Here is a 131612-nt window from a genome sequence, read left to right on the forward strand (position 1 = left end):
CTCCAATCCATCAGCAAATTGTGCTGGCTCTCTACCATCACAACAATCCTAAATCTGATGACATGTCATCACCTCCATGGCCCCACCCTAGGAAGTCCAAGCCACGATCATCTCTAGCCTGGACCACTGGGCAGCACAGAACCCCACTAACTCCCCGGTCCCCTCCCAGTCGCTTGTGTGCACTGCAGCCAGAGGGATGGTTTCAAAGACTAGCCAAATCACTCCTTTCCCTGCTTAAAACTCCCGGGTGCTTCCCATGATATGCAGAATAAAAGCAAAAATCTTTACAAGGGCCTACCAAGTCCCACATAATCTGATTCCTGGCTATTTTCCTACTCATTGTTTCCTCTCTCCACTTCCTTCACTCGGTCCTGGCAACCTCACTCCAGACCTTCACTTCTGCTGTATGCCTGGGCTGCATTTGTTCCCCTTAGGTCTTCTTTTCTGACTCTCTTGTTTCACTCAGGTCCCTGCCCAGTTCTTACTTCAGCAGAAGGACTTCTCCAGACCATTCATCTGAAAAAACCATCCTGCCACGTTCTATTCCTTTCCCCTGTCTTATTTTTTATATTACTTGGCACTATCTGGCATTTTTGTTTGTTGTTTGCCTGCTGCCCTGATTGGGATGTGGGCTCCCTGGGGAAGGGGTGTGATCTGCCTTGTTCACTACTGCAGTACCGTGCCTGAAACAGTGTCACACATGCTGTGACAGCAGAAGGACTCATCAACATAGGCCCGGTAACTTACATTATGGAACACATCAGAGAGAGCCAAAATTCTGCCCTGGTTCCATCAGTGACCCACTTAGATGCCAGTTGCTTAATCCTTTGAGCAACATGTTAGTTCTTATATAGTGAGGTCATTGGGATACACACCTTAACATTCTCCACAGCTGAGTCTGTTCTGTGCAGTTTCCTTCATATGCCTAATACAAAAATATTGTGTCCCCTAAACATCTTCTGGATAACTGAGAAAGTGTTTTTCCTACAGTAAATAATCATATCGGAATAGAAACTGAGATCTGTGGTTATTACCTCATGGCCCTGTTTGTTCTTTCATGTTTCATTCTTCTTTCTTGGAGAAAGAAGTCAATGGGCGAGAGAAGATCAGCTTTCTTTCACATTTTATGAAGGGGTGAAAAGAACTCATCATTTCCTCAAGATAGAGTTCAGAATGGGAACCATATCAGGTTAAAATGAAAGAAAAGTGATGATAAAGACATTTATGTAAATATGATAGTAGGATTTATATGTATTTAGAAAAGAATAAATCACATTGGTTGACATTGAACAACAGAGTAGAAATTGGGGAGATCTTATAAAAACACTCACTTGAATAAAGTGAACTGTGAAAGACTCATTAAAATTACAGCAATTGTAGTAGAATAAAAGCATCTGTCCCCTTCATATACCCATACAAATGTCATGTTATATTAGTCAGGCTCATGGAGAGTTCTTTGATTTTATAGCATCGGGTAAAAGAATAGTTCCCTGGGGATGGTTATGACATTTCAACATTCCTGAATTGTTCAGTGCAAACTTAATCTCTAAAGAGGTGTGGAGCTCCATAGATGCCTGGTGAGGTCACCCACAATGGCTCTGGGAAGATGTGAAGCTTAAATAAGGGGCCCAGGGCAATCCAGCCTGAGGCCAACAGTCATCTGGCTACTGAACCTTGAACTCAGGACTGGAGAAAGAACTTACTTGAGGCCAGAAGAGACACAGACCAGAGTCCGAAGGAGCTGGCTAGACCCGATTCCTTCAAGGAGGGGAGAGTTCCAGAGATTGGGGAGACTTCTGAAGAGCACCAAATCTACAGGGACCTCTTATCCCCTAGACACAGATAGTCTTGAGGTTGCCTGGTGAACATCTTCAGGTGGGCGGCACTTTCTCTGGACCACACTTCTGGTTCCTGCCTTTCTCCTTGTGGCTGGCCTTGGAGCTGACCATGGTGCTGACAGGAGTCCGGTGCTTCACACGCCCTTGCTAACAAAGTGTGTACTGTGGACCAGCAGCAGCGGCTCACCTGGGAAGAGCTTGTTAGATATGGAGCATCGTAGGTCTCACCTTGCATCTGCTGAACCAGAATCTGCATTCAACCAGATTCCTAGATGATTCACATGTCCATGAAAGTTTGAGAAGCATTACTTATTGCTTTTTATCACTCTATTGCAGAACCACTGGGGATGTGAAATTGAGGGCCGAAGGCAGAAGGGGATTGTGGAAGGTGGGTAAAGATGCATAGATTTGGTTTATGTTAGGTTTGATCACTTGAGTGGCTGAGAAGGGTCCCATAGTTTTTTGCAAGTGTGGGTTATACATGTTGGAAGCACACTTATGCTAGGAGCTTCCCATCAGGTTGTTGTTTCTGGGACCTATAGAGGCATTATTTGTACTGTACATTTGTATGCTAGAGGGTCCTATGGATCTCTGTGTTAATTTATACCTATATTGCCTAGAAATTTGTCCAGGCTTAAACTTACCATATTTATGAGAAGTTGAGGTGGAAGCCACAGCTTCTATGGAATTGGTGTGTCCTTGACAGATGTGTTGCCTAAGTCATAAGCAATGTTGAGTCGGTGAGGTAGTGAAGCAGCTGTGCTGATTGACATAAGAAGTGTAGCCAAGGATCTGGCTCCTTTTTGACTGTTGTCAGTGTATATAAAAGAGTGGAGCACTTTCTAGAACACAGATGGTGAACTGAGTTCTGTAGTCAGGGAGCCGAATCATTTCTGAAGACAGCCAGGAAAAGGGTTGGAGCTGCAGTTTAGGGACTAAAGCAAACAAAGATTGAGGGAGGCCTAGAGGGTCTTGTAAGTGTGGGGCACAGGAGGGGCAGACTCTTCATGGAATGCCCAGGGTGGGAGGCCTTCCATACTGACCAGAGAGCCACGTCCCTTCCACCAGCTCCAGTGGAGCAAACTCAGCCAGAGAGGGCAGAACTGCTGTACACTGCTATGCACCATCTCCAGGCAATTCACTGCTTCCTAGAGGGATTCTTTGAGCACAAGTGGCTAAGAAATCTCTCCTGTAACCCAAGGGGTCTCAGTAGTTCAGAGCCAGTATGGTGCAGGAAGGGTAAAATTGCTTGTGTTACAAAATTTTGTTTCCTTTTTGTCCTCTGTCTTGATAGCACCAGGCAACGAGCCTTGGAAGTGAAATCCAAGAGGACCCCCCGGGGTGTGACCACTTCTCTGTGTCTTTGCCCAGTTCCTGCCTGTTCTCCTTTGATCCCAGGACAGCACATTCACTACCACCCAGCAGTCTGTGTTTATACCTTGCTCCTGCTGGGTGACAGCATTTCCTCTAATGTCACTTGTTTCTTCAGACCTGTGTGGTTCTCAAACTCTGCTGAACTGGAGAATTGCCATGTCCCTCAGCCCTACCAAGAGATTCTGGTTCGGCAGGTCTAGGGTGGACCAAGGAACTTGATCTCCAGCCTGTGCTCCTGGAAATGCTGGTGCAGGTGGGCACAAGGCACACACTGGAAAACGCTATTGGGGAACATATGGTGGAAGCTCACCATGGACAGAGGAGGCAGGCACTTTTCTCTCATTGCAGGCCTGGCAGCAGCAAGAAAGGCCCCTTCCCACCGCCATCCTCTGCAAAGCGAAACCCCAAACCCATGGATGCAGAACTGGAAGGGACTAAATATATTGGAGGGAGGAAGAATTCTAATTGGGTTGGTACATCCACTGTGGCCGATCCATTCAGGATTCCCCCCATAAAATCCTAACAGGTGATAGGGTCCTGTTTTACTGAGCTGGGCTCTGGGGTGAGGAGTTTGCTGGAGGTCCCATAGGTAGCCAAGTGTCAGAGCCCGTGTTCAAATTCAGAGCCGGTTTCACTGAATATTTTTTAAAATTATTTTTAATTGTGATAAAATACATATAACATACAATTTTCTGTCTTAACCATTTATAAGTGCAGCGTCAGCGGCATCAATGCATTTGCACTGCTCTGTAACCATCATCGTCGTCCATCTAGTTTGTTTAGTTTTGACGTTTTCTCATGGCACAAAAAATAGGGAAGCTGAACTGAGAATCTGAGTCTACATATTTAGCTGGAAGCATGCAGAATGGCTCTTCTCATCTTAGTGGAGGAGAACAGTCTACAAGGATGAGCGAGGACCGTGCCGTTAATTCACCTTTGAAGCCTGCTTTTAGGAGGTAGGTGGCTGAAAATGTCTCTGTGTGACTGAGGTTGCTCACGGAAGCCACCTTCTGGCATTGAAAGATAGTGCAACAATCCAGCATCTGAAAAAAACCTTTTTAAGAAAAACCCAAAACCATTTATATCTACCTTGCCAGATAAATTGGACATTTTGTTGCACCTATAAATCTGTAGATTATGTACCTGCACCTTTGCTCTATACTTCTCTATCTCCCTCTCCCTTGCTCCCATTTCAGGAAGATGCTTACTTGTTACAGCAAGGATCTATTCACACATGATTTTTAGGACTTGCTAAAGATATTTGAATACAACTTGTTCAGGCCAGGTTATACATTATCTGTTGTGGATAAAACAAGTTTGCAATTAAATTGAGATAGAACAAAAAAAACTCATTTAATAAGTTTTTCAAAAAAAACAGACAATGAATGAGAGAAGTCCACATGAGTTTAATTAATTGGCTCAATCTTTCGCTCTCTCTTTTTTTTTTCTTAAGACAGAATCTTACTCTGTCACCTGCGTTGGAGTGCAGTGGCACGATCTTAGCTCACTACAACCTCCACCTCCCAGGTTCAAGCAATTCTCATGTCTAAGCCTCCCAAGTAGCTGAATTACAGGTACGTGCCACCATGCCTGGCTAATTTTTGTATTTTTGGTAGAGATGGGGTTTTGCCATGTTGCAAGGGGTCTTGAACCCCTGACCTCAAGCAACCCACTTGCCTCAGCTTCCCAAAGTGCTGGGATTACAGGCATGAGCCACTGCGCCCGGCTGTCTCAGTATTTCTAACAGTTAAGAAACCAGTTTTGCTGCTCCACTCCTCAGATGAACCTGCTCCCCTGTGCAGTGCTATAGATGTGCTTGCGGACGATGCTGAGTATGGCAGTGTTTTGTCCTAGGACCCATATTTAGAGTAATTCTGGGATTTCTTTGATTCTGTCTCTCCATTTCTGGCTGGATCTCTTCTCAGATGGGTCCTCATTCAAATGTGGAATCTATCATTTCCAGTTTTCCACAGCCCCCACCCTTCCCTGCTGCCTTACACTTAGCCACTCCCTTCATCTGAACCTTGGAATATTTGAGTTTGAGACCTCTGTCTGAAGTCCTTTGTCTCTTTTGTCGAGGGGTTTTCTTCCTGAATTGAACATGCTTTGTGCAGAAGTTATCACTACAATCCTGTCCTTCCTTTCAGACCTTGTTTAACTCTCTCTGCCTTTGCAAAAAAACCCTTCACACTCCTTCTCTTTCATCTCTGTTTTGCATTTATATGTCTTGTGTAATCAGTTCCTAAAATACACTATCCTATTTCTATTTCTCTATGACATATGCTTCATATGTAAATAATATAATAGAAATAATGGCCAACACAAAGGAATATTAGTATAATATAACTTATGTTCGTGGCACATGATTTAAGTAAAATGACTGAAAGTTGCCCACTGGCAATTACTACTTATTTTTTCTAGGAGAGTTCTTACAAAGTATAGTTGAAAGGGGACAGGAAGTAGCTGTAAATTAATAAAGCTAGATTTGCTCACCTCCATGATGCCCTCTTGCCTGTCCCAATGCTGCATTTAAGTTGGTGTGAGGAAAATTCACAAAATCCGAGAAAAAGCAATGTTGGTTAAATTTCCTCTATTTAAGAACTGTTTCCTAATCTTAACTAAGAGCTTTTAATTTGTCAATTAATCTTGTCATCACTTTCTATAATAAGAATTTCCCATTTTATTTGTGGTTTTAAAAATGTGCCACTAATTGCAGAAATGAAATCTCAGTATGATTTCACACTATGGTATTATTGTCAAGCTAAGAGTGGGAATTTGGTATCATTTCTTAATTAGCATTTAAAATACCATGTTGGCTAATTATCCATTCCCCACTTATATTCCATTGCTAAATTGCCACTGTGCGCAGAGGCTTTAGGCGTCTTCTTGCAACCTCAGTGGCTTAAGATTTTTGTTCCTCTGCTTAAAAGTACTTCACAGAAGAAGGCGGGGCTAAGAAGATTCCAGTTATAAAAGCTTTCCTCCTCCTGTGTGAAGAGATCAGCAGAATCCTTGGGTGAGAGAAAATCCTGCTAGATAAAAACTATCACTTACGGTATGTCATCAACTTTTGCTTTTTGCTTCTCCTTAAATGTTGCCATTGCTGTACCTTGTAGAATAATATGCATTTGTGTTTCTGGGAGGGGCAACATTTAGTTTGCTATGAAGATCTGAAGCCAAAGGAAGACAAAAATTTAAATTTCTCAAAGAGATGTGGGCATAAGCAAAGTGCTATTTCACAAATATATCTAATCCTCGCTCAGATTTATTTAGAAATGAAATCTTTGCTAGACTTTTGAATGACTTTAAATATAATTAAAGTTTTCTTTTTCCGATACAGTTAGAAACTCCCTAAATGAGCTTTAGTAAAAAATTCACTGGCATCTGACCTGTACAACCAAGCATCTGAAGCAGTCCTATTGTGAACATAGTAAAACAAGTTTTTCTTGAATCAAGTCTATGGTGAAGGGTAAACTAACATCAAGAAAGAATGCACTCATGTAGTAAATATTCTTTGACAGTGAAAGGAGAGGGTATGTCTGGCTTGTTTTTGCATACTGTGTTTCCTTTGGTTCTTCCAGCCTGTTGAAACACGCTTATCATTTGTATTATCTAGAGGCAGGAGAGAAACACCGAAGGGCCGGATGAATAATTAAAGGTTTTATTTCCATTTAATTTTGAATCCATTATTGCCAATGCTGACTTATTCAGGGTTAGGATTCTTGAGTTGAAAGTAAGGAAATGATCCTTAAATGTATTCTATGTGTGCTAATACAAAGATAATTTTCATGATAGAAGTTTTAGCTTGTCAAAATCTTGATAGTGCAAAGGACTTACTTCCAAGGTTGTGACTTTGGATGTATATTTTTTTATAATTTGGAACAAAGCTGTTTATTATCATTATGTCTATAATTATATTACAAATAATATAATTATTATAGAAATAATATAATTATATTATAAATTATTATAATTTATAATAATAATATTATTATCTTTATCTTGCCTAAAAAATGATATCATTCTTGGCACCTGTGAAGACAGTAGAGGTCCAGGCTCCATAGGGACCCCGGTCTTTCCTCTTATTCTAAGAGGCTCTCAGCAAATAGCATCTGGGAGCATCACCTGCTGCCTGTATCTACCTCCTGTTTCTTACTTCTACCTTTTAGACAGGATAACTTGGGGTCAATGACTTTGGGAGCCTCCACTGGCTTTTGCCATTTTCCTATTTTTCATCCATCTATTCAAACTTAAAAAAATTGGCTGATAGAGGCAATTAGAAAAACGGGATAATGCCTATAACAAAATAAATCTCAGCTCTCTCCTGGTGGTGACTGAGACATGGAGACACAGGTGCCTAGTGACCCTTGCAGGTTATTATAACCCTTGTGTGCATCACTGCCATGCCCCTGCCAAAATGAGAGTGGAGAAGATCTCTCTGGATTGTGCCATTTACATTTGAAGCCTCCGCAAGTGTTATACTCACTATTTCCATGAATAATTGATGGCTCAAAGAGTGGAGATGGCTGGGGTTTGGTGTGGGGCCCTTTGGAACGTTTTTCTTTAGAGCATGAACAAGTTTTTCCTCTCTAATTCAGTGCGCAAAGGAGAACGTCTTGTGCCCCCCTCCATTTTTTTTTTATCATAAAGAGATTGAGAATTAGACAATCCTGCTTGAAAATGACATTGTAGGACTGATTTGACCATGGGATAGGCAGGCTAAAAAGTAACTTACAAAAGATTTCAGATGCCTTTTTTCAAAATTAAGACAATAACATAGCAGACTAATTTTTTTTGCATTGGGTTCAAAAAAATGCATGAATATTCTGTTGTTCATGGGTGACTTCTAGACTATGTATAATTATTCATGACCACTGATAACTAGTGTTGTTAAAATGACAATCTATTTCTTCCCAAAACTGAATTAATGTGACACAAATTAGCTTCATGCTTAAGATTGGGCTCTCAGGCAAGCCTGCTTGATTTTGAATTTTGCATCCTCTACTTATCAACTGTGTGACTTTGGGAAAGTTACTTAACCTCTCTGTGTCTTGGTTTGCTCACCTATCTAAAGAAGAAAATAATAATCCATATAACTGATGGGAAGATGGATCCATGTGAATACTTTTCACATGAATACTCTTTACATGGATCCATCTTCCCATGAATTATGGGTTTATTGTTCTATTATGAATACGTGCCTGGTGCGTCATAGACACGACACAAACATAGCAGTTATTTATTACTGACATTTGGATGCTGTTCCTGGTCTGATGGAGGTGTATGTTTCATGTGCAAGCAGGACAAACTAATGTTCGTACATTCAGGTTGTGACTACGGAAGAACACAAAGCCAAATTGACAGGATACTGCCTCTTGAAGATCCCATCAATTACATGCATGTGTTTGGAAAGATCTGATTACGTGCTCTGGAAACATTTTACTGCAGTTTAAGAATGACAGGATCCTTGGTGTGATGTGTAGCCCAGTGTCCTCTAAATGCGGTCTTGAGGCCACCTCATCGGGACCCGGGAACTGCTAGAGATGTAGAATCTGGGGCTCACCCCGCCACATCATGCTCTTGAGGTGGGGCCCAGCACTCTGGGTTTTAATGAGTCCAGTGAGTCAGCTTGCCGGGTGGCTGGTAGTTTCCTGTGTGGGAAACTGTAGAAACTGCCGATCCTTAGGTTGGAACTGCTTTCTCTCCTGATAGGTATGTAGGTTTATTGTGAAGTTTTGAAAAATGTGAACGGTGTTTCAAGAATCCACTTTGAGTTTAACTTTTACTGAGGTTATCTCTAGGATGGGCATTAAGATTCCATTAAGTTCATCATGCCCATTTGAAATTTTTGAGAGTAAAAACCATACATGGAATTGAGATTGTTGATTAAAAACATGAAAGCAAAGTTTTACATAGTTTAAAAAGTAAATCCTAGAACTTGACAAACCCTTGGATATCTCTCTATGGAGGATCCATCATTTGGACCTACCATGGAGGTAATTCCACTGGATTTTACTTTTTTTTTTTTTTTGATAGAGTCTTGCTCTGTAGCCCAGGCTGGAGTGCAATGGTATGATCTTGGCTTACTGCAACCTCCACCTCCCAGGTCCTGGTTCAAGCAATTCTCCTGCCTCAGCTTCTTGAGTAGCTGGGATTACAGGCATGCACCACCATGCCCGGCTAGTTTTTGTATTTTTAGTAGAGACAGGGTTTCATCATATTGGCCAGGCTGGTCTTGAACTTCTGACCTCATCATCTGCTCACCTCGGCCTCCCAAAGTGCTGAGATTACAGGTGTGAGTCACTATGCTCAGCCTGAATTTTACTTTAATGGCATAGCTTCCACTTGCATTCAGGACATTTTAAGAAATATGTTTAGTGCTGTAAGTATTGCATGGCTGTGCAGGGGTGTTTTCCTATGTGGCCCTGTGTGCTTTTGGCATAGACATTTTTCTTTTAATTTATTATTTTGAGATAATTGTAGCTTCACAGAAAGTCGGAGAGGAAAAAATAGTGTGGAGAGGATCTGTGTATTCTTCACCCAGTTCCCCTCAATGGTGACATCACACATAACTATGATACGAGCTTAATACCAGGGAATTGGCATTGGCACAATGCAAAAGCTTTATTCAGATTTCACCTTTTTTTTCTTTTGAGACAGAGTCTTGCTCTTGTTGGCCAGTCTGGAGTGTAATGGGGCGATCTTGGCTCACTGCAACCTCCACCTCCTGTGCTCAAGCAATTCTCCTGTCTCAGCCTCCCAAGTAGCTGGGATTACAGGCTGTTGCCATCATGTCTGGCTAATTTTTTTGGTATATATATATATTTTTTTTTAGTAGAGAAGGGGTTTCACCATGTTGGCCAGGCTTGTCTTGAACTCTGGACCTCAGGTAATCTGCCTGCCTTGGCCTCCCAAAGTGTTGAGATTACAGGCATGAGCCATAGCACCTGGTCCCAGATTTCACCATGTTGACATGCATTCATTCGTATGTGTACAGTTTAATGCAATTTTACCACATGAGTAGATTTGTATAACTATCACCAAAACCAAAGTTTGCAACTGTTACATCACCAGAAAATCCCCTTCATTCTGACCCTTTACAATCACCCCATCCTCCCCATTCTACCTGCCCCCAAATGCAGGAGTCCTTTTGACCCCGGCCTCCGTATCAGAGAATGTGTTTTGAAGTTACTTTATGAATGCCGTGAAGCTTGTAGCTGACTACGTTCATTCTGTCAACCTAAAATAATCAAATCTCAGGACTCAACTGAAAGAGCGTATTCACCTGCAAAGATGAGGGCAGCCGTCCAGACAGCAGAACGACAGCAAAGGATTGTGATCACTGCTCCTATGATGGGGAAAAGGGAGGATCATTTATACAGGCAAAACCAGTGGTGCTGAATAGAAACACTTTATTTATTTATTTTTTGAGATGCAGTCTCATTCTGTCACCCAGGCTGGAGCACAGTGGCATGATCTTGGCTCACTGCAACCTCCACCTCCCAGGTTCAAGAGATTCTTTTGCCTCAGCCTCTGAGTAGCTGTGATTACAGGTGCCTGCCACCACACCTGGCTATTTTTTTTTTTTTTTTTGGATTTTTAGTAGAGATGGAGTTTCGCCATGTTGGCTAGGCTGGTCTCAAACTCCTGACCTCAAGTGATCCGCCTGCCTTGGCCTCCCAAAGTGGTGGGATTACAGGTGTGAGCCACCATGCCCGGCCAGAAACACATTTTCTATACAAAGGCTGCTGCACAGATGTAAGATTTGACTGACTACTATTGATTATACTCTAAGGGGGCTGCTTAACACCCTATGGTAAAGAGGTTACTGTCAGAGGGTCTCTGTGTCCAACATCAGTAAGTCTAGGCTAGAATGAAGGATAGGAGTCCGGTTAAAGTTTAACATCTCCATCTGGTTTTTCACAACCTTTGAGAATGCCAGTCAGCAAGGGTTGTGCAAAAACAGCCGTGTTATGTGAGTCTGTTTTCAGAGCTTCACTTTCCCCCTTGGCATAATAAACCCGAAAGATCCTAACATTTTACGTTCTTTTTACAAACCTTTTGCTTTGGCCATTAGTAAGTTTAGACCAGGATTTCTAGTGCCCCTTGAGGACCTTGGAACAAGCTTCCCCTGAGGCTGGATAAGCCCCGGACCTAACCAGTCTCTTTCTCTTATTTTATCCTCAGCTCACTTCTTTCTCTTTGGTTTCTTTGTTTTATGTAATATTTAAGTAAATTTCTTCAATTCTTTGTGCATGAGATAAAATATAAAAATTTAAACTGAAAAAAGCCTCTACCATGTCGTCTCTACTTAATATTTAGCTCTGACATTTTCCCTCCAGCCTCCCTGTCTCCCTTTCCTGAACTACCTAAAGTTATGTGAGTGTTTTCCTTCCTTATTTCCCATTCCCGAGCATGTCTTTCTACTGCACTCACAGCTGAACTGGCTCAGGATACAATTTCTAGATCCATTTTCCCTCTTAAAAAATATAAATACAGTTCCATCTTCTTATAGTTTATAGTGTTGAAGACGTTTTATACCAGCCTGGTTTTTCTCCTTTACTAATTGTTTTCTGCTATATTGCTTGTATGGTTTTATGTTTATTCTTTTCTTTTTTTTTTTTGAGTTGGAGTCTCACTCTCTTGAGCCTCCCAAGTAGCTGGGATTACAGGCATGTGCCACCACACCTGGCTAATTTTTGTATTTTTAGTAGAGACAGGGTTTCATCTGTTGGACAGGTTGGTCTCAAACTCCTGACCTGAGGTGATCTACCCACCGCGGCCTCCCGAAGTGTTGGGATTACAGGCATGAGCCACTGCTCCTGGCCTGTTTATTCTTATACTTAAATAATTTCATCTGGATACCTCTGGCCCTGTTAATTTTGCCTGGCAGCAGACCCAGTGAGATTTTTATTGTGAAGACTCAAACCTTTCTTTATCTCAGGGAAGATTTCTTCCGTTGATGTTTTGATGACTACGTCTCCTATGAGTGGGACATTCTCTTCTGAAAGGCCTGTTCCTGACGTGATGAATCTCCAGTGTTCTGCAAGGCTCCTCCAGCAATGGCTTCAGCCAGGTGTGGTGCAGCTGTACCAACGTTTTCCCTCCTTGGTGGGGTGGGTTAAAGTGGAGGGACACAGCCCCATGTGTCTCCTGCTGCCATGCTCTGCCTGCCCAATGCTGCTGGCACCAGGTCACCACACAGGGCTCCATGGGCCGGCATCCACCGAACATCGTGAGCACATTCTCTGCTTTGACAGTGGGTCACATGTTGCTGCCGGTCTTTGCCACACTTGATCATGGTGCCACTTTCATTAGAAATGAGGACTGCTGTCCATTAAGCACTTCCCATCTCAGCTTCCACCATGCCTGGGAAGGCACCTCACTCTCTCTTCTGCCTGGAGAGGCTGCAACCAGAAAATAATAAACAACACCAACAACAAACTGTCCAGAGCTGGGAAAAAACCAAAAACAGCCAAACTTGAGTTCTCGTGTAAAGAGAGCTTGTGACTGATGTAAAAATGTTAGACCATTGTCTGATCAGAACCAGGAAAATACCAGCACTCAAGAATTAGGGGAGAATGCCGAGCAGAAAGAAGAGCAGGGAGGCTGCTGTCAGGATTTTCTTCACCAGATCAAAACTCCGATGAAAACAGAACTCTTCTTACGGTGTTGGGGCGAAAAGTGTTGAATGCAGTAAAAAGACATCCCCACGGAAGAAACGCTTCTCACGGGTTCCTCCTTGGCTTTCCTGAGTTCAGATCATCCCCAGGGACCTTTTCCTCACACTGACAGACAAGTTCAGGGTGGGCGAGTCCGGAGCAGAAGGATTCATGCTAGGCATGGACATCCCAGCCCTTTGCCTACTTTTCTTTTTTTTCCAGGGAATTTTGCATCGCTGCATCTGGCGGTGTGATTTTATTACTTCTCCCTGGCACGTGATGAATCAAGGGATTGGCTTTCTCCCCTGCCTTTCCAGTTCACTCAGGAGCAGCTCCTTTCCTGCAGACCCCTCCTCTCACTCTCCAGGGCCCCAGGTGCTCTCTTCCCACATCACTTCCCTTGGGCCTCAGGACTTATGTTCCTTCTTCCAGTGCTTCTTTTACTTATTTTTTATTTTGAGACAGTCTTGCTCTGTCACCAGGCTGGAGTGTGTGATGTGATCTCGGCTCACTGCAATCTCTGCCTCCTGGGTTCAAGCGATTCTCCTACCTCAGCCTCCAGACTAGCTGGGACTACAGGTGCGTGCCACCAGGCCCAGCTAATTTTTGTATTTTTAGTAGAGACGGGGTTTCACCATGTTGGCCAGGGTGGTCTTGATGTCTTGACCTCATAATCCGCCTGCCTTGGCCTCCCAAAGTGCTGGGTTTACAGGCATGAGCCACCGCGCCCAGTTCCAGTACTTTCCAATACTTCTTTTACTTCCGAGCCTGAAGTCCTGCAAGAATGTGTCTAGAAGATCTACGAACCTGCACTTCTGAGGTAGCTGTTATCTAAGGCTCTATGCCAAGACCCACAGTCAACCAACCTGAATATCAGCTAGTCTCAGAGAACCAGGAAGAGACTACCAGTCGCTAATGAGGCCTTCAGAATGTCAGAGGAATGCTATTTACTGCACCTCTTAAATGGCTCCCAATGTTTTGTTTGATGGAAATGCGATTTGAAGGCAAATATACCCCTTTTCTGTTGCAGTGAAATAAACAGTTTCCATTTCAAGGCAAATGAAGTCACTTCCTAAGCATTGGTGCCCTACTTAGAAGCAATTTGCTGTATGGGAATCATAGTGAATACCTTGCAGGATTGATTTGTGGTTTTGCAATAATGTATGTAAAGTACCAATTAATACTCTCAGCTTCTCTTGGAAATGCCTGGGGAGAGAAGTAAAAGAAGCACTTGTTGTTTTAAACAGTCTAGACTAACCATTCCGAGTGCGTTTTAAACCAGTGCCAGTCTCTGTGGTGTGGGAGGCCTGTGGCTGGTCTGGGATGGGCGATCTGGAGGGAGGAGTCATGACCACTGGGCTGAGGGGCTGAGAGCAGAGTGTGGCTGAGTGGTGGGTCTGCTCTGTGTCTTAGACATTTCTGCGTTCGGGAGTTATAGAAGGTAACGTGGAAGTAGTTTGCAAACCGAAGGAGGATTTGCGAGGGAGTATTGATTCAATCAAATTATTCATCTGATAAATATTTATGCAGGTCTCCTTTATGCATTGTGCCAGGTCTGGAAGTCTAGTGGTGAACAAGATACAGTCCTTGGCCTCAGCAAGTTAACAGGGGTCAACAGATTATTAAACAAATCATGATGCCCACAGCTTGGTGCAGGTTGAAGGGGCTACAGAGGCAGGTGAGCTCTTGCCCAGCCTGGGCATTGTGGGGCACCTCCCTGAAGAAGTGATGAGTGAGCTGAGCCTGGAGGATGAGCAGGACGACAGCTGGAGGGGTATGGGGAAGAGGGCTCCGGACAGAGGGAGGGACCCCAGATGGGAAAGGCGGCCCAGAGAGAGAGGGAAGTGGGTACAGTCAGGCTGGGGAGGTGGAGGCCAGCAGGGCCCCTGGCAAGTGCAGGCAATTTGAGAGCCTTTCGAGGGGTGAGGAGGAAGGACTGCCACTGGGATGTGATGGGACACACAGGGAGGAGCTTGGCGCCAGGAGGAGGGGATTCAGGGAGGCACAGGTGTCCGGGAAGTATGGTGCTTTCTTTGCTGTGTCTTAAGGACAAACTTGGAGGTTGAGTAGGCATTGACGGGTTTTGTCTGGAGCTTGGGATGTGGGTCTGAGTTAGAGTTTGGGAGACAAGGGGAGAGGGGCCTCCTGAAGTATGGGATGGGGGCATCTTAGAGTGAGAAAAACAGAGTGGGGTCTCCAGGAGGCATCTGCATGACATATAAGGTTCTGCCATGCTCAGGCCAGCAGCCTGCTCCAGAGCCCAAGAGAGAAGTTTTGGGCATTAGTCTCAGGATGACCTGGGACATGCTGACCCTCAAGCCCTGCCCACCACCCTTCAGGGCCAGGAGTCTTCTTTTCTGCCCGAGGGCCAAGTCCTCTGGCCAATACAGGCTGCTATCCATAGTCTGCTATGTAAATTTCCTTCATCCCCAATTCATTACTTAGCAAGGAGCTCTCAAAAGCCCCTCAGGTGTAGTGTGTTGTGATGCATGTGGTAGACTGTCCTCTCAGAGCTCTCGTTTGCGTGGGGCCATGCCCTCAGCCACTGCACAGAGGGAGTACCCAGAAGGGGATCCTGACTCAGAAGTGAGGGGCCAGAGAGGGTGTGCTGAGTGAGGGGTGGAAATGCCACCTGGGTCTTGTAGGGTGAAGAGGAATTAGGGGCAGGGACACGATGACCCTATTGGGCCGAATGGAGCATGGGACATTGCACGTGGCACATTGCACATGGCAAAGGGGAGAGGGTGCCGAGAAAGGGGCGTTGGGGTGAAGCTTTGAAGGAAGCCCTTTTACTGTTTGTAACCCAAACGTATCCCCCTCCACCCATCGTCGCAGAAGAGATGTCCTTTGGGGGAACCAGGCTCAGCATGAGGAGCAGAAGGAACGGCACTCTGGACAGCACCCGGACCCTGTACTCCAGCGCGTCTCGGAGCATAGACTTGTCTTACAGTGAAAGTGTAAGTCATGCGCAGCACCTGTTTGAAAGGTTATCATTGTAACATTCATAAGGCATTAAATCATGCATTTGCAAATGGACTTTCAGGAAATTTTAGATGCCATGTCTTTAAAATTTCACTACTTAATGCTCAGTGCTCTCGCTTCCGGCCTGAGTTTTGAATCCCAGTCCCTTTTCCAGCTCTATGGCCTGGGTCTCAGTTTGGGTCCATCTGCACTTGTTCTTGCAATGGCCTCCTCACTTCACTCCTTGGCACTGTCTCTCCTGGTTCCAAGCCAGCTTCCATGCTGCCTTCAGGACACAGACGTGCCCAGTCATGGCTTCTTGGGTGAGCTGGACTCGAGGTTGGGTGCCAGCGGGAGGCATGTCCTTAGCACCTCTTTGCCTCTCCCTGCCTGGCTTTGCTGGCACTAGGCGGAATTTCCTCCTGCAGGTTTTCTGCCTACTCTCAGATCCTGTCCAACACTCTCATTTGTCAAGAAATTAAGACAGCTTTCCAGTCTGAAATCCAGTTTTCCTGGGCTATGGTGTTAAAACTTGGGATAGCGGCTAGCTTTGGAAAGAAAGGAAAGAAGTAGGAACTGGTGGTTGGGGAGGGCGGTTTTGGGGTGTTGCTTAGGATTTTGATCTCACTGGTGGGTTCTGTGGGGGCTGACTTTGTGATCTTTCATTGAGCTGTAAGAAAACACACACACAAATAAACACGCAAAAACCTACTCTTCCCCAGCTGGTTCTGTCTCCCCGGGCCAGGACTAGGCAAGTGAGGCACCCTGATGCAAAAGTGAAGGAGGTGCCAGCCCTCAGGGGCTGCCCCTACACTTGCGTGCCCGGGTGGTGGGGGGACTAAGCACCTCCTTGCAGTTGCTCCCCAGTCTCACCTCAGTTGTGGTCATGGGAGAAGCAAACAGTGGGCCAAGGGTGGTAGTAGCTTTTCTGGCGTTTTCCCTCTTGCTCTCCTCCTTCAACCCCAGTGATGAAGCATCTCTGGGAGGGCCCTTCTGGAGGGATCCCCTGGCCTCAGCACCGGAGCCCTGGGAGATGGACAGAGGCTAATTCTTTCTTGTGCCTGCTCCTGTGACCTCCTGCTGGATGGGTGTTCTCTCCTCAGCCCCTGTGTGTCAGTCTCTCCCAGATGCAGGCATCTCTGTGGGTAGAACTGCTGAGACCATCCAAGAGTGTCTCAGTTCTGAGGGGTTCCTTTTTGCCCCCTGAGCACATGCACACCTTTGCAAAGTACACTTTCAGAGGATTTGTTTTAAAGCCACAAAGCAATTTCTAAGAAATCATCACCCTTCCTCCATGATCATTGGTTACACAGCTTACATAGCTGTTTCCTTCACTCCTGTTAAGTAGATTTGAAATTAGTTAACTGGATAAAAAAATTACAGGAAAAATGGGCATCACAGATTTTCAAAACTGTTGTGTGGAGGTGAGCATTGAAACTGTTTTTGCTTCCAACATGTTCGTGTTGAAATATACATAGAAAAGAATGTATAAATGTGAATTTCCAGCTTAAAAAGAATATTGAAGTGAATGTTTTGTGCCCACCACCCGCTTGAGAAATAGCATATCACCCCCATATGCCTGGTGAGTTGGCTTTCCTCTCTCCTATCAGAGGCTATAACCACTTTCCTGAGTTTTGTGTTACCCATTCCTTGATTTTATTTGTAATTTTATGACTTGAGTCTATGTATCTCTCTAAACAATACACTGTTTAGTTTTGTTCTGTTTTTGAGGTACATGGAATTGTACAATAAGTATTTTTTTGTGAGTTCCTTTTTTTTCTTTTTCTTTTCTTTTTTTGTGTTCAAAACTCTTTTTGAGATTCATCCACGGTGAGACATGTAACCATTGTTGATTTATTTCACGGCTGTGCTGCACCCCACTGTGTGCTTATGTTTATTTATTCAGCCTAAGACAGATGGCATTTGGGCTTCTGGTCTTTATTACTACAAGCAATACCACTTTTAACATTCCTAGATATGTAAGCCATGTCCACCTGGAAAATGTTCATTGAGTTGAGGCTTGCTGTGGGTGAAGGTAAGCATCTCTCTTTCATGGGGTCTGGGTTAAGACACAGGACTTATGGGGAAACTTATGTTCAAAGGTTTGGGAAGATAAGGCACATGGTCACCGTTCTCTGATATCTCAGGACTTGCAGAGGCAGAGGATGAGAAAGGAAGAGGGTACATCGTGAACTTCATGCCAGGAGAGGAGACTTCCCCCTTTGCAGTGTATGGCTGGTGACAGCCTTGCTGGTGGGGAAAGGAAGTCAGGGGTGGCTCTGGTGCCAGTGGCCTGTCTTATGAGGCCAACTGTGTGTGAGGTTGTCTGAGAACTCCAGCTGCCCGTACCTGGTGGCCTGTGGGAAGTGGCATTGGGCTGCCGGGGAAAGGAAGCTCCTAACAGCCCCGCCTCCCCAGGGCAAGGCAGCTGTCTGAGGCTGAAAATTTGTAGCCAGGCAGCTTTGCCAGGCACTCTGAGTGTGCAGGCCATTCATGGGACAATCCTGCCTTTCTCCACAAGGGACTCTTCCTCAGGGAGATAACTTTACTGGCAATCGTGGACAATATTCAGGAATGGTTGCATCAGTTCACTTACCCACCCATGGTGGGCATGAGGCCCACTGCCCTTCCCTTCACTCATGCTGGGTGTTCATTGCCTTTGATATTTTTGCTAACCTGGTGTGTGTAAAACGGGATCTCACTGTGGTTTTCCTTTGCATTTGCTCATTCTGAATGAGGTTGAGCTTCCTTTCATATGTTTATGAGTTATTCTCTTTCAATGAAATGGGTTATTTCTCTTGTCTTTGGCCATTTTTCTCCATAGGGTTCTCTGCCTTATTCTTATTGATGCAGAGCGCTTAAATATTCTACCAATCCGGTCATGTTCCATACATGATGCAAATACCTGCTCCCACTTTGAGGAGTGTAGGTATTTTTAAAGGAGTTTTTCATTTTTTTTCCAAATAGTTTGCTTCTGCTAACTTAAGGGAAGCTTTTGGTTTATAAAGGGTTTGGCTGTTTGTCAGAATTAGGTCCCAGATGTGCCTAACCACCTTGCCCATGGAGGGATAAATATAATTATGAAGGGTTTTTGGAATACGTCTTCTTTTAAACAGCAAGTATAAGAGGAATGGGAATCTGCACTGATATATTATTTATGAAAAACTATCATCCAATGCCTATGTTCTTCCTTGTAGCCTTAGAGGTGGAAAAACATAATTTGTATGTATATAATGCTGTTTATATACAAGATAAGCCCAAATCATTTTTAGAAAAATTTTCCATTTAGTTATAAAAATTTTAATGTATGCATCTTAAAAAGAAACTGTGTGCTCTGAAGGCATGAACAAAGGCTGGATGCTATGAATATGTGGTAAGTTCTTAAAGCATATGAAGTGGGGTTACATCATATTTAGCATTCATTAATATCAGCAAGGAGTGAGAATAAATTAGTAATGTGTTATTCAATGCTCTCTCTCCAAAGGACTTGGTGAATTTTATTCAAGCAAATTTTAAGAAAAGAGAATGTGTCTTCTTTACCAAAGATTCCAAGGCCACGTAAGCTACTACTTTCCCTCCACTTTTGCTTTCCACATTCAAAAGAAAATCAACCACCATTACGACAAACAAAGAAATGCTCACTGGTTTGTTATTAAAGATGCCTTCGTCTTGTGATTCTCAGAAATGTTGTGTGAGCAGGAAAGATCTGGCAGGGAGCTTCTAGGTGTTGCTTACAGCTCTACGATTTCATTTGATATTTTCAGCTGTGGCAATAATTGAAAAAGTCACTGAGAGAGGCTGTCACTCTCTTCAGTATTCCCATGAGAATGGAAATCTGCCTGAGTGACCTTGGTAATGAAAGTTGTTAACAGGGAAGTTGTCTGGCAATACCATGCATGTCTTACTGGCTCCTCTGTCAGGCTTTTCTTCCCTGCTGCTGACTTTGGGTCTTTCCTTCTAACTGGGTGTTAATCTACTCTAAGTCTCATGTGTTGTGGAACATTCAGCCTGGGTTACAAAAGCAAGCTCCACCAGCTCTTCAGCAAATGTTGATGAGCAAGTGAGTGAATGAATGGACTGACTAGTGCTCACCCTTTGTGTAGAAGATGCCTTTGAATCTAATTAAACAATCTTAATCCCACCCCACTCTCCTTATTTCTCTCTGTCCCTTCTTTTTTTGCTGACTGGCAATGCAAAGTCTAGCTATTAACCGAGTGGAAGTTTCTGCTGTCGTTTAAAATGAAAAGAACTTCTGTTGAACAGAGGCAATGAACAGAGGAAGGATGTAGTAACAAAGAAAAAGGCTTTAGAACCAGCTTTGATTTTAACCTTGACTTGGCTGCCTCCTCACTGTATGGCCTTGAGCCAATTATTCTCTTTTCTGAAGCCAATTCCCTTATCCTAAGAATCTAGCAAAAGTATACCTCTTGGGTTGTGGCATTCAATGAGGTAGCACATAAAATACCCACCATAATGCTTTAGAGCATAATTCTTCATGTGAATCAGAAAATGAACAGCAGAAAAGACCTCTGCTCTGTCACTGGTATAAACTTATGCATCATGAGTCGTTCTGACAAAGTATAAGCTCTGGAAGTCAGCTATTTATTATCCCCTGTATGTTTCACGAACAGGACGTACACACTTGATTGCTAATACTACAACCTCCTTGCAAGGAAGCTGTTATTGTCGTTAAGGCAAGTGAGACCCAGAGATGTTCAGTAATTTACCCACGGTCACATGGCCAGTGGAAGATGGATGAGGGATTTGAACCCAGGTTTTCTGATTCCAAGGTTGTGCCTTCTCTATGCCCTCAGTTGCCTCTCTTTCTAAGAATGACTTTGCTTCGGGCAGACCAAATTCATCAACACGTTCTCAGTTACAGATGTCCAGTCTGACTGGCATAAGTGGAAGATGGAGGAGGGATTCTGTGGGGTGTGATAACGGGATGTTGTGCGTGAAAAGTGCAGCCAGATCCAGGGCTTGAACAATGTCATCAAGACTCTGTCTTCTACCTGTTGTTTCTGCCCCTCTCTGATGGGCAGGCTTTTCACAATTGGAGGCAAAATGGTCACTGTTGTTGGTTGTACGTAATCAGCTTTCCATTTGCCAGTTAGAGCAAAGAGAGCCTTGCTCCTAGCAATTCCATCAAAAGTCCTGGGTGATGTTCATGGCTCTTAATGGTCTGGCCTGGGCCATGTGCTCATCTCTAAACTAATCCCTGGGCTGGAGGATGGATTAGTTGAGTTGGAAGGTGGAATATGTTGATTGGCCAGGCTTGGGTGATGTGTCCGGGTGAACTCAGTGCAGAAAAGGATGATTTCTCAAAGAAAAATCAGGGCTCACTTACTAGCAGAAGGGGAAGTAGATGCAGGTTAGGGAAACCTATGGCTGTCCACCTTACAGTGCTTGATTACACCTCAAGTCTGAGCCAAAATGAAGGAAGATGTCATGAGCAGCCACAGTCCTAAGCAACACAAGCAGAGCATAGGAACATCTCAGGGTCTTCCAGTTCCCATCTCAGAAGGGATGCAAAGTTCTATAACCTTTGAATTCCCCATATGTATTATTTCTATCTCTCTGTGGGTAGTGGGAACACTCTATGCAATCTAAGTTACCCATCAGGCAAGGGCGTCAAATGAAGTGATTAATTACATAGATACCCTGGTTTTGCTGCCACTTGCCACACTAGATGACATAAGCTGCCAGTGTCCCTCCCGAGAGTTCCCCGTGTTGCCACCCTTGTGCTAAGCCCAACCCACCCTTGTCTTTCCACTCTAACCTCTTGTGGATGTCACTGCAAGGTGATGGCATGCATTCGCTCCTGCTGCTGTGTGTCCTCTGAGACATGCTGCCAGCTTAGGGTCGCCTTCTGGCACACTATGGGTAGTAAGCTCCTAGGTCTGGGTTATAGTCACTTCTTACTTCCTTGGCCATGCTGGGTTCCAAGTAGAAACAGAAAGAATGCTACGTTCACCACAGCAGCACTGCGCAACAGAACCTTCTGCCATGGTAGAAGGATTCTATGTCTGTGCCATCCAATATGGTAGCCACTAGCCACAACTGGCTATTGACCATTTGAAATGTGGCTAGTACAACCAAGGAATGTTTTCAACTTTATTTAATTTCACTTAATTTAAATATAAAATTAAATAGCCATGTGGGTCAGTGGCTACCACACTGGACAGTGTCGTTCTACAGGATTCAGAATTGGTCCAAGGGGGTAGAACTAGGGTCCTGATGCTCTCCTGTCCTCTTCATCTCTCCTACCTGTCATCCCTATTCCTCCTCCAGGTATCTGCACTCCTAATGCCTTCCTGGCAAGCCCTCTTCTCCATTTGTAAACCAATTCACGCAAATTGATGCTTGGAGTGATACCAGCCCATAGGCCAGAGCTGCCAGGCAGCTGCCACCTGTGACACACCCCTACCCTTAGCAGGCAAAAGGGCTCAACAGTCTGTTTTTGGTTATAGCAACAACAGGTGGGGCAATTCTGCAATGAGCTTGGGTGGGTGGACAGATCCCAAAAGAGAGTGGGACAGTGACAGCTATGGAGAGAGATGAGGAACATCGGGAAGCAGACTGGGCTCAGGAAGTGCCCTAACACTGAGGAAAAGAGAAGGCTGAGAAAAATGTGCTCAATTCTTGTTGACTTTTTCTTGGCCACACTGAGTGATACCCTGGGAACTGTTCCAAAACAGAGGTGAGGCTGCTGCTGGAGGGCAATGTTGGATCCAGGCTCTAGCTCAATTTTTATAGCTTCAGAAAATATTAAATGCTTTGAGAAACACTTTGGATAGGGATCATGTACATACCGTGTGGTAGTTAAGACTTTTGGTTACTTTGGTTTGAATGAAATATTGATCGGCCATTATTAAGCACAATTATTGGCATAAAAGAGGTTTTCAATACCCATTTTTAGTATAAAGCAACATTCCCATTCTCTCTCCCTCTTTTTCTTCCTCTTTCTTTTCACTCCTATTTTTTTCTTTCTTTCCTTCTCTCCTTTCAAGAAAAAAAAAAAAACAAGGAACTCAACTACCTTAACCTGAAGAGGTGATTTGCTCTAAGGAAAAAGAAATGCCACCTAAGAGTAGAGGGTGGCCAGGCCTCTGGAGTGGTTAGCAACAGTGACTGACGAGAGGTACTCAGTAGGTCCCCTCTGCTCACCCCTGCCTCTACCTCTCCCTGCACACCGGCTCTCTTCTTTTTCAGAGTAGCTACAGTTGTGTTGTGGTGTCTGATCTTCCATGTCACAGGCCTAGACCTAGAGAGAGATGGGAGCAGCTCTTTTGGTCCTAATTTCAAATTCTTGTGAAAGGGAAGCCTATGCCAATCCCGGATTAACTTCCCATCCTTGGGCCTGTCTGTCTTGGACATTTCCATAATTTAGTTATATGAACAGACTCATCCTGATCCTACTGTGTAGACAAGGTTGGAGAGAAGGGACAGCCTCACTGGGGTCGAGGTCAACGCGCCGTATCTAGCAGGCACCTGCCCCGATGCGTGTCCAGCAGCATCCCACCCCCTAGGAGAGCAAGCTGCTCATGAGGTTTGCTGCTGAGAAGCATTTGTTCCTCACTGTAGAATAGCTTTGTCGAGCGGCTTTGGTAGTTACCCTGGGCTTCCAGTACTTCAAAAAGATCGCGATTAGCAGAGCAACTCCAGTTGAAGCCAATTACTTCCAGGCAGCAGAAACTCGGTCACAGTTTGGCTGGGAATTGATCTGCTTCTGGAGTGATCATAAAATTTGCCCATTAAGCAACTCCTTTCTGCTGCTATTGGGGTTTTAGAAACAGTCATAGAAATATGTATCACTATTACCATCTTGTAAATGAAAGTGTGACCTCCTGCCACAGAGCGCTTTGAGAATTAACCCTATCATTTTGCCATATGTTAAATAGGGTGAACAGTGAAGAAGACCCTGAAAGTACAGCTTGTATTCTGGAAGGAAAACAGACCTACTTTACAAAAACTGTTGAGGATGCAAACCATTTAAAAGAAGACCAATCAGTGTATTTATTCACTCACTTGTTCACTCATTCAAAGGACATCTGCTAAATGCCCTGATGTGCCAGAAACATGGGGACAGAGAATATAAGATAAAGAGTCCAGCTGGAAGCAAACCCTAACAGGATTTCCTCAGTTTGTATATCTTTATTTGGCTCAGCCTATGCAGGGTCACCATGTCTTGTTCCATGGTCGCCATGTCTGGTTGCATGGGCTGTGCACTGCACAAGGATGCTGGGGGTGAACGGGGCTGAATCTTGTTATCTGACCCTGCATCCTGGTACTGGCCCACATCTGCCAGAGGGGGGTGCCTTTTCCGGTAGGTTAGTGGTGAATGGGTGATCACAGGCTTTATTGTGGGGTCTAGGACCTGGATAAGAGTGAGGGAGGCACTGATCCTACCAGGACTTGGGCAACAGGTGTAAACTTGGACTGTCCTGGGCAAATCAGGACACTGAGTCACCCACTGGTAAAAGGAGAGCTGTGCCCTTAGGGCCTGTTTTAGTGACCAAACATGTCTCCCATTTTACTACTCCTAGCCTTCTCAGGACAGAACTCTCTGTTCTCCTCCTCCGCTGGCCATGGCCCCCTTGAATTCCTAGCACCTCTGTGTCTTGTCCAAAGACGGATCAGAGAGACAGCAGAGAGAGATGGAGAACCAAGTGAATGGGGCAGGTAGTGAGAAGCTGGGAGGAGGTGAACAGTGCCTCACTTGGGGGGAGTTGTTTTTGGCAAATGGGAATCTTGGTTGTTGTTGTTCATGTCTTTGGAGACCCCTCTCTCAGGGAACCCTGGATAGAGAGGTCAAATAGTCATGGAATGTGTTTTTGGAGGGTTTTTTTTTTAGATGGAGTCTTGCTCTGACACCAGGCTGGAGGGCAGTGGCATGATCTTGGCTCACTGCAACCTTCACCCTCCGGTTCAAGTGATTCTTACGCTTCGGCCTCTCGAGTAGCTGGGACTATAAGTGTGCACCACCACGCCCGGCTAATTTTTGTATTTTTAGTAGAGAAGGGGTTTCACCATGTTGGCCACGATGATCTCGATCTCTTGACCTTGTGGTCCGCCCGCCTTGGCCTTTCAAAGTGCTGGGATTACAGGCGTGAGCTGTTGCACCTGGCCGATTTTTTTTTAAAACTGCATTTGTGCTTCTTTTCTGTTGCCACTGCCTTCCTTAATCCTTGATTTGCATGTATGACGCCACCATAACTTAAGTCACCTTAGTGGAACAGGTACCACATCCCAGCTCCAGCAAAGCACTCTGCATCATTTCCAGCCCTCACAGCAAGCCTGACAGGAGAGCGGCTGTGCAAGAATAAAAGGAGGTGTTTTGTTTGTTCCTCTGCACTTTGCCAGGTGTCGTGTGAAGGTATTCCCAAGAGATCAACTTACGGGCAGGAATGATATCCAGCTCATCTCGAGCTGATGTGATGCTCAGCCCAGGGCTGACTCAGAGTGGCTCAGATTTTCAATAGTCTCTGTTGGGTGACTGTGGTATGTTGGCGAAGGCATAGGGGAAGAGGATTTGCCACTGACTGCGTATCTTTTTATCCTCTTTCAACTTCCTGTTATGTCTCTGTGTCGCCTAATGGATGAATTTAGTTCCACTGCACTTTTAACGGGAAGAATTCATGTTCATTTACCGCACAGTTTGCCCTCATCTACCCCAAATTATTGAAAATCTCTCTAGTAGCTAATGTCTAATAAGGAAAGGATGATCACTCTAGAGTCTGGAACATTTTGGGTCTCTGCCAAGGGAAGGCATCTCCCCAGCGAGTTCAGCCCATGGGAAGGATGTCTGACTTCACTTCAGAAGTGCCTGACTGGATGGGCAAACTGGCAGGGTTGGTGCTGAGGCGCCGAGGCCTACCCAGGGCTCCCGTGTGTTATGAACTGTGTGAGAAGCTGAATAAAGTTTTCAGATTTCTGAAACTCGGTCTCATAACAGCCCCATGGACAGAAGCTAGATTCCGAGGCAGGGCTCATTTCTGTTCTATCAGCATGGACCTAGCTTGTTGGTGAAGGAATAATAAACATCAGGGCTAAAACAGCAGAACTAGCTTCTTTTCTTTTCTCTCTTCATTTCTTTGGTGAGGGAGCCTTGCTCTGTCGCCCAGGTTGGAGTGCAGTGGTGTGATCTCAGCTCACAGCAACCTCCACCTCCTTGGTTCAGGTAATTCTCCTGCCTCAGCCTCCTGAATAGCGGGGACTAACAGGTGCATGCCACCAACCCTGGGTAATTTTTGTATTTTAATAGAGACAAGTTTTCACCATGTTGGCCAGGCTGGTCTTGAACTCCTGACCTCAAGTGATCTGCCCACCTCAGCCTCCCAAAGTGCTAGGATTATAGGCATGAGCCACTGTGACCAGCCACATCAAACTAGTTTCTATGAAACTGACTGAGATTACGAAAACAGTCTGAAAATAAGACTTGAAGGTATCACTTCTTTGTGTGTCTATTTAAGCTAACAATGCCAGTTTCCATAAATAGGCTCAATGAAATCCTTCCTTCCTGTCCACACCATTGCGCTTATCAGGGAAAATGTGTGCAAGTGTGGCTATCCCCAGAGCCAGCACATGGAAGGCACCCAGATCAACCAAAATGAGAAATGGAACTACAAGAAACACACCAAGGAATTTCCCACGGATGCCTTCGGGGATATTCAGTTTGAGACACTGGGGAAGAAAGGGAAGGTAAGCAATGGTTTTTTACTTTGGTAGCTAGTTCAGAGGCCCAAGTGGCTTGGGCTACCTTGATTTACCTGTAACTAACAGGATGGAGGCAGGAGAGATGGGTAGTAAACACCAAAAATGATTGCAGGAAAACATACATCTTGTAAAAGTCAAAGAGCAATGATTAGACTATGCTCACTGGAAAACTTGGCGGGTAAGGACTGGATTATCACCTCGCCCTCTGTGTCCACACACAAGGCAGGCATTCATATGACATCCACCTTGAGACCGCTATTACAGAAGCCCCAGGAATGCTTTCGTGAACCTGATTGCTTAGCTCTGTGTACTCCTGAGTTATATACTGCCCTGAATATGCATTCCCTCCACACTCACTGTGCAAGCTCTCCAGCAAGGTTTTGCAAAGATGTTAAGTGATCATAAACAGCCTCTCCTACATCCTCCGTGCTCTCAGTCTCAATGAGAGCACCGTCCACAGGCTGCTTCTGCAGGAGCCAGGCCTCTCCTCCCCCAGCTCCCCATGGCCGCCCTGGGAGATGACCCAGCCCCATCCACTGCTGACTCCTCCCAGGGCCTCTGCCCCAGCATGGGCCAGCACCCTCTCTTGCTGCCCACAGCTCTGCCCACCTCCCTGTGGCATCAGCAGGGGTGCGGAGGACTCTAAATGCAAAGCCCACCCTATTACTACCCTGCTTCAAACACCTCAGGGTACCCCTGTAAGTCCCAAGTTCTCCACCTGGCCTGCGGGGCTTTCCAGGGCCCCCAGGGCCCTCCGGTCTGCTTTCCTTCTGTGAAGCCTGGAAACGGATATCTGAAACAGGTATCCGTTGATTTAGAAAGTTTATTTTGCCAAAGTTGAGGACTCACACCTGTGACTCAGTCTCAGGAGGATCTGACATGTGCCCAAGGTGGTCAGAGCACAGCTTGGTTTTGTACATTTTAGGGAGACGCGAGGCATCAGTCCACATAGGTAAGATGAACACCAGTTCCATCCGGAAAGGCGGGACAACTGGAAGCGGGGAGGGGGCTTCCAGGTAAAAGGTAGACAGGAGAGGATGGTTGCATTGTTTTGAGTTTTTTGATTAGCCTCGCTCCAAAGAAGAGGCCCATTCTGATGCTTCTCCCTCTTCCCCCACAGTATATCCGTCTATCCTGCGACACGGACGCGGAGATCCTCTACGAACTGCTGACCCAGCACTGGCACCTGAAAACGCCCAACCTGGTCATTTCTGTGACCGGGGGCGCCAAGAACTTCTCCCTGAAGCCGCGCATGCGCAAGATCTTCAGCCGGCTCATCTACATCGCGCAGTCCAAAGGTGCGGGTGGGAGGCTGCCCCACGGCCAAGGCCAGCAGCGACCTGGTTCTTCCATTCCGGGGCACCAAGTTTGGGGAGCAGAGAAGGGAGTTCCTCTGTGCAGTTCCGGAGAATCCGGATGCTGCTGGAACTGATTAATCATTATTTTGCTGAAAGCAATATCCTCTAATGAAGGGACAGGGAGGTCTGGCAGATGGTGGGGGAGCTTCACAAAGTAACTCTTTAAATCAGCGTTAAGGTGCTTCCTTAGGGGAAATATTTTTAATCTTGTAAGATTTTCACTTTCTTATGAACACATGTAAAATTTTACCCAGAATTTCGGTTCTGGGTAAAATTTCCGGGCGGATTGAAAAGGACAGTTGTAATTTGCTTGGCCTGTTATTGTGAGATCGGCGATGTGCTTTTGAAAGTAGTGACTGACAGTGCCTGAGAAATGGTGAGCACCCTGTGTCGGATTGAGGTCAAAGGAACTAAGGCTTTGTCACTTCAAACAGTATTTTCTTTCTTTTTAACTTTATATTTTAACTCAACTTTGTTTTTAACTTTATATTTTTAACTTTTCAACTTTAAATTTGTAGATTTAAAGTTGCAAGAATAATGCAATGAACATCTGTACATTCTTCACCTAGATTCACCAATTTTTAACATTTTCCCACATTTGCCTTATCTTGTTCCGTAAATATCTACATATGATTTTTGGGGGGGAACCATTGAAAGCAGGTTGCAGGAATCATGATCCTTAATCCCTAACTACATGAACGTGCCCTGCCCCCAAGAACAGGGGGTTTTCTCCCGTAGCCCAACACACTTTTCAAACCCGAATGGTTACCATGGACCAATACTGCTATCCAACAGTTTATACTAGAATTTTGCTAATTATCTCAACAAGGTCCTTTAGAGCAAACATTCTTTTTTCTCAATTTGTATTCCAAATCGATTCAGCTTTTGTCTTTTTAAAAAATTTTATTTTAGTTTTCTCACATCTGAAGACTGTAGGCCAGTTGCTTTGTAGATGTGGATTTGGTTGAGGTTTTCACATGATTAGATTCAGTTTATCTAATCTTAACATTTAAAAACTTATTTTATGAATACTAAATATTGACTGAAAGAGTTAATCTAGATGTGATTTTTTTCTTGATGTCAGGAAGAAACTGAGATGCTTTGTTTTCTTTTTCCCATTCATTTTTCTCAGTTTCCTGACCAACCAAAGGGGACACTGCAGGTTGTCACTTTGTTATAAAATTGAGAAACTCAGCTTTCTCGCTACTGAATTCCGAACACACCTTATTCATTCATTAAACAAATACTTATTGGATGCCTATGATGTGCCAGAAATTGTTTTATGTGCTAGGAATATAGAACAAAATGGACCCCAAAATCCCTGGGCTGGGGCACATATTTCTATGTAGATGAAGTGAAGCAATTGAGGAAGTTGAATAGTTTCATTGTTGCTGGTTGTCCACTTGGAGTGCTGCCTTCACTCCCCATTGTCTCATTTTGAAAGGGAACCTTAATGGCTGAAATTGATATGAAGCCATACCCCCTCTAGGTGGATGCAGTAAGTCAATCACTGTGAGCATGGGTTTTGCAAAAGAAGAAAGATTTATTCACAGGGTTGCCCAGTGAGGAGATGGGCGAACAGCTGTCAAATCTGCTTCCTCAAAGATAAGGACTAGGAATATTTAAGGAGTAAAGAAGCAGGTGTTCTACTGCGTGGGGAAAGGTGATGGGCAGTGGAGAAGGAATGAGGTAATTGGTGGTTTGTGGAGGTGTAGTCAGGGTTCATGGCTCTTCATAGGATACCTGTTCAGAAAATGGCAGTGTTAGCATGATCTGAGGGAGGAGTTTTGGCCCTCTGACATCAAAAGATCATCTCTTGGGCAATCGTGCATGCTCAGTTGTAGAGTCAATGGTCTCAACTGTTTTGAACTGGCTCAGAGCAGCTCGCTAGCTCCTGAAAAACAACTTTAATCAACCATTATCATAGTGATGTATTTGTCAGTGGTGTTATCTATAAGGAAACTAGTGGAATGTAGTTATGTATTGTTAGGCTACATGACTTTTTGCTATATAGATTTTAAAATCAACTAGAAGGAAGCAGTTAAAAGCAAGCAAGGCAGGTGAAGTTTGGTGGTTAGCTCTCGGTTTCAAAATCTGTCTAGAGGAAGGAAACTGGGTGCTGAGAGGCTGGATTTATGGTCCATGAGAACTGGTTAAAAGAAGTAGATATAAAACTTCTAAGGTGGAGATAAGTAAAATTGTTCCTCATTGCTGAAGACCATAGCAAAATAGAGAATGGAGATAGAAAAGGGGCTTTCTAACGATTGGAGGAGGGGGCTGCCTCTCAACTCCTGATGCTTCTCTTATAAGAGCTAATCCAAAGAGGCCAGTGACCTCTCTGAGGGTAGATTCCTACATGGGCAGCATATTATACTAGGGTCATTTTCAACTTTAGATTCTAGTTTTATGCAAAATAATATTTTTGTAGTTATATTTATTCTACTTTGCCCCCCTCAATAAAACCCTGTATAACCCTTAGCATTGAGAAGATCGTCAGTTCTAAACCTTAAAAAGGCCAGTGTGCAAAATTGTGTTTTACAAGCAAAGTGAAGTTGTTGACACAAAGGCCAGCCGAGGAAACTTGAATCCAACCAATATGGGTGTCCAGGAGAAGAGCGCTTGACTTTCCGTGGTTTCCTCTAAGCATGGCTAACTTGCTTAGAGGCTCTGGTTAGGTATTCATTGTCCATAAGAGCCCTCTAGGGCCTGGTTAAAAGATACAGACAGATTCCCTGGACACACTTCTCAGACAGCCTGATGAGGTAGATTTGAAATAGGATCAAGAATCTGTATTTTTTTAATTGCATTTTAGGTTTTGGGGTACATGTGCAGAACATGCAAGACAGTTGCATAGGTACACACATGGCAGTGTGTTTTGCTGCCTTCCTCCCCTTCACCCACATTTGGCATTTCTCCCCAGGCTATCCCTCCCCATCTCCCCCCTGCTGTCCCTCCTCTATTCCCCCCAATAGACCCCAGTGTGTAGTACCACCTTCCCCGTGTCCATGTGTTCTCATTTTTCCTCACCCGCCTATGAGTGAGAATATGCGGTATTTCATTTTCTGTTCTTGTGTCATTTTGCTGAGAATGATGTTCTCCAGATTCATCCATGTCCCTACAAACGACACGATTTTTAAGAGAACATCTCTCAGGAACACTGTCTGCGGTCCCCTCCTCCTCTCTTGCCATGTGACATAGCTGCCAGTGCTCTGTCCTGATGCCTACAGGAATGGGGCCTTCTTTTTAGGGGTCTGTGAGCCCAGCATGGAAACTTTGCCCAGTGCCAGTTGACCATTTACTCTTTCCATTTGCTGACAGGCGCTTGGATTCTCACAGGAGGCACCCATTATGGCCTGATGAAGTACATCGGGGAGGTGGTGAGAGATAACACCATCAGCAGGAGTTCAGAGGAGAATATTGTGGCCATTGGCATAGCAGCCTGGGGCATGGTCTCCAACCGGGACACCCTCATCAGGAATTGCGATGCTGAGGTACGGGTGGGACAGGAGGAGATCTCCTAGGTCACATGGAAGAAAGGCCATGGCGTGGGCCTGTGGCCTGCACCCTGAGGCTTTGTGATGGAGCCAGATCATGGGGAAGTCTGCCTTTCAAGGGGTGCCTTTGGGACTGTAAAGGAATTAAAAACAAGGATGACGTACCTAATTAACTGCTGGGAAGAAGTCAACAATGAATGTGTTTTGTTCATTAAAATGTGTACTCAGCAATTTCATGTCACAGTCTTTACTCTTTATAACCGTGGTTTAGATCCATCTCAGGAGGGCTCAAGCCCAGCGGCAGTATCTTGATTGCTTGGCTGCACTCACAGGGATTCAAATCAATGGCTACTGTCCTTGGTTAGTTTGGCATTAAGAAGGCTGTGAGACACCCCCCTCCACCAAAATGTTTCCTGTGAACATATTTAGAGAGTAATGAGCATTTCATATTAAAATTACAAGGTAGACATATGGGGACTTGTATCAAGTGTGGAATTTTTAAAACAACATTTCTAGTAGTTGAGGACCTTCTTAAGCAACAGGTGTTCTTTGCCCAGAAGCTTTGGACCGAATGTTCAGAAATCCACATTTAAGCTACACCTTCTCCCATCTGGGCTCCTTAGAAGTTTAGGCAGCAAATGTTAAGGATTTTTGGAATTGCTGTGATTCTTCTTTTAGAATTATTTTATTTTTGCATCTTGGTTACCATTTTTGAGACATATAAGGGGCAGAGGAGAGTGGGAGGTTTTTTTTTTTGCACATCTTCAAGGAGGAAGCATGGTAGATGGGGGGGAGGAGGATGTGTTTTGAAGACAGAGAAGTCTGGGTTGGAGTAATCATTCTTTTTCTAGCTGCATACACTGGAGCCAGTTCCCTTCTTCAAGTTTTTACAATAATAACCTGTATTGTTATGGGATTGATTTATCTATCGTGCAGAGTGAATGGTAACTTCTGTTATTATTATTAGGTGCTCAACAAGAGATGGCAAAATGGTTTCACATCAAATGCCAACTTCAGGATGAGAGTGGCCCAGAGCAGGCTTTTGAGGGCAGTGGCAGGCTCAGTGGGAAAGAATACCATTGTCGATTAGCAATATTTGTAATGGGCATGGGAGTCAACGTAGTGTTGTATAATTATCCCCATGGTAGATGCAGGGCATATGTTAATTCACAGACTCACACAAAAACCTTGAAAATGAGTATTTTTATCCCTTAATGGGAATGAGAAAAGACTTCAAAATCTCCCTGGAGGCTGTCTATAGGGCCCGTTTTCTAGCAACAAGTAAAACTTGAAATGAATATGTAAAGATGAAAGGAAGTGCCAATCATTTGGAAACTAAGAAACAACCAACCACTCAACCATCTGGGTAATAAATGTTGGATCTAGAATGACCTTTCAAAAATGTAATATCAGATAACTTAGAAAGCAGTGCAAATGAACACATTACATATTAAGAATGACATGTGTCAATATGTCAGTATGGCCAAAGCTGCATTCAAAGTGAAATGCATAGCCATATGCCTTTATTAGTAAAAAAAAAGTTAATAAATAATCCGTTAATCGTAATAACAAAACCTGACATTTATATAATAGCACTTGTTATGTGCTAGGTTCTATTCTAAGTGTTTTACATATGTTAATTCATTTGATCTTCATAACAAAACTATGAGCTAAGTACTACTAGACCCCTCTCATTATAGATGAGAAAAGTGAGGAACACAGAAAGTAAGAAACTTTCTTAACGCACATCTCTAGTTAGTGGCAGATCCATGGTGCACAATCTTTTAAACATTACGGTATTCAAGTTAATAAATTTGAAAAATAATATCACCAGCAAAACTCTAAATTTTGTCTGAATACTAGTTTTTCTTTCTGTTCTCTTTGAGTTTTGCTGGGGATATTATTTTCAAACTTATTAAATTCTATTCTTGGAGTTAAGAATGAAACCCTTTTTAATGCAACCCTGATACTTTAAAACCTAAATGTCTTTGGATGAAGCTTGAGAGTGAAGAAACTTTTCGGTGAGGGTTCCCTTCTTTATGTTCCTGTAGCAGCTTTTTATTCTCTGGTATTTTGGGGATGAAGCATTCATTTAGTTGTTTCTTTTTGTGGTCCTGTTACTACACACTTCTCAAGTGCAAATACTGTATTTCATTAATTTTCTTTCTTTCTTTTTTTTTTTTTTGAGACGGAGTTTTGCTCTTGTTACCCAGGCTGGAGTGCAATGGCTCGATCTCGGCTCACCGCAACCTTCGCCTCCTGGGTTCAGGCAATTCTCCTGCCTCAGCCTCCTGAGTAGCTGGGATTACAGGCACGCACCACCATGCCCAGCTAATTTTTTGTATTTTTAGTAGAGACGGGGTTTCACCATGTTGACCAGGATGGTCTCGATCTTTAATCCCTAGATCTGGCATGGGTCCCAGCATATGATAGATACCAGACAACTATGTATGTGTGCATTTCAATGTCTGCTTCTACCTGTATCCAGACACACACAAATATGTACACACACACACACACACACACACACACACACACACACACACTTTCCTGAATGCTGAATTTCAATTTCATCTAGTTTATGCAAAAGAGCACAGGGCAATGAACCAAGAATTGGACTGAGAATCTGATTCTTACACTGTTACTGACCATTTATGAGAAAATGAGCAAGTGGCACAACCATTTTGAACTTCCATTTCCTCATATATAAAAGGAAGTCTGTACTATAAGATTGCTAAGATTTTTTTGAATTTAGGAATTTGGGAGGAAGCATAATATAATTGAACCCAAAGCATTAGCTTTCATATGAATATATAAAAATATCATCATGTATCTTGACTGTTAGGTACAATCTCAAAGACAAGTTTCCCTGTACTTTGCAGGGCTATTTTTCAGCCCAATACCCTATGGATGACTTCACGAGAGACCCTCTGTATATCCTGGACAACAACCACACCCATCTGCTGCTCGTGGACAACGGTTGCCATGGACATCCTACCGTGGAAGCAAAGCTGCGGAATCAGCTAGAGAAGTACATCTCTGAGCGCACTATTCAAGGTCAGTAGTTAGGAAGTAGGACACTAGGCATGTACAGTAACAACAGCAGCCACAGCACCAACAACTATTGAGTGACACATGATATACATACCTGATTGGGTATTTTTATTGCCAAAGAACTGTTATTTCTCTTCTTTTTTCAACACACCAGGATTGCTTCTGCCAGGGTCACTGTGATATGAACCCTTCAACATGCTAAAGGCAATGATAGATGCGGCCTTCTTCCATTGTGGTTTGTCAGCATAGAATGCTGGCTGTCTTCTGCTAGATACCATTTAAGAACAAATTCGATCTGCCATGACGAATATAAGTTTATGAAACAATGCAATTGGCTAGAATAGTAAAGATGAAACCAATCTACTAGTTTAACAATGGCTTCCTTTTTTTGAGTCTTGGCTACTTCTGAGTAACAGAAACTGGTTTCAAGAGAAGAGTGTAACAGTCGAGTGAAAGCCATCATTTGCCACGGTTAAGTGACATGCAGTTTCTCTCTTCTTGTGGACAGGGTATTGAGATGTGTCCCGCTGTGGAACAAGATTACCTTGTGGTTTGGTGATATACATAATGACAGGAACTTGTTGGAGATGTTCTCAATTCTTTTCCTTTCACAATCAGACATACATGAAAAAAGGCACTGTAAATGCAGTAAACTCTGTTGGGAGACCACTAGTTATACAAAATTCTCACTCACTCAAGAAAACATAGGATTATGCAAATGAGTGAGAGAATCATAAGAATAAATTTAAACCTAGTTTAATTTATAGGTGCAAAGATAAATCATGCATAGACTTTAAGTATTTAAATATGTATTTTAAATATCAATGACAGATTGCAGCATGACCCATGTCATGCTATTACTAGTGTGGGGCAAAAAGACCCATCCATCTTTAATGAGTAAAGTTCAAGTCCATGGGATGTGACGCTATCTCCCTACACCCTAGGCTCACAGGGCAGAAGCTCACAATCCACCTTTTCACAGAGGTAGGTGAGTATTTCCAGTGAGCTCAAAATTCGCTTTACTTTTTATGTTTTGCAGATTCTAACTATGGTGGCAAGATCCCTATTGTGTGCTTTGCCCAAGGAGGTGGAAGAGAAACATTGAAAGTGAGTCCTGATTTAGTTTTCTAGAAGGTTGGCTAATAAGCCTCTCCAACAAATTTGTATTTTCAGGGATTTGTGCTCATCTGATCTAACCTGACTAATGAATTTTGTTGCAGCAAGTAGGTAGTGTTTTCCCTCCACATACTGTTCCCCTAACAAACTCCAGTTGTTCCTTAGTCAAGAAGATTTGAGAGGAGAACTTGCAGTAACAGGAATAATCTGTGTACTTAGTGTTGGCCTTGACAGTCAACCTGCCAAAGAGATGAGTTGACATCAACTTGGGAGACTTAAAGATTGTAACCAGCACATATATTAGAAAGCTATGATCACCCCATCTGCACTGAGATGAGATGTGATCATACACACACAGATGACCCCCAAATCAGGTGTTTCCAGACCACCTAAGGCCCATTTATATGCTACCTGGGAATGCAGGTATGTTGCATGATGGAATCCCAAACCCTAAGTGATTCTGAGACCATGGAGACTTCTTGAATGTCTCTGCACCTGCAACACTGAGTGACTGAGCAAGAACTTGACTTCCCAGCCAGGATGTGTAGATTCATTGCCGAGTTCATCACGCCTGCGGCCAGGCTTCTGTTTGACTTCTTAAAAAATGAGTCAGCGTGACTGCATTTGAGGATGTAGTGTAAACCATTTTCAGGAGCTCATTTTCCTAGGAATAGCACATTACAAGAAAGTCATTTTTAACTCATCTTTTTCATGAATTTCCACAATGATTTGCATAGTCATCCTTTTACCCCTTCTATTTTGCCTCTAAGACAGGGAATAGATTAAAAATACCCTTGACCCTTGATCTTCTCCCCTCTCTTCATCAGAGTAAATCCCTAGAGCTAAAAGTAAGTGCTGACAAAATTATCCGGAATTATCATCTAGTACTTCTCTTTTTTTTTTATTTTTATGTAACAGTGATCTTTTTCTTCATTCATTCAGCAGATATTTATTGAGTGCCCACTGTGAGATTTATTATTCAGACCATGGTTAAATAAAAATCTTCAGGGAAACATCAAAATAGAGATTTTTTTCAGTGTGTGTCAGTATATTAAAACCCTTTTATGCCTAGAGTTTTATTATTGGAACGTGTGGGAACTATATCCTACTGCTCAAGGTCATCGCCAAGGTGATCACCAAAAATTTAAAAAATTGCGATATGTCACTAATACAACGTCCTAATATGTGTCACTCAAATCTATTACGTCAGCACTTGGAATGATTGATTTTGTATACAGGGATATTTTAAAGCACTTATCTTATCTATGGAAGACTCAAGCTAGTCATATGTGTTCTTATTATGGAATTAGTTATGGGCACAAGATTTCATACAATAGATTACATTTCTCATTCATAAAGCAGTTGCCAACATTCGATTTGCTTCTGATTAAAAATAAAAGCCCCAGTGGACAAAGTGTAAGGATGTGTCCCTGTGTTTTCACCAGCTCCTTAGTCAAGAGCTGGGTTCTGTGGACCAAAGTCTCTTTGATCTGCCTACCTCTGTCTCCTTCCCCCAGGCCATCAACACCTCCATCAAAAGTAAAATTCCTTGTGTGGTGGTGGAAGGCTCAGGCCAGATCGCTGATGTGATCGCCAGCCTGGTGGAGGTGGAGGATGCCGTGACGTCTTCTGCCATCAAGGAGAAGCTGGTACGCTTTTTACCCCGCACGGTGTCCCGGCTGCCTGAGGAGGAGACCGAGAGTTGGATCAAATGGGTGAGTTGTCGGGACCATGTCTGAGGGCTGAGAAAAGAAGCCAAATTTGTGAGAAGGGAGAATGCCTTAAACGCCCAACTTCCATCAGCAGCTGCAGGTTTTCCACGCTTTCTCCATGACTTTGAGACTCAACAGGTGTCTTGCTGGAAACTGAAGTTCAATAAGTTATGTGACTCAACAAGTGTATGATACTCCTACTTGAGATATTGCGTTTTTTAGTTTACTGAAAAAGGGAAAACTGATGGTTTTATATGAACGTTCTTACTAGGACGTCATAATAGCTTGTTCAAGTCCAGGAGAGAGAGAGAGAGACACGAGAATCTGGCAAAAGAAGATAAACATATCAGCCTTACTGATGATGAGGGCAAAGTCAAAAGTGGTGGCTTGAGGTGCAGAACATCGGGTCTGCGTATGCTAAGTCTCAGAATAAGACAGATGGGCCCATCCTGACACAGGCAGCCCCGACACCTGCTGACCTCCCTGCTGGGCTAGGCGTGGCAGCTGGAGACCGGGGCACTAGTGCTTTGCAAGGAGCAAAGCCCAGTGAGAGAAGAAGGAGAGGCTGGCTGGGCAAGGCCAATATGGCTCTTCAGCCCTGAGTAGGGGTAAGTGAAAGAGTGGAGATTGACCAGGCTGCTAATTCTGGTGTAGCTCCTCCCATGGAAATTCATTGGTTGGAAAAAGAAGCACTCCCTTTCCAAAGTGCTTATACATTGTTGATTATCTAAGCATTCATACCTAACTACTTTGAGTTAATTCTGAACATATAAACAGGTCTGGGTGCAGTGACTCATGTCTGTAATCCCAACCCTTTGGGAGGCTAAGGTGGGAAGATCGCTTGAGACCAGGAGTTCAAGGCCCACCTGGGTAATGTAGTGAGACCCTGTCCCTACAAACAAACAAACAAACATTAGCCAGGCATGCTGACACATGACTGTAGTCCCAGCTACTTGGTAGGCTGAGGTGGGAGAATCACTTGAGCCAAGGTGTTTGAGGCAGCAGTGAGCTGTGATGGGGCCATTGCACTCTACTCTAGGTGATGTAGTGAGATCACATCTCAAGAAAAAAACAAAAACAAAAACAATCAAAAAAAGTATATAAACAGGCCAGTCCCAAAGTATACATATCAAAGTAAGACACTGCATATTGATTACCACTCTCAGTGTAATTTCCTGTGATAGATCAAAGAAATTCAATGGCCAGTTCACGGATCTGCACAGAGGAAGGAAGAGATGACTCTGTTTTTTTTTTTTGTTTTTTTGAGACAGAGTCTTGCTCTGTTACCCAAGCTGGAGTGCAGTGGTGTGATCTTGGCTCACTGCAACCTCTGCCTCCCGGCTTCAAGTGATTCTCCTGCCTCAGCCTCGTACACGCCATCATGCCTAATTTTTTTTTTTTTTGTATTTTTAGTAGAGACGTGGTTTCACCATGTTGGTCAGGCTAGTGTCGAACTCCTGACCTCGTGATCCGCCTGCTTCTGCCTCCCAAAGTGCTGGGGTTACAGGCGTGAGCCACCGTGCCCTGCCAACAACTCTTACTTCATCCACCAGAGATGGCCCTAGGTCCACTTCAGTGACTTTCCTCTTACTCCCTGTACAAGTTGGCTTGCTGGGCCTTGACCCGGCCATGTCCAAAGAATAAAGGCCACCTGAAGGGTTCCATACCCTTTGTAAGGGATTTTGATTTCTGCTTCATGAAAACTGTTACGGGCAACTCAGCTGATATAGGCTAAAAGGCACATTCTACCTTATTTGATTATATTATCCTTTCTGCAATTCATAGATAATTCATATTCATACTGAATATGCTAATGGTATATCATAATCACAATCACATCAATCAGAAGGCATACATCAATAGTAAAAATCAGTCTGGAATTTTAATTAAGCACTCATATAGGGTTTTGCACTTGGTACAGATTTCCCAAAAGACCAAGCTCAAGAGTGGGATTATTAATTAATGAATATATACATTCAGTCAAATATTAATTAGGCAACCTTCCAGGGCAGTCCTGGGTGACCTCACGGACTCTGTGGATAACCAGCCCCAAAACCTGGACTCACAGTTTCTTGACCACTCTGAGCAACACCTGCTTCTGCCTCCCAAAGTGCTCCCACTGGGCTCACACCTTCCTCTCCTAAAAGCCATCATGGTTGTTCCCCCACGCCTATTCCCCAACATATGGAGAACTTGACCCTCCATGGTCTCCCAATCTAACAACCAATGTAGATCTCACTCGTTCATTTATTCATCTTTAACTTTCGTTTATTAACTTATTCAGTAGATATTTGTTGAGCACATACTGCATGCCAGGTCCTGAAACAGGCATTTCCGAAAGAATTATGTTGCTTAGTGATGACAGTACAGTTCATTGTGTCATTGGAAGCGCAATGGGTGTTTGAAACAAAGGTGACATGGATATAGAAGGGCGGGTGCTGAGGGAGCCTGGTCTGGTGTGGGGCTTTCTGGAAGGCTTCCTGGAGGAAGTGATAAGGGAGCCAAGATCTGAAAGATGGAGAGAGTTAATGAGATGGGGGCTGGGGTTGTGGTGGTGGGAACAGCATGTGCAAAGATCCTGGGACGGGAGGCATGCCTGAGGAGTGAAAGACAGCAGTGATGGTGGATGTGGTGTGTGGGAGCTCAAGAACTTGTGAGGTGCCAGCCCAGGAGGCTCCCTGAACCCCGTGTGGTCTTGTTCAAGTTCAATGGGATATTGTTAAAAGGTTTGAAGCAGGGAGAAAACGTGATAAGAGTTGTGTTCAGGAGAGCTTACTCGGGCAGCAGTGGGGCAGAGGATGGAAGAGGCAGGAGTGTGTGGGATGGAGTCCCAGCTAGGAGGCCCCTGTGGCCTTCTGTGGGGCCCATCAGTTTACTTGGTAGCCATATTCATTTTCTTCTTCCTTTTTATTTCAAGGGAAAATAAAAATAACCCCTGGTACTGCCCACTTCCACTTGTGCTCTAGGATTTTGGGAACTTTGCCTCTCCTCCCCGTGTGTCGGTCCTAGCTGGACCCCTATTCTTCAGCCTGAACAAAGGCTGCAGACAGAGGAAGAGGGCCTTTTCTTCGTGCTGTCATCCTCACCCACCCTCTGCTTCAAAGTCCCCATGGTTTGTCTTTTCCTGCAGTTTCCATTCATTTCCTCATCACCTACCTGGGTGCTTTGAACTAAGACCTCCATCACCACCTTTCCCAGGCAACCGCAGCCTCCCTCAAAAGCTCATCTTCTAATTTCCAAATCCAAGGGCTCTTGTTTCCACCTTCAAACAGCCGGACCCTGAGACTTTGTCTCCCACCCGGCGGAGCCTCTGCCATTCCAGATCCTCATTTCCAAATGTTGTCAGGGAAACCTGCCATCGCCTTGAACTCAATCTGATGGAAACCAGACTTGCTTCCTGGGCTAGAAGGGGCCCTTCCTCACCAAGCTCCTGCTGGGCTCGCCCGTGCTCGTAACCTTGGAATTAGGGATTTCTTTTTCTTTTTAAAATGTCTTAAAATTAAACATTACAGAAAGGACAATATAGAACATTCTAATCTCTTTCTGCAGTTTCCAAGTCTTCTTGTTTGCATTTGAGTGCTTATTTCCTATTGTTTAAGTCTTTATGGCCACATTTGGATGATGTCTATGGTCTTCTATTGTCCCTTATTTACTTTGTCATTGAATAGCTGAGCATCTGCCATGTGTCAGGCTTTGTCACACACACGCACACGCACACACACGCGCGCGCACACACATGCACGCGCACACACGCACGTGCACACATGCACACACACACGCACGCACAGATTTCTAGTCAAACGAGGCTCTCAGCTTTTTGATAGGTGCTTTTTGATCCGTGTGCCCTTGTATAACTGGTACTTCATTCTCACTGTAGTCAAGGACTCATTATTACAATTCAGAAATTAGAAGCTATGATCTGGAACTCCACTCTAGGTGGTCTTTTTAAAAAAGATCCCTCACAAAATGAAAGAAGTTTGTGCTCCTCGTGTAAAATCTGTTGGCTGACAACTCTGTTCTTTAACTTTTGCCAGCTCAAAGAAATTCTTGAAAGTTCTCACCTATTAACAGTTATTAAAATGGAAGAAGCTGGGGATGAAATTGTGAGCAATGCCATCTCCTACGCTCTATACAAAGGTGAGTAAAAATAGCTCCTTTTGAAGTGTCAGCTTTGTGTTGCCTTCTGTGGCTTTTCATGACATACATTTCTTTTATAAAACAGCTTTACTGAAATACAAGCTTGTGCTTAATTTTGATGATCCTAGATTGGACGTGAGAATAACTGCTCTTGCCCCGGTGAGGTGACTCTCCTTGGTCACATCTATTTGACAGAATAAGATTTTTTTTATGTCATTAAAATTTTGGTTAAACACAATCATAGTGGTCTCCAAAGAGCTATTTCTAATAGTGGTTTAAATATTTTTTTCTAATTGGGCCTCAGATTCCTTTGAGAATGTGGCAAAACTATGGATCTTTGTCATAGCATTCTACACGTGTACACACATGCACACATATTTCACACATGTAAGTAATTTTGCATTTAATTTCAGGAATTTAAAAATTCCCTGAAGTTTATGAATGAACCTCAGGTTAAAAAATTCTCATTCATGATCTTTGCTGCTTTAAAATTCCATGAAGTAATTGCTACCCGGAGTAAATAGATCCTTGGCTGTCTAGACTTGAATTGTGTGGCTGATAAATGTAAATTAGCTAGAGCAGAGCGAGGCACATTGGAAGTGCAACTTTAGCATTAGCAATCTATTAGAATCATTCTTATTGTACTTGCCAGAAATTTGGTTATAAAAGTATTTATTGAAATGGAATTGTGTCTGCACAGATACATAGATGCAGTAAATATTAGCTCTGGAAAAGACGAGAATAACATTGTTGTAATGTGGCTTATTCTTTCATAGATTTAGATACAGCATAAATCAGATATGGCATGAAATATAATGCTATGGAATCTGAATTTATGGAAAAATCCTTAAGATACCATTATTGCATTGTTAGGCTATGCAATGGAAAGACATTATTGTAGCTTGAGTCCATCCCCATTATAAACTTTGGGACATACATACAGGATGTGGGGCCGGGCGCGGTGTCTTATGGCAGGGTGTGATGGCTCACGTCTGTAATCCCAGCACTTTGGGAGGCCAAGGCGGGTGGATCATGAGGTCAAGAGATGGAGACCATCCTGGCCAACATGGTGAAACCCCGACTCTACTAAAAATAGAAAAATTAGCCAGGTGTGTTGGCGGATGCCTGTAGTCCCAGCTACTTGGCAGCTGAGGTAGGAGAATCGCTTCAACCTGGGAGGCGGAGGTTGCAGTGAGCTGAAATCATGCCACTGCACTCCAGCCTGGCAACAGAGTGAGACTCCTCAAAAAAAAAAATGAGTGAAGACTGAGTGAATGACAGCTGGAGTGTCTGAATTTATGAGAACATGCTCAGCACCACCTTTGATAAATAGCTCTGATAATTGGCCACACTGAGTGGTTCTGACTCTTATTTATGGGCCTTTGGTGAGTTGATTCTTGCCCTGCCCTGTTACAGCTTTTAGCACCAATGAGCAAGATAAGGATAACTGGAATGGGCAGCTGAAGCTTCTGCTGGAGTGGAACCAGCTAGATTTAGCCAATGATGAGATTTTCACCAATGACCGCCGATGGGAGGTAAGCAAGAAGCTCCTGGGTTATTCCAGTGTTGGGTCTGGACATTGGTCTGGGCAATGGCTGGTCCATTTCCATCGAGGTCTACAATACTGAATCTCTTAAAGGATTGTTCTGTTCTGGAATATCAGGATCGCTGAGCCTTCATTTTCTCGTCTGCAGCATGGGTTCATAACGTTGACTTAGTAGGTTTGTTGTGAAGAGTTAATACAAATAAATGGTGTAAAATAATAACTCTACAAGGCCTTCAGCCACAACATGAGGGTGATTCCACATCTGGGTGCAGAGATGCAGGGCTCCTCTTGGATGTGCGTGGGCAGAAGTATGGGAAAAATATATGGTGGATGATTGAAAGTGGCTCAACTACAAATCGCGACAGCGGCACTGTTTGCTTCCTGCCCCCGCTAAATTCTGATTAGAGAACTGTCTGTAGTGAGATGTATAAGACACAAATAGAACAACTTTACTGACACTACCCAGTGAATGTCTTAGAGCAGGGGTCCATGGCCTGTTAGGAACTGGGCTGTGCAGCAGGAAGTGAGCCGTGGGCGAGCGAGCGAAGCTTCATCTGTATTTACACCAGCTCTCCATCACTCCACCTTCAGACTGATTAGCAGTGGCATTAGAGTCTCACAGGAGCACAAACCCTATTGTGAACTGCGCATGCAAGGGATCTAGGTTGTGTGCTCCTTATGAGAATCTAATGCCTGATGATTTGTCACTGTCTCCCATCACCCCAGATGGGACTGTCCAGTTGCAGGAAAACGAGCTCAGGGTTTCCACTAATCCTACCTCATGGTGAGTAGTATAATTATTTAATTATATATCACAATGTAATAAAGATAGAGATAAAGTGCCCAATAAACGTAACGCTCTTGAATCATCTCAAAACCATCCCCCAACGTGGTCCACGGAAAAAATGTCTTCCAGAAAACTGGCCCCTGGTGCCAAAAAGATTGGTGACTGCTCTCTTGGAGCTAGAAACTCAGGACTCTCTTAACCAAATTAGCGTCTTTCGTATGGAAGTTGCACACACAATACAAATTGTTCTTTTTTTTCTTTCCAGCAGGCTGCATTTTCTCACTTTTCAATGTGATTAGTGTTCTAGGGTTGCATTTCCCAGCAGTATCCTCCTGTGCACAACGAAAGTGCAGTCAGTCCTAGGAGCTTGTTCAGTGAAAACAATGATGAACCATCACACTCAGTTTTGTAAGGCTGCTTCTTTGTTGTTAGCTTTTCCAAATTAATTTAAGTCATTAGGGGGCTGTGAGAATATATGTAATTTTATACATGTACGTATAGATTTGAAGGGGCATGTATTTCATAACTTGTGTTCTTGGCTGACAGGGTCAGAAAATACTTTTAGGCCTGCTGTTGTATAATCAAAGACTAAGACTTGATTTCTATTAACACATGATCAATTTTAATGACAGCAGCAAAAATAAAGTACTGGCTTATGAGTGTTTAAATTATTCATTTCTTTAGCAAACGCTACGTGGTGTATAGTGTTTGCAGTACAATGACCCCCACTGCACGTTGCAAGGCTTTGATTCGTGGGGGGAAGTGGAACTCTAAGTAGCTCTAGTCAATTGATTCATAAATGAATTACTGTGTGTGAAATGTTCTACTTAAGTGAGGTCAGACGGTACAAGCAAACTTAGGCACATCGTGAATGGTACATTTAATTTTATTAACTCAGCGAAAGATGGTTAAGGGTGAAGGGCACAATGGCTAAGAGAATGGACTCTGGAGCCAGCCCATTTCCCTGACTTTGGGCAAATTCCTTACCCTCCCTATGCCTCCAAAAGTGCTGGGATTATAGGTGAGAGCCGCCGTGCCTCACAGTTTTTACTTTAACTCTTTGGGATTTTAATGGTGGAAATGTAGATTTTGATGAACTTTCTAATTTTCAAATGTTGGCAATAAACATTTGGAATAAAATTGTAAGAAATTCTATGGAGGACACACAGAACGCATCTGAGAGCTGGAGTGGCCTGTAGTCCATTAGATTGTGTTTGAAGTAAACATTGATGATCTTTTTTTTTTCCTTGAGATAAGTCTTGTTCTGTCACCCAGGCTGGAGTGCAGTGGCGTGATCTTGGCTCACTGCAACCTCTGCCTCCTGGGTTCAAGCCATTCTCGTGCCTCAGCCTCCGGAGTAGCTGGCACTACAGTTGTGTGCCACCACGCCTGGCTAATTTTTTATTTTAAGTTTTTAGTGGAGACAGAGTTTCACCCTGTTGGCCAGGCTGGTCTTGAACTCCTCACCTCAAGCGGTTTGCCCTCCTTGGCCTCCCAAAATGCTTATGGTCTTTCTTAAGAGTCTCATCAAGTTTCTATGGGCTAAGTTTTGTCAGAAGCCCAGAAATTAGAGCTAGAGATAGATAATAATGAAGTATAACTTTCAAGTGTTCCAGTGACTTACTGGCATGTAACATGACCAGACATTGGCTTGGTGGCGTGTGGTTTGCATATAGTTTGATGCGTTGCATTTTAACATCTGTATATGAGAATGCAGTCACCATAATAGAAGGTTCCTGGGCATCTCTGAAGGGGAGCAGATCCCACATTGCAGCATACAGACAAGACTGGTGGCTGGGTCCTAAATGGTGTCTACTATCAACTTCCAATGGTACTACTATCCCTGCACCCCCACCCCTGATTGTTTCTTCCATGTCTGATACTGGTGAAAATTTTTCACCAAAGTCATCTCTACGTGGGTGTATTTATCTCCAGTTTAGCAAGGGGCTAAGTCACATTCAAGTTCACATCTAGCTGATGATAAAGATTTGACCATGCCATCCCTGTTTAGAAGTTTGAACTGTAGACACTGATTTAAATGTGTCCCAGAGATTCTGGTACACTGTGTCTTTGTTCTTTTTCGTTTCAAAGAACACCTTTGTTTCTGCCTTCATTTCCTTATTTATCCAGTAGTCATTCAGGGGCGAGTTGTTTAGTTTCCATGCAGTTGTGCGGTTTTTGAGTGAATTTCTTAATCCTGAGTTCTAATTTGATTGCACTGTGGTCTGAGAGACTGTTTGTTATGATTTCCGTTTTTTTTCCATTTGCTGAGGAGTGTTTTACTTCCAATTATGTGGTCAATGTTAGAATAAGTACAATGTGGTGCTGAGAAGAATGTATATTCTGTGGTTTTATGGTGGAGATTTCTGTAGGCATCTATTAGGTCAGTTTGGTCCAGATCTGAGTTCAGGTCCTGGATATCTTTGTTAATTTTCTGTCTCATTGATCTGTCTAATATCGACAGTGGAGTGTTAAAGTCTCCCACTACTATTGTGTGGGAGTCTAAGTCTCTTTGCAGGTCATTAAGAACTTGCTTTATGTATCTGGGTGCTCTTATATTGGGTGCATATATATTTAGGATAGTTAGCTCTTCTTGTTGCATTAATCCCTTTACCATTATTTAATGTCCTTCTTTGTCTCTTGATCTTCGTTGGTTTAAAGCCTGTTTTATCAGAGACTAGGAATGCAAACCCTGCTTCTTTTTGCTCCCCATTTGCTTGGTGAATCTTCCTCCATCCCTTTATTTTGAGCCTGTGTGTGTCTTTGCACATGACATGTGTTTCCTGAATACAGCATATCGATGGGGCTTGACTTTTTATCCAGTTTGCCAGTCTGTGTCTTTTGATTGGGGCATTTAGCCCATTTACATTTAAGGCTAATATTGTTATGTGCGAATTTGATCCTGCCATTTTGATGCTAGCTGGTTGTTTTGCCCTTTAGTTGATTTAGTTTCTTCACAGTGTCGATGGTCTTTACAGTTTGGTATGTTTTTGCAGTGGCTGGTACTGGTTGTTTCTTTCCATGTTTAGTGCTTCCTTCAGGAGCTCTTGTAGGGCAGGCCTGGTGGTGATGAAATCTCTCAGCAATTGCTTGTCCATAAAGGATTTTATTTCTTCTTTGCCTATGAAGCTTAGCTTGGCTGGATATGAAATTCTGGGTTGAAAGTTCTTTTCTTTAAGGATGTTGAACATTGGCCCCCACTCTCCTCTGGCTTGTAGGGTTTCTGCTGAGAGATCTGCTGTGAGTCTGAAGGGCTTTCCTTTGTGGGTGACTCGACCTTTCTCTCTGGCTGTCCTTAGCATTTTTTCCTTCATTTCAACCCTGGTGAATCTGACGATTATGTGCCTTGGGGTTGCCCTTCTTGAAGAATATCTTTGTGGTGTTCTCTGTGTTTCCTGGATTTGAATGTTGGCCTGACTTGCTAGTTTGGGGAAGTTCTTCTGGATTATGTCCTGAAGAGTATTTTCCAACCTGGTTTCGTTCTCCTTGTCACTTTCAGGTACACCCATCAAACGTAGATTTGGTCTTTTCACATAATCCCATATTTCTTGGAGGCTTTGTTCATTTTGTTTCGCTCTCTAATCTTGCGTTCTCGTTTTATTTCATTGAGTTGATCTTCAATCTCTGATATCCTTTCTTCTGCTTGATTGGTTCGGCTATTGAAACTTGTGTTTGCTTCACGGAATTCTCGTGCTGTTTTTCTCAGCTCCATCATGTCATAATCCTCTGTTGTGTTAAAATGGGAAAAAAGGTAAGCTTTATTCTGAAACCAGGATTGAAAGAGAAGTTGAAGATATTTCTCTGTGGCTGGAAATATGGCACAGCTGAGGAAGAAAAATGCCTAGTGTTTCCCTTACCATATTTTTGTAGTATTGTCAGTACTTTCACTGTTCTTTCTCCTTAGTCAGCTGACCTTCAAGAAGTCATGTTTACGGCTCTCATAAAGGACAGACCCAAGTTCGTCCGCCTCTTTCTGGAGAACGGCTTGAACCTGCGGAAGTTTCTCACCCACGATGTCCTCACTGAGCTCTTCTCCAACCACTTCAGCACGCTTGTGTACCGGAATCTGCAGATCGCCAAGAATTCCTATAATGATGCCCTCCTCACGTTTGTCTGGAAACTAGTTGCAAACTTCCGAAGAGGTTTCCGGAAGGAAGACAGAAATGGTCGGGATGAGATGGACATAGAATTCCATGTAGGTACTGGGAGAGTTGCCTGCTTGAATTCTCAGATATTTTGAGGCTTCTCTCATAAGAGATCTCCATTTTCCCTACTCCCTATCTTATTGCCATAAAGTACTTAACACGTTGACATGGTTCATTTTTTCAACTCCCTTTACTTAAGATAAGGCATCTGTCCATAGGGTGAATCTCTGCTATTTCTGATGTCTTGCTTTATGCTCTATACTATACTATATTTCAGACTAGCTGCAATTTTTCTTTTTGCTTTTTGAGATAGAGTCTCGCTCTGTCACCCAGGCTGGTGTGCAGTGGCCTAATCTCAGCTCACTATCACCCCCGCCTCCTGGGTTCAAGCAATTCTCCTGCCTCAGCCTTCTGAGTAGCAGGGATTACAGGCGTGTGCCACCATGCCTGGCTAATTTTTCTATTTTTAGTAGAGATGCAGTTTCACCATGTTGGCCAGGCTAGTCTCGAACTCTGACCCCAGGTGATTTGCCCACTTCAGTCTCCCAAGTGTTGGGATTACAGGCATGAACCACCATGCCCGGTCTCAGTTTTCCTTAATTGCAGAACTTGGTGTGGTATACTTTCTGAAGATATCTAACAGGGAATAGGGGCAAACATATGGCTGCATGCTCATGTTGTAGACCACTGGCCATGATCTGCTTGCTGCCCATGCGTGTGAAGCAATGAAGAACTCACAAGTCTTCTTTTGCGAGTAAAGGTGGAAGTGCATATTTCCAAAGGGCTAAATCTGCATATTCACTTGAGACAATTTTGTGGCTGTAACACCTATAACCCTTCAGGACTTCTCATTTTAAGTATAGGAAGCCCTGGTTTCCAGTTGGCGGCACCTGCAACTCTTTGCTGAAAGTTTGTCCTGATCAGAGCCCAATGACTGTCAGCAGGTAGTGTATATGCACCCCCACTTGAAGGAGCTGACTAAGATTTGTGCTCTACTCTGGCTACTAGAGTTGGCTAGTGGAGCTAATCTCTAGTTACCCATCAAGATAATTTGCTTGATAATGCACCTTGTTTTGGGTTCCCATTTTTCTGTTATCATTTCCTCACTTCTCTATTGGTTTTCTTGAGGTCATGTCCCACATACACTACTTGTCTCAAATCCTTGTCTCAGATTTCTTCTGGGGAAACCCAAACTAGGTCATTATCTTTTGTCATTATGGGATTTTTGGAGTGTATGTGTGTTGCAAAAATCTAAATGCACTAGATGCTTGCGGTACTTGGAAGTGTTTAAAGAGCCTCTGTTCGACTATATTCATGTTAGATTTCTCTGCAACATGCATATTAGGCCTCATGCATTCTATACCTTGGTAAAACCTGTAAGGAAGTTGAAAGGAATATATTATATAAAAACACTCAGTTGTTTTCTATCTGAAAATTTTCCCTAGAATGCTGAATAGGAGCTGGGATTCTTTTTTTTCCAGACAGAGTCTCGCTCTGTTGCCCAGGCTGGATTGCAGTGGCGCGATCTCCACTCACTGTATTCTCTGCCTCCTCTTGGGTTCAAGTGATTCCCCTGCCTCAGCCTCCCGAGTAGCTGGGACTACAGGCACACACTACCATACCTGGCTAATTTTTTGTATTTTAGTAGAGACAGGGTTTCATCATGTTGGCCAGGATGGTCTCAATCTCTTTACCTGGTGATCCGCCTGCCTCGGCCTCCCAAAGTGCTGGGATTATGGGCGTGAGCCATTGAGCCTGGCCAGGAGCTGGGATTCTAATTGCTATGTTAGGCATTGAAAACAAGCCACGGTTTTATGTTGCGATAATTGAACTTAAGCCATGGGAAAGTTGGAATGTAGTTTGAAGAATTCTTTTCTAGAATAGAAACAGAGTTACCTGATGAGGAGGAATTGCTTTCTCTCAGCCTGTCAGCAGTCATTCAGTTTTCAAATTGCTCTCAACACTTTTTTCACCCTGTATACCTTTTCATCTAGTTGTACTTTGTCTTTTATGACAGATAAAAGATTTGGTGTCAAAATTAGACCACCCAATGGTTGCAGAGATAAAAATCACATCACTGCACTGTGAAAATGGAGTCATGCACAAAGCCACAGAGCCCTCCAGATGCCACTCTCCTAGGGCTTCCTGACCCCAGAACAATTTCCATTTGCACGCGCTGACCACATGCTCTAACCCCCCAGGATGTGTCTCCTATCACTCGGCACCCCCTGCAAGCTCTCTTCATCTGGGCCATTCTCCAGAACAAGAAGGAACTCTCCAAAGTCATTTGGGAGCAGGTAAGGGCCCAAGCCCACAGCAGATTTACATCAAATGTATGCTTTGCTATAACAGTTAGGATCCTCTCAAAATTCACATGCCTAATATAAAATATCACCAGCGAAATGGGATGTCTGAGGTTAGATGAACACGGCCGTGCTTCTGTTCCATGTTGGTGAAGGAGTGCTTGGGAAGGGCAGTCCCTGGATAATACCCAGGCTTGGTGGGGAGTCCAGCAGGCACCTGCTTCTCAGGTGTGTGGGTGTGTGATTGTTTTCCAAGTGGATGAGGTATTCATTTTTGATATTTCTTTTAAATTTTACTTTAGGTTCTGGGGTACATGTGCAGGTCATGCAGGGTTGTTGCATAGGTGCATACATAGCCAGGTGATTTGCTGCCTCTATTCCCTCTTCATCTATATCTGGCATTTCTCCCCATGTTATCCCTCCCCACTCCCCACCCCGCTGTCCCTCCCCTAGCCCCCTGCCACTGCCCCCGGTGTGTGATGCTCCTCTTCCTGAGTCCATGTGTTCTCATTGTTCAACACCCACCTACGAATGAGAACATGGTGTTTGGTTTTCTGTTCTTGTGTCAGTTTGCTGAGAGTGATGGTTTCCAGATTCATCTAAGTCCCTACAAAGGACACGAACTCATCATTTTTTTATGGCTGCGTAGTATTCCATGGTGTATATGTGCCACGTTTTCTTTGTCCAGTCTATCATTGATGGGCATTTGGGTTGGTTCCAGGTCTTTGCTATTGTACACAGGGCCACAATGAACATACCTGTGTATGTGTTTTTATAATAGAACAATTTCTAATCCTTTGGGTATGTACCCAGCAATGGGATTGCTAGGTCAAATGGAATTTCTATTTCTAGATCCTTGAGAAATCACCACACTGTCTTCCACAATGGTTGAACTAATCTACACTCCCACCAACAGTGTAAAAGTGTTCCTATTTCTCCACATCCTCTCCATCATCTGTTGTCTGCAGATTTTTTAATGATTGCCCTTCTAACTGGCACGAGATGGTATCTCAATGTGGTTTTGATTTGCATTTCTCTAATGACCAGTGATGATGAGCATTTTTTCATATGTTTGTTGGCCTCATATATGTCTTCTTTTGAAAAGTGTCTGTTCATATCCTTTGCCCACTTTTGAATGGGTTTGTTTGTTTTTTTCTTGTATATCTGTTTTAGATCTTTGTAGATTCTGGATATTAGCCCTTTGACAGATGGGTAGATTGCAAAAATTTTCTCCCATTCTGTTGGTTGTCTATTGATTGTTTCTTTGGCTGTACAGAAGCTCTGAAGTTTGATTTTAAAAATGAATTTCCAGCTTCATCGCATTATGGACGGGAAGTAGGGCCTGTAAAAATTCTGCTTTGGAAAGTCTATTGAGAATTTTCCTTGTGATTTAGCATGTAAAATCTTCTGTAAATGGTTTATGGACACTCATATTACCTTATTTTTAGAGGAAAGCTTAGATATTGAATACTGAATTCACACACTCAATCTTAAAGTGACACTGTTCAGGTGTTCTGTGTTCTTGTCCAGGACTTCCTCAACCTCTGAGCTGTTCCAGTATGAGAGTGATCAGACTTCCCACTATCATGGTCTTACTGTCAGTTTCTCATGGCATTTATCTTAATATTTTTATGTGCTAATTCTATGTTCAAGACTGTGAACGTATTCAGGTTCCAAGTTATTTCGTGCTCATTAAAAATTTTACTTTGAATTATTATGAATAGTTCCTAGGTTGGGTTTAGGGCTTCCTGACTCCAGAGCAATTTTCATTTGTACATGCCAACCACATGCTCTAACCCCATCCATCAAATAGATTCTATTTCCTGCTTTGCCATGAATACATTTTTGTCGGACATTAACGTTGACTTGACCACTTCAGGGGATTAAGAATAAAACTTAAAATTCTCCATCCCTCCCCTAAAAAAAGACCAGGGGCTGCACTCTGGCAGCTCTGGGAGCCAGCAAGCTTCTGAAGACTCTGGCCAAAGTGAAGAATGACATCAATGCTGCTGGGGAGTCCGAGGAGCTGGCTAATGAGTACGAGACCCGGGCGGTCGGTGAGTCCCCAGTGCTGGGATGCCTCGGTGGGCATGGATCTGCCATATGGCAAAGACATTGCCAGTGGCACTCACAGGCCAGGTGGTGGAGGTCTGTGGCATGCCTGAGCTCCCCTGCCTGATGGAGGGCTGCAGTCCACGGACTACAGTTCTGGGTGCACGGGCCACAAGCTCCTTGGTCCTGGCACATATGGAATTTTCCAAGACGGAACATGGGACATTTTGGGCTCTCTGATCCCATGGCCACCCAGGACCACACCCAGGCCAAGTTCTAAGCAACTCAGGAAGCTTTGGAGTATCTTTTGTTTGTTTGTTTTGGGGTTTTTTGGATGATGTTACAACACTGTGACAGGGCTGAGATTTTACCTGACTTGCACCCTAACCAGTTAGCCTGCCAGTTTCACACACACACACACACACACACACACTGCCAGACGACCCAGCCTCTGGGTCTGCGACACTCATGGTTTGTTATGGGAAAGGCAGCAGCTTGAGTAGCATCTTGGGTTGCTTCCCCTTGCCTCGGTTCCCAAGGGATAGCTGGAATAATGGTTGCCCTGCAGCGCCCTGAAGTTAGGAGACAAGGAGTTTCTATCAGGGCTGCAGCTGAGATTACTTATTGCCTGGAGTGGACAATTCTCCACTAAGCATTACTCTCCTAGCATGTCTCAGGACGCCTGACTGCTATTTGCCATTCAGTCCTCAAACAAAGTTTGTCAATGCCCTTTGTGCAGAGACCCTGATCATTTAGGAAGGTGAGCAATCCGGAGCCCATTGCTTCTAAACAACGGAGAGTTTCAGACCTGCTCAGTTTTTTTTCCATTTTCACTTGATGGTTTTAAGTTTGCAACGTGGTATTTGCATCCAGGTTTGTTCAGTGTCTTACTGAAAGCAAACATGCTGATGAGTTTAGCTTCTCTGTTTTGGAAAAAGGTGTCTAATTATTTCTTTTCATTTATAAAAATTCAAAGCAGTTCATTTCTGGATGACCTCAATTAGGCAAAGGCTCCTAATATTTTTACTTTTAAAAAATTTCCTCTGAGGATCTACATTGCAATTTCTTTGTCATTAGGTCACGAAATGTAAGCACACACTGATGCAATGGGTCAGTGTTTCTTACACTTTCTTTTCCCTCTCGGTGCCTTATCTGCAAAGGAAGCTTGCCAAGATGGCATAGAACTGAATGAGATGGAGGAAGGGCTGCTATGGTTATGGGGGAGTCAGGATGGGGGTGCAGAGGGTCTAGATCTCTTCTCAGTGGCTGAGGCGCTTCTGCCTGAGCCCAGACAGAAGCCCACTAACGAGAGGGTCTCCCTGTGTCCAATGCAGCTCAATTCAATGAGCAGTTACTGTCACCTGCTACCATCAGGAGCTCTGCTGGGTTTGTCGTGCCTTTAGAAAATCCTCTTATTCAGCAAGGCATTGTGTTGTGATGGCATTTTTTATGACTTTTGTAAGAATGGACTCACACCCAGGCTATTCTTAGATTCAGGGGTTGGCTGGGGGTGGAAGCGGGACAGTTTCAGACATGTGCAGCCCTGACGCCAGCTTCTCTCTGTGCTGATGTCGCTGTAGAGCTGTTCACCGAGTGTTACAGCAGCGATGAAGACTTGGCAGAACAGCTGCTGGTCTATTCCTGTGAAGCTTGGGGTGGAAGCAACTGTCTGGAGCTGGCGGTGGAGGCCACAGACCAGCATTTCATCGCCCAGCCCGGGGTCCAGGTAAACCATGCTCAGCCACCAAACCACATGCTCAGAAATGGGCCTCTTATGTCAGGTGCTACTAGCAGCATTAAAAAAATATTAAAAATGAACCTTATTCTCCAATATAAAAGTCATAGAAGGAGTAGTTTGGTGATGATGTGGGAGATGGCAGAGCATAGGCATTGGTTGAAAGCCTTGCTTTAAGAGGTGGTGCAGGACAAAGAATATTCTTTGAGTTTCCACTTAGCAAACATCACAGCTTCATAATTATGAGCTGTGCCTCTGGATCCCACTGCCTGGGTCTCCATCAGTTGTGCCCCTAATGAAGTGTGTGATGATGGGCCATGTTACAGGAGCTCTCTGAGTCTTTGTTTCCTCATCTGTAAAATAGGAAGGTAGCAGATAGAGGGCTATGGTGAGGATTTAAGGAGATAACATGTGAAAGGTATTGGTCCTTTCTTTAGCTTTTACTATTGCAGTTATTATTGTCGGTGACAGCAGTAGGAAAACTCTTGTGAAATGGGTAACACCAGTCTAGAGGTTTCTGCACTGAACTGAATGAATAGTGGTTTGCACCTCGTGTCTCAGGCCACAGAGGGGAGCTTTTCACCCTCGGTTCCAGTTGTAGAAGAGCGAAAGGGAGAGGGATGGGAAGATATGGAGGGACCAGTGCTCGTCAGCCACACCTGTAACACACAAGGCCACGTTTCATCTTCACATCACATGTGGCGATGGGTGTTATCCCATTTCACCAAGGAGGATGCAGGAGCTCAGAGAGGTTCTGGAATGTCCTCTTAGCTTGCATTGCTGGGAAGTAGCAGCACTGGGATTGGATCTCATGTTGATTACCTGCAACTTTCATGTCATGGACTTTCCGTTATGTCATACAGCAAAGTGTTTATCAACAAAATTCATTTGCTACTGCAACTGAGCCAGACTGAATGAGAGCAGTGATCTGTGGCAAGGAGCACACAGAGAGGGTCTTGCTATTGCTCAGTTTTAGCCTCTGCTGCAGTGTAGTGTGGTAAGGCTGGTGCTGGGGCTGCGGTGTGCCTGGGAGGCTGGGCTGGCTGCCCAGCCCAGGTGGGCCCCACCCTGCTCATGCCTTCCTGGGCCCCAAACTCCATCTTGCCTGTGTCCCAGAACTTGGCGCCCTTTGGAGGCTGGCTTTTACTCCTGTCCAGGTTCATAGATCGTTTCAATCAGATGTCAGGTCATTCATCTCACTGAAAATCTCACTACCAGGCCACAGGACCATCCAGGTCCATCCATCACAGGACAGCCAGGGAGTTCCTATAGTCAGGCTGCTGTGTGTGATCAGAATACTGCTGGTAACCATGGAACCCAATCCAATGCTGTTACTTTCTGTGACTGAGGCCTGTCAGTGACACTCAGTGATGGCCTGGCATGTGCATCACCTCAGAAGAATAGGAGGGTGAGGAAGACTAAGCACTACCTGTCTCTTGCCCACGACCCCTGCACCCCCTCCCAAGAAGCAGACCTCAAAGTGAGGATTTTAATGCTAGGAGTTTATTCTGGAGGTGAGCCTGGGAAGCACAGGAGGCAGCAGTGAGACAGGGAAGGGACAGGGACAGACACGATGTGCTGATGAGGAGGTTGCCACTGTGGGCAGCCGAGGCTTGACCCGCCAGGGACCTCTGGGAAACTGTAGAACCTGCTTCAGTGTTACCTGGCCCAGTGCAAGGCAGCCAGCCATTTACCCCCCAAATGCAATTGGTTGTTTGTTGAAAGCTGCTCCTGGGCGCCTTGTTCCAGGATGCTAGTCCTCATGGGCCAAACACGTGCCTGACGGAAGCGGCCCCGGGCAGGGGTCCTCAGAAGCAGCCATCCTCCCCCAAGGGACAGGGCAGGTGCCCAGGGCCGGAGGGGTGCATGCCAGTCCCAGCCCTCTCAGACAGCACTGAGAAGGCCTTGGATTTCCCTTTTCCTCTGCTCCCGAGACACACCAACCTCTGTCTGCCTGATGGGCTATTTTTTTTGAGATATGGGTCCTTTGATGTGGTCGGGTCTATGCTCCCCTGCTGGCTTTCAGAGCAGCTGTGAGTTTTCTAATTTCCACCTTCGTGGAAGTCCCTTCTGTGCCAATGTCAGGGGTTGATACAGTCTGGGGAGAGGTTTTTCATGCATTTCAGCCTGAATTGATGTGAAGACACCAGCAGTCTCCCCCTTCCCATCTTCCTTTTAGTTTCCTGACAAAAGCATCACCTGTCTTTCTCCAGAAATGAATCCTTGGGGACCCTACAGGTAGTATTGATTGGCTGTGCCTGTGAATTTCTGATCCCTGAAGACAAAGGAGCCAGAAAGACACTTGTTTAAACTTCTGTAATAAAAATGCGAGTTGGATAAAAATTACTAGGCTTATTGAAATTGAACGTACACAACTATTACTTTAAAGTGCACATAATCCAACTCAGAAAACAACTTAAAATACAACCAACTTTTGAATTGTTTTAATCACTGCCCCTTAGAATGCAGGCAGTGGGTATAAAAGAATAAGGACCTTAATTCAAAAAGCTGTATATTTTGGGGAAAGTGTGGGGCAGGGGAGAAAGTTTGCATGCTATCCTGCATATAATCATGTTAATAAGGACCTTGTTCTCTGTCTTTGTTTCCCTGTAGAATTTTCTTTCTAAGCAATGGTATGGAGAGATTTCCAGAGACACGAAGAATTGGAAGATTATCCTGTGTCTGTTTATTATACCCTTGGTGGGCTGTGGCTTTGTATCATTTAGGTACAGACCAAGGCACATAACTGTGTGTGAGTGTGTGTGCCAGTGTGTGTATGTGCATCCACATGTGTGTGCTCTTGTGTAAATGATTACAAATCCTGGAACTTATGATGCTCACATTGGTGCCTATGCATTTCTTCTCGTATCTCCCCCGACTTTTCCTGGCTTTCCTCTTAAGTGGGTAGAGGTGGGGTTGTGTCTTTAATATCTAGGGCAGAATTTGGATTTGTTAATTGCAAAATGCTGAGGATTGAATTGGGGTTGGGTCCATCTTAGGACACAGTTTTGATCCCTTGTCTTCCTCCTGGCTATGGGTCTGCATTTACCTATGTCTGGAAGGAGGGGAGAGTGGTGCCCGTCCCATGCTTGCAAGGACACTGACGATGCGCTTACCTCTGGGTCCAGGAAGAAGCCTGTCGATAAGCACAAGAAGCTGCTTTGGTACTATGTGGCGTTCTTCACCTCCCCCTTCGTGGTCTTCTCCTGGAACGTGGTCTTCTACATCGCCTTCCTCCTGCTATTTGCCTATGTGCTGCTCATGGATTTCCATTCGGTGCCGCACCCCCCTGAGCTGGTCCTGTACGCGCTGGTCTTTGTCCTCCTCTGTGATGAAGTGAGACAGGTAGGACGGCCATGACAGCGGGAACCCCCTTGCTTCCTCTGTGGGAGGCATCTTTCTAAAGCCGAGAGGAGTGGAAGTTGCTTCTAATGTTCAAAAGTCAGCATTTTCCCAAAATAAATGTTCTAGTTAGGTGCTAGTCCATGAGGATGAAGGTGCATTTTCACACCTTAGTAATTCAATAAGATCTCCTAGTACCAAGTTTACTCTTTGCTCTCTCATGGACGCTGATGGATAGAGATGAATTAGTCAGGAATGGGTCATGTTTGAAGAGAAGAGAGACCCTGGATGGTGAACCCAGTGCCGTCATCAGGAGTGGTTCGTGTTCCTGCCGTTACCGTGATGAGTGGCGGGGAGCTGGCAGGACTTTTGAGCTAAGAGCATCTTAATGCACAGCATGTCAGAGTGACGATGTTTAAGTCATGTAACTCCCTGCGGGCTTCAGGGAGCTGGTGTGAATTATTCATGGTGCTTTTCTGCGGTTTCTTGGACCTTCATTTTTTGCCATCCTCTCTCTACCGTCGAATCCGTAACTTTACCTCAGGTCTCATGTGCAGCAGGTGCGCGGTTCGTAATTGTTGAAGAAACAAATGTTGATGATGAAGGATGTGTTATCCCAAAACCATTATGAAAAGTCATCCCAGGAAATCCTTTCACACTTAGCAGTTTATAAATGGTTTGAGAACTGCTGTTGCTGTCACTATCGTCCCCTCTAAGCCTCAACGCAAAAATATGTCAGCTCAGCAAATGTGTGCTCGGTACTTACAGTTTCCAAGGTACAACACCACATGCTACAAGGGATCTGGGCGATGAATCTGCTGTTCTTGCCCTTACAGAGTCACTGACTCTTATAAGAATCCTAAGTTCGCTTAAACTTTCATGCCAAGGCTGACAGACATTTTTTTGGTGACTTCTAGCACTCCTGGTTAAGAAGGATTCCAATGGTCTGTCTGTCCTTAGTGGGAGAGTGTTTTGATCAATTAGTGATGTCTGCCGTGGGTGTGACCTGTGGGAAAAGTCCTGGACTGGTGCCCTGTATCTGCCTTTCCTTGCCCAGTAGGTCTGGGGTGCAGATGGGGAATGGAGCTGGGGTGGTGGTGGAGGAAGCATAAGTTAAATGACTCATGTCAGTGTTGAACAGCAGGATTATCGGGCCTTTACCTACCAGCAACTCTTCCCCGAGGACAGGGCCCTGCTATGTGCAGGGGATTTCCCTGACTTTGCATCAGACCCATGAGAGTCCATACACTGCCCTGGGAAGTCACCACCCCGTCCAGGCCATGCCCTCAGTGTTAGTCTGCAGGGCTGCCATGATGAAGCATCGTAGACCACAAGGCTTAAATAACAGAAATTCATTGCCTTATGACTCTAGGGGCCAGATATCTGAGCTCAAGCTGTCGGCAGAGCTGGCTCCCTCTGAAGGCTGTGCAGGAGTCTGTCCTGGCCTCTCCTCTGGCTTCTGACAGCCAGCTGGAGTGCTTCACTGTTCCCTGGCTTGTCAATGTATCACTCTGGTCCCTGTCCTCATGTGTGGCTCCTGCGTGAGTGATTGTGTCCAATTTTCCGCTCTTCCTGAGGACATTGGTTGTCCTGGATCAGGGGCCACTCTGCTTCAGCATTACTTCCTCTTTACTTAATTCATTATGTCTGCAATGACCGTGTTTCCAAACAGTGTCGTAGGTAAGGTACTGAGGTTTAGGGCCCCCATGTTTGAATTTTCAGAGACACAATTTAACCTACGAGTCTCTTTCTTTTAGCTGCTGTGTATGTGTCAGCAGCAGCGAGGGGATGGACATATTCTGTTTGAGGGAAGCAGAGAAAGACCGAAGGAGAGTCAGCATTTAAAACAGGGTGGGCCCAGAGCAGAGTGAGAAAGTGAGAGAAGCAACCCTCATCCAGCTAGGAGCCTTGGAGCCGCGGTCCGGGTGCTCACTCTGGATGAGGTCCCTCGTTTTCCCTTCTCCTGAGCTGGCCTGGTTTCCTTCACTCTCACTTGTAGTTGACCACGGCTGAGACCCTTTTCAAAGGCACTTCATGGAGAAAAAGATGGCATCCTCAGGTTAGCTTTTGCAAGAGGGAGGGGCTGAAAGAGTGAGATTGGGGGCTTTGTGGCACTGGAGAAGGAAGAGCCCCAACACTGCACCTCTTACCCCCTCTGAGGGGCTGGCTGATGTTTTGTCATCTTGACTGGGAAAGACTGGGACAGTGCCTGCCCCAAGACTGGAGTAAGTGCCAACGGGTTTTGACTGGTCTGTGGAAATTGGTAGCCTTGGAGGGTGGCCCGCTGGTTGGCAGGCCTTTTCTGGCACAGCCCACTGGAAAGGCAGCTGGACCACCTGGGAGATCACATAGGCCTCCAACCCTTGGTGACTCACAGGCAGGAATCTGAGCTCTATGGGGGCAGCAGAGTTTGCCAGAAGAGGCACGGGGTCTGTAGGAACTGGGGCAGCACACCGCATGACCCAGGTGACCAGCCTGACATCTCAAAGGCAGCCAATGAACAGAATTGAGTGACGAAGCATTCATAGCCTGGTGGGGAAATGAGTCATGAGCACAAATAAGCAGAGAGACAGAGAGAGAGAGAGAGAGAGAGAGAGAGAGAGAGAGAGAGAGAGAGAGAGAGAGAGAGAGAGAGAGGGGAGAGAGAGAGACAGAGAAAGAGACAGACAGAGGAGAGAAATATGGAGGTGGGGAGGGAGAAAAAAACCAGCTGGAATTGCAAATGGCTGGTACAGTAGTAACTTACTGAATTTTTAAGATCTGCAAGAGGTTATTTAGAGAATAAGAGGATGGAGGCCTGGCATGGTGCCCTAGTGCCTCTCTTCTTGCATCAACTCCACTGAGAGGTTCCTTTGAGCTTTTTCAGCTCCTAACACAGACTCTGTTGTTGCTCAGAATTGCGTGGCATGGGAATGATTTGATTTGGATGTTTATTTCTTATTCATTTGGTCCCTGGGGGCTAGCACAGGAGCTGGCACTGACATGTTTCTGACAAGCCTGTGTGTTTTTAGTAAATGCATTGATAAAGCAAGGTCTTCATAATTCAACCCAAGAGCTGTGTGCCCTGGGGTGGCCATGGTAACACTCAGGAGACCAGCGCTGGGGAGCTGGAGAGGAACCCTGCCCACCACCCCACATGCAGGTGCTCAAGGGTGTTCTCTGGGGCAGAGGACTCTTCTCAGAATGGTTACTGAAAAGTCAAACTTTTTTTCTGCTACTTTTTACCCCTCATGCTCCCAAACATTTCTCTACCTGTCCCTGACCCTGCTTCCCGTGCTGCATTAAGGCACAGAAGCTGCTGCTGTGCAAGTCCAGACATTGTTTGACTCCTTCAGGCATCTAAAGAAACTGGGGGCCTGGTACAGTGGCTCACGCCTGTTATCTCAGCACTTTGGGAGGCTGAGGCAGGTGGATCACATGAGGTCAGGAGTTCGAGACCAGCCTGGTCAACATGGCGAAACCTCATCTCTACTCAAAATACAAAAATTAGTCGGCCATGGTGGTGTGCCCCTGTAATCCCAGCTACTCTGGAGGTTGAGGCAGTAGAATCATTTGAACTCTGGAGAAAGGTTGCAGTGAGCCAAGATCGCACCACTGCACTCCAGCCTGGGTGACAGAGTAAGACTCCTTCTTTAAAAAAAGAAGAAAAAACAAAAGAAATCAGGAAGCCGAGAGAGAGGACTTGTCGTGGGTTGCTTTGGAAGGCAGACGTTGGCCTGGATGGAAGCTGCAGGGAGATTTGTCTTGACTTCATCCAAATATTTCATTCCTGCATTCTTCCTCTTAACAGAGATTTCACCCCGACTTTGGGCCAGACACTGTTCTAGACAGCAGTGGACCAAACAGACAAGATCTCCTCCCCTATGGAGAATTCTACCAGTTTGTGATGATTTCCAGCAGCTTTCAAGGAGAGGAGATGAGCATCAGCAAGCAGCACTAAGTGGGCAAGTCTAACATTTAGTGGGAGGTTGGCCCAGAGGACCTGCAGTAGTAAAATCTGGTCTGTCAATCTCAGACATCTCTGTACCAATTTCCTATGTGCATTTAGCTACTAAGTCACCTGTTCGGGTCATGAAGGAGGGGACTCAGGAGAGGTACATTTTCCTTGGAGAAAGGTCCTAGGCAGGGTTAGCATGAAGTGGTTTTGCTCAGAGAGGGCACAGGGCAGGGACAGGGAGTGGGAGTAGACAGGGGGAGGTGCACAGGAGCACTGGGAAGGACACTGGGCTGTGAGTAATTCCTGGGGCCTGGGGGAGGAAGGGAGGACAATTGGGTCCGGCTGAGCCGCCACCTAATCTGTCTGCCTTCATCATGGGTGACATTGGATATGGGGGGATGCTTACTAAGTATCTCTTTTTGTTCTTTTTAACAACTATCTTGGAATGGGCCACTTTTAATTCAGCAATTCTAGGTATGAAAGCAACAGTATGGGAAGCACCCTGTGCTTAGGGTCAGCACAGGGTGCTTCCCATACTGATAATTGTTAAAAAGCCACCCTGTCCTCCAGGGTGACTTGGTATCCGAGGGCTTTACCAGCCTTACAGTGAGCATTCTGTGACATGAACGGGTCTGTAGAACATAACCATGGAGATTCTCATCGTTAAAAGAATCCGACACTCGGGGTCGCTGTTTCTCTTCTGGTCTTCACACTCATGCATTTGACATCCTAAATGGGATTGTTTTCCTCTAAGAAACAGTTCTGCTGGCCTGGTGCTGTCTTAATTAACCCAGTTCACACTTGCTAGGGAAAAAAACCCAAGCAGGGTGTTACCTGATTTAGACTGTGTCTGGGTGTCAAAAATCCGTGCTCTTTTGTGTGTACCGGTGTCCCTTTGCCTGAATGCAGATGTCGAAATGCTAATTTGGAATTTTGAAACAGGCAGTCAATAAGTGCAAATACAGTTGCTAAATAATCCTTGCGTCCCTTAAATGGACATTGGGGATGTTTATTTAAAATGGGACAAGTGTCATCATGCCTTCACGGAGGGCACCATTCAATCTTGAGGCATGTCAAATCCCCAAATCCTGACAGATATGCTGAAATACGATCCTGGGATTTTATGGTACAGCCTATCACTGGCATTCTGCTCAGAGAAGAGGCTTCTTTTCCTTTAAAAACATGTCTTCTTCCTGCGATGGTACCTTGGAGGCTCAGAATTGACCTATCTCAGATGTCTCTCTTTGCATAGGATAGGCTTCTGAAAGTCTCCTGGGCTGAGGTTGGGCTGAGGGCAGTGCAAGTCTCCCAGTGCCTACCTGCCTCCCAGACCAGGGCATTAAGTGGGGAGCTAGGAGCAGGGAGGGCCTTTCCCAGTCCCCCATATCTTACCAGGCACCAGGAGAGCAAATGGTTGTTGGTGAGTGGTAGTCCGGGCTGCTAGCACCAGCCAAGTGGACAGTTCCTGTGGCTTCCCCCAGGGAGCCTGCCTTGGTTTCTGAGCCTAGGCAGAATGTTTGAACTTAGTAATTATGGTGACAAGAATGTTGACAATACATTAAGAGATAGAAACGAGGTGGACTCCCTAGTCGAATTTTGTCATTGATCGCTGAGGAATTAGCAGATCTCTTGTTCTTTGTTACCGTCCTGAGGTGATAATAATGGTTATTGGCAGAGACCATTGTAATACAAATAAAAATATCCAATGCATTTTAGCCATATGGCAAGATGTATCTGTTTCACCTCAATTTTTGTTCGTTTTTATTTTATTTAGTTTTATAAAATCACAAAGTAATAAAGATTGTCACAAGTGGGACTATCTACAGAATTATCGTGCCCGATCTAGAGTATAATCTTCCACAACCTTCTTCACGCCCAGAAAGATATGAACGTATGCAGGTGTTTCGTTTGTTTTTAACCAAATATAATCATACTGTGTTCATCACCCTACAGTTTGCTTTTTTTTTCAGAATTTCTCATGGGCTTTCCTACAAGTTAATCTTAGACATAAATTTCTTTTTTAGCCTAGTTTCTTGTAAACAAACGTATTTCACAGAAATGGAATATCATATTGTGTGTGTGTGTGCGTGTGTGTGTGTGTGTGTGTGCTTTTTAAGTTCAGCCTTTTTTGTTAGTCTCTGTACAGACTTTCTCATTCTTTACTCTAAAGACAAGGTCTCTCAAGATACATTAATAAACCGCTGTGTCTCTTTCTGCTTTTATCTGGTCCATGTGCTATGCACACACTGTGTTACATCAAATCTGAGATGTCATTTTTTTCACATTTTAACATCTCTGGAACTGCAATTTCTTACAGCCTGAGATTTAATGAAATAAGGTAGGCATATATATGTTCATGAGCTTTTACCTTCATTCTTTGTTTTATAAAAACAAGATTCTGTTTCCCATACTTTTCTGCATTTTGCTTTCTCTTTTACTTTGTGGAAATCTCTCCAAGAAACTGACATCACTCTGTTCCTTTTTAAAAACACGATTGTAATATATTCAATGTTCCTTTAATGATAGACTACATCTTTTTCCTAGATTATGCTTTTCCATGCAACCAAAATGCTGCAATAGATATCTTATGCACTGATTTTAAAAAAAGTGTTTAGTCTTCACACAGTGAGTGGACTGTTGACACACCCCATGGCACTGCTCCCACCTGGGGGATTTTCACATTTCCTGAGTACTTGATTTCATAGTGCCCTCAGCCTCTTGGCCTACTCAACTTACTATTCGAGTTTACAAATGAAGGAAAGGAAATGCATCTTGAGAAATTAATGATGTGTCTTGAATCCCTTCCACATCTGAGATTGTCGGATCTCTGTGGGCTCTGAAGCGGAGTGATGTGGGGGAAGCAACTGACAGGCTCAGAACTGTGAGGTCTGCCACTTGCTGAGCAAGTTCCTTGGCCTCCCTAGGCCGTGGTTTCAGCAGCAAAGTAGGAAATCTAATATCTGAATATCAGACGGGCTCCTGTTGGTGAGTTCATTCAGTAAAATGAAGAAGTACCATGTTGTTTTAGTGACGTTTCTTTGGTGTTGTTTCTTCTGCCTTGCACAAGTAGCGTTTCCTCACTTGAATTCACTTGGGGCCTCGGTCTTATCCTCATGCCAGTTTTCATGCATTTCTTGTAAACCTGTTTGACATCTGTCTTTCCCACGAGACGGTAGATTCCTCGAGAATTAGCATTGCACCTAATCCAGTGTTTCTGCGCTCTGGGAGCCTGGCATAGGTGTTTGGAATTCCATGTGCCCTCAGTAAATATATTTTTAATGGTTGGACAAATAAAAGGATTAGCTGGCTACCCTGAAATTACCAAAATCTAGTTTATGGATTGAAATAGGAGCCATCCAGATGTGGTCTTCTTTCCCTCTTCAGGAAAACGAGAAAAGAGAAAGGATACTCTGTCTGTTTCAGTGTTTTCCTGACATACTTTCTTCTGAAAAATCGTGACTGGTACATACAAATGGGTCCCTGAGGCACGCTGTTCCTGTCAGTCATTTCTGTGACCACATCTGTTCTCGTAGATGTTATATACAGCACCTATGTGCAGTTTTTAAAAAAAAGATTTCTTTTAATCAAGATGTTTTACTGCCATGTGCCAGAAAAGTGTTACCGTAACTACGTAAATCTATGACAACGATATGAATAATACCCTCTAGGATCGTGTAGTGCACAGCCTGTACCATTGTACATGGTGGCCGGAGAGTCTGCATTTGTCTACAGAGGTTGTACTCACCCTCTGCAGGTTCTGCTTTGGAAAACAGTGAGGATACATCAATCATTTTTCTTGACTTTGCCAGTAAGACATGAAGAACAGAACAGCCAGTAGGCAACCTACTTTCCAATCCTCCTGGATTAGCGTGGGGCACGTGGTAGGGCTCATTTGGCATATGAAAGAATAAACAAACACGTCATTGGCTCAAAAAGGACCTGGAAGAAAATGAGTGGACGTTTGAAAACCTGGAAGTGGTGGATGTTTCCGAGCACTGATGTCCCTCTCTGTCCCTTTCTGTACGCAGTGGTACATAAATGGGGTGAATTATTTTACTGACCTGTGGAATGTTATGGACACGCTGGGGCTTTTTTACTTCATAGCAGGAATTGTATTTCGGTAAGTAGTGTCATCACTTTTCTCAATTTTTGGTGTTTTGACTATAAAAGTGGAGAAAAGCTCTGCAGACATTTCAAACCCAAGGGAACCCTATTGTATTTTGTTTTGCTTCCTCACTAGGGATTATACAAGGCCATTGTGTCTGCTTTTTAGAGATACAGCTTGGTTGGCATGAAGTTGAGTCTCCTCTCTTCCCCCTCCCAGTGATATATAATTTAAAGGGGTCCTGCATGATTTTTCTCTTTGTTCTTATGGCTTTGGGGATAATTTTTTTTAAGCAGAGACAAGGTTTCCTCGTGTTGCCCAGGCTGGTCTCAAACGCCTGGGCTCAAGCGATCCACCTGCCTCAACCTCCCAAAGTGTTGGGATTACAGGCATGAGCCATTGCACCTGGTCATGGGGAGAAATAAATAGAAATTGAGAAATGATACAGATTAGTGTATATAGATTTTGTATCCTGAGACTTTACTGAAGTTGTTTATCAGTTCCAGGAGCCTTTGGACAGAGTCTTTAGGGTTTTCTAGGTATAGACTCACATTATTGGTGAAGAGAGGTCATTTGGCTTCTTCTTTTCCTGTTTGGATGCCTTCTCTCCCTTTCTCTTGCCTGATTGCTCTGTCTAGGACTCCAGTACTATGTTGAATAGGAGTGGTGAGAGTGGACATCCTTGTCTGGTTCCCGTTATTAAGGGGAATGCCTCCAGCTTTTGCCCATTCAATATGACTTTGGCTGTGAATTTGTCATAGACGATTTCTATTATTTTGAAGTCTGCTCCTTCAATGCTTAGTTTGTTGAGGTTTTTCTTTAATTATGAAGGGATGTTGGTTTTTATTGAAAGCTTTTTCTGTAGCTATTGAGATGATCATATAGATTTTGTCTTTAATTCTGTTTATGTAGTGAATCACGATTATTGATTTGCATATGTTGAACCAACCCAGTAGTGAGCATAGTACCCAATAGGCAGTAAGCCTACCCAGTAGGTAGCCATGCCTTTCTCTTCCCCCCTTTTGGGGTTCCCAGTGTTTATTATTCCCATCTTTATGTCCATATATACTCAGTGTTTACCTCCCACTTATATGTGGTATTTGGTTTTCTGTTCCTGCATCAATTTGCTTAGCATAATGGCCCTGAGCTGCATCCATGTTCTTTTTTAGGGCTGTGTAGTATTCCACAGAGTGTATGTATCACAGTTTCTTTATCCAGTCTACCACTGATGGGCACCTAGGTTGGTTTCATGTCTTTGCTATTGTGAGTAGTGTAGCAATGTACATATGAATGCATGTGTCTTTTTGGTAGAACAACTTATTTTCTTTAGGTATGTACTCAGTAATGGGATTGCTGGCTTGAATGGTAGTTGAAACTATTTTAAAAAAAGGAAAAAATTGAGGAGAGGAGAGGATGCTGAGAATGTTAAATATCATACAGTATTGTTTCATGTTGGGCCATGTGATCTTCTAATATGCACTTAACTTTGATTTGAATGCTGGCTGTAAAGTCTGCCTTTGCAGTTACAAGAATAGTTCCTCAATGCCACAGCCAGAGTGTGGGATTAGGAAAACCAATCCCAAATAACCACCAAAAAACCAATGTGTATGCACGTCATAGAGACTAGGGTATGCCCCAAACCATGGCTTGCATTGCTTAGCCTGCAACCCAATTGGCCTGTCTTCTCCAGATAGCTTTTAAGATAAAGCTAGCAACTGGGCATGGTGGCTTATATCTGTAATCCCAAAACTTTGGGAGACTGAGGTGGGAGGATCGCTTGAGCCCAGGAGTTCGAGACCAGCCTGAGCAACATAGTGAGACCCTGTCTCAATGTTTAAAAAAGATAAAGCTAGTGATTATATATGAGTAGTACTTTCAGATGGCGTCACTTTGTAAAGAAGCTTAACCATTCATATTTACACTGATGCAAAATGAGATGATTTACAATGAGTGTTCATGCTCCAATTTGAATGGGGTAAAAATGTCAATTTCTTCTTCAGAGAGCCTCCCTTTCTGGTTGGGTTTAAGGTTCCAGCATTTGAGCCACAGTTGGTTGGACACAATTCTAGACCACTCTGGTTAGAAAGCACATATGGCTTTCAATGAGCACATTAGCAGGTGGTTAGCTAGTCAAATGATCTGGTGCAAATGAGGTAAGTTTCATTAGGGGAAAGCTGGCAGGGTGAAGTCCCAAGTGGCCATGGGGGTGGGCTGGGGATTGGCATCATTATAGAAGCCTTGTGAGCCAGGGAAGTTAGCAATAATGTAATTAGGATCCTGCAGCAGTGTGTGAAGGTGGCAAGCTAAAGAGATGGGAACCTCAGAGCTCAGTTTGGTGAGATGTCTTTGCTTTTCATGTCCTTGACTGTCCTTGAGTCCATGAAAGCAGAAGATCATGGCCTTTGCTGGGTGGCATTTCTGGCCCATTTTCACTCACTCAGCCTTCCAGCTCTTGCCTGTTTCTTGAAATTTGGTTATATTTAAAAACCAAACTTTGGAATGTTTGGTCAATATCTCATGAATTCTGTTCCCTCTTTTTCCCTAGGCTCCACTCTTCTAATAAAAGCTCTTTGTATTCTGGACGAGTCATTTTCTGTCTGGACTATATTATTTTCACTCTAAGATTGATCCACATTTTTACTGTAAGCAGGAATTTAGGACCCAAGATTATAATGCTGCAGAGGATGGTAAGAGTCAAGAATATTTGTAGTCATCATTTTTCTTGCTGGGCTCAGATTTCCTTTAGTTGTTGATGGGAGGATTTTGTCCTTAGAATGACTGTTGCATTTCACAATTGGTAACATTTGCTTTCTTTGATGTATTTCATCAGGGGCCTCTCCCAGGTTAAAATTTAATGAAAGGTGGTTGTGAGCAGCAAACATTGTCATTCGGTGCATTGCTAACAAATAACCTCACACTTATTTAGATTTTAGACTTCACAACATACTTTCATTTGAGTCTTGACAGTTTGCTAAGAGTGTAGGCAGGGAATGGATTTTTATAACAATTTTATACATGGGGATAGTTGAGTCCAAGGAGGACTATGCTTGTCTTGAGACAAGCAGTGAGCTAGATGCATGGGGATGATTGGAACCTGAATTATGCAACCATGTAATATAGATACAGGGAAAGGCTATAGCAGGCTTGTTATATACATGTAATAGAAAGAATTACATACAGATGGTGTTGCTTTCCTAAACTTGTTTTCCAGATGACTCAAACCACCACTGTTTCTGCCTTTAAATCAGATGGGCGTTTGGATGAGCTCATCTGGAAGCTCCTTTCCAACACCGAGGTTGAGTTTGTGGTTTTAATTCAAAGCATTTCTGGGACATCCAGTCATCATGAAGTCATGCTATGTGTGCACAAAATTAAAAAAAAAAATTAAACTGTCTTTTCTTGTCTAATAAGGATAGCTTTTATTTACCCAACAAACAAACAATGAAAATAATTTAGGGGTTAAAAGGGCATTAAAATAATGAGATATAGAGACAGAGAGGTCCTCCCAAACTTAGATTCCTCCTTTGCTCTGCTCCCACTCAGAAAGCTGCTGTTGCTGGGCTGGTTTGGAGAACAGAAAGCAAAAATGCATCAAACCGGTTTTAAGTCTGGAAGACAGATGTCTTAAGATCCAGAGATGATGATGACTGCTTTTGTCAATTAGTCAGTGAACTCTGGGTGACTTAGTTGCTCTGAGCCCTGGAACTGCTGCCTTTCTCCATGGTCCACTGAGGATGGCCAGGCCGGGTGGACTCCTGACTGTGGCTGCAGTCCTGACTGTGCTCTCCTGTCCTCCCCCAACAGCTGATCGACGTGTTCTTCTTCCTGTTCCTCTTTGCGGTGTGGATGGTGGCCTTTGGTGTGGCCAGGCAAGGGATCCTCAGGCAGAATGAGCAGCGCTGGAGGTGGATATTCCGCTCGGTCATCTACGAGCCCTACCTGGCCATGTTTGGCCAGGTGCCGAGTGATGTGGATGGTAAGCCTGACCTGGCTCAGGTGGAAACAGTTGGGAGGAGGCAGTTGCTCCCTGGACCAACCTCCAGGGCTGCCCCAGAGGCCACACTTCAGAAGCATGCACGTGAAACTGAGCCCAATGCCACAGAGTAAAAACTAACTCCTGGAAACCTCTTCATTGCCCTTAGGCAAGATTTTACATCAGCCTTGCAGATGGTGCCCAAGATTTCAATTTTTAAACCTTTTTAAAAAGAGTGATTCTGATATTTTCAATAGCAATGTGGCAATTGAAGGCAACAAGACTTACTAGTTTGAAATGAGAATTTTGGGTTGTACTCACTGATATAACAGAGTGACTGAGTTCCCATTTCTTTCCAAAAGAGCAACATTGGAAAATCCACATTGGAACCTGGAATTTAGACTTCCAGCACTAGTTAGCCTACTGCCAACTGGTTTTTGGAGGCAGGCTGATAGTGGCACAGATGGCTTTAATTTGCCCACACCCAATTTGCATAAGGAAAGTGAGGGGCTATGTTAACTGTGTGCATTTCAGGTGGACCAGCTGAAGCATCTTCAGCTTCTCACAATAGTCTTGGCTCGTCATTTCCTAACCCTCCGTGATAAAACCATCCTCATGGTTTCCTTGAGCCAGAGCCTGCTCCTGCTGGTCACATTTCTCTGTTCCTGTTGTTTTCTCTGTTATCTTCCTGGCCTCATAAGTCTCTCTGGCCCCATCTGCTGAAGTGCTTTCCAAGACCTTAGAAACAGCTATTTTCCCCTGCAGCAGTGGAAAGGCACCTTGGCATTATCATGCCCAGTCTACACACTGTGCCTGCCGCTTTACAGAAGCAGATGCATTTCATCTTCATGACAGCCCTCCATGTCCATGGTTTTAGTCTCACAGGGATCTAAAGAGGAATTGGCAGGCGGGGTTTAGAGCCAGGGTAGCCACTCAGGTGCTGTGTGCCCCCAAGGAAGCGACTCCACCTTGCTGTCTCTGTTTCATGGGCAAACCCAGGAAAACATCATCTTCTCTACAGGATCTCTCACTGGCTGGCGTGACCCCACATGTGCTCGGATGAGGATCTCTGGCACAGAGCAGCTCTCTGAGGCCAGACGTTTGTACCCACTGCCCCCTCCTCTGAGATTTCTCAGACGCACCTTGGCACATTGTAATAAAAGAGTCTTGATGCCCCTTCCAGACCCAGACTCCCCCCAGTGTCCCTGTGTGAGGGTTGCCATCATCCACACAGTTGTGTGAACACAGCTGTCAGAAGCCTCAATGTCATCTTTAACACCTTGGATTTCATTCCCTCCTGTTCAATTCATCCACTAGTTTTGTTGATTTTTATCTCCTAACATTTTTTCGAAATCTGTTCTTTTTCAATCACCACTGCCACCCCCAAAGCCATCCTCAGTGCTCGCCTGCCTGAATCTTAGGCATGACCTTCTTACCTTCCTTCCTCTTGGGCCCCTTCTGATCTGTGCTGCAGATTCTTTGGTAAAGGGAATCTGATGTGTCATTCCTCTGCTTAAAACAGCCTCATGGCCTCCTATCACTTCAGTGTAAAGATTTTAAAAGTAGGCTGAGCATGGCAGCTCATGCTTTTAATCCCAGCACTTTGGGAGGTTGAGGCAGGCAGATCACCTGAGATCAGGAGTTCGAGACGAGCCTCACCAACATGGTGAAACTCTGTCTCTACTAAAAATACAAAAATTAGCCGGGCATGGTGACATGTGACTATAGTCTCAGCTACTCAGGAGACTGAGGCAGGAGAATTGCTTGAACCTAGGAGGCAGAAGTTTCAGTGAGCTGAGATCACGCTACTGCACTCCAGCCTGGGTGTCAGAGCAAGACTCTGTTAGAAAAATTAACAGTCTGTTCAGTGCACATCTTATTCTCTCATTTCCACTGATGTTAATAACCCATCCCATCCCTACCACAGGGCCTTTGCACATTGTGTTGCCTCTCTGGGGTGCTCTAGGCTCCCACCCTCCCCATTAGTTCATGCTCCTGGCTGCTGCTCATCCTCTGCTCTCAGCTCTGAGATCCTTCCTTCTTGGGAAGCTGCTCCTGGATGAGCTGCCTCAGTTTATGCCCCTCAGAGCTCTAGGCATGTCCTTCTCCACTTTTCACGGCCTGAGACTTTAAACGTGTGGTTGATTATTTGCCTATCCAAAGAGGCTGGAAGCTTCTTGAGGGCAAGGAATGTGTTCACTTGTCCTTTCCTTTTATCTTGGTCTGAACCAAGCCCCTTGTTTGTAGTAGCTGCTCAGTAAATATGCATTGAGTGGATGAACAGGTGATTCTAAGGACTATGGCTTGTTTGGATAAAATGCCTTACAACAAGGCCTAAGTCATTTCATGGCCATGATGTTCCTGTGGCCCTGGGGATGCCATTGCTCTCACCCCTCTAGGGGGTCCTCGCTTTGCCTCTTGATTTCTTTCTACATCTTCAGGTACCACGTATGACTTTGCCCACTGCACCTTCACTGGGAATGAGTCCAAGCCGCTGTGCGTGGAGCTGGATGAGCACAACCTGCCCCGGTTCCCCGAGTGGATCACCATCCCCCTGGTGTGCATCTACATGCTGTCCACCAACATCCTGCTGGTCAACCTGCTGGTCGCCATGTTTGGGTATGTGCTCAGTCGTGTGTTTACTCATGTCCACCCTGGGCCAGGCCCCGTGCCAGGTTGGGGGTGCTGTGAGCATAGCAGCAATGGTCCTATCCTTGAGGAACACACTTCAGAGGTCTTTTGGGGATCAGTAGACTAGAGGGGGTGGGACTTGTTTTTCTTTTTCTTTTTTTTGCAACAGAGTCTCGCTCTTTTGGCCAGGCTAGAGTGCAGTGGCACAATCTCGGCTCACTGCAACCTCCGCCTCTTGGGTTCAAGTGATTCTCCTGCCTCAGCCTCCTGAGTAGCTGGGACTACAGGCACACGCCACTCCAACCAGCTAATTTTTGTAGTTTTAGTAGAGATGGGGTTTCACCGTGTTGGCCAGGATGGTTTCAATCCCTTGACCTTGTGATCTGCTTGTCTCGGCCTCCCAAAATGCTGGGATTACAGGTGTGAGCACCGCATCCCACCTGGGGTGGGACCTTTTTAAAGGGATCATATTAAAAATACAGGGTGTGCCTATAAGCTGTGCATTGAGTTTTCAACCCTGAAGACAAGCATCTGTGACAATCGCCATCAAATCCAGGCTGCATATTTGGCATCCATTTAGCAAGCTCTTTGGAGTTCCATGACGTTGGTGACAATATCACCCATTGGTGACAGAAACATAGTTCAGCTCATCTCCAAGGTGCCTTATGTGTTATGGGACTCAGTGGTATGGATTCTGGGATTTACAGGACTTTAGTTAGTTACAGTTTTAAAATTTTCAGTTTAAATTAAAATACAAAGAGCAGAGACTGGAGAGTGACTCTCCTTTAGGGCTCGTGCCTGATGAGGTTGGAGGAAATAATATGATGACTTTAAAATATGTTTATTGGCTTTGGTAATTCTCCCTTATGTATTTAGAAAATGAAGTTTTTCATTTCCTCTCCATGTTTCTTAGGAGGGTTTCAAAGAGCCCCAGTGGCAGTTTCGGTCAGAGAGCCTTAGTTTTATATTACCCCTTTAAGGTATATCAGCATTTTGAGTACATGAATCCCATCACAGTCAGAAAGACAATTAACCACCAAATATGCACATTTAAGAGATTATTTGTTAAATCTTGGGGTGGAAGGAAACTCTTTATTTAAAACCAGAAACCTGGAAGCACCGAATGAGAAGATAAACATATTTGATTATATAAAACAATTTTTAAGGTAAGATATACCTCTAATGAAGTCAAATAATAAATCACAAATCAGGAGAAATGTTTGCAATTTTGCATATAATGAACAAAGGCTTTTATTTCCTGACATAGAAAGAGCTCCTGCAAGTTTATAAGAAAAAGAACCACATAGAAACCTTGTCAGAGAACATGAACAAGCGATTTGGAGAAAGGAACATCAAATGGCCAATAATCACATAAAAAGGGCTCTCAATCTTGTAGACAGGAAAGTTCAGATTGAAACAATGAAGTGCTGTTTTGAGCCCAGCAGATGAGCAAAAGTTAAAGGGAGTCTCTGGTGTTGAGATGATGCTGGAAAATGGGCATAGCTACTGGAAGCCTGAATTGCCTCCCATTTTTAGGAAAGTAATTTGAAAATAGTCATGCAAACCTTTGTCGGAACTCTCTCACATCTGGCAATCTACCCTCAAGATGTGTGTATGAAGATGTTTATTGGATCACTGTTTCATGTCTATCACAAGGGAATGGTCAAAAAAGTGTGGTATATCCATAGTATGGAATATTATGCAGCTCCTAAAAAGACAAAGTATGATCTATATGTATTGAATTGAAAGGCTGATATTTGTTAAATATAAAAAGCAAATTGCATGGCCAGGTACGGTGGCTCACACCTGTAATTCCAGCACTTTGGAAGGCCAAAGTGGGTGGATCACCTGAGGTTAGGAGTTTGAGACCAGCCAGCCAACATGGTGAAAGCCTGTGTCTACTAAAAAGAAAAAAAAAAATTAGCCAGGCATGGTGGTGCATACCTGTAATCCCAGCTATTCAGGAGGCTGAGGCAGGAGAATTCAGGAGGCAGAGGTTGTAGTGAACCAAGATTGCATCACTGCACTCTAGCCTGGGAGACAGAGCAAGACTCTGTCTCAAAAAAAAAAAAAAGGAAACTGCACATAATTTTTATGGTATAATATTGTTTTCTAACAATAGAAACAAGAACTTAAAAAAATCAAGTATATATTTCAATGGTTACAATGATCACATATTATATTAATAATTTAGAAAAGAATATAAGGAAAGACAATTGTCAGATAGAGCCCTGAGATTCCGAGATGCCCAAGGTCTACAGATGGGGGTCACCTGCCTTATTTGGTCAGTGGTCTCCCTTTGGGCAGGGCTGTGTGGAAGCACATACCTCAGGGGAATCTCACATGTCAAAGGGACTGAGCAGTGTGTGGCCATCTGGTCTTCCAGTGTCCAGAGACATCCTTCTCCAGTCCACTCCAGTCTTCTCTACACTGTGACCAAAAGTGATGTTTCTAAAACATTACTGACATGGTTTAGTTGTGTCCCCACCCAAATCTCATCTTGAATTGTAGCTCCCATAATTCCCTGTGTTGTGGGAGGGACCTAGTGGGAGATAAATGAATCATGGGGGCAGTTTCCCCTATTTTGTTCTCATGGTAGTGAGTAAGTCTTATGAGATCTGATGGTTTTGGAAACCCCTTTTGCTTGGCCCTCATTCTCTTTGTCTGCTGCCATCCACGTAAGAGGTGATTTGCTCCTCCTTGCCTTCTGTCATGATTGTGAAGCCTCCTCAGTCATGTGGAACTGTGGGTCCATTAAAACCTCTTTCTTTTGTAAATTGCCCAGTTTTTGGGTATGTTTTTATTATCAGCATGAAAACGGACTAATACAGTCATTGTTCTGCTTAAAATTCTGGAAGGATTTCAGTATTTCCACACAGCATTCCAGATAAGTTTCAGGCTTCTCAGCTTCCCACCATCTTCATCCCCTGCTCTCTGTCCCCTGGCAGGACTTCCATATGTTTGTCCTTAAACAGGGTGATGCGTCATGCCTGATGCTTTGCATGTACTTGCCCTCTGTCTGGATTGCCTATTCCATCCCAAACTTCTCCTTCTGCCCAGTTCCTGCTTGCTCTTTACAGATCCAAGGATCATCTTTTGCCGAAGTGGTACCTGATGTCCTCCCCAGTTCACGTAGAGACTCGTTGAGCCCACATGACACTCTTTTTATTTTTTGAGACGGAGTTTCGCTCTTGTTACCCAGGCTGGAGTGCAATGGCGCGATCTCGGCTCACCGCAACCTCCACCTCCTGGGTTCAGGCAATTCTCCTGCCTCAGCCTCCTGAATAGCTGGGATTACAGGCATGCACCACCGTGCCCAGCTAATTTTTTGTATTTTTAGTAGAGACGGGGTTTCACCATGTTGACCAGGATGGTCTCGATCTCTTGACCTTGTGATCCACCCGCCTCGGCCTCCCAAAATGCTGGGATTACAGGCGTGAGCCACAGTGCCCAGCTAATTTTTTGTATTTTTAGGAGAGACGGGGTTTCACCATGTTGACCAGGATGGTCTCGATCTCTTGACCTCATGATCCACCCGCCTCGGCCTCCCAAAGTGCTGGGATTACAGGCTTGAGCCACCGTGCCCGGCCAACACTCTTTAACTCGCATAGTGACAACCTTCTCTCCTTCCGGATGGTGAACTCTGGAGGATGAAGATCAGCACCTGGTACTGTGTGGGTTTATTCAAAGAATGAAAAAAATGGGTTCTTACCCATGTTTAGTTCATTGTTTAGTTAGTAGTTGTGAGCTTAGCTTTCTGGTGTATTATATACTGACATGCATCAATGGCGAGTAACAAATCAGTAAGAGAATCATCAGGTAAATATTTAACATCTGCTCTCTGCCCGGTGCCTGGGCCATGAAGATTATGTGGATGCTAGTTCCACGTGGCCCTAAGGAGGGAAGGTGAAACTATCTCCCTCACCACTGGGTTGGTGGCCAGGACTTGGGGATCCAGAAGCCTGTCAGACTCACAGGCAGCCGGCCAATGTCGTGATGTCCAAATGGTATCCAAACATCAGAGGAGGCCAACGTCTGAGCTGCAGAGAGAAGCAGGAGATGAGGGGTGATCAGGTCTCCGCATGAGAGGGAGAAAAAGCACACCAATCCCCAAACCTGAAGCAAAGGCGAGGGGGAAGTGGGAAGGCTTCAGGCCTTACTGTATGGTGATAAGATATCGTAGCTACGCTGGAAGTTCCTGCACGAACTTACCACCAACTGTATTTACAGACGTTAAACAAAAAGACCAACAGCTCCTAAAGCCTTTGAGTTATGTTGACGTAGTAAATCTCAGCGAGGTACATGGTAGAATACTTAGAGCGCTCTTCAGTCGATGCACTGGGAGCTGTCTGAAGGAGCCATTCACGAGAACCGTGGCACTTTTGTAATCCGTTACCTGAATTTTGATCATGAAATGATTGAATTTGGAGCTGAGCAGGATGGGAGCCTCATCTGTCACTTTCAGATGAAGTTCCAACAGCTCAGCGTCTGTGGTTCTGGCCACGTGTTATCTGGCTTAACTCGGGTCTCTTCCCCATGAGGCCAGAGGCACTGCATCACATCCCACTGTTGCCCCATTCGGTGCTAAAGTGTGACAACTTGTGACATTTCTTCCCCTGGGGAGCCTCCTCGATTAGCCCCAGCTTAAACCAGAGGCCCTTTCCTTGTAACTTCAGAACAGCAAGAGACGCTGCGTTGTGATCCTTGGGTTGAATCCTCGGAACACTCTTTTTGGTCATTGTTAAAGTTGTTCAGGGCTTACTCTGCGAGCAGATGGCCCAGCCTTGACCCTTCCGTGGCACCACATCAAAATATTCATTTAAAAGCTTAACCATACACAGTGGCAACCTTATTAACTGCAATGCAAATGCGCTCTTGGGAATTCTGAAGGAGTACTGGAGTGCTCTCTAGATGGTATTCAACAGAGAAAGGAAATGGATGTGAACATCTGCGATTATTCTACATTAAAATTATCGATCACAGGCCCTTTGTGGCTCATCAGAGACAGGAAGTGAACTTAAAGTCAGAAAACGGCTCCAGGTCTACCTACCAGAGCCAGGGCACATAGCAGCATCGTATCCTTAAGATCAGTTCGCCCCATGCAGTTCCAAAAAGGACTCGGCAAACACGTCTTGATGTAGAATAATTTCTAACAATGTTTTTTAGATCTCAGGAAGAATATAAACATGCAGAAAAGTGGAAAGAAGAAAATAACAGCCCAATACAAACTGAAGGTTTGAGTGCTGCGTGAACAGTCTAAGGGAGGTTATCGAACCGTGGTGAAAAGAGGAGTGCAGATAGTTGTTATAGTAACGATAGCTAATATTTATTGAAGCTTTCCCATGCTGGGCACAGGTTCAAGTGCTTTGCAGGGGTCACCTCATTTAATGATTACTCATTTTTATGTACGTGTGTAGCTGGTGGGCTAGTTCAGGTTCTTGACTTCAGGACAGAAAATAATTTGAAAGTGAGTCAAAAGTAAAAGCAAGCAGAAGAGTTGATTGCAAAGCCAAAACACCCTCTGGCAGCTGGTCAGAAAGGCTACTCAAAGGCCAGACAGCGCTGTCTGATACGAGGGGATCTCCTTTAATGGGAAATTTGCGTGATTATTCATGAACGGGTGGAAGGGACGCTGCTTAAGCATGTTACGAGTGGTTTCTTAGGCCCACATGTGCAGTGGCTATACATGCTTCTGCATTCATCACGTCTCATGAGCATTTTAAATCTCCACCCAGGGCTGTGTTTTTTACTATTACAATGAGCATAGGTCAGCTCAAGGACACTAAGCCGGGGTTTCTGTGCTTGTGCAAACGTGGGAATTTTTCCCTTCTGCTCCTGCCTTTTTGCTATAGGATGTTCTAACCACCAGCTCAGGATGCAATCTGCGCACTGTTAGGCGGTTGGTTCTCTTCATCAATTTGACAAGTTTCTTGTTTCCTGTCAAGGGAAGCTCTGACCACCTTATCTAACCTGCCTCAGGTGCAGCCTTATTGCCGTCTTACACATAAGGAGTTTGAGGCAGAGAAAGGTTAAGCCCCTGCTGTGAAGGGAAGAGATGACATGGACACGTATGAATACAATATATATAATGTAAGCAGCACGGAGAGGCTACTTGCAGAGGAGGAGTAATTAATTGTGAGAGTGTTGGCTGGGGGACACTAGCGTCTGCAGCAGTCGGTAGATGGAGGTGATGTTTGCTTGGAGGATCACGTACCTACAGCCGCGAGTGTTGGTAGGAGAGGGAGAAGGGAGGGAGATAACGTTAGTCTGGGGAGGAATCCACAGCCGGGGAGGGTAGAAAGTTAGGCAGGGGCTAGGGTATGGTCTTTTATGGCATATTAAAGAATTTGGACATTTTCCTGAAGGTGAAGAAAAATGTCATGAGTCTTTGTGCAGGTATATGGCACAGTCTTGGTTACTCTGTTAGCAGTATGCTAACCTGAAAGATCACTTTCAAAATCAGTGTGATCCAGTCGCTGGTCATCTCTTACTGTTGGCTGTTGTTGGCTTTGTGCCTGCTTTTTTGATGTATCAGAATGAGAGGGGAATCAGGATGTGTTACACAGTTTAACAGACACACTGGCGCATCAGAGAGAGCAAGGAGTCAGTGTCACCATGGGCCATGGTGCAGTACTGGTTAGATACTGCCTGTGTGCCAGGGAAGGAGTGATAAAGGAAGAAGTAAGACACCCGTGCAAAGTTTAAAGGTGTCCGTCTGATAGAGAGCTAGCTGACAAGTTTCTCCTACTTCACTGTATTTGAAAATTCTGCCATTGTTTTAGAATCTGCTTTTTCTTTGTGAATTTTTTTAGCAGGCTTTGCATTCTGTTCTGTGGATCTGTCTTTGTATTTTGGTTTTTACTACCAAATGGCTTTGATTACTGAAGTTTTTTAAAAAAAATTGTTTTAACATCTGTTGTACAAGTTTCCCTTGTTATTCTTATTCAAAACTTTCCTGGCTGTTCTTGTATATTTAATCATACAGAGGAGCCTAAGGCTTAACTTGTGAATGTTTTCTCTTTCTCCTTCCCCAAAAATTCTTGTGAATTTTATTGTGATGATGTTAGCTTTGTAGAACCATTTAAGAGAATTTGGCATCTCACTATCGGGAAGAAATGGTATGATTTTCATCTATTCAGACATATATAATTTCCCAGTAAAGTTTTATGGTCTTTTTCATATGGATCTGGAAGATTTCTTGTTAATTTATTTTCAGACACTTATATTGGGGGAAAAAACAGTAAGGTACTTTTTCTATTATGTTTTTTCAGTGACTACTTTTTGGTATATAGGAAGGATATTAAAGTTTTTCTTATTTATTCTGGAACAAGTCTCCTTACTAAATTATCTTTCTCTTTTTTTTCTTCTTTTTATCATGTCGTAGAAGTTTCCTCCTCTTTTTTTGTTTATTAAGCTCCTTTCTCTTTCTCTCTTTTTTTCCTAATCGGAAAAGGTTGTTATATGTTGCCAGAAGACTTTCTAGCAGCTATTGAAATGCTATGTTTCCTTTTGATCTAGTATTTTGATGCATTGTATATGATGAATGATATAACTGTTCTTAGTATTTAGCCAGCCTATCCTGTGGTCACGGTGTATTATTCTTTTGACGTACTTCTGGACTTCATTTATGTACAAAGCTATCTGAATTCTAAATGTCTGTTCCCTCTTAGTACTATTTCCACTCTTGGTGAGTTTCTGAGCTACTGTCCCTCTCTCCCTTCCGCCTCCTCTCCTGCTCAGCTGAAGGTGCTCAGGTTCAGGAGAGGGACCTCAGCTGTCATTGCAAATCTCCAGCCAGCTGGGTGTTTGCCAGGGACAGGACGCCAAGGGCACAAGATAGCACTGGAGATGCACAAAGGGAAAATTGCAGAATTCTCTCAGGGATGACACCAGATGGCCACTGGTTGTCAAGGAGACTTCAAGAACCATCTGAGTTGGGGCGGGTGAGACCCTGGGCACAGGAGATGGTTTCTAAGCCACTCCAATGCTTGCTATGCTGAGGGGGTATGCATGTGCTGACCCAGAAAGCCCTTTACTGCAGAGTTCAGTCTCTCCTTTACAGAGTTCAAAAACAATGACTACAGAATATAAACATTATTTTAGGAAAGCAGGTGGAAGCATTGCTCCATTTAGGAGCTCCCCCCTGGAGAACCCTCATGTCTATTTGGCTGAGGCCCGGACTGACTTGAGAGAAAAAGAACATTTTGGAAGCTGCTGCCGTCCGGGTAAGGTGGACCTCGGTGTATAAATAAACCTCGGCCTAGCTGATCATGAATATGCATTATTTATGCAAAGCAGCGTTTGGGTATTAATGTCCAGTTATCAGCTGGCTCACTCATGCCCCCGCTGGGATGCCCATAAGGGTTCTTGCTGTTTGTCTGGGAAAGCATCGCAGCTCATGGGATCCACCTTTGCCCTTGAGGTACAGAGGAATCTGCCCTTCCAGCGGGAGGGCCCGTGTAGTCAACCTGGCTGTCCTGCGGAACAAATGATCGGTGACATACGAGGCAGAGCTCTTTAAATCAGGGAATAATGTAAACACGAAGCCTTATTCATGGGCACTGGCCTGTGTGCCCTGTGTGTGGCTCAGGGATCGCAGATTTTCTCTGTAAGGGCCAGCCAGGGTCTTTGGTTGGCTGTGTTGAAAGAAGCAGTATTCCCCAATGCTGTACCCACCCACACCACCCTGATTTGTAAAAGCCATTCTTTTTTTTTTTAATTGCATTTTAGGTTTTGGGGTACCTGTGCAGAACATGCAAGATAGTTGCATAGGTACACACGTGGCAGTGTGATTTGCTGCCTTCCTCCCCTTCACCCACATTTGGCATTTCTCCCCATGCTATCCGTCCACAACTCCCCACCCCCTGCTGTCCCTCCCCTATTCCCCCCAATAGACCCTAGTGTGTAGTGCTCCCCTCCCTGTATCCATGTGTTCTCATTGTTCATCACCTGCCTATGAGTGAGAACATGTGGTATTTCATTTTCTGTTCTTGTGTCAGTTTGCTGAGAATGATGTTTTCCAGATTCATCCATGTCCCTACAAAGGACACAAACTCATCGTTTTTGATTGCTGCATAATATTCCATGGTGTATATGTGCCACATTTTCCCAGTCCAGTCTATCATTGATGGGCATTTGGGTTGTTTCCAGGTCTTTGCTATTGTAAACAGTGCTGCAATGAACATTCTTGTGCATGTGTCCTTATAGTAGAACGATTTATGGTCCTTTGGACATTCTTAGCTCTGTACATTCTTAGCTCTGTACGGGCTGTACAAAAACCGGTGGGGGGCTTGGCCCCCAAGTTGCAGTGTTCTAATCCCTACTTTGGATGATCTAGAAGATATGTATTTCCTTGACTCTGAGTGGCTACTTTTTGGTATATAGGAAGGATATTAAAGTTTTCCTTATTTATTCTGGAACAAGTCTCCTCATTAAATTATCTTTCTCTTTTTTTTTGCACTTAAGCCGTGGTGCAATAAATCTCTTCTTACTTGGACTCTTCTGGGCTGCGTTTCCACGCTGAGCTCTCTGAGGAAGAGGAGAGGCCCACTTGCCAGAGAGAGTGGCTTCCTCGCTCTGAGCACCCTGGAAGCTTCTCCTTTCCATAGGACTTATGACTTCCTTCTGAATAATACCTCGGAAAACAGCATCAATGCGTGAAAATGGATGCAGTTGTTGTGATTTTTTTCTTAGCTGTTAGAGTTTTGGGAAGTCAGTATAATCCATTTTTGACTAGATATATAGTCAAAGTTTTCTATTTCTTTTTTTGAAATAGAGCATCTATTTCTTTTTTGAAATACAACATTGCTTAAAACGTTTCATGTTCATCGCTTCTTATTTTTAGGTTAAATTTCCAAAATTCTAAGATTTCAAGTTGCCTCCAAGGACAATATTTTGAACGGTAATAGTTGTTCTGGCCCACGTCATAAACTGTGTTCTCTGGCCACTTCTCAGCCTGGACTTCTTTACTCTGGGGCTGTTGCAGGCACACCTGTCTCGTCACAGCAGCAGAAGCATGCAGCGCATGTTGTAGGCAACAGAACCACCTGGGACTAGGGAGGGTGGATAATGATGCTTGTATTAGCTTCAGAGCAACCTGACCTACATTTGGAAGAAATGCCAGGCTGGCTGCTGGATTCGATCTGTGGCACTACAATACATCCCAGTCATGGATGCTTTTCCCCTAAGCAATTTACCACTCAGGGCTGATGAGAGGATCAGTCGAGTAACCATTTTACATGCCTAGTGTAGGAGCTTATGTATAGGAGGTGTTCAATAAACATGAATCCTTTCCCTTTAAAGATCTCACCCTGTTCAAGAGGCACTTGCTACAAGTCTGCCTTCCACCTTCCACAGGATCCGGGCCCTAGTGTACATTGCAGAGGTGTACCATTCATCATTAAACACCAAAATAAACAAAGGTAAACTTTAAGCAGAGCCATAACCATGGTGTTATGCATAGGCATCTGATATTTTATAGTGTTTGGTGTAGGTGTCTGATTTTTTTTCTTTTTTTTTTTTTTTGAGATGGAGTTTTGCTCTTGTTACCCAGGCTGGAGTGCAATGGCGCGATCTTGGCTCACTGTAACCTCCGCCTCCTGGGTTCAGGCAATTCTCCTGCCTCAGCCTCCTGAGTAGCTGAGGTGTCTGATTTTTTTTTTTTTTAGCTTAAGATATTTAAGTCTAATGTAATAAAATGTAATGTATTAAGGGGCAAGAATGAGGCCTCACAACACATGTAATAGATTTTTCTTCCTGGTCTCCTCACTGAGGATGTTCCCCAGAATTTGGAGAATTTGATGCTCCTCCCATCAGGATTTGCTTATAGCCTTCGCATGGTTCATTGCAGCTTCTTTGGCTCTTGAAGGGATGATTTGATATTAGCAATAAAAATGTCTCGGGTGGTTGAACTTCACAAATTGTAATATACTTTGTAGTTATCTAAAATGCTAAGGTAGAGAGTCACCCAATAAAAACCTTTTGAAATGAAGCACATCTCAAACCCCTTTTTTGAAACTGAGCATTGCTTAAAACATTTCCCGCTCCCTTCTGTGAGGGGGTATCGTGTGGCAGTGAAGCAAGTAGACGTGGGGCTGGATTGCGGAGTCCAAATCCCGGATTCAACACTTCCTAACTGGGGGACTCAGACAATTTACTTACTTTTGTTGTGTCTCCATTTTGTGATCTGTTCATTAGGTGATAATAGACATTTTAGATAATAGACAGACATCAGAGAGTTGTCTGTAGACTAAGGCAATTAATTTGAGCAAACTGCCTAAAACAGTGGTATATAATAAGTGTTAGCTGTTTTATAATTTGGCTTTAATTTATAACAGAAAAATCATTGGTATTATCAGTTTTGGAGTAGGACACAAAATAAACATTTTAATAATTATGGAAGTAATTCATACTCATTGCACCATGCTGGAAAGCAAATGGAAAAGAATGAATAAACAGCACCCAAGATGTGATGCCCGAGGTGACCGCCATACCTGGTTGATCTATTTCTTTGTGAATTGAGATTTGCATAGTGAAGCCATATCGTAAGTACAAGCTTGAGCCTAATTATTTTCATATAACATGTATGATAAGCATTTCTGCAAAGTATAACAATTATTCATAATTTTAATAGCTGCATAATGTAACCATATTGATTAACCGTAACGTGTGACACATTTTCTTAGTGATGAATGTTCAGTTTCTTTCTTTCTCTTTGAGTAGGGGTGGGAAGAGCTGTTACCTATGGTGCTATTGGCCAACAGACATGTATATGTATTCATTTACACATGTGCTTTTTCTTAGTATTTCCTTATTCTTAGGGGAAACTCCCAGGAGTAAAGTCACTGGGTCAAAGGGATGAGCGTTCTTAAGGCTCTTGAGAAACACTAACAAGCTGCTTTCTTGCCAGGCTGTTCACACTTAGACATGGATGACGGCCGCCATGCTAGTCCTAAGAGTGTTGATATTTTGGACCACTTTGTATCTAACATCATAAGAAATAAACAAAAAAAGAATCATTGAAAGATCTTGAAATAAAATAATATTAAAGTTTGTTGAGCACTTTTTTTGTGATTAAAAAAAAAAACCCACCAAAAGCCAGACATACTTTTGGCCCAGCACGAATTGAAGATCACTTTGACTTGCTGCTGAGTTGTTTTGGCTCTTGTATCGGTCTGGATTCTTCTCTCCTGTCTGGACTTCAGCTATTGCAGTAATAGCCACTGTTGCCATACTTGGCCACTTAGCGATGAGGCATGCGGAATGCTAAGTCTTGGCTTTCTCTCTTCCCTCACCAGCTACACGGTGGGCACCGTCCAGGAGAACAATGACCAGGTCTGGAAGTTCCAGAGGTACTTCCTGGTGCAGGAGTACTGCAGCCGCCTCAATATCCCCTTCCCCTTTGTTGTCTTCGCTTACTTCTACATGGTGGTGAAGAAGTGCTTCAAGTGTTGCTGCAAGGAGAAAAACGTGGAGTCTTCTGTCTGCTGTGAGTGGTTTGTCCATGTGTGCTCGGGATCAGAAGCAGTGATTAATTTCAGGGAAGGATGCCTGGTCTGTATCTCAACAGGAAGGAATTATTCACAGTTATTCCACTGTTCACATCTGTACATCTGTAAAGATCAGGCATCAGGCCAACCAGTGAATTGCCCTAGAGGAATTGTAGATAAAGAAAGCCTGTAGATCTGCTGGGATATTCTGATTTGCGGGGAATGAATGACGTTTGGACAAATGATGTAATAATAATGTAAATAGTATGCTGAACAGGCAGAATTCATGGGATAGGGTCCAATCATGACTTTTGCTTTTGCTTTTCCTTGTTCCCATGAAATTCATTCTCTAGGAACCTTTAAACCTGATTCCAGGAGGGTTTGTGATTCTGCTTAGGAACAGAAAATCTTACAATTGTTTTACTTGAGAAAACATTGTCTCAGTTTAGAAATAGGAATGTGCAGTTCAGTGTATTAACCAGCCTATTAATTGCTATTCAGAGGTGAGACTCCCCTCCCCCTTACCTCTCCCAGCTGGTGGAGCTGCCAGGAAGGATGGGCAGTGGGCTGTCCCCTCTCCTGGTGCCTCCCTTCTCTCTGCGGGGACTGACTCTCGCAGCTGGAGCACAGAGAGACAGGATGGGAAGGGGAGCCGAAAGCCCCTTCTTAGCGATGCTGTTCTGGGCTTCTCCGTGTCCCCTGGCCTGGCACATGTTTGAAACTGATCCTGATTGTGTGGGCACAAAAGGGTCCTTCAGAGAGTCCTTGGTTGTCCCTTCTGTCTCCAACTCCTAGGACTTGGCTTTCTCTGATGGCTGTCCCCCACCCCAGCCTCTGGTTTCCAGAGGTCCACCCCACACATTCCACATACCAACCTCTTCAGGAAGGCAGGTGTCAACCCATCCACACATTGGACTATGGATCATTCTCTCTCTTGTGTGGTCACCTACCTTCTTAGCCCTCACAAACTGGGGCACTCAGCTGCTTCTCCCTACCCCAGAAATGGAGCAGCTATCGCCATATGTCCTTCGAAGGAAGGGAACTGGCACCCAGCTGTCTTTCTGGGCCTGTAGGAACCCACACCAGGCTTGCGTTTCTCCCAGAGCCAATAAGCCAGACCGTCTTTCTGGCTCCCAGTTACACCTCAACCAGATTAAGCATGCAGGGAGGAAGGGGCCTGTTTTTATCTTTCTGGATGTTTGGACACAAAAGAGAAGATAGAATGGGTACCCTGGGCCTTTTTCCTCACCCCTTAACCTCAGATCTAACCCAAGAATCCATCTCTGGGGTGGGGAGGCAGCTGTGGGGCCAGCTCCTCCATCAGGCACAGTGCCAGGGCCCACAGGACCTCAAGGGCTCCTGAACATCTTCAAATTTTCTTTAAAAATGAGAAGAAAAAAATGAGCTTTTAGATTAAAGAAAGTGTTCTAATATATATTAATCTATTTGTTTTATGCCAACTAAGTCATAAAATATTTTTAATATATTTTTCTGAAGGAAGGGACTCAGGATGGCAAATGTGCCTAGGGCCTAGGGTGACCATCTCATTGTGGTCTGCCCAGGACTTCCTCATCTTAGTACTGAGAGTCCTGCATCCTGGTATCTAGTTAGGGTGAGCAGCCTGCACCCATCCAGTTAGGGTGCCAGCTTGTGCCCATTCATTTAGAGTGCCAGTTTGTGCCCATCCAGTTAGGGTGAGTGGCCTGTGCCCATCCAGTTAGGGTGAGTGGCCTGTGCCCATCCAGTTAGGGTGAGCAGCCTCTGCCTATGCAGTTAGGGTGAGTAGCCTGCACCCATCCAGTTAGGGTGCCAGCTTGTGCCCATCCAATCAGAGTGAGCAGCCTGTGCCCATCCAGTTAGGGTGAGTGGCCTGTGCCCATCCAGTTAGGGTGAGCAGCCTGTGCCCATCCAGTTAGGGTGAGCAGTTTGTGCCCATTTTCCCAGGACTATCCCAATTGTAACAGAAATGTCTGTCTTCTGGGAACCTCCTTGGTTTCAGGGACTGCTGGTCACCCTTCTAGTCTTAACGAGGCCCTGTGTGCTGGCAAGTGTTGCAGAGTTAATGACTCAGGTTGGACCACGCTTTGGTACCTTCACAATTTTCATTTTCGGTTTCCTTCTAATGAAAAAAAAAAAAAAAAAAAGGAGGGCCATTTTGGGTCTCTAAATGGATCAGTTATATATTATTGTCACTTTGAATCTTGGTGACCTGAAACACCCACCATTTATTTGCCCATGATCCTGTGGGCCCCTCCTGGTGCAGGGTGGGGCAGGGCTGTGCTGTGCTGTGCTGTGCCCAAGCTGGCTGCCCTGGCCCCTTGAGGAGCTAGTTGGGACTGCAGGTGCCTGCCACCATGCCTGCCTAGTTTTGTATTTTTAGTAGAGATGGGGGGTTCACTATGTTGGCCAGGTTGGTCTTGAACTCCTGATCTCAGGTGATCTGCCTGCTTCAACCTCCCAAAGTGCTGGGATTAAAGGCATGAGCCACCACACCTGTACCTACGTGGATGTTTTAATAATACATAAACATGGCTCCAGAAAATAACCTTTGTCAATTTGGAATTGAAATGGGTTCCTTGATATTTATAATTATTCAGTTATCTTGTTACCATAGGGGGGAAAATATATTTTTCTCTACCCATCTTAGGCTCACGGCTAAGATTCCTATAGCAAAAGACAGAGTAACAAGAGGAAAGCATAGAAATTTATTATAAGTTTTATGTGACATAGGAGCCTTCATAAGGAAAGGAAGATCCAAAGAGACACCTTTTTTTTTTTTTTGAAATGGAGTCTTGCTTTGTCCTCCAGGCTAGAGTGCAGTGGTGCAATCTTGGCTCACTGAATCTTCTGCCTCCTGAGTTCAAGCGATTCCCATGCCTCAGCCTTCCGAGTAGCTGGGATGACAGGTGTGTACCAACACGCCAGGCTAATTTTTTTTATTTTTAGTAAAGATAGGGTTTCCCCTTGTTGGCCAGGCTGGTCTCAAACTCTTGACTTCAAGTGATCTGCCCACCTCAGCCTCCTGATATTCTGGGATTACAGGCATTAGTTACTGTTCCCAGCCAAATTTGAGCATTTTTAAATAGTAGGTTTATTGGAGAGTGGAGGGTTGTAGAGAAATAGGATAGGGCAAACAGAGTATGATCCCATGGTAATAAACTGGGAAACTTAGCAAGGCCCATGGATTCACATTTCCTTCTGCATCCCTGTGTCTCTGGAGATGAGGACACTCTTTTCCTCTCGGTATAAGGAGGGTGCCTCTCACATAAGGGTCCTGTGACCTGCTGTAGGGGAAAGTCAGAAAATTTTTCCTAGGTGATATGACCTGCTTCAGGGGAGAGGGTCAGGGAAAAGCCAGATCAGAGAGACCTTCCCAATTCTATGCTTTTCTCCAATTCTTTCAGTTTAAAATATTCAATATGCCATGGTGCCATATGTTGGGGTAGTGTGTCCTAAACCCTATCATCACTTGTATTCTGGATGGCCCCCAGAAACCAGTAAAAAGTTCTCATAAAATGTCTAAGTAGGGGAATAAAAGAGAGGAACATCACTGAGTTCTTGTAAATTTCAAAAGCAAAAGCCTACCAACCTCATTTCCTGCCACAGTCCACTTTGGTAGAGTTTTGTAAAACACACCCCACACTACCCACAGATCTAAATTGGAAAACTGAGTGAGCACAAGGATGGGTGGAAATTGTGCATAGGCAAGAAAAGGACAGCATGAAAAGAGCATCTCCCCCCGCCACCCTTAGCACCTATAAAAATAAATAGTGTAAAAGCAATCCTCTTGCAGGAGGGGGGGTCAGTCCCGCACAAACATGAACTCTCAGTTCTGGGGATGCTGCCATGAACAAAGGCACATGGGCTGGGCTTGCGGGCCATGATTCAGTGGGAGCTGGTCCAGAGGTGAGGTAGATAACTTCACAGAGAGCCTGTGATGCAGGGAGTGAGGGGGCCTGGGAGAGCTGGTTCAACAAATGCGTGCCAAGAGCTTACCACAGGATAGTGGGCCCTGTGGATATGGTGCTAAATAAGATAGAAGCTATCTGTGCCCTTGAACAGGGCTCATCATCTGGGGTAGTGGGGAGCAGAGAATGAAGGTCGAAAAGCCTTAATTAAAAAGTGTGGGAGACAGTAATTTTAGGGAATGTGCAGGGGGTTGTGATGGCCACATAGAGGACATTTAAAGCCTTGACTAGAGTGCATCAGGGAAGATTTATGGAGGAAGGGAATACTCAAGCTGAGACCCAAAAGATGAATTGGAATTAGACAGGAAAAGGGACAGAGGCTGAGACGGTGCCACAGAGCGAGGAGTGGGTGGAGGGAGGAGGGAGTTAAGAGAGGTAGGAGGACAGGAGAGAGGAGTCCTTGGGACTGAGGATTGTAGGAGATGAATGTAAGGCTTGGGCTCTATCCTACAGACACGTTTTGGCTCCATACAGTCCTCCTCCTCCTCCCCCTGCTCCCAGCCCGCCAAGTTGCAATGTGCCATCCTGAATCCCAGAGGAAGGAAAAAACGTAGACAAGTGACGTGACAGTGCAAGAAATGGTGACGTGAATCATGAAACATACTTCATGATATCTCTTTGATGATTGGACTTGTTTCCCTCAAGGCAGAAGTGAGCAAAGAAACTCCCAGGGCCGGTTTGGGGAGACTCACAGATCACCACGTGGAATTAGGCTTCTCAGATTCTGATGCTCACTCCTGTGACTCAGGGGGAAGATGCTGGAGAAGGGGAGGGTGGTGAGATGTGACCCCCCCCAACCTGGAACACTACTGAAAAAAGAAAAGTCACTGTTAGATAGGAAATTTGGAGTCAAGGGCAATTTGGAAAACCTAAGGACAAATTCAGTACACATGACTGAAGGAATAGGTGGTTCTTCTCTCTGCTTTTTGAATCCTCTTTCTACTGTCCACAGGTGTGTCTTCCAATGGCTGCTGGACAGGTGTTGCCCTCTGTTTTTATCTGCAGGGTATTTGATAAAATGGTCACTAACTGCCACCACTGGATTCATGTTCCATAGGGGGCTGATTTTGCCTATAGGCCTTCAGCGTAATCTCAAAAATTTTGAAGATTCAGAAAGTAAAAATATAAATTTTGCTAACCTAGACATGGTAATTGGTGGCAATTAAGAAACATTTAACTTGCCAAGAACCATCTTTTCTTGTGGGGTTCTTTACTTACACATGGAGACTAAGTACTCATAAATACTACTTTAAATATTGATCATAACATATTTCTGTGCTCTCCCTATAGCTATGAGCCCAAAGTCTGGCTTTCAGAATATAAATGTATTCACAACCCCCAACTCCTGCCACACCTTAAAGAATCATCATAGTCAACTCTTTTAACAGCATTATTTTAAGATGTTAAATGTCACTTTGGGGATGTCATTAACGATCACACCTGTGTAATTGCTGTTCTTAATGAAGAAAGTGTTTTGACAATTAGGGTAAGTTGCTGTCTTTCTTCCCATCGCTTTGCCTTCAAAGACAAAGTGAGTTGATTCTAACTAAAAGCACAAAAGTCTTTATATCAGGCATAGGATTTGGAAGTTCAGATCTGGAATTTGACTGTACTCAAAAATGGCACCCAAGTACTAGAAACACTATGACATGCCTCAGGACTCTCTTTGGTTCTGTCTTGAAGCCATGGCTACAGGACCTGGAAGAAGGCTTAGGGGGCCATTCTGTGCCTTCATGTAACAGAAGCCCTACAAGCATCATGCTTCTTTCTGAATGATTCAGGGAAGAAACAAACCATGCCTAAAAGTTGCAGTGAGGAAGATTTTGATTCAGTAGAAAGAACAATGTCGAACAGTGTGGGCTGTCTGGAAATGAGATTAATTGCTCTGTGAAATTAGTTAACTGCCCATCACGAGTGGGATTCAGGTTGGAGGTGTGTGGGAGGAGGGGCTGAGGCTGTGTGGGATAAAGGTCCATTCTCTGAAGATACACCGTACTCGGTCCAGGACCAGGGGAATCAGGAAATTCAGTGTCTAAGGAAGGACAAATCAGCACCCCAGACTAGGGATGGGGTTGAGAAGGCAGGACAAAATCCATTACATTCCCCTAACACTTTTAGTTTTTATTTATTTATTTTTTAATTGCATTTTAGGTTTTGGGGTACATGTGCAGAACATGCAAGATAGTTGCATAGGTACACACATGGCAGTGTGTTTTGCTACCTTCCTCCCCTTCACCCACATTTGGCATTTCTCCCCATGCTATCCCTCCCCTGTTCCCCCCCGCTGTCCCTCCCCTATTCCCCCCAATAGACCCCGGTGTTTAGTACTCCCTTCCCTGTGACCATGTGTCCTCATTTTTCATCACCCGCCTATGAGTGAGAACATGCGGTATTTCATTTTCTGTTCTCGTGTCAGTTTGCGGAGAATGATGTTCTCCAGATTCATCCACGTCCCTACAAAAGACACGAACTCATCATTTTTGATTGCTGCATAATATTCCATGGTGTATATGTGCCACATTTTCCCAGTCTAGTCTATCATCGATGGGCATTTGGGTTGGTTCCAGGTCTTTGCTATTGTAAACAGTGCTGCAATGAACATTCGTGTGCATGTGTCCTTATAGTAGAATGATTTATAGTCCTTTGGATATATACCCAGTAATGGGATTGCTGGGTCAAATGGAATTTCTATTTCTAGGTCCTTGAGGAATCGCCACACTGTCTTCCACAATGGTTGAACTAATTTACACTCCCACCAATAGTGTAAAAGTGTTCCTATTTCTCTACATTCCCCTAAAACTTATTTAATGATTAAGCACAATATGAACATAAAATGGGAGCAAATCCCCCAATTTAGTCAGCAAATGAAAAGGGGCTTCAACCCAAGGAGGCCACCAGATAAATCAGATGTGAATGAATGAATTGGGACCTGTCTCCCAAGTGGGCCCCTGGGGGGTGACAATCTCATAATAATCAGAGAAATGGTGTAACCGTTGACATTATCCCTCTTCGGACAGTTTTTATTCTCAGGAATAAATGAAGAAACAGCGAGATTAGGAGATGGCAGAAGGACAGGATCTGTCTCCACCCTTGGGTGGTGTGGTGGTAATGGGACAGAGAGAGCCAAGAGCCTCACTTACTAACTGCGGACTCTCCAGGGTGCCTGGTCACTGCCTGCTCATTTGCTTCTCCTCCTTGGAGATGACTAATGCCTGAAACCACAGCACTCGGCGGTTGCCAGAGCCTCTAGTTGGCAGTTCATTTCCTAAATGTGCTTTGCTTTGCTTCCAAACGATGGGGACGTCATGGGTTTAATTTTGGCATTGTTCTTCTTTGGAGGAAAAAAATGCAGGATTTTTCAAATGACTTTCAGAAAAATAGAATCCAAAGTTTTACTTTTGATACTTTTTTGGTGACATCTTTAAGTGATAAAAAAGTATACTATCCACTAATTGCTTTTTCATAAAATGTATTATTTTTGTATGATTTGGAAAGCAACCCATATTCATAATAGGACATTTGGAAAATATAGAAAAGCGCAAATAAAGATTAAGAGCATGTAATATACATGTAACCCACCATCCACAGGTAAATATTGTCAACACACTGGTATTCTATCATTCTCGTGTGGGTACATAGTAATTGGATTGCTCTATGCACACACATTCATAATCTAACTTGTTTGCTTAACTAATAATACATTGCAAACTTTTTCCGTATCCACAAGTAACAATCCAATCTATATGACAACCTTCAACTGTGGAGTAGTCTTTCAGCTTATGGATGCACCATGATTAATCAGCTCCTTATTAAACATGTAGATTGCTTTTGTTAGCATATAATGCTATAAGAGTTCTCTGCATTCGTTTTTGAGCACATTAATACTTTTTTCCTTTGACTTATTTCTAAAGGGAAATTTCTCAATAAAGGGTATGCCCTTCTGAAGTCTTTGTATATTGCCTGTTCCCCCTCCTCCACCTTCTGGTCCCCATTATCCTAAGGCAGCAACAACTGCTGGATTTTCCCCGTGGTATGGGAGGCCTGTTCTCTCCGCTCTTGCCAACGCAGGATACAATCTTTATTTTATTGCTAATTTTCCAGTATGGTTAGTGAAAATGCTATGCCATCATTTCAATCAGCATTTCTTTGACTGTTACAGAGGTTGGTCATTTTTTATTTTATTTTTTTGGTCATTTGTCATCCTCGCTCTCTGACTATCTGTGTCCAGGAGTGTCTACCCTTTCCATGCTGATTTTTAAGCACTCCTTTTGAACTCCCTCATTGATTTTGTTTGAAGAAAAGACATTGAAACTTTTTTGTTGGGAAAAATACATTTTAAAAAATTAATTAAGAATTATTTTGTAAAGTGAATAACCACACTTAAAAATAAATCCATATTTGCTATGTAGAATTTGCTTAAATCTAGGCTGGGCATGGTGTCTTAAGCCTGCAATCCCAGAATTTGGGAGGCCAAGGCAGGCAGACCACTTGAGGTCAGGAGTTTGAGACCAGCCTGGCCAGTATGATGAAACCCCATGTCTACTAAAAATACAAAAGTTAGCTGGGTGTGGTGGTATGCACCTGTAGTCCCAGGTACTCAGGAGGCTGAGGCAGGAGAATTGTTTGAACCTAGGAGGCGGAGGTTGCAGTGAACTGAGATTGTGCTACTGCACTCCAGCCTGGGCGACAAGAGCAAAACTCCATTTCCACCAAAAAAAAAAAAAAAAAGAAAGAAGAACAAAAGAAAAAAGAATTTGCTTAAATTCAGCCATGTGGGTATTGGTTCTGTCTTTGACCCCCAATTAATTCTTTTTAAATCCAGAAAAATCTTATAATTATTTCTAAACTCTAACATGTTGATGAATACATTTAAATGGCAACTCAAAAGTTAAAAACTACATACATTTATTCCAAGCGGACACCTGTGTGAGCATATGTACTCTCCTATCCCTGTGAATTTGCATTCGTACCTGAAATATAGGTGACATGTGGATCTGTCCTTTTTTTCCCCCTGTCATCTGAAAGGCTCAGGCACCATGATAAATTGAACTAAGACTCTTAGTGGAATATGCCCCAGACCAGTCTTATGGCATGCCCCATCTTAGGTGAATTCTCTTCGAGGGCCACATCTCATGTTTCAGAAGGACAGCAACTATGTCTTGGGCTTATTTTCCTCTCCACAGAGCTTCTACCCCAGTTTTAGGGTAAGAGTAAGTATACAATTTATCAGCAATTATCCAGCTGAATGGTTTTGCATTTTTATGTCATCAAGACGGAAGAAGAGCACATATCAAATGTGAGAACTAATTTCATTAGTGGAATGATTTTGCTAAGTCGCAAAACACACAGATAGGATTTGGATCGATGTCTATTTAGAATAAAGATTGCATTCCCATTTCACGCAGGCAGCTCCAATTCCTCACTGTTACGGAGAAAGCCATGACTATTCCATCACTCGGATGCTGCCACCAGGAAGCAACATTAGTCAGACCAGCCTGTGCAGGACGAATCACATTCTGAGTTCCAGAGTCTCACAAAATGCCTAGAGGATCCTAATTTAGGAAGCAAGGGGAAAATGAAACAATTTGAATGTTTTCTTTTTCTCATTATTCAAGGTTTCAAAAATGAGGACAACGAGACTCTGGCGTGGGAGGGTGTCATGAAGGAAAATTACCTTGTCAAGATCAACACGAAAGCCAACGACACTTCAGAGGAGTATGTCAGACACCCCTGGCTGCTTTGCAAGGGTCCCTTTGTAGGCATAAGCCCAAGGAACGTAGGCAGCTTATTTGAGCAAACTCAGTAAAGAGCATTTTCAACAAAGAGCAATACCACCACAAAGATATTACCCAGGCAATTAAAAATGACAAACACATTAGTGTGTGCCAGCCTTTGGAGAAGGGAAAAAAGGCCACCCACCTACTATCCCAATTGTCCTTGAAGGCCCTGGGGAGAAAGAGGTATTTGGAGCCTGCGGTGCAGGGCTGTGGAAATAGGTGATGAGAGCGTGGGTGCCCTGCTGCAGCTGCAGAGGTGGGCTCTGGTAAGACTCCCAGGTCATGGGCCATTGGCGTTATCTTGCAAGTGCCACACACCTATTTGCCTTTGTGGTGAAGAAGTACAGAGATCAGAAGATAGATAAAACCATCTTGTTGCTCTGTTACAGGCTGCCCCTAAGAAAATCCTGAACTCATTTACGAATCTCATGAAGCTGTTATAAAAATCCTTGTGACTAATAAATACATTTATTATACATCTTATAGAAATAGATAAGTCATAGCTAAGTCTGTAGGTGGCTCACAAGTAATGTGAAGTCTATAGACGGTGCTCTTGTGTGAAGGTTGACGTTCTTCACTGACAGCTGTCACGCTTCCTGAGAGTTCAAAACACACCTCAGGTTTTCTCTAACAAAATATAAGTATGGAAAAGCACAACTAGTACCTTTGCTGGGTTCAATAGAGTTATTGAAAGAAGCATGGGATGCTCATTCTCTTTTTTTTTTTTTTTGAGACGGAGTTTCGCTCTTGTTACCCAGGCTGGAGTGCAATGGCGCGATCTCGGCTCACTGCAACCTCCGCCTCCTGGGATCAGGCAATTCTCCTGCCTCAGCCTCCTGAGTAGCTGGGATTACAGGCACGCGCCACCATGCCCAGCTAATTTTTTTGTATTTTTAGTAGAGACGGGGTTTCACCATGTTGACCAGGATGGTCTCGATCTCTTGACCTTGATCCACCCGCCTCGGCCTCCCAAAGTGCTGGGATTACAGGTGTGAGCCACCGCGCCCGGCCACTAATTCTCTTTTAACAACAGAGGTGGTGCCTTAAGCTCTCCTCTGTCCCTAGACTCTGAGATCTTGGTTTTGCAAGGGAAAGACAGCCCTTACAAGTCATTTTTCATCACCCCATCAACAGAGATAGCATTTATGTGCTGGGCTTCTAACTGTGATGTGAGAGGGTTCTGCTTTGTTTGGGTCGTAGGAAGAAAATCAGAAAGAAAGGTAAACGCAGCTGAGCTTTGATTTAGCTGAGAGCGAAAATGACTTGCCTTCTGTACTCTAAAAGACTGCAAAATGGAACCTAATAGCCCTCTCTCAATCTCTTTTTCTCTTGTTTTCTTTCTTTTCCTTTAACTTCCTTGCAGAATGAGGCATCGGTTTAGACAACTGGATACAAAGGTATGGTTCTGTTCATAGTTTGGATTTCTTTTTTGGTCACTAATATTTTTGAGCTTTCAGCTAGAGGCCAGTAGTTATGGTCAGAAAATAAAAGAAGTTACATTCAACTTTCTTAATTCACTGTCTAAGAGCTGGGTGCTGGAATGGAATTGCTTCTCATGCTCTAAGCATCTCCCAGGGAATAGTCTTGAAGTCCCACTTCCATGATGTCTAAAATCTTTTCTGTCTTGTCTGAGTCAGACCCTCTTCTCTTTGTTTCAGCTGCGGAGGGAACATAAAGAAGGCTCAAAGGAGCTTGCTGGGAGCCTGTGTGCCTGGATGCTAGTCTTTGCTGCCACTCAGATTTGTTGCCTGTTTTATTCGGAGGGCATTGCAAATGTGTGAGTAGGCATATGAACACCAGGCATAGACAGAGTGTCTGCCCTCACTCTGAGCTGGGTAGCTGAAATTATAATCAGGTTCAAATCACAATCGGAAATCACATTCCATTCACAAATGCTAGATTCCTGCCAGGCTCTGGAGAGGAGATGATATTTGGTATCCTACCACATTATTTTGAGAATGGCATCCTGGATGATGACATTCATAGACCTCCCAGTATCGTGGCTATTTGGTGGGTAGACAAGATCTCATCTGGTTCAGCAAAATCACCCAGTACCTTGTCCACGGTAGAGCCTTAATAAACGTTTATTGAATGAATAAATGAATGAAAGGAGTCCTTAGCTGAGCTCCCATATGAGAATTTGTCTCTTTACAGTTTCTTGTTTATTTATTTATGGGTTATTTACCCCCAACATGTAAAAAAAAATTAGGCAGTAGTGGCAGCTGTGAAGGCTGTAAGTCTAGAGAACCCTGGATTGTTCTAAGCAGCTGAAATGAGGGGCAGCATGAACGCCGAGTGGGAAGAAGAGGGGGGTCTGCCTGGGAACTTGCTTGCCTCTTTATAAAGTTGAGTTTTATTCCCATGCAAAGAAAGGTTTGGGGAGTTTTAAAACCCAAGAGGAACCTATCTGGAATCTTCCTTTCCAAGTGCTCCCTGAGTGACCCGAATGGTCATGGAGGAGAGGCTCCAGCAATCTGGTTGAGAAGTTAGTTGTGCTAAGAACTCTTTGAGGTGGTGTGTTTGTAGAGAAAATAGTCTATTTTAGTGTGTTTTGTTGTTTTGTTTTTTTATTGTGAGTTTATTTGGGGTGACTTTGGAGGGAGCCAATGCAAAGCCATCTCAGGGTTTAGGCCAAAGCCTCCCCAAGCCACACCTTGGTCCTGACCCTGCTGTGGGACAGGCAGAGAGTGGACAGAGGAGGGCAGCAACAGTGGATGCAGGTAGAGATGGACAGAGTGGGAGCCTTGGCTCTAGCCTGGGCCCTAGGTCAGAGGAGAAGCAGTAGAATTGTGGATACGGGACCAGCCAACCTGACTCCCAGGGTCCAGGATGCTCGCCAGCCTCAACCTCCACTGAGCAGCACAGAGCCTCGGCCGTCACGCAGGAGGGCCCATCGCCTCGCTCCCCTTCTCCCATTCTTCCTGCCCTCTGTCTCTCTCTCTCTCTTTAATTCCCTCCTCTGTCCTCTTACCCCCACTCTGAACAACAAAAAAAACCCTCCTTTTTACTCACATAGAATTTTAGGGATCATCGTCTGTTTCTCAAGAAAGCTTCTGGAGTCTTCTACATTTATTTTTTAACAGCTTTATTAAGATATGTCAATGGACATATAAAATTATATATATTTAACATGTATAATTTGATGTTTTGATGCCTGTATACATTGCAAAATGATCACTACAACCCAGCCCAGCTAATTAACATCTTATCGCTTCTTCACATTTCCCATCTGTGAGTGTTGTATGTATGTGTGAGGGAATGAGATGAACTTAAAATGTCTCCTCCTGGCAAATTTCATGGGAACAATACAGTACTGTTACTCTTGTCACCAGGCTGTACAGTCATCTCTAGACTTTATTTATCTTGCATAACAGGAACTTTCTGCCCTTTGACCAACGCCACCTTATGTGCCCCTTCTTAGCCCCTGGCAACCATCATGCTACTTTCCGCCTCGATGGGTGTGACTCTTACATTTCACATGTAAGTGAGATCACGCAGTATTTCTCTTTCTGTGTCTGGTTTATTTTGTTTAGTATAATGTCCTCCAGTTCTACTTATGCTGTGGAAAATGGCAGGATTTCTTTCCTTATTTTAAGTCTGGAGAATATTCCGTTATAGGTGTGGACCACATTTTCTTCATCCATCGATATCCTGATGGACATTAGGTAGTTTCCGTATTTTGGCTAATGTGACTCACGCTGCAGTTAATGTGAGAGTGCAGGTATCTCTTTGTGATCCTGATTTCAATTCCTTTGGATGTAAACCCAGAGGTGGGATTGCTGTATCATATGATAATTGTACTTTTCTTAGGAACTCCTATACTGTTTTCCATATAGCTATGTCAACTTACCTTCCCACCAACAGTGTGCAAAAGTTCTTCTTTTCCTGCCTCCTTGCCAACACTTATCATTTGCCTTTTTGATAATAACTATCATAACAGGTGTGAGGTGCTGTCTCACTGTGGTTTTGATTTGCATTTCCCTGATGATTAAGTGTTAAGTACCTTTTTATATACCTGTCTGACATTTGAATTTCTTCTTTTGAGAAATGTCTATTTAAGTTTTCGTGCACTTTAATCTAAACTGCTTAAATTGAACAAAGATAGCTCTTTGTTAATGTATAGAAATGCCATCGATGTTTGTATTTTGACTTTGTATCCCGCAAGTTTACTGAATTTGTTAGTTTTAACAGTGTGTTTGTCTCTCTCTCTCTGTGTATTTGTGTGTGTGTGGCTTTAGGATTTTCTACGTATAAGATTATGCTATTTGCAAACAGAGATCATTTTACTTTTTTCTTTTTGATTAAATGCCTTTTCTTTTCTTTTTTTCTTGTCTGATTTCTCTGGCTAGAACTTCTCGTGCTATGTAAAATAGCAGTGGGAAGAATGGGCATCCTTGCCTTGTTCTAGATCCTAGAGAAAAAGCTTTCAGCTTTACCCCGTTAAATACGATGTTAGTTGGGGATTTTGTGGTAAGTTCTTTCTATACCTATTTTGTTGAGGGCCTTTTTTTTTTTTTAATTATTAAAAGACCTTGAATTTTGTCAACTGCTTTTCCTGCATCTATTGAGATGATCATGTGTTTTTTTCTTTCATTCTGTTAATGCAATGTATCCCACTGATTAATCTTCATGTGTTGAACCACCCTTGCATCCCAGTGATAAATACCACTGGGTGGTGGTGTCTCCACGGATTCTTTTAATATGCTCTGAAATTGTTTGCTAGAATTTATTGAGATTTGTGTATCTACGTTCCTCAGGAACATTGGCCTATAGTTTTCTTTTTGTGCGTTATCTTTTTCTGGCTTTGGTAAAAGAATAATGCTGGCCTCATACAATGAGTTTGTACGTGTTCCCTTTTCTATTTTCCGGAAGAGTGTAAGGTTTGGTATTTGTTCTTCTTTGGCTGTCTGGTAGAATTTACCAGTAATCCACCTGGTCCTGGGCTTCTCTTTGTTGAAAGCTTTCTGACTGCTGATTTTCTTTTCTTCATTTGTTGTTTGTCTGTTCAGGCTTTGTATTTTATCTTGACTCAGGTTCTTTTAAGTTGTACATTTCTGGGATATTTTCATTTCTTCTAGGTTATCCAATTTCTTTGCATATAATTGTTCATACCAGCCCCTTACTATCCTTTTCATTTCTATGCCCTCTGTTGTAAGGTTGTCTTTCTCGTTTCTGATTGTATTTATTTGTGTTTTCTTCCTTTTCTTAAAAGGTTTGTTGATTTTGTTTCTTTTCAAAACGCCAACTCTTACTTTCAACGATTTCTTCCCCATTGTTTTTCGATTCTCTCTCTTTTTTAAAATGTATTTTGCTTTTGAAGTCTTATGCTCTACTTTAAACAGCTTACTAAAGTCATTTTACTATTAACAAATACAAGGTTCTCTCAAAAACTCCCATGGGGAATAAAAACATTCTCCATCTCACTACCAGAAAACAAAGTTATTCACAATTTACCTTAAGTCTGTAACAATGGATCTTACTGTGCCTTATTTATTTTAGGAAGCCATCAGCAGCTATAGTTTCATTTTGCTCTTTTATTTTAAAAAAGTTAAAAGAAAAAGGTTACTACTGGAGTTAAGCTCAACTTAAATTCAGGTTTTTTTCCTTGAGTGAGTGATGCAGCAAATTAGAAACCAAACTGTACAGAAATTGCTTTTGTCAAATGTACTAATATGACATGCAATTTAAAATGAGCTTCATGTGTCTTACGTAATAAATTTGTGAAATGTGCATGGATCAAGAATAATTTCATTTTATCTTTTACTTAAATTATGTGCTGTTTCTGTGTGTGTAGGGATATCTTTTAATTTCAAAAATTTCATTTATTAATATCACATTATTTTTATTAGTATTATACTTTTACCAAAGCAAAACTTAATTAGTATCTTGTAATTTTATTAACATGTTACACAGAACATTTTTAATTTTACATATTACTTGTTTGTATTATTGCAATCTATTATCTCCATTTGGGAGCCACTAATGGTTTGCATTTGAGTAAAGATAATATTAATTGGGTTACTAATTGCTCGTGATACGATTTCAGAAAGTAAACATTGCTCGGGATCTGGAATATCACATGCCACTCTCATTCTGCCTCATTTCAGATGTGCCACACTTGTTTAGTAGACATGTCTGCTTCTTAGAAAAGGCACAGAGCAATAATTTAAAAATGAAAGTTGGAAAATGTATCTTAAGACCAGTTCTATCTTTTTTCTCTTTCCAAGCTTAATGATCTCAAGAGTCTGCTGAAAGAGATTGCTAATAAAATCAAATAAAACTGTATGAACTCTAATGGAGAAAAATCTAATTATAGCAAGGTGAGTCATTCTAATGGCTTTTTACTTTGCTCTGAAAATGTGCATGTTTTAAGACTAATTTAAAATCATGATTTTTCTCTGGGTTATTTTATTTCCATATATTACCAAATTTGAAAATAATGTATTGTGAAAAAAAAAAGCAATACAGAATTAGAGAAAGAAACAAGTAGAAGTTCCTCCTCACTTTACTCCCGACACCAGGGGTTAGCATTGCTAGAGGCAGGGTATAAGTATCCTGTCCTGTAGGACCTTTTAAAACACTTGCAGTCTATGAAGCTATTTTGACATAAATTGAAACAAGGTCACACTGTTCCAAGATCTGCTATTTTTTAATCTTCCTTAATTCTGTATCATGGATGCATTTATAGATCAGCACCCAAAAACGTCTTATTCTCATAATATTATATTTATTACTACGGATATACAAATATGTTAATCGTCTTTTTACTAACAAAAAATGTTTTGGTGAGGCATTTCAGGTTTTTAACAGCAGCTCTTTTGCACAGTAAAAGTGTAATTCAGTTAACTAGCAAAATGTAACCCAAGGCTTTGTTCCCTGGCCTTACCATTTGCTTTTATTATGTTTTCTCATTACTTGCCCAAATCTTCAAACCAAATGTTAAAAATGTTTTTAGGGACATGCCAAGTTAGGAAAAAGCAGCCATAGGCATCCCATTGGATTCGACTTTTTTTTTTTTTTTTTTTGAGAAAGCAAATTGCAAGGAATGGAAACACAATGAAGAATTCTCTCCTTTCTCTTTTCTCTCTTCCCTTCCTTCCGTCAGTATTTATTGAGTACCTGCTCCGTGCTCAGAACTGTGCTGGCCCTGGCACTGACCTTATCCACTGACCACTGTGTATGCATTAAGTACTTAAGCTGCAGAATTGCTTTTCATGGGGTGATTGTGCTGGAGGGGAAATCATGTTGCATCAGGTTTCTTTCAGTCTTGCTGGTCTCAGAGTTCATTTCCTTGGTTTCTGACAGTTATAGCTCATATTAAAAAGCACTGTACTTTAGAGGGCTCTGTTAAAGACTGATGCACATTCAATGTCATCTGAAAGGGAGGTACAGCTTCCTGCTGTTCTCAAGGAAATAAGCCTTCTATATTAAAGAACTTACTTCAACTCTTTCGTAATAGTGTTTAATGAAAACACTATTAAACCTTATAATAAATTACGATTTAGATTTTGAAACACATGCCATTTTGTTTAATTTATCAGCTGAAATATAGAAAAAAAACTAACCGGGAACAGATAAAACAACTAAAATGGTACAAATCTAAAAGTGATTAAGAGCTGTAATAATCAGAAAAGAGTCAGATTCAAATGTGGACATCCCCCTCTTACATCTCCAGTCTTCTCGCCTTCATTCTTTCTCAGGTGTGCTGACTGTGAATAAAATGGGCAGACAGAGAGATTTTCTATCAACTTGCCCTTTGTTTAACCTTAAACTTTCATTAACATATTGAGAAGTAAGTAATTGATGAATGAAAAGGAACGAAGAGAAGTACGTGTGTGTGTGCGCGCGTGCGCGCACACGCGCACGTTTGGGTATAGATATTTGCATCTACAAAGAAAAAAGAGAAGCAAAAGAGCCCATGAGAAAACAGTTGCCCCCAGAATTCAGAACCACTGGTAGCCTTAGAGACTACAAATTTGGCATTTCCAATTTTTCGTATGCTTTTTACTTCTAGATATAAGATCTTTTTTTGAAAGTTGTGTTTGTTATATCTTTAAGAACGTCACTGAAAAGATAACTTAATAGACAGCCAGCTAGGTATACTCTGTCTGTGCCTTCTTAGGCTTCTTTCTCTAGAGGGGTGAGGATAATCTTTCCCTGGGGTAGTGGCCAGGGAAGAGAGTGTCAGCCTCTTGTGGGAGTGAGCTGGCAACCATTGAGGTCGGCAGGGAGCTGATCCTGGGAGCAAGTCTTCACCGATTCTCCATCTCCATCTCCATCCCTGAATCAACCTTTGATCCAGGAACCTGGGATGAAATAAACAGATAATCATCTATTTTTTTCCTTCTCCTACACCAAAATTGAAAGGTAATAAGAATCCAGGGTAAGAGCAAGCCATATGTTTTCTCCTATCTTTATACTTAAGGATTGGGCATCCTCCCTGAGGACGATGGGAATAGACCTTACCTTAAGGAAGGTCCCTGAAATTTGTTCATTTCCTGCATAATAATCCATTGATTCTGCATTTGCTGCCCTTATGTTCTAGTTCATTAAAAGAACGTAGGTTGTTTTTGGGGAATCATAAACCCACATTTTTATAAGTTACTTTGGTTTTTAATTCTTTTTTTTTAAAATTTATGCGGAAACCACCAAGGAAATAAAATGCTCAGAAACGGTCTGGGTTTTAACCTAGACTAAATGAGTTGAGCCTTGATCATTCAATCTTAGTCATGCATCTCACACTGGCAAACTGGTCAGAACACACATCTTTAAGAGAAAAAACATTCTCAGAGCTGCTTCTGTACCAAAAGAAAAAATACTCTCAACTTTGGTGGTATAGTTGGACTTATTCCCAGTATATTTTGAAGCAAACCATATCCTGCCTGAGAATGGAAGTGGGAAATCTATTCTTAAATAGTGTTCTTTCTTTGTTTTCACAGATCATATTAAAGAATGCTGATGAATAATTTTGCTATCGACTACTAAATGAGAAATTTTCAGGTCCCTGGGTACATGGTGGATGATTTTTAATCACCCTAGTGTGCTGAAACCTTGAGAATAAAGTGTGTGATCTGTTTCACATGTGAAGACGGATATAAAGGAAGAACATTTCCTTCATGCGTTTCTGCAGAATGGTGCCTGTTTCTCTCTGTGTCTCAATGCCTGGGACTGGAGGTTGATAGCTTAAGTCTGTTCTTGCCGCCTCCTTTTTCCTTCAGTCTTATTTTTGATGAACGCATATTATAAGAGAACATCTCCCTGTGAATAAGAACCTGGTCACGCTTCACTCCTGAATTGTTTTGTTTATTTCCATTTGATTCTCTGCTTTTCCCTTTTTTTGTATTATGTGACTAGTTAGTTGGCATATTGTTAAAAGTCTCCAAAATTAGGCCAGATTCTAAAACATGCTGTAGCAAGAGGACACTACTCTCTTCAGGAGAAGTGTTTTCATTTCTCAGGATGCTTCTTACCTGTCAGAGGAGATGACAAGGCAGTCTCCTGCTCTCTTGGACTCACCAGGCTCCTACTGAAGAACCATCTCCATTCCTAAATATGTAAAAAGTCTCCCAAAATGCAACCTTAAAAGACACTACCGACTTAGTTCTCGTTGGATACTCCCCTTTCTCCTCTTGTTTATTATTTTTTCCATTAAAAAAATAGCTGCGATTATAGGAAATTTAGACCACTTAGAGATGTAGAAAGAATATAAATTGTCTCCCACTTCCTGAAGGTAATCACTGCTAACAATTTCTGGATGTTTTTTCAAGTCTATGTTTTTCTATGCATGTGTCAATTCTCTTTTAAAATTTTACAGAATGTCATCATACCACATATATGCTTTTATGTAAGCCTTTTCACTTAATATTTTATCAAAGATGTTTTTAGTATATTCATAGCCTCCTTAAACTTATGTCGATAATTGCATAATATGTAACCTCCAGTGATTTCCATAATTTTGCTCATTGAAGGGCTGTTTCCAACTGATCATTGGGATGAGCATCTTTGTGCATGAATCTTTTTGCTGTATTTGGGAAAATTTTCCCAGGTTAGATTCCAAGAAATATCTATTTATTATTAAACCATTTATAAGGTTTTCTTTCATAAATGTATAGCAAATAGAAATCATTAACGTTAGCATAAGATATGAGATACATGAAGCTAAACTATTAAAATAAAAGATTATATTTAACCCTTAGTTTAAGAAGAAGTCAATATACTTATTCAACTATTATGGATGGTGGGCAGATCACTTGAGGTCAGGAGTTCGAGACCAGCCTGGCCAACATGGCGAAACCACATCTCTACTACAAAAAATAGCTGGGTGGTCATGGTGCACTCCTGCAATCCCAGCTACTCAGAAGGCTGAGGCACAAGAATCGCTTGACCCCGGGAGGCAGAGGTTGCAGTGAACCGAGATTGCACCACTGCACTCCAGCCTGGGGGGCAGAATGAGACTCCGACTAAAAATAAATAAGTAAATAAATATTATGGGTGGTGAAGGCAACAGTATAGAATTGGAGGGATATCTTACTGAACACTCAGTTCCAGCTTTCTCTGGAAGTGGTGGCATTTGAGCAGGATGCATGTATGCAAGGCAATTTAAATGCCCATAATTAGTTTTTAGCTTTGAATATACTATCAGCTCAGTGACTGAAGGAGGAAATTTTAGAGGGAAGCTACTAAAAGATCTAATTAGAAAAACTATAAAAGCATTAACTTAAAAAAATTGATTTTCCTTTTGTCTGTGCAGTAGTGAAAATGGGTACAACATTCACAATGTTTACAGGGCATTAACCCAAATAAAGATGCCTTTTTACCTAAGCTCCAATAATGACCTAAAGGGAACTTTTTCATCAGGCCAAACAATTCATGGTTCCAGATGCTGACAGTGGATGGGCAAAATTTACATGACAAAAATCATCAATGAATGAAATATGCAAAATTTCTCTATTAGTGAGAGAATGCCACTTTCACTTCACCATGGCAACTAAAATGTCTGCCTTTTCTGAAACCAGAAGAGGGTAATGTCATCTCCGTACTGCCTGGAACAAAGAAAGTCTTTGGCTGTACATAAGACTGTGCGGGAACAACAGCTTCAGCCTCTTACTCTCAATTCAAGTAGGAAATTTGAATAAAACCAGTAAATTGAATTTAAAACTTCCCAGAAGACATATTTAGCATAACCTATTTGATGATCCCCTTTGAATGAATTTGTCCTTAAATTCGTATTTCCATTGACTGTTTCTGTTAGCTTGGGAAAGAGGCCTGTGAGCACACTGGCATCAGCTGCAGAAGAAATCCTCCCATTGGCTCTAAAGACAGCAAACCCGCTGTAGAGAGGGAACCGTTAAGAGTTTTCAACCCGGTTCATCCGGTGGCAGTTTTTGCAGGTTTCCCTGAGAATTTTGCTTATGAAAACTCATATTTTTAGTGTCGTTCACAGTAATGTATTGAACATACGTGTAATCAAGGGTGCTGCGTCCATGTGTATGGCGCTGAATGCCTGGGGGACTTGTGCACAACAGAATCCCGCAGCTTGGTTTAGTAAGTGTGCCCATGAAATAAATAATGGAAGAATTGTCGTGTTGCTTTTGTCGTTCTACTGAGAGTGAAAACATAAAATTCCTTAATTCGGTTGGATTCACTTCTGCAGGGATTTGGTTCCCAGGGTTACATGAGCTGACTTCTCTAAGCAGATGACTAGCTCATTCTGATTAATGCAAGCAGATGAATTCCCCCTCTGGTTCTGTGGCCCACTTTTTGGTCTAACCCCAGTCAGGCACCCATCTGCCTTGGGGGCAGATTCATTGACTCAGAGCCACCCCAATGTGTCATGGGTCTTTATTGAGACCTCACGTGGATTCACAAACAGGAGCTCCTGTTCTTTCTTGGGACCAACATGGATGTTGATTATCCACAAACCACTTGACGACGGAGCTTCGGGCCCAGCAAACGACATGATTTCCTTGTCGCAGGCATTGTCTCCAGAGTATTCCTGGGTCCTCCTGCTCCAAACACACATTAGTTCCAGGAAGAATCTGGGAGATGCCTCTTTTCCATGCCGCTGCTTCTTGGTCCACCTGGGGACTGAAGTGTGTTGTTGTCATGGATACAGTAGCTGGCTGCAGCCTCAGTCTCAAAATAAAAGGCTCGGAAGTCAGGGTTGAGCTGGTGCTGGATATGGGAAGCACACATCCCACCGCCTTTCCCAACCCCAACCCTGTATGAGTGAGTGAGCCTTTATTCCCCTGCAGATAGAAATCTTTGTGGGAAAAGTGACAGTGGCTGCTGGTCTGCCTCATTTGTTTATCAGACCCCAACAGACATCTCTGAACCACAATTCATTTAGTAGGAGTCAGTTGGGGTTTGGGGGACGGCATGTATTTTAAAAATCAGTTTTCCCCTGCAGATGTCTTGTCTGACAGAAAGAAATTCCCCTCCTTCCTTTATATGTGTAACATGTTGTCACTAAATGTTGACTTTGGGCCCTTCTTTGGTGATAAGAATGGTTCAAAATAAATGAAAGGGATTGGTGGTCTGTGCCTTCCATCATCTTACAATCTGTTTCAGTAGTTAATTTAAGAAATGAAATGAACACTACATGGCAGAATGCCAAGTGCATGTGTATCTCCTTATTTTGCAGATCCACATGCAGAAAAAGGCGATTCTCCTGTGTGGGGTAGAGGATGAGGGAAATACCTGGGGACACTCATCTTTGCTTATGCAATAAGACGGAGAATGTTGGCTTCTCCCGAATTCCTCCCAAGGAAACCAATCTTGTATTTGTAGAGCAGAAATGCCCCAAGAAACTCCTCAAGGTAGAGGGCAACACACAGGTGGCTGCACGTGATCACTAACTGCTGTGCGTTAGGCAAGGGGGATGCATTGGAAGTTGCTGAGAAAATATTGAGGAGGATTCAGGGAGAATAAGAACAGTGAAAGGGGGCAGGCTAGAAGAATGTGTTAAGGGGAGTGTGTTTTGGGGACCCCTTCCATGGGATGGTACAAGTCTTCAGAAAATAAATACACAAATCCAAGCACTGGAATCATCAGAACACCCGTAACCTTCTAGAACATGGACCATGGTAAGCCCGTGAGCCCTGACAGCCTCCCGTCACGCTAGATTGCAGAAAGATCCTTCAAACACCTTTCCAAGTTCTCACCTCTCCCATTGATTCTCGACACTGCTCTGTGGCTATCTTTCTGAAATGCAGGATGGAGCTGACCATTCCCTGCTCACAAGTCTTCAGAGGCTCTCTAGGTACTAACCCCTGCCAAGCTCCTAATATGGGGCTTGTGGACATCGGCAGCCTGGTCCTTAATGACCTCTGCAGATGCATGGTACAGTCCTCCCTGCCTAGTTCCCAAACTTCAAGGACAGCCATGTGGGCATAGACCTCACGTCAACTGGCCGTGTGGTCCTCCTGTCCTGAACTGAGTGGTGTGTCTCCCTTTGGCCCTTGCCACCACCTACTGCCCAGCACTCTGTGCCAGGGGGAAACCAAACCACTTGTATCGGTCACTCTTCCCCATGGTTTCCCCCTCCTTTGTTTTATTCCTATAGGGATTTTCTAAAAGGAGGCAGTGTAGTTCTCTACTTCAGAACTGTAGGACAAATGTGCGTCATTGTTCAAAAGCTCTGTGACTTTGAAAATGTTACATGAGCTTTCTGTGCCTTGATTTATGCATCTGTAAAATGACCCCCCTTCCTCAGAGGGCTGGAAGGATTCCATGAGATAACTTGAGGAGACCTTAGATCCAGGGTTGGCCCTTTCAAACTTCTCAGTGAATGTTAGCTGTCCCCATCAGCATCATTTTCAGCTGTTCTCTCTGGCTAATGTCTCTTCCACCTGTCTCTCTGGCAAACTCTTATTACCATCAAGGTCCAAATGGGAATCACCTCTTCCTGAAAGCCTGCCTTGATCCTCTGCTCCCAGAGCAACCTCTGGCAGCTTTGTCCTGTGAGGGCTTCCTGACTCTTTCTTCCACTCATGGCATGTGTAGAAAATAGAAGAATCTGTATGACAAGGACTTCTCTTGGTCATAGGCCCCGGCCAGGTCCTACTTAGTGACTCAGTGCCTTGATACCCTTGTAGCCAATTCATGGTCAGACAGTTGTGGTTACCAAATCCCATCATGATCTGTTTACGTGTCTCCCTCCCTTGCTGGACTGGGAAGTTCTTGAGGGAAGAGACTTTGCAATAATTTTGTGTGGCTATAACTGAAATTTCATGTGCTCATTTTGCCTTATTGCTTCTAATGAGTACAAAGGGACAGATAGACAGATAATGCTTCCAAGTGCATGCTGTCTCTGTTATGACTATGGTAACTTCCAATCACTTGACCTTAAATAGCGTAGGCTTTCTGTCCCTGTTTCCCATGCCTTTCACGCTACCTTCAAGCTTCCTACTTTGTCTTTTCCTCTTTGTCTCTTGCTTTTATTTCTGCACTGGCAAACGGCTATAATGTCTGGTTCCTTTCTTTGGAGATTAGTGAAGAATACAAAAGAAACTGCCCTCTGGGTTGACGGCGAGGGCTTTTGCCTTCAACTTCACCTCTCATGTCCTCTGGATAAACCTCCCAAAGGAGGCAAAACTACTGCAAAATGAAAACCCCCCTCTTCCCCATCGAATCTGCTCTGCTGAAGCTGCAGCACTCTCGGACTATTCCAGAAATGGATGTCCTTTCGAGCCCCGCTGTCAGTTTCTTTCAGATGCATAAGGCGATTTATGGATGCTTTATTCTAAGCCATGTGCCTTCAGTGACCCAGAACTGACAAAACTGGAGTTCCTGGACCCCTGCAGGTTTCTCCACAGTCCATTCCCTAACAGCCCCCTCCCCAGGGACAGCCTGAGGACACCAACACCAAGCAGTAGCCCCGACCCCTGCAGAAACTCCCATCCTTCTCCCACCCTCCCCACCGCCCCCCAGTCCCTTCAAAACCCATCAAAGCCCCAGGACTTTGAGCCCTGCTATCCTTCGGAGTGTCAGGAAACCATGAAACTCTTTCTAAGGGAGGGTCATTTCCAGGTCAGGAGAACGATTTTCCTTCCACTGCTAAGAGCTCCCGAATCCTGGATTTAGGTTCCTTTATTATGAGGTTTCCTCTTCTGATCCTTCCATAATTACGTGACACAATTTCTCTCCCTATTAAAAGACAGGAAGATTTCATTTTCAGACTCGAAGAGCATTTGACTTGAATGGAAGCACTTTTGAGTTCAGAGAGGGAAGATAAGTGCATTTTCATTGAGCACCACGGCTCGCTTCTTCATCCGATGTGCTCAGATGAATTCTCCAGTATCTCACATTCTCAAAGGATGTGAAAACCCCACTGATGAGACAGATCATGGAGATTCTCTGGGCTTCAGTTCCCTCATTAGAAAAAGGAATGATTTGAACCAAATAATTATGCAGGCTCTCCCTGCTTTGAAATGTTGACATTTTGTCACTGCCAGAATCAATGGAAGGAGAGCACATGGACTTTGGTCCAAACAAACACCAACAGACCTTCTTGACCATTTGGGTTCTTTGTAAGTGATTTCTGTGAATGTGGCAGAGAGGAAACATGATGAGTAACATCATGTTACCCTTCCCTCTCCTCTCACAGCCTTCTGAAGAGTGGAGTTTCCTGCTTGGTCCACCAGGCTATCTTTGGTTGTGGGAATGAACCTGGTGGTAGAAAAATGAGAGAACAGAAAGGGCCCAGGCAGGCAAGTGGAAAGCAGGATGGGGGCCTACCTGTCTGCATCTGAGAGAATTTATCGAGTGTGGAGAGGAGGAGTAGCAGGACTTTCGGCCCTGCCTTGCTTGTGCGGGTGTGTGCGTGTGTGCACATGTGCTCTGTCTGAAGCTCTCCTTCCACTCACTACAACCTCTGCCTCCCAGACTCAAGCAATTCTCTTGCCTTAGCCTCCCAAGTAGCTGGGACTACAGGTGTACGCCACTGCCGTCAGGCTAATTTTTGTATTTTTAGTAGAGACAGGGTTTCACCATGTTGGCCAGGCTGGTCTTGAACTCCCGACCTCAAATAATCCAGCGGCCTCAGTCGCCCAAAGTTCTGGGATTATGGGCATGAGCTACCCTTTAGTCATGTCCTGCCACTCTTTAATGTTTAATGCTTCTCCCAGACAGAAATCTTGGAGTCATTTTTGGCACCCTCTAACCTTTCTCTTCATATCCTGTTGATTGTATTCTCTAAATATCTCTTAAATCGAATCATTTCCCTCCGTCCCTACTTCTACATCTGTGTCCAGCTCGGGCTGTTATCTTTGCCCGAACCACAGTAACAGAAACACTTCCTTGTTTACCTACTTATTCCTGCCCTCCACTAACTCTTCTCCAACTCTAGGCAAAGTGCTCTCTTCAAAATGAAACTCTGGTCATGTAGTATCTTAAAACCCTTAAACGTTTTCCTCTTGCTCTTGGATTAATGAACAAAATTGTTACTGGAGGCTGCAAGGCTCAAAATGCTCTGGTCCTACTTGCCTTTCTAGGCGTATCTGATACACATTCCCCCTCTCTGATCTCTGACTGTCTCAATTCCTCGAGGACACCATGGAGAGGAAAAGAGATACTGTTAATAATTATTCGAGGACAACAGGCGTAAAATATGACCACGTTGAGCAAACTGTATGATGCCCTCACTCAGAAATGACATTCTCCTTCCTGCTGCAGGCCCTTTTCTTGCTCTATTCCATCTTCCTTGGAATCCCTGGCCTCTCTTCTCTGCCTCATTAATTCTGACTTGCCTTTTGGGTCTCTTCTCAAGATCCACTTTTTCAGGAAAGCCTCTCTTGACTCCCTACCTCAAATGCTCCTGTGGTGCAATTCTGCAACACTTCCTACAGAGCCCCTCCAGAGTGCCATCGACTCCTTTTGAGGTTGCTCGTCACGATGTCACTTCGTGTGCATTTATGAGAGTATTTGATTAATATTTAATCTTCTCCACTAAAGTGTAAGCTCCCTGAAGCCAGGAACCATATGGAGGTTCACTCACTATTGTATCCCCTACATGCAGCTCAGTGCCTGACAGGTAATTACTAAAGATTATTCAATAGGTGAGTCAACGAAGAAATCAGCTCATTATTGGTGGGGCTGGGAGGTGACTGTTCATTTGTTTCTTATGTTTCGACAGATCTTATGAATAGAGATACTGACTACCTGTATTTCTGTCTATTCAAGCATTTTGAGTAATGAACAGCCTTGGAAGATAGAGATAAAGTTGCCCTTCAGAACAGAGGACAGACATCCTAGCTTCCCAATATAATACAGATAATGTCTTTCTCTAAAGGAAAGGGCAGGCGTGCTTCCTGCCCATAATAAATGATTCCATTTCTCTCAGATCAGTGTACTGTTCTGCTGTAAACAAAAGTGACGGCATATGCAGGTGTCATTCGGCTGTTTTCGTGTTGCTCTGTGGGACTTGTAGCTCAAGTAACCAGTGCAAACAATACTGAAACCCTGGCACCTGCTGTAAGTGATAAGCTGTCTTTCGTCTCTAACACGAAAAGACACTTCTTTCAGCACTCATGCTAGTCGCACGATTGATGAAGTCTCAGACCCTTCAAAGTTTTGACACTGATTAATTAATTATAAATGATTCATGCTGTCTATTTCTTAGACTTCAGTATCAAAATGTGTGGAAATAAAACACGTGAATCTCTTGAGTATAAGTCCCTGCTTTTCCTTACGCACAGCCAAACTACATTCCGGAGATCACCCCTACGTAATAATCTGAAATAAGTAAAGGTTTTACTGACCATCTGTCTTATTTACTCACTTTTAATGTTCTGTTTTCCTCCTAATTTTGTCATTTTTTTTTCCTGCTGTGTCCTTAATCTATGTTCTATTTCCTTTCAAATAGTTACATTAATTTCTCCCGGAGTGTAAGTGGAATTTTATAGGGGACTCTTAAGGAGGAAAAGAAATTCAGAGTTTAGTGAAGTATAGTAGAAAAAGCCCCGGATCAGAAATTAGGAGACATAACTTTTAGATACGTACAGGCATAACTAGTTATGTGAAGCTGGGCAGATCACAAAGCTCCAGTTTCCTCATCTGAACCCAGTCATTCCTTTATGCATGTATTTATTCACTCAATGATCATTTATTGAATTATTTGCAGTAATTGACATAACTCCTGCCTTCGAAAAGCCCACAGTCTAATGAGGGAGAAAGACAAACTCAAGATATTAACACGGTGTGAGGAGCATAATAGAGGAAATTCCAGGGAGCTGCTGTAGCACCCATGGGGTTGGAGCAGAGACAGAGAGCATGGGATGAATCTGTACAAGGGAGGTGGAGTCTGAGCTGAATCTGGTAGGACAGATTCAGTAACTCTGCCATGAAGAAGGTGAAGTGGGGGGTTTTAGTCAAAGGGAAGCTAAGACCCCTGCAATGCTTGTTGAACCTTTTCCCTCTTCTCTCTACTTAGGCTTTGCCTTGGCTCCCAATTCCTCCACACCTACAGTGGTGCTCCTAAGGGAGAGTCTTACCACCCCCATGGCCGTGGCAAATGTGCCTAGTGGAAGGCAGCATAACAACCCAGCGGAGAACTCAGGCACCTTTTTCCACCACTAACTCTGCAATCTGGTCACCATGTTCCTGTCTGCAAAAGGGAGTCACATTTGCTTTCTCCTACTGGGTTTTGGTGGGGATGTGAGCTCTCGGCGTAGTTTATAGCACATGAAAACCATCCAAGCGGTTGCGTCGAAACTGGAAAATACTTTGGAAATTATTTATCTCAATTCTTTTTCATCACCCCTAGTTGGCCCAGGGTCTCCATCTGCCTAAGGGTGTGAGAACGGAGCAGAGATTAGAAGTATCTCAGAGTCACACAGGGAGGCCAAGGTAATTTTCAGTTTCTAATGTGCAAAATAGGATTAGGCAGCAGGAGGTTGGCTGTGAAATGCAGAATGAGGTGAAATTACAAGTTTTTTATTTCCCTATCTTGAGTATTCTCCCACCAACACCTTCATGACAGTCTTCAGAAGAAAGATACAGGCAATTGAGTGCATCTGATGAGAAGAAACAAGGCAGTCATCATTATTTACATCTAAGTGAGACAAATAAAAAGAGTTTAATGATTTCAGTCACTAAGTACTAGGTGCCTTGGTCAGAAGCCTGCAAGAAGATAGAGGTTTTGGACCCCAAGACGTGCCCTTCTCACCATATTTTTCAATAGCACATATTTGGAAAATGACTGTTCTAAAAATGTATCTATCTTACCAGGTTGGAAATAACTTCATACTTCTTAGTAATTTTGGAGAGGTACAAAGCAATCCCAAGAATTTGAAATCATCACAGAAGCTTTTAGAGAAGTTTTCAGCGTGCCTTCAATGGCTGAGCCCACAAACATGTTCACTGATTTACATTTTAAAAATGAAAATGTGTTGTTTTAAAATATTTGGATTCTGGTCACATAGTAATGCTATTGTGCTTCCAAGCAGTTAGCACAGGATTAGACTTGGTTACTGGAAGTACCCAGATTTGCAAATTATCCTGCAAATGAGAGTTACTCAGTTCTTCAGGTTTTCTGCTTTTAAATGGTGCTAATTTGCTGGTTGTGAAACTGGAAACAGACGCAGGATTTGCTCTAAGTCTGAGTATCTGGAGTTGATTGGCAGGGAAGCTGATAAGGCAACTCACTGCATTCTTCCCTTTTCTTCCTAGATGGATGATATGTATTATTGTGCATTTAAATCCTTGCCCTGCTTCACTCCAGGAGCTGAAGTAAGCACTTAAAAGTCTTTTGCCCGCTTGTGTTTCTTTTCCTATTTCTAAACGATAGTCTTGTACTGCTTTTTAAAGTATTTTTAGTATTTGTGACTTCCTATGGTGAAAGAACGAAGACTGAGTCATTTCATGCCCTGATCCCAACCCCACCTTCATCCTCCCAAGAGAGTTATATTATAGTTATTGTTATTCTTCAGTGTTTGTATTATCATGACTGTAAGTTATCATGACTGTAAGTATTGTTCACAGTAACACCATATTTCCTTTTGTGGTTGTCATTAGTGGTCTGTGACAAGCATTTTGGTCTTAGCCTTTAAGGTACATAGCAGGACTTGCTTTCCTGCTCTCTTTGAATTAGGTAAAGTCATATAACTAAGTCTAGCCAATGAGCTCCAGGCTAGAGCATTTAATTACTGCTGTGACACTTTCCAGCGCTCTCTTTCCATCTGGCACTGCTAACTACCAATATTCAAGAAGAAGTTTATGAGTGATGCTAGCATAATAGCGGATTTGAAGATCCAGACCCCCCTTTTACCCATGTACACACTGATTTAATAATAATGCATGGGGTAATTTCCTTTCTGAGAAACTCAGAAACAGATAAGAAGAAGTTCCCACATCCAAGATGAGCATAAGAACAGCTGCATAAAAGTCAACTGGAAAATTCAAGGCATTTTTTTTTGCCTTGTCCTTCCCTTCAATACAGCACAAAAAATGGGTAAAAACCCCACAACTCCTAGCTTCTTCCTTAGGAGGGAAAGAAATGAAGCATGTGTCTAATGGTCCAACTTTATGAGTGGCTGCCTGAGGGACTGGTTTCTGTCTGCCTGAATATAAGCACTGGCAGAAAGAAGCTCCAGGCTGGTAGGGCCACTGAAAATAAAGGCAACAGTTTGGACTAATACATACTCATTTACCATAGCCTCTCCTCCTCGGCTCAGCATAGAATGAGTGGGTTAAAAACTCTCAAACCATGATTTCTCCCTGGGGAAAGAAATTGTTGGAGCAAGGCATTTGGCAGAGCTGCCTGAAGTGTTGATTTCTGTCTCATCCAATGGAGGGTTCCGATGGGACCTAACATATTCTAGATTCCTGGTGACTACCGAAAAAAATTCAAAAGCTGGGGCACATGCTGCTGCTACAGAGGACACACAGTACAGCAGGTAGACACCAGAGGAAGTAAGAGATTACGAGTGTATGAAAATAGAAACAAGCAATTTTTTCCAATTAGAAATTTACACACACTCACAAAGAGAAAACACATCCATAGAAAAGGTTTGGGAGGCCCCCAGATTTTCTACCTGTGCTGATTGGCGAAGGTCTTTGCCTGTATAAAGCCAGTCTGTGAAGACTGGGAAAGATTCTGTTCTTTCAAATTTGCAGACATCAGCTCCAAGCTACAGAAACAGAAAGAAACTGAAAACCACAACCTAATCAAAGAAACAGAATAAATCTACAGAGACTGACCCTAAATAAGTGAAGGTATACAAAACACCCAACAAATAATTCAAAATAACCATCATGATATATTCAGTGAGCTCAAGAAAATAGTGCCTGAACAAAATTCGAATTTCAACAAATAAATAAAAAATATAAAAAACAAAGAGAAATTCTGGAGTTGAAGAATACCAAGTGAACTAAAAAATTCATTAGAGAAGTTCAACAGACTTTATCAGCAGAAGAATCAGCTAACTCAAAGATAGATCATTTGAAATTGCCCAATCAGAGGAGCAAGAAGAAAAAAGAATACAAAAGCGTAAAGAAAGTCTAAGGGACTTACGGAACACCATCAAGTAAATCAGGCTATGCATTAGGTGAGTCTCAGAAAAGAAGGAAAAATGAGCACAAGGCATATTTAAGAAAATAACGGCAAGAACTTTTCAAAAATTGGGAAGGAAAATGCACATCCAGATTCAAGAAGCCCAATGGTCTCCAAATATGATGAATCAAAAGAAGTCCATATGGAGGAACAGAATAATCAAATGATCAAACATCAGAGAAAAAGAGGGAATTCTGAAGGTATCAAGAGAAAAGCATAAAACTCCAGGAAGGCAGATCCAAGATAGCCAAATAGGAACACCTCTGGAGTGCAGTTCCCAGAGAGACCAATGCAGAGGTTGAGTGATCATGACATTTCCAAATGAGTTATTACTGCCAGGAGCTTCCAGGGCCGAAAAGTACCACAAGTTTCCAGCATGGCGGTTTCAGCCAGTACATCAGGTCTCTGCACAAAAACTCACACAAATCTGGGCAGCCATTTCAACTGGCGCCTGAAATGCCTGGGAGACAGAGCCATCCATTCAACAGAAAAAAAGGGAACTGAAACAGGGAACCAGGCGATCTGGTTTGGCGGGTTCCACCCCCACAAAGGCCAGCAATTTGAAACGCTCTAGATTGAGACTTTCACAGCAAGCACAGCTGTTCCTGGGATGGTCCAGCTTTGTGGGGGGAAGGGCTTCCGCCATTACCGAGGAAGTCCACCACAACCAAGGCAGTCCGCCATTACTGAGGCAGTCCACGATTACGGAGGTAGTCTGCCATTACAATGACAGTCCACTATTACTGAGGCAGACCACCATTACTGAGGCAGTTCTAACTATACCTCTATAAAACTGCAAGGAAGTTCACACAGCAGCTAGGCAGAGCCCATAGCAGCTCAGCAATGCCTCTGCTGGCAGACTGTGATGAGGCTACCTTCTAGCTGGGCAGAGCATCTCTGAAAAAAGGCAGAAGATCATCAGGAACTTATAAATAAAGCACCAACTTCCAGGACAGAGCACTGGGGAAAAAAATGCAGCTTTGAGTTCCACTGCAGCAGACTTAAAAGTACCTGCCCAGCTGCTCTGAATGAAACAACAGAGCTCACAGCTCAGCACTTGAGCTCTTATAAGGGTCAGGCTGTCTCTTCAAGCAGCTCCCTTACCCCCATATATCTAAAGAGACCCTCACATAAAGGAGAGCTCAGGCTGATATCTGGTGGGTATCCATCTGAGATGAAGATAACAGAAGAAGAAACTGGCAGAAACCCTTACTGTTCTGCAGCCAACGCAGGTGATTCCCAGGCAAGCAGGGTCTGGAGTGGACCTCCAGCAGTCCTACAGCACAGGGGCCTGTCAGAAGGAAAACTAAAAAACAGAAAGAAAGAACTTCATCATCAACAAAAAGGACATCTACTCAGAGACCCCATCCAAAAGTCACCAACTACAAAGACCACAGGTAGATAAATCCACAAAGATGGGAAGAAACCAGTGCAAAATAGATAAAAACACCCAAAACCAGAACACCTCTCTTCCTCCAAGGGATCACAACTCCTCACCAGCAAGGGAACAAAGCTGGATGGAGAATGGGTCTGGTGAATTGACAGAAACAGGCTTCAGAAGGTGGGTAATAACAAATTTCTCTGCACTACAAGAACATGTTCTAACCCAATGCAAAGAAATTAAGAACCTTGAAAAAAGGTTTGACTATATGCTAAAGAGAATAAACAGCTTAGAGAAGGATATAAATGACCTGATGGAGCTAAAAAACACAACAGGAGAACTTCGCAAAGCATACACAAGTTTCAGTAGCCAAATCAACCAGGCAGAACAAAGGATATAAGAGATTGAAGATCAACTCAATGAAATAAAACAAGAAGGCAAGATTAGAGAAAGAAGAATGAAAAGAAATGAACAAAGCCTCCAGGAAATATGGGATTATGTGAAAAGACCTAATCTACATTTAAGAGGTGTACCTGAATGTGATGGAGAGAATCAATCCAAGCGGGAGAACACTCTTCAGGATATTATCCAGAACTTCCCCAACCTAGCAAGGCAGGCCAATATTCAAGTACAGGAAATACAGAGAACATCACAAACATATTCCTCAAGAAGAGCAACCCCAAGGCACATAATTTTCAGATTCACTAGGGTTGAAATGAAGGAAAAAATGCTAAGGGCAGCCAGAGAGAAAGGTCAGGTTAACCACAAAGGAAAGCCAATCAGACTCACAGTAGATCTCTTGGCAGAAACCCTACAAGCTAGAAGAGAGTGGGGCAAATATCCAACATCCCTAAAGAAAAGAACTTTCAACCTAGAATTTCATATCCAGCCAAACTAATCTTCAGAAGTGAAGGAGAAATAAAATCCTTTACAAACAAGGAATTGCTGAGAGATTTTGTCACCACCAGGCCCACCTTATAAGAGCTCCTGAAAGAAGCACTAAACATAGAAAGGAACAACCAGTACCAGCCACTCCAAAAACATACCAAATGGTAAAGAGCATTGACACAATGAAGAAACTGTATCTACTGGGCAAAACAGCCAGCTAACATCAAAATGGCAGGATCAAATTCACACATAACAATTAGCCTTAAATACAAGTGAGCAAAATGTCCCAGTCAAAAGACACAGACTGGCAAGTTGGATAAAAAGTCAAACCCCATCAGTGTGCTGTATTCAGGAAACCCATCTCACATGCAAGGACACACACAGGCTCAAAATAAAGGGATGGAGGAAGATTAACCAAGCAAATGGAGAGCAAAAACAAGCAGGAGTTGCAATCCTAGTCTCTCATAAAACAGACTAAACCAACAAAGATCAAAAGAGACAAAGAAGGGCATTACATAATGGTAAAAGGATCAATGCAACAAGAAGAGCTAACAATCCGAAATATATACAGGAGCACCCAACACAGGAGCACCCAGATACATAAAGCAAGTTCCTAATGACCTACAAAGAGACTTAGACTCCCACACAATAATAGTGGGAGACTTTAACACTCCACTGTCAATATTAGACAGATCAACAAGACAGGAAATTAACAAGGATATCCAGGACTTGAAATCTGCTCTGGACCAAGCAAACCTAATAGACATCTAAGTAACTCTCCTCCCCAAATCCACAGGATATACATTCTTCTCAGCACCACATCACACCTCTCTAAAATTGACCACATAATTGGAAGTAAATCACTTCTCAGCAAATGCAGAAGAATGGAAATCATATCAAACAGTCCCTTAGACCACAGTGCAATCAAATTAGAACTCAGGATTAAGAAACTCAGAAGTGCACAACTTCATGGAAACTGAACAAGTGGCTCTTGAATGTTGACTGGACAAACAATGAAATGAAGGCAGAAATAAAGATGTTTTTCAAAACCAGTGAGAATGAAGACACAACATACCAGAATCTCTGGGACACATTTAAAGCAGTGTCTAGAGGAAAATTTATAGCAATAAATGCCCACATGAGAAGCAAGGAGAGATCTAAAATCAACACCCTATCATCAAAATTGAAAGAACTAGAGGAGCAAGATAAAAAAAACAAAAAACTCAAAAGCCAGCAGAAGACAAGAAATAACCAAGATCAAAGCAGAACCGAAGGAGATAGAGACACAAAATACCCTTCAAAAAATCCATAAATCCAACAGCTGGTTTTTGAAAAGATCAACAAAATAGACAGACCACCAGCCAGATTAAAAAAAAAAGAAAAAAGGAAAGAATCAAATAGATGCAATAAAAAATGATAAAGGGGATATCACCACTGATTCCATAAAAATACAAACTACAATCAGAGATTACCGCAAAAAACTCTATGCACATAAACCAGTACACCTGGAAGAAATAGATAAATTCCTGGACACTTGCACCCTCCCAAGCCTAAACCAGGGAGAAGTTGAAACTCTGAATAGACCAATAACAAGGGCTGAAGTTGAGGCAGCAATTAATACCCTATCCACCAAAAAAAGCCCAGATGCAGATGGGTTCACAGCTGAATTCTACCAGACATACAAAGAGGAGCTGGTACCATTTCTTCTGAAACTATTCCAAACAATCCAAAAAGAGGGAATCATTCCCAAATCATTTTATGAGACCACCGTCATCCTGATAGCAAAACCCAGCAGAGACTCAACAAAAAAGAAAACTTCAGGCCAATATCCGTGATGAACATAGAGGCAAAAATCTTTAATAAAATACTGGCAAACTGATTGCCACAGCACATCGAAAAGCTTATCCATCATAATCAAGTAGGCTTCATCCTGGGGATGCAAGGCTGGTTCAACATACGCAAGTCTATAAACATAATTCACCACATAAACAGAACCAAAGACAAAAACCACACAATTATCTCAACAGATGTAGAGAAAGCCTTTGAAAAAATTCAACAGCCCTTTATGCTAAAAACTCTCAATAAACTAGATATCGACAGAATGTATCTCAAAATAATAAAAGCTATTTATGACAAACCCACAGCCAATATCATACTGAATAGGCAAAAACTGGAAGCATTCCCTTTGAAATCTGGCACTAGACAAGGATGCCCTCTCTCACCACTCCTATTCAATATGGTATTGGAAGTTCTAGCCAGAGCAATCAGGCAAGAAAAAGAAATAAAGTGTATTCAATTAGGAAAGGAGGAAGTCAAACTGTCTCTATTTGCAGATAACATAATTGCATATTTAGAAGACCCCATTGTCTCAGTCCAAAATCTCCTGAAACTGATAAGCAACTTCAACAAAGTCTCAGAATACAAAATCAATGTGCAGAAATCACAAGCATTCCTATGAACCAATAACAGACTTAAAGAGAGCCAAATCAAGAATGAACTGCCATTCACAATTGCTACAAAGAGAATAAAATACCTAGGAATACAACTAACAAAGGATGTAAAGGACCTCTTCAAGGAGAACTACAAACCACTGTTCAAGGAAATGAGAGAGGACACAAACAGATGGAAAAACATTCCATGCTCATGGTTAGGAAGAATCAATATTGTGAAAATGGCAATACTGCCCAAAGTAATTTATAGATTCAATGCTATCCCCATCAAGCTACCTATGACCCTCTTCACAGAACTGGAAAAAACCACCTTAAACTTCATATAGAACAAGGAGAGAGCCTGCATAGCCAAGACAATTCTAAGCAAAAAGAACAAAGCTGGAGGCATCATGCTACCTGACTTCAAACTATACTACAAGTAATCAAACTACACTAGAGTAATCAAAACAGCATTGTACAGGTACCAAAACATAGATGTAGACCAATGGAACAGGACAGAGGCCTCAGAGGCAATGCCACACATCTACACCCCTCTGATCTTTGACAAACCTGACAAAAACAAGCAATGGGGAAAGCATTCCCTGTTTAATAAATGGTGTTGGGAAAACTGCCTAGCCATGTGCAGAAAGCAGAAATGGGACCCCTTCCTGACACCTTACACTAAAATTAACTCCAGATGGTTTAAAGACTTAAACATAAGACCTAACACCATAAAACCCTAGAAGAAAACCTAGGCAAAACCATTCAGGACGTAGGCATAGGCAAGGACTTCATGACCAAATTACCAAAAGCATTGGCAACAAAAGCCAAATTAGACAAATGGGATCTGATTAAACTCCAGAGTTTCTTCACAGCAAAAGAAACAATCATTAGAGTGAATCAGCAACCAAGAGAATGGGAAAAATTTTTTGCAATCCACCCATCTGACAAAGAGCTAATATCCAGAATCTACAAAGAACTAAAACAGATTTACTAGAAAAAAACAAGCAAACTCATTCAAAAGTGGACAAAGGATATGAACAGACACTTTTCAAAAGAAGACATTTATGAGGCCAACAAACATATGAAAAAATGCTCATCATCACTGGTCATTAGAGAAATGCAAATCAAAACCACACTGAGATACCATCTCATGTCAGTTAGAATGGCGATCATTAAAAAATCTGGAGACATCAGATGCTGGAGAGGATGTGGAGAAATAGGATCACTTTTATACTGTTGATGGGAGTGTAAATTAGTTCAACCATTGTGGAAGACAGTTTAGCAAATTCTCAAGGACCTAGAAATAGAAATTCCATTTGACTTAGCAATCCCATTACTGGGTATATTTCCAAAGGATTACAAATCCTTCTATTATAAAGACACATGCACACGTATGTTCATTGAGGCACTGTTTACAATAGTAAAGACCTGGAACCAACCCAAATGCCCATTGATGATAGATTGGACAAGGATAATGTGGTACATATACATCATGGAATACTATGTATCCATAAAAAACAAAGAGTTTGTGTCCTTTGTAGGGACATGGATGAATCTGGAAACCATTATTCTCAGCAAACTGACACAAGAACAGAAAATCAAACACTGCATGTTCTCACTCATAGGTGGATGTTGAACAATGAGAACACATGGACACAGGGAGGGGAGCATGACACACTGGGGTCTGTTGAGGGGGAATAGGAGAGGGACAGTGGGGGTTAGGGAGGTTGGGGAGGGATAACATGGGGAGAAATACCAGATATAGGTGACGGGGGTGATGGAGGCAGCAAACCACATTGCCATGTAGGTACCTACGCAACAATCCTGCATGTTCTGCACATGTACCCCAGAACCTAAAATGCAATTATATATATATATATAGGAAAACTACCTAAGCTATCAGGGTGTTCAGATGATATAGTCAAAGTCCTGAAAGTAAAAACTTGCGAACTAAAAATACTCTATGTGGCTTAATGGTGCTTTGAAAATGAAAATGAAGGAAAGGCAAGACTTTTCCAGATAAACAAAAGCTGAGGGAGGTCATCACAACTAGACTAGCCTTAGAGGAAACGATAAAGGGGTCCTTCAAATTAAAACACAAGATTGCTGAATAGCAGCAACACAAAAACATATGAAAGTATAAAGTTTGCTGATAATATTGAATATACAATAAAAGCAGAATAGGATAATACTGCAGTGATAGTGCATACACCATTTTAAATGCTGGTGTAGAAGCTAAAATACAAAGTATTAAAAATAACTATAAAAATATGTTAATGGATACAAGCTGGATATAAAGAAATGTTACATCATCAACATAGACTGTGAGGAGGACTTTCGAGATGGCCAACTAGTGGCATCGGACATTTGCCTCCTCCATGAAAAATCAAAATAGTAAGTAGATAATCACACTTTGAATAGAGAATCTGAGAGATAACACTGGAATTTAACAGAGAAGTAACAGAAAACACCACAGGCATGGAAGGAGAGAGAAGCAAGGCAGTCAGTTCACTGGGATTGGTTGGGAGATTGGAGAGGTTTCCCAGTTTGTCGAAACGGTAAAAGATCCCCAGCAGTACACATTCCCACCATGAGCTTCTGCAACCCTATCCATGGGAGAACCCTTTAACCCTTGTGAGACTTAAGATAGCACAGGGAGCTGCCTGGAGACCCTTCCAGAGAGGGGCCTCACACTGGGTTAAACAATCAGCCCCTCTTCCCCAATCCTAAGCAGCTGTAGCATGGCACCATTTTGAGAGCTCAGCCCCTACCACACTGCATCCTGTCCTGGGACCCAAAAGCCCCTACATTTACACATTTCTGGGGGCACACTAACATTCCCGCTGCATTCATGAAGAGGACCTCCTACGCCAGTTGGATTCAGTGGAGCACCAGGATCCCCAGCATCTTAGCACACAGAGGGTCCTGCACCTGAGGGAATAGACAGTGGAGGACAGTATGGAGGCTGCCCATGGGACAAAGAGAGCCAAAGCATGTGCTTCCTAGAGCCTGAGAACTGCATACATGGGGTGGCTACCACAGACAGGAACTCTGGCCTCCTGTAGCACTAGGGCTGCTGTGCACACACCTGAGAACAGACTCAGCCACCATCAATTGCAGCCAATTCTGCTGCCCATGAAGGAAGAAATGCATGCCATTGACATTAACCCTGCCTTCTCAGCAGCAGAGCTGCAGCATGTGTTCCCTGGTGTGTGAGAACAGCTTACCTGCAGCTTCAGCCACTGTCAGCAGCCATAATTCCTCCAGCAACAGGGCCATAGTGCACCTGCACGTGCCCCAAGGACAGGCTTCCCGCAACCACTGCTGTCACTGATGCAGGCCGCCAAGTGTCTGCCGAGGAGGGCCTGGCGATTAGCCCACCCTGCTGCCATAGCCAGCACCCAAGCACACCACCAGGAGCCCTTAGGCCAGACCTACTTGTCCTGGCAATGCACATGTGCCCCCAACATCCTAGTGCCCAAGCACATCACTGGGGGGTCCTGGAATTACCCTGCCCTGTCCATCACCTATAGTTTCTGTGCAGTTCTCCTGAAGACCTGAGGAAAGACCAACCCAGCTAACCACTGCCACCAATGGGGCCCAAAAACTGGTCCAGTTGGTGTCCCTGCCTCCAGCAAAACTTCACAATAGCCTCCACTAATAACTGCAGCCCAAGCCACTGAATACATCAGACACCACTAATGCTCGTTATAGACAAAGAAATCATGCAAGGTTGTGCTTCCACACACCCCCAGAATCAAAGCCGCTAGTGTCCTACCCAGCAAACACTGAAACTCATCTTCGGGAAAAGGTCTTTCCCTGTGAAAGCCAATTTTAAAACTTGAAAAAAGGGACTATTGTACTAGATGCACACCCCCAGAATCAAAGCCGCTAGTGTCCTACCCAGCAAACACTGAAACTCATCTTTGGGAAAAGGTCTTTCCCTGTGAAAGCCAATTTTAAAAATTGAAAAAAGTGACTATTGTACTAGATGCACAGATATCAATTAAAAAATATAAGAAACATAGAAATATGAAACCTCTAGAGGAACACAATAATTCTTTGGCAACATATTCCAATGAAAATAAATTTATAAAATGCCAGGAAAAGTATTCTAAACAATGACTGTAAAAAGCGTAGTGAGATAAAAGAGAACAATACAAAGAAATCAAAGAAAACAAACAATACAAATAAATTAAAAAAACCATTCAGGATATGAATAAGAAATTCACCAATGATATAAATATCATAAACAAAATAAAACAAAATAAAAAACCAAACAGAAATTCTGGGACTAAAGAATTAAATGAAAAAAATAAATATTTGTTCAAGAGCATTAATAATAGACTAGAGCAAGTAAAAGAGTCTCAGAACTTGAAGACAGGTCTTTAAAGATAAGACCAAAAAGATAAAAAAAGAGGAAGAAGAAGAGAAGAAAAAAGAATGAATAAAGCAGATGTGACATGCGGACACCATAAAGAGACCCAATATGTGAATTTTGAATGTTCCAGAAGGTGACGAGATGGCCAAAGGCATAGAAAACTTCCTTAACAAAACAGTAGCTAAAAACTCCCTAAGTCTAGCAAGAGGTTTAAACATCCAGATCCAGGAAACTCAGAGATCCTCAAATGGATACAATCCAAAAAGGTTTCCACAGCACGTTATATAAAATGGTAAAAAGTCAAAGACAGAGAACTGTAGAAACAGCAAAAGAGTCTGGCCCCATATAAGGGAATCCCCACTGGACTAAAAGAGGATTTCTCAGTAGAAGCCTTACAGCTCAGGACAGAACTAGATGACATATTCAAAGTGCTGAAAGAAAAAGATTGCCATCCAAGAATAGTATACAGAGAAAAATTATCCTTCATAAACGAGGGAGAAATAAAGTCTTTCTCAATAAAGCAAAAACTGAGGGAACTCATCACCAATAGACTGGCCCTGCAAGAAATGCTTATGGGAGTTCCAAACCTGGAATAGAAAGGATAATATCTACCTTCATGAGAACACGTGAAAGTATAAAACTCACTGGCAGAGCAAATACACATATGAGGAAGAGAAAAGACTCAAATGTTACCACTGTAGAAGCCACCAAATTGTGATGATAAACAATAAGAGAGAAAGAAAAGATCAAAAGATATACAAAGCAGCCAGAAATCAATAGACAAAATGATAGGAATAAATCCTCACATATGAATAATAAACTTGAATATAAATGAGTTACATTTTCCACTTAAAATTTATAGACTGGCTGAATAAATTTTAAAAAATGGCCTAATTTAAGGGCTTAAACATAAGACCTAACATCGTAAAAACTCTAGAAGGAAACCTAGGCAAAACCATTCAGGACATAGGCATAGGCAAGGACTTCATGACTAAAACACCAAAAGCATTGGCAACAAAAGCCAAAACAGACAAATGAGATCTAATTAAACTCCAGAGCTTCTGTACAGCGAAACAAACAATCATTAGAGTGAACTGGCAACCAACAGACTGGGAAAAAATCTTTGCAATCTACCCATCTGATAAAGGGCTAATATCCAGAATCTACAAAGAACTGAAACAAATTTAAAAGAAAAAAACAAACAAACCCATTCAAAAGTAGGCAAAGGATATAAACAGACACTTTTCAAAACAAGACATATATGAAGCCAACAAACATATGAAAAAATGCTCATCATCACCGGTCATTAGAGAAATGCAAATCAAAACCACATTGAGATACCATCTCATGTCAGTTAGAATGGCAATCATAAAATCTGGAGACAACAGATGCTGGAGAGGATGTGGAGAAATAGGAACACTTTTATACTGCTGGTGGGAGTGTAAATTAGTTCAACCATTGTGGAAGACAATGTGGCAATTCCTCAAGGATCTAGAAATAGAAATTCCATTTGAACCAGCAATCCTATTACTGGGTATATATCCAAAGGACTATAAATCATTCAATTATAAAGACACATGCAGACACATATTCATCACAGCATTGTTTACAATTGCCTGGAACCAACCCAAATGCCCATCGATGATAGACTGGACAGGGAAAATGTGGCATATATACACCATGGAATACTATGCAGCCATAAAAAATAATGAGCTTGTGTCCTTTGTAGGGACATGGATGAACCTGGAAACCATCATTCTCAGCAAACTGACACAAGAACAGATAATAAAACACTGCATGTTCTCACTCATAGGTGGATGTTGAACAATGAGAACACTTGGACACAAAGAGGGGAACATCACACACTGGGGTCCGTTGGAGGATGCTACAGGAGGGATAGTGGGAGGAAGAGTGGGAAAGGGATAACGTGGGGAGAAATGTTAGGTATAGATGATGGGGGGATGGTGGCAACAAACAACCTTGCCATGAATGTACCTATGCAACAATCTTGCATGATCTGCACATGTACCCCAGAATCTAAAGTACAATTTAAAAAAAAAAAAAAAAAGGAATGGATACTGAAGTCTTGATTCTTAGCCAGTTACTGAAATGAGTGAGGTAACACAGGGGAGGCACCTAAGCATAGTTCTAGCACATATGGTAAGCACACAGTAAACATAAGCTACTTTTACTGTTATTTTAAAAAATGGCCTAACTGCATGCTGTCTATAAGAAACTTGTTTCATCAGTAAAGTCACTTATGGACTGAAAATACAGAGATAGCAAAAGATATTCCACAAAACAAAAACAAAAAGCAAGCAGAAGTAGCTATACTTAAGTCAGATAAAACTGACTTTAAGTCTAAAACAGTAATGAGACAAAGAAAGTCGTTATATAATGATAAAGGGATCAATTCAGCAAGAAGATATAACAATTCTAAATGTATAAGCATCCAACACCTGAATGCCCAGATATATAAACTAATTATTATTAGATCTAAAGGAAAAAGATAACCTCCAACATTATATTAAAAATTTAGGGACTTCAACACCCCACTTTTAGCAATCTACAGATCATCTAAACAGCAAATTAACAAAGAAACATTGAATTTACACTGTACTTTAGACCAAATTTGCCTAACAGACATCAAGAGAACATTTATCCAACAGCTGCAGAATACACATTCTTCTCATCAGCACATGAAACATGCTTCAGGATAAATCATATGTTAGACCACAAAACGTCTCAACAATTTTTTAAATGAAATCATACCAAGTATCTTCTCAGACCACAGTGGAATAAAACTGAACATTAATAGCAAGAGGAACTTTGGAAACTGCTCAAATACATGGAAATTATACAATGTTCTCCTGAAAGACCACTGGGTCAATGAAGAATTTAGGAGAAAATTAAAAAAATTCTTGAAACAAATGAAGATAGAAACACAGCACACAAAAAACCCATGGGATATAGCAAAAGGAATGCTACAAGGGAACTTTATAGCAATCAGCGCTTACGTCAAAAAAGAGAAAGATTTCAAATAAACAATCTGATGATGCCCCTCAAGAGACTACGAAAGAAAGAACAAACCAAACCAAAAAGTAGAAGAAAGAAATAACTAATAAAGATTAGAGCAGAACTATACAAAATAGAGACTATAAAATACAAAAGAACAACAAAATGAAAATGGTTATCTGAACAGATAGAATTGATAAACCACTGACTAGACTAAGCAAGAAAAAAAGAGAGAAGATACAAGTAAACATAATCTGAAATAGAAAAAGAAATTAAAAACAATAATAGAAATAAAAAAAACAACTGGTACCATAGAAATTCAAAAGATCATCAGAGACTGTTATGAACCACTATACACTAACAAACTGGTATACCTGTGGGAAATGGATAAGTTCCTGGACACATAAACTCTGCCAATATTGAATCATAAATAAATAAATATAAAATCTGAACAGACCAATAACGAGCAACACAATTGAATCAGTCATAAAAAGTCTCCGAAGAAGGATCACCTGAGCCCAGGAGTTTGAGGCTGTAGTGGGCTATGATTGTACCACTGCATTTTGCCTGGGCAACAGAGTAAGAATCTGTCTCAAAAACAATATATATATATATATATATATATATATATATATATATATATATATATATCTCCCTTTCTTCTAAGTAGTGCAATAAGACAAGGATGCACTCTGACCACTCTTATCAAACATGATGGTGGAAGCCCTAACTAGAGCAATTAGGCAAGAGAAAAAAGTAAAGGGCATCCAATATAAAAGATATCTATCTGTCTGTCTGTCTGTCTGTCCGTCCGTCCGTCCGTCCGTCCGTCCGTCCGTCCGTCCGTCCGTCTGTCTGTCTATCTATCCATCCATCCCAACAAAGAGAAGCCCAGGATGCAATGGCTTCACTGCAGAATTCTACAAAACACACAAGGAAGATCTAACACCAATTCTCATCAAACTATTCAAAAAAATTGAATACTTATTCTATTCCAATAACTTATTCTATGAGACCAGCTCTACCCTGACACCAAAACCAGACAAGGACACAACAACAAAAGAAAACTGTGGGCCAATATCCTCGCTGATCATAGATATAAAAATTCTCAATAACATACAAGCAAATTAAATCCAACAACACATCAAAAAGACAATACACTATGATCAAGTGAGATTTATTCTAGGGCTGCAAGGATGGCTCAACATATGCAAATCAATAAACATGATATATTATGTACACAGAGTGAAGGATAAAAACCACACAATTATCTCAATCATTGCAGAATAAACAATTGATGAAATCCAGCATCATGATCAAAACTCTCAACAGACTAGTCATGGAAGAAACATATGTCAACATAATAAAGTTCATGTATGAAAAAATCACAGCTAACACCATACTGAATGGTGAAAAGCTGAAAGCCTTTCCTCTAGGTACTGAAACAAGACAAGGATGCCTACTTTGACCACTCTTGTTCAACATGATGGTGGAAGCCCTAACCAGAGCAATTAGGAAAGAGAAAAAAAAAATAGAGGCATTCTAATTGGAAAACAGCAAGTCAAATTATCCCTCTTTGCAGATACATGATCTCATATTTATAAAAATCTAGACTCCACCAAAAGACTCTTAATCTGATAAACAAATTTAGTAAAATTACAGGACACAAAATCAACATACGAAAATCAGTGTTTTTATATGTCAATGATGAAATAGCTGAAAAAGAAATCAAGTAGGCAATTCTATTTACAATAACCACACAAAAAGTAAAATACCTAGGAATAAATTTAACTAAGGAGGTGATAGAGTTCTAAAAGGAAAACTAAGAAACACTGAATAGAGAAAACGAAGAGGATACAAACAGGTGGAAAGCATCCCATGCTCATGAATCAGAATAATTAATATTGTTGAAATGACCATATAACTCAAAGCAGTCTACAGATTCAATGCAATCCCTATGAAAATATCAATTTATTTTTTTCAGAGAAATAGAAAAAAGAACAATCCTACTATTCATATGGAACCAAAAATTTCCCAAATAGCAAAAGGAATTCTGAGCAAAGAAAACTGGAGCCATCACACTACCTGACTTCAAAATATTAATATATTACAAGGCTACAGTAACCAAAACAACATGGTATTGGTATAGAAACATACACATAGACCAATGTAACAAAACTGAGAACCCTAAAATAAATGCTTGTGTTTATAGCCAACTGATTTTTCACAAAGGCACCAAGAACATATATTGTTGAGCAGGCATACTCTTCAATAAATGGTGGGGAGGAAACTAAATTTCTGTATTCAGAAGAATGAAACTAGATTCCTAGACAAACTGGAAGACCTAAAACTATAAAACTATTAAAAGACAATGTAGGGAAAACTCTTCTGGACATTGGTCTGGGCAAAGATTTTATGGCTGAGACCTCAAAAGCATAAGCAACAAAACAGAAATGGACAAATGGGGCTATATCAAATCAGAAAGCTTCTGTACAGCAAAAGAAACAGTCAACAGGTTGAAAAGGCAAACTGTTAAATGTGAGAAAATATTTACAAATGATTCATCTGGCAACGGACAAATATCTGGAATACATAAGAAACTCAACTCAATTACAAATAAACTCCTAATAATTCAATTAAAAGACATACAAAGAACATTAATAGACATTTCTCAAAAGAAGACATAGAAGTGACCACAAGGATATAAAAAAATGCTCAATATCATTAATCATCAGGGTAATGTAGATCAAACCTCAATGAGATATCCTTTTATTCCAGTTAGAATAACTATTATTTGGAAGAAAAAAAATAGCCGATGCTGGCAGGGATGTGGAGAAAAGAGAGCTGTTATCCATTGTTGGTGAGAATGTAAAATAATACAGTCATTATGAAAAACAGCATGAAAATTTCTCAAAAAACTAATAATAGAACTACCATACAATCCAGCAATCCCACCACTGGGTATTTATTCAAAGGAAAGAAAATCAGTACAAGCAAGGGGAATCTGGAACCCCATGTCTCTTATGGCCCTATCCACAACAGCAAAGATATGAAATCAATCTAAGTGTACATTGCAATGAATGAATTTGAATGAATGAATAAAGAAAATGTGGCATATATACCCAAAGGAATATTATTTGGCCATTAAAAACAGAATGAAATTCTCTCTTTTACGGCAACATATGTGGAACTGGAGGTCATTATGTTAAGGCAAATAAACCAAACATAGAAGGACAAATATTACATGTTCTTACTCATATGTGGGAGCTAAAAAAAAAAAGATCTTATGGAGGTAGATAATAGAATGACAGTTACCTGAGGATAGGAAGGGTGTGTGTGTGTGTGTGTGTGTGTGAAGGAGAAATGAAATGAGGTTGTTTAATGGGTACAAACATACAGACATACAGATAGGTAGAAGAAATAAATTCTGTCATTAGATAGCAGAGTAAAGTGACTACAGTTAATGACAATATGTTGTGTATTTCAAAATAGCAAGAAGAGAGGCCTTAAAAAGTTCCTAACACTTATAAATAATAAGTACATTCAGGTGCATCCCCTGAATACCCTGAGTGATCATTAGACATTCTATGCATGTATCAAATTACCACATGTGCCCCCATAAAAATGTACAAATATTATGCATCGATGAAAAAATTAAAAATAAATCTAAGCATGCTTCTTTAACCAATAATAATATAAAGTATTCCATGGAGAAATTAAAGTGTAGGGCTTTTGTGTGCTATTGAAATTAAGT

The 131612-nt window shown here is 42.9% G+C and overlaps 1 protein-coding gene across 1 annotated transcript; it reads left to right on the forward strand.

Moving 5' to 3' along the window:
* The first annotated feature begins 6208 nt into the window (after positions 1-6208).
* Positions 6209-104404, forward strand: TRPM8 (transient receptor potential cation channel subfamily M member 8). The gene is made up of 26 exons (XM_002749913.8): positions 6209-6267; positions 15710-15831; positions 19320-19393; positions 26380-26536; positions 27672-27849; positions 31228-31400; positions 34286-34460; positions 35497-35564; positions 37091-37288; positions 41320-41422; positions 42839-42957; positions 47660-47950; positions 50102-50197; positions 52131-52260; positions 53836-53981; positions 56604-56716; positions 57119-57335; positions 65298-65389; positions 67920-68061; positions 69179-69350; positions 71789-71966; positions 84275-84465; positions 94050-94149; positions 95575-95608; positions 100439-100531; positions 103151-104404. Exons 2-25 carry the CDS (start codon positions 15715-15717, stop codon positions 100487-100489), a joined length of 3315 nt encoding a protein of 1104 aa, XP_002749959.1. The 5' UTR covers positions 6209-6267; positions 15710-15714; the 3' UTR covers positions 100490-100531; positions 103151-104404.
* The last annotated feature ends 27208 nt before the right edge of the window (positions 104405-131612 follow it).

Source organism: Callithrix jacchus, chromosome 6, assembly GCF_049354715.1.
Source record: "Callithrix jacchus isolate 240 chromosome 6, calJac240_pri, whole genome shotgun sequence".
In the NCBI taxonomy this organism is placed as follows: Eukaryota; Metazoa; Chordata; class Mammalia; order Primates; family Cebidae; genus Callithrix; species Callithrix jacchus.

Coding starts and splice junctions, on each gene's coding strand:
- TRPM8 (XM_002749913.8), top strand. CDS start 15,715: ATGTCCTTTGGGGGAACCAGGCTCAGCATGAGGAGCAGAAGGAACGGC. Junction 15,832..19,319: donor ACTTGTCTTACAGTGAAAGT/GTAAGTCATGCG, acceptor CTCTCTCCAAAG/GACTTGGTGAATTTTATTCA. Junction 27,850..31,227: donor CTACATCGCGCAGTCCAAAG/GTGCGGGTGGGA, acceptor ATTTGCTGACAG/GCGCTTGGATTCTCACAGGA.